The 144179-nt window shown below is 38.9% G+C and overlaps 7 protein-coding genes across 11 annotated transcripts; 4 read left to right on the top strand and 3 right to left on the bottom strand.

Annotated features, from left to right (window-relative positions):
- Window positions 1-6552: 6552 nt before the first annotated feature.
- On the top strand, window positions 6553-9137 carry LOC137071822 (protein FAM163B). 2 transcript variants are annotated; one of them, XM_067440022.1, is made up of 3 exons: window positions 6553-6752; window positions 8224-8344; window positions 8434-9137. In XM_067440022.1, the coding sequence occupies exons 2-3, from the start codon at window positions 8252-8254 to the stop codon at window positions 8884-8886; spliced, it is 546 nt and encodes a 181-aa protein (XP_067296123.1). In that variant the 5' UTR covers window positions 6553-6752; window positions 8224-8251; the 3' UTR covers window positions 8887-9137. The 2 variants fall into 2 exon arrangements, with proteins under 2 accessions (XP_067296123.1, XP_067296124.1); XM_067440023.1 differs by having other exon boundaries at window positions 8229-8344.
- A 4961-nt stretch (window positions 9138-14098) lies between these two features.
- On the bottom strand, window positions 14099-45881 carry adamtsl2 (ADAMTS-like 2). Its single transcript, XM_067438102.1, has 19 exons — window positions 45566-45881; window positions 41593-41695; window positions 41120-41262; window positions 38759-38834; window positions 38439-38541; window positions 38210-38355; window positions 32118-32241; window positions 31933-32013; window positions 30637-30812; window positions 29887-30208; window positions 25392-25746; window positions 23643-23743; window positions 23399-23525; window positions 21686-21899; window positions 21301-21456; window positions 20606-20776; window positions 20352-20528; window positions 18515-18659; window positions 14099-14983 (listed from the first exon to the last, which is right to left on the bottom strand). Exons 2-19 carry the CDS (start codon window positions 41692-41694, stop codon window positions 14862-14864), a joined length of 2841 nt encoding a protein of 946 aa, XP_067294203.1. The 5' UTR covers window position 41695; window positions 45566-45881; the 3' UTR covers window positions 14099-14861.
- A 22310-nt stretch (window positions 45882-68191) lies between these two features.
- Window positions 68192-71735, top strand: mymk (myomaker, myoblast fusion factor). The gene is made up of 5 exons (XM_067438110.1): window positions 68192-69379; window positions 69972-70086; window positions 70294-70442; window positions 71117-71233; window positions 71350-71735. Exons 1-5 carry the CDS (start codon window positions 69245-69247, stop codon window positions 71494-71496), a joined length of 663 nt encoding a protein of 220 aa, XP_067294211.1. The 5' UTR covers window positions 68192-69244; the 3' UTR covers window positions 71497-71735.
- LOC137070717 (tetratricopeptide repeat protein 16) lies at window positions 71033-88750 on the bottom strand. 3 transcript variants are annotated; one of them, XR_010904322.1, is made up of 15 exons: window positions 88386-88742; window positions 88212-88271; window positions 87732-87799; window positions 87569-87659; window positions 87330-87473; window positions 86105-86205; window positions 85199-85328; window positions 84898-85112; window positions 84144-84421; window positions 83816-83957; window positions 83556-83721; window positions 81549-81685; window positions 81252-81396; window positions 80571-80807; window positions 71033-71269 (listed from the first exon to the last, which is right to left on the bottom strand). XR_010904322.1 is itself a non-coding variant. In XM_067438107.1 (14 exons), the coding sequence occupies exons 1-14, from the start codon at window positions 88410-88412 to the stop codon at window positions 80652-80654; spliced, it is 1860 nt and encodes a 619-aa protein (XP_067294208.1). In that variant the 5' UTR covers window positions 88413-88741; the 3' UTR covers window positions 74982-80651. The 3 variants fall into 3 exon arrangements, 2 of the variants coding, with proteins under 2 accessions (XP_067294208.1, XP_067294209.1); XM_067438107.1 differs by lacking the exon at window positions 71033-71269 and having other exon boundaries at window positions 74982-80807; window positions 88386-88741; XM_067438108.1 differs by lacking the exons at window positions 71033-71269; window positions 81252-81396 and having other exon boundaries at window positions 80702-80807; window positions 88386-88750.
- A 15-nt stretch (window positions 88751-88765) lies between these two features.
- Window positions 88766-100582, top strand: slc2a8 (solute carrier family 2 member 8). Its single transcript, XM_067438109.1, has 10 exons — window positions 88766-89026; window positions 89394-89556; window positions 89846-90052; window positions 91384-91483; window positions 92051-92262; window positions 95098-95247; window positions 95334-95442; window positions 95531-95707; window positions 98210-98355; window positions 99595-100582. Exons 1-10 carry the CDS (start codon window positions 88941-88943, stop codon window positions 99739-99741), a joined length of 1497 nt encoding a protein of 498 aa, XP_067294210.1. The 5' UTR covers window positions 88766-88940; the 3' UTR covers window positions 99742-100582.
- An 11512-nt stretch (window positions 100583-112094) lies between these two features.
- lcn15 (lipocalin 15) lies at window positions 112095-120808 on the top strand. Of its 2 annotated transcripts, none has more exons than XM_067438111.1 (7): window positions 112095-112265; window positions 116183-116322; window positions 116464-116540; window positions 117234-117344; window positions 117432-117533; window positions 118687-118711; window positions 120445-120808. In XM_067438111.1, exons 1-7 carry the CDS (start codon window positions 112164-112166, stop codon window positions 120584-120586), a joined length of 699 nt encoding a protein of 232 aa, XP_067294212.1. In that variant the 5' UTR covers window positions 112095-112163; the 3' UTR covers window positions 120587-120808. The 2 variants fall into 2 exon arrangements, with proteins under 2 accessions (XP_067294212.1, XP_067294213.1); XM_067438112.1 differs by having other exon boundaries at window positions 112099-112265; window positions 120265-120587.
- Window positions 120809-130226: 9418 nt separating this feature from the next.
- nrarpb (NOTCH regulated ankyrin repeat protein b) lies at window positions 130227-133035 on the bottom strand. Its single transcript, XM_067440024.1, has 2 exons — window positions 132921-133035; window positions 130227-132839 (listed from the first exon to the last, which is right to left on the bottom strand). The coding sequence occupies exon 2, from the start codon at window positions 132564-132566 to the stop codon at window positions 132231-132233; it is 336 nt and encodes a 111-aa protein (XP_067296125.1). The 5' UTR covers window positions 132567-132839; window positions 132921-133035; the 3' UTR covers window positions 130227-132230.
- Between the last annotated feature and the right edge of the window lie 11144 nt (window positions 133036-144179).

A 144179-nucleotide genomic window follows, 5' to 3' on the forward strand; every position in this document is an offset into this window, starting at 1 on the left:
GCACTAAAGATTTATTTACAAAGTAATTCTGCTAAAATTTCAACAAAAATATCTTCATTTGTGTTCCGAAGATGAGTGAAGGTCCTACAGGTATCCAACAACATGAGGGTGAGCAATTAATGAAATCATTTTCATTTTTGGGTGAACTAACCCTTTAAATGTGGATATTTTTCTTACAAAAATGCATTGCTTTGCTTCAGAATGTCGTTTAATAACCTCCCGGAGCCGTGTGGATTACTTTTGTAATGGATGGATGCACTTTTTTTGGGCTTCACATTTTGGGCTTCCATTTACAGCCATTGAAAAGCTTTGATTATCCAGGACATTTTTTAATATAACTCTGACTGCATTCGTCTTAAAGAAGAATGCCATACAGGATCATGGGATCATTTTCATTTTTGGGTGAACTATCCCTTTAAAGAAGCATTAAGTTCAAAGCATAACTTACAGTCCTGTTTTATCCTTTCCTAGACCACTTGATGTGACTAAACTGCATTTAAACTGACCAAAGAGCAATGTCAATTTATGTCATCTGATATTAGATATAATGATAATAGTAACCTGTTTTGGGTCTAGACTCAGTATCTGAATGTGGATGTCATTTGCAGAAAATCCTCCTGAAACACTAAGCGTTAACAGATCTTTGAAGTACTTTGGTTGATGGATAATCTGGTATGAGATGGAAAGCCATGAGTGCTTTTTCAGCAAATGATTCTATACCTGCTGCATTTCTGAAGCGATAAATAAAATATTGCTCTTGCGCTCCTTACAGATATGAAATGCTTCAGTAAATTGTCCCTCATGTGGAATAATGGTAAAGGTGTGCTCAGTATCACCCTCTTTCCTCTCTTCTCCTTCCTGAACAACTCAGTATCACTGCTATAGGTACTATGGGCTAATACAGCTGTTTCCAGTCTCCTAATGTTTAGAAGTCTTAGAAGTTACATTTATAGAATGATAAAGCTAAGAATATTATGATTTTTTTTTTACAAAATTATTTCATAGAAATCACCACAATGTTGCTAGGGTGTTATGGGTGATTGTCAGGGCATTATTATCTGGTTGTTGCAATCTGGTTGAGGCACAACAGGCAAGAAAAGACATAAAATAATTTTTTTATCTTTTAAAAATATTTAAGTTGATTTCTCTGCTTGGAGACAGAAGATGGAGCTCTCTCTGGGCTAAAAATTGGAATGAGTTTTGGGGTTGAGGACTGGGGAAGGGAGTCTGATTTCAGTGCTGCCTGGACAGATGTACACGCTCGATCTGCCACCTTTGCCCCCAGGTCCTTACTGTTTAAGATTTGTTCCTGGGCTCTGGAAAACACGTGTGTCCAGGAGGGGATGTAACCCTTGGAGAGGCAGAGGGTAGTGGCTTGGGGTGAACTGGAGCGCTTGCATGACAATCTTCCTTGTCCTCTTTAGCTACATCAACAAGGAAATATGAACCACTTAAATAGAGGAGCAGGCATTAATCACAGAGTCACCCCAGCTCACCAGATGGGAAAGATGGAGGAACTCCTCCACATTTCACTCTAAAGGCCATACTAAATATTATACTAAAGGCCATAAAAAATATTAAGGAGTCCATACGTTGTAACTTAGTGCTCATTTATGTCAAAGCTATCCGTTCCTTTATCGATATGTGAAAAGCACCAGGGGTCATTATAGGGATATGTTATTATGTTAACTTAATATTTAATGTATTAAGTTTTGCTATGTACAAGTGTATGTCTTTTGAATTAAGACATAGACTTGTACATAGAATGTTCCTGCCTGCCAAAATGGCATCGCAAACAGAATGGCTCACATGACCTCCGGAGCTCTATATGGCAAAACTTATATCTATGTTCTCGGCATGACCTAAAGAATATATTAAGATCAGATTAATTATAATTTGATTTTATCATTTAATCAAAAGGACTGTAATTGTTTCCACTTCGTCAAATAAGTTTGCTTGTTATTCGAGAACGGTTTGAACAATCAACTTGAATTCCATAACTTGTCAGCATGGTTTGACATGCGAGAACCAATGAGATTTATTAAGCAGCACATTTTTGAGCTTCCATTAGAACCAGTGAGGTTCATTCTCACTCATCAAGCAGGTTCGGTTGAGCTTCTGTTTATATGTGAATTTGTGTTCCAAAGATGAACAAAAATCTTACGGTTTGGAACAGCATGAGGGTCATTTAAATTTTTTGGGTGAACTATCCCTTTAAGGTCTTTATTATGTTTGCTTGGAAAAAGATACATGGACAAAAATAACATGCTGTAATGCTTGAAATAAAAGTGTATGTTGTTGTTGTTGTTGTTGTTTACCATAAACATATATCTGAATTAGTTAATAAAGCTCTTCTGGGATACACTTAGATGTGTTTTAGGGATGGTTTGGGATGGAAGTAAGTTCTGCAGGACCATGGCTGCCCAGGAGTTAAATGGCCCTTTTGTAAGGCCTTTAATTAGTGATGACTGAACAGCTTATCATTTATTACAGTCCCACAGTATCAGTTGGGTTGCCCTAAGATTGTGATTAGGCTCAAGACTTAAATCATGATAATCTAATAACTTTGGAATTACAAACAGATTTCATCTCAACTCTAAAAACGGTCTGCAGACATTACTTTCAGTACAGCTGGAGGTCGCTTCTTCTTCTTCAGTGGACTTCAAGCTCTGTCTCTCACACAGAAAAGTGACAAGGCTGCCTTGTTCCTCATCAAATATACATGCACTTTGTCTTCTAACACATTTGCATAGTGAAGCCGCAAAAATACCTTTCTCTGTTCTTGTGAGGCAGGCAAAATGAGTGGACCGCATAATTCCTGTCCCACAGAATTTGCTCAGCTGCCAGAGCAAATGACATCACTCAGTTTTTCCAAAAAAGCACATCATGTTTCAAAAATCTCTCGCTGTCTCTTTTTTCCTGAAGGATGTCCTGAAGCTCAGTAAGCATGAAAGGATTTAATGAAATGTTTCAGTCATCAAACACACATCCTTACATCGGTTTTTCCCCTTTTTCCATCTCAAAGATGAGGGCAGCATTTTAATGACTTAGAAAGAATTAGAAACACGCCACATAATTATTATCACTGTTAGGCGCATGACAGAATAGGTTCTCTGAATATATTTAAAGGGCATTTTGTTTATTGAAATGCATCAACTCCCACTGATTCCCTATTGAAGCCCTTGCCTTGACAAACCTAAATAGAGATAGTTATTTTTTTTTTTCCAATAATGTCACAATCTCACTGCATCTCTCCATATGTTTCATTGTACTTGAGTCACGTTGTTATGAGCTGTTGGGTCATTACATCTCCCTCGGGCTCAGATGGCTACAGTTAGTTAAAGGGGGGGGGGGGGGGGGTGAAATGCTGTTTCATGCATACTGAGCTTTTTACACTGTTAAAGACTTGGATTCCCATCCTAAACATAGACAAAGTTTCAAAAACTAATGTTGGACGTTTGATGGAGTATTTCTGTGTCAAAAATACTCCTTCCGGTTTCTCACAAGTTTCGGAGAGTTTTTTCTGAGTATGGGTCCGCTTGACGTCGACAGAGCGGAAGGTCCTTGTATGGGCCATACAGGCTCTTCTCCCAGAAGGGTGTGCGCGCGCGTGACTAGAGCGAGAGAGGAAATGCACACCCATAAACACTCTCTCAGGTGCAGAGCCACTCGTCTGAGCAACACGTCTGTCGCGCCGCGCTCCACTTTATTCCTATGGGTGACGTCGAGCGACCTTCAACGCTTCAGCACAGCATTCCGGGAAGGCAGCGCTGCATTTGAACCGATTTGAACGCAGAAATGACGAGAAGCGTCACATCACGCTGGATCTCCACGGTCATTGCTGTCACAGGACTTCACGAAATCAACAGTTACCAAAAAAGTGTGTTTTTGACGGAGCGGTCCCAACGATAAAGGTTCACGGTAGTGCGCGGTGAGTAAAACTGCTTCAAATGTCTGTTGTTGGCTATCGTCGCGTAAGTAAACATCAGTAAACAACACGATCGTGTATAACGTTAGTTAATTTATCAATGGAGCATGCGATCTATGGTGTGTGTTAAAATACATTTGTTTAGCTGACCACTATAGGTGTCAGTTTGTTTATTGTAAAACCACCCAAAATAAAACTAGGGGAGGTTCTCACAAAGCGTGCTTCGTCATTCAAATGCGCTAAAGGTTAGTCCATTGTTGGTCTATGTATAACGTTACACTAATCTGACGTGCAAAACCGTTTTGCTTCCTACTCTTCCTACTGTTGTTCCTACTAATGTTTAGTCGCATACAATAGTCCATAAACCGAATCTTGTCCTCATAAACTGCGAGTAAACACTCACAAATGTTGACAGACCACTAAATACAGTACACAGAGACGGACGTCCTGCTGTTGTTGCTGTTTCTCCTGTTCAATTTATTTTATCCTCCGGATCTGATTCTGGATCATATCTGTATTAGTTGAATCTGGGTAGCGTTTTCTTCTCCACGCTTGAGGACGTCATCGCTTTGTGTGCGCTCGTCATTCTTTAGCTCCGCCCACTCGATACGCCTCCAGGCACTCGTTTTTTTTTTCCGGAAAGACTCGGTACAGCCTATATTTCTTTTATAAATATAATAAAACTAAAGACTTTTCGGAGATATGAAGGATGCAATACTACTCTATAGGTACTCAAGATTGGCATGAGATTGACTGAAACTGAGTGTTTCACCCCCACCCCCCCAAATCAGCTTGTCATTTATTTAAGAACTAACATTGATTTTGTCAACATTGTGACTGAGACTGACATAAATAAGTAAAAAAAATAAATGTTTTTTAACATTATTTAAAAAACTTAACATTATTTTAGAAATGTTTGTATATCAAATCTGTAGTAAGCTAAGTAAGCTATGTAAGCTAACTCCCAGAATTGGAAATAAGATGGGGGGGGGGGCAGAGTTTTAGGTGATGATACACAGGCAAATTGTTAAGCAATGTTGTTAGGCAAATCCTGAAGAGGTTACAATTGGCCAAAGAACACACTGACTGGCCTAAAGAGAAATGGCACAGTATTTTATGGAGTGATGAAAGCAGATTGTTCTTTTGGGATCTAGGGGCCACAGACTTCAGTCGAATTCAGGCCACAGTACACTGTGAATACAGTGAAGCATGGTGGCGCAAGCATCATGATATGGTGAAGTTTCTCATATTATGGTGTTAGGCATATTTTTCACGCTCCAGGGATCATGGGTCAGTTTGAGTACATCAAAATACTTAAAGAGGTCATGTTGCCTTATTCCGAAGAGGAAATGCCCATGAAATGGATGTTTCAATAATACAACGACCCCAAACACACCGGTAAGCGAGCAGCATCTTGGTTCCAGACCAACTAGATTAACGTTAGGGAGTGGCCAGCCCTATGCCCGGACCGTTATACAATACAAAACTTGTGGGGTGACATCAAAAATGCTGTTTCTGGAGCAAAACCAACAGGAATTGTGGTATGTAGCACAATCGTCTTAGGTTGGAATACCTGTTCAGCTGCCAGATGTTGGTCAACTTCATGCAACACAGATGTAAAGAAGTTCCTAGAAATGCTCCCAATGCATTTACGTGTATTGAAATAAATGTTATTACAAGGATTTAGAGCTTTACTCACTTAACACACTATTTTGAACACAACTGTGTCTATACAAACTGTGTATATTCATGCAATCAGTTTTGTTCAACATTTCACCTCAAATATTCCTGTGGATAGAAAGGAGCGGATGCTCCGGTGGGATTTCTGAGAGCAGCTTTTGACACAAGAAAAAGAAGAGAGGGGAAAGAGAAAAATAACCTTGCCTTATACAGTGCATCTTTACTTATGAATTTATCATGACCATGTCTGTACAATACACTGGAATCTCAGCCTTCTTTAATATTTGAATGTTTAATAATTCATATAATAAAATATGGTTCTCCAACTACCTCCTCTTAGCAGCACTCAAAGTGGTCCAACAGGAGGGACAATAAGTCAGTGGCAGGAAAGAGTTTAAAGTGGGACTGAAAGTCAGAGTGAAGTGAGAGTGTGTGTTTGATAGAAAGACGAAGTACAAGAATTGAACATTTGGCAAATATTTAGGTCACTTGCAACTTAAAAACATTAACTAGCCTAAAGTTGTAATTTTCTAACCTTTTTTTACACTTTGCATCTGCAACTTGAGGAGCATTTTGCTAGAATCATGAGAATAACTCTATGGAGCATATGATATGGCATTGTTTACTACACACTCTTTGTCAAAACTAGATCATCTTAAGTAGTTTAGGCACCAGAATACAATAATGTAGGCACACATCTCAAAAGTACAGGGTATTGTTTACTAATTCTTAAACAAGTCTGCAGCTAGAGGAAAGTCCAAATTCATATTTGGCAGTATGTTGCCACCACTGCAAGCGATATTTACCATACAAAATACCTATGCCTACTTTAAATAACGCGTTTGCGATTCAATATCAGAACCGCGGGATTCGCTTCAACTCTATTGTGAATGATCGTGTGATGAGTGGGGAGAGGTTGACACACTGAGATGTGGGACGTGACTCCAGCAGACGCTCTTCTCTCAGCTCTCAGTGCTTAAAGTCATCGACTATATGTTCAGGGATCATTTTGTCTGATCTATGTTTTATAGAAAGTTCATTCCGCCTGGACATGTGACCTCGTAAAAGCGATTTTGTTTGTAGTTTGTGGGGAAATTCGCCGGATGCGTTGGACAAGTGCCATATGTTCTGTAGATACCATAATGTGAGTATACAATATATACAGTTTAAGTTGTGGTTATGTGACAATTATATTATAAAAATGTGTAGTATGTTAATAATAGCCTATTATGGGTCGCTGTATGATTGTCACAGAAAATTGTCGATCTGAAAATCAGTATAGCCTACAAAGTTGTCACTAATTTATATTTCTTCAGTTAATTCTAAATATTGATTGGCTCTTTTTTTACATGTACGTCTAATGATTGAATACGATTGTTACCCCAAATCCATACAGCTTTATTTAGACCTGTGGAACGTGTTTGTATTATTTGCGTGTTTATATTCCAGTAAAAAGTTAAATATTCTTAAAGTAGGCTACTTTAGAAATCATGTTAGTTGGTTGTTAACTGATGGTGACCTTTAGATTCGGTTATATAAAGCTTTGCCAGTGATTTGTGCAAATGGGTGTGTAGTTTATTTGGGCTTGAATGAGTCTCTGGCCTGAGGTAAGTCCAAATACTGTCATCACAAAATCTAAAATTCTATTTGAGGGGCCCTTTCTGATTCACTTGTCTAGTTGCACCTTCATTTGCATTTGACATAGACATAGACAGGATTGTAACAGTAAACAACACTGACTGACTAATTTGTAGTCTAATTATGACTGAATAACCTGAGCTTTGTAAATTTGTTTGGACTGTTACATGTTATTCCATAGACATCCTGTTGAAACTGTGCAAATCTGCTTTTGGAAGTATCATTTAATGCATCATTGATCAGTGTATTATTCTGCTGCTGTGGCATATGTTTGGATATTTTTCCATAATTACTGAATTCATAACAAAAGTGCATGAAATAGGCATCAGATGGCTACATGTATGATTCAATAGAGAGTGGTAGTGCTTTAGATTCATGAGTAGTCCTGACCAATATACGTGCTGATGACTGACGCTGTTTAAATAATAATAGTGAATAAATATACTATATGCTGATATACAATCAAACCAAAAATTATTCAGACACCAGATTTATTGGGTGTATCATGTTATTGGGTGCAGGGGCGAGGATAGCAAAATAAAGCATACTGTGACATATTATACCCCAAAAATTCTTCAAACAGTGGACTACCAGTACAATTTATAGAAACGTGGGACCAAAATTATTCAGACATTTTGACCTGACCATGTTTGCTGACCATGTTGTGTTTTTTCTTGCTAATATATATATATATATATATATATATATATATATATATATATATATATATATATATATATATATATATATATATATGTGTGTATATATTTCATAAAAAACATACTGATCCCAGACTTTTGAAAGGTAGTGTATTTCAGCCATATAAAATCTATATCAATCGGCCTCTAATCCTATTAACATAAACCCAGTAGCTTATCAAGAATGTGTATGTCAGTCTTAGCAATATGTGAGGCAGTTGTTTTGTTTTTGCATCCAAAACGTATATTTCTTGTCTCTGTTTTTTGTCTTTATGGCAGCCCAGTTTGTTGATGGAGAGGATTTCGAATGACAGCCGGCACAGTGGTCATCACAGGTGGAATTTTAGCTGCAGTCATCTTGCTAACTATTGTCACAGTTTTGTGTTACTGTAGGCTGCAGGTAATCCTCCTATACTTCTTGTCTTTTAAGTAACTCCCTCTCCTCTCCTAACTTACATACTGAGTGTGACGTCTCACTCTGTCCATTAGTACTACTGCTGTAGAAGAGAAGAGTCGGAGGAGGGGGAGGAGGAGGCTGACGTTGCCAAAGCATCACCAAATCCACTGCGCCAACCAAGTCCACCTGAGAGTCCACTGAGTCTTCAACATTTCCCTGAATACGCATCCTCCAACCAGCTGCTAATGACTACAGAGCCTTTTGAGCCCAATGGGCCAGTCAGCTACTCTCCGTACACCCCGCGCATGCCCTACAAGCCGCCTCGCTCGTACACATTCTGCCCCTCCTGCTCGGGGTATCTGCCGCTGTACATGAGCCCACAGGAAGGTCTGCACAATGGAGGTGGCAGGATCAGCTACAGGACTCTGCAGCAGGACGAATTAGACCTCCCAATGGATACGCCCAGCTTCCACAAACTCAACCTCATCCGCTCGGTCACCATGCAGGAAGTGCTGACTCATCACAGCATCAGCACAGATGTGTAGCACCTCGCATTCACCACCAGAAATAGTGTGTGATACACCTTTGTTGTTTTCTGTGCCCAGTGCTTAATTTTATTCATTTTATTTCATTTAGATCCAATACTGTTTATTTATTTAATTATTATCAGGATAGTCATGTGCACTGCAAAAAAAACACAAAAAAACATTCAAACTAACAATCTGAAGAAAAAGAAAAAAAAGGCTGAAGAAAAGGCAAATATCAGCAATATTTGTAACGTTTCCTGACATTTCCTTTATCCCTTATAAGAAAAGGTTCTATATAGACCCTTAAAGGGTTAGTTCACCCAAAAATGAAAATTCTGTCATTAATTACTTACCCTCATGCCATTCGACACCCGTCAGACCTCCGTTCATCTTCGGAACACAAATGAAGATATTTTTGTTGAAATCCGATGACTCAGAAAGGCCTCCATTGGCCACAATATAATTTCCTCTCTCAAGACCCATAAAGGCACTAAAGACGTCGTTAAAAAGTCCATCTCACTACAGGGGTTCAACAGTCATTGTATGAAGCGACAAGAGTAGTTTTTGTGCGCAAAAAAAACAACTAAGTAGCGACTTATATAGTGATGGCTGATTTCAAAACACGTCTTCCTGACGCCTCGGAGCTTAATGATTCAGCGTATCGATTCAAGATTTGGATCGCGTGTAAAACCGCCTAACTGCTGAAATCACGTGACTATGGCGATCCGAACCGCTGATTCATAATGGTTTGAAGCTTTACGAAGCCGTGTTTTGAAATCGGGGGGTGTTATAAAAAAACTATTCTCGTCGCTTCATAAAATGATTGTAGAGCCACTGTAGTGAGATGGACATTTTAACGACTTCTTTAGTAACTTTTATGGGTCTTGAGAGAGGAAATGATATTGTGGCCAATGGAGGCCTTTCTAAGTCATCGGATTTCAACAAAAATATCTTAATTTGTGTTCCGAAGATGAGAAAAGGTCTTATGGGTGTCGAAGAACATTAGGGTGAGTAATTGATGACAGAATTTTCATTTTGGGGTGAACTAACCCTTTAAAGGGTTCTGTTACACTGTAAAAAAAAAAAAAAATTGGTTGTTTTTTGTTGGTTTAACTTAAAAAATTAGTAACCTGGTTGCCTTAAAATTTTGAGTTTATTGAAATAAAAAATTTGAGTTGATACAATGAAGGAAATTTGTTTAATAAATAGAAACTCAAAATATTTTTGTATCTGAACCACATAAAAAAATTGATAAATCATGAAAATAGCACACTTTGGCATGTTTCACTGCATCATCAGAAATAAAACACACACAATTGCCCAATATGCTTACAAAATCTTTTAATAATATTTTAATAAGGGTTGTCGAATCTCAAAAAATCTTCATTGTATTAACTCAAAAAATGTATTTCAATGAACTCAAAATTTTAAGGCAACCAGGTAACTTTTTTTCTAAATATTTTTTTACAGTGTAGGTGAGCCCCTTTTTGGTATAAATGATTCTTTAACACTGAGTCAAGAACCCTAGGGTTAGAACCGCACTGAACTTTTTTTTTTCTAAGAGTGTAGAACACAATAAAAAGCCATGCGTAATTCAAAATGTGGGTAAAAACCCTGTGAAATATAAATATAGAAAATTCCCTCCTATTAACACAGGGCATTGTGTCCTATTTGTACAGACTTTTCTTAGACTGTGTAATAAAAGCATTTGCTTTATTATTCATACGGTCACTCTTCATATGTAAGTAATCAATAGGGCTTTTTATTGGCATGAGAACTAGAGAGTAACATTTTGATATATTTGATATTGTTTCACATGGATTTGTCTATCACAGATATTTACTGCTGTACTGAAAACAGATTAATAAAAGATATGTTGGTATGATTTGGTATGATTAAACTGAAAGTGGTGTGGATGTACAATGTATTTAAGTTGTGAAATGATAATATCACCTGCGATCTGTAGTTTTACATGTAGGATCATGACTTTGTGTGCGTGTTTGTGTAATCTATTTAACTGATTTTATAATTATCTGCATTCTCATATTTGTGTGTAGTGACTTTGCATTGATTTTGATCCAGAATAACTCTGAAGTCACCAGAATTATGATCTGTTATTGTCTTTTACCTTTTCATTTGTTGATAATTGCGAGATTTGTTAATATTAACAGTTGTTGTGTGAGGGTTTAATACAGGTTTTGAGCTGTTTTGTCATAAATGAACATATTTAACTGCACATGGTTATTGCTGGCCAGCAGGTGGCATCAGTTATTGTGCAGAAAAAAATGAAAAAGGGTCCATACATACTTTGGTAAATTAAAAAACATTTAAGGAGACAGAGTGTGTGTCTGTTTGTGTTATTTATGATGACATTTTTGGAGAATAACCTTAATGAAAACTGCTTAAATGTTTTGTAATCTTAATCAATGTATATAATAATAAGTAATTATATAAGTAACTATATAAGTAATTTACACCAGGGTCATTATGTTTACTAAAACTAAAACCATAAAAAAAACTTCACTTAAAACTTTACTAATAAAGTATTTGAGCGTGTTTGACAAGTGCCAAATTGTGATAGCTAGACGATTTCCAAAACAGCAGCTCTTGTGGGGTTCCCGGTCTGTAGGGGTCAGTATCGATCAAAAGTGGTTCAAGAAAGGAACAGTGGATAACTGGACACATGATCATTGCCGACCAAGGCTCATTGATGTACGTGGGGAGCGAAGACTGGCCCATGTGGTCCGATCAAACAGACAAGCTATAGCTCAAATTGCAGTTAATGCTGGTTCTGATAGAAAGGTGTCAGAATGCACAGTGCATCGCAGTTTGTTGCATAAGCCAATGTTGACCCGTCCACCACCAAAAGCGCCATGGAGCAATTGAAGAAGGTGAACTGGTCTGATCACCTTTTCTTTTACATTGTGTCGATGGCTGGGTGTGTGTGTGTGTGTGCACTGCTAACCTGGGGAACAAATGGCACCAGGATGCACTATGGGAAGGCTAGCCGGCAGAGGCAATGTGATGCTTTTGGCAATGTTCTGCTGGGAAACCATGGATGTTACTTTGACATGTATCATCTACCTAAGCATTATTGCAGACCATGTACACCCTTTCATGGAAACAGTATTCCCTGGCTGTGCCCTCTTTAAGCAGGATAATGTACCCTGCCACGAATCAAACATGGTTCAGGAATGGTTTGAGGAGCACAACAATGAGTTTGAGGTTTTGACTTTGCCTCTAAATTCCCCAGATCTCAATCCAATCGAGCATCTGTCGGATGTGCTGACAAACAAACAAGTCAGATCCGTGGAGATCCCAGCTTGCAACTTACAGCACTTAAGAAAAATATTCTGCTAAGTGCTAACATCTTGGTCCCAGATATCACAGCACACCTTTGGGGTTCTTGTGGAGTCCTTGCCTTGACGGGTCAGGGCTGTTTTGGCAGCAAAAGGAGGACCAACACAATATTGATCATAATGTTATGCCTGATCTATATATATACAGTGGGGCAAAAAGTATTTATTCAGCCACCAATTGTGCAAGTTCTCCCAATTAAAAAGATGAGAGAGGCCTGTAATTTCCATCATAGGTACACTTCAAATATGTAATCACACATGATTTTTAAAGATTTTTTTTTGTAAATTACGGTGGAAAATAAGTATTCGGTCACCTACAAAAAAAGCAAGATTTCTGGCCTTTACAGACCTGTAACATCTTCTTTAAGAGGCTCCTCTGTCCTCCACTTACCTGTATTAATGGCACCTGTTTGAACTCGTTATCAGTATAAAAGACACATATCCACAATCTCATACAGTCAGACTCCAAACTCCATTATGGCCAAGACCAAAGAGCTGCCAAAGGACACCAGAAACAAAATTGTAGACCTACACCAGGCTGGAAAGAATCTGCAATAGGTAAGCAGCTTGGTGTGAAGAATTCAACCATGGGAGTGTTTATTAGAAAATGGAAGACATACAAGACCACTGATAATCTCTATTGATCTGGGGCTCCACACAAGATCTCATCCCGTGGGGTCAAAATGATAACAAGAACAGTGAACACAAATCCCAGGACCACATGGGGGAACCTAGTGAATGAACTACAGAGAGTTGGGACTAAAGTAACAAAGGCTACAATCAGTAACACACTACGCCAAGCACTCAAATCCTGCATAGCCAGACGTGTCCCCCTGCTTAAGCCAGTACATGTCCAGGCCCGTCTAAATTTTGCTAGAGAGCATTTGGATGATGCAGAAGAGGACTGGGAGAATGTCATATGGTCAGATGAAACCAAAATATAATTTTCTGGTAAAAACTCAACTTGTCATATTTGAAGGAGAAAGAATGCTGAGTTTTAAGGACAAGAATAAAGGGGGCCATGTATCGTGAGATTTTTAGTAAAAACCTCCTTCCATCAGCAAGGGCATTGAAGATGAAACGTGGCTGGGTCTTTCAGCATGACAATGATTCCAAACACACTGCCCGGGCAACATAGGAGTGTCTTCATAAGAAGCATTTCAAAGTCCTGGAGGTCTCCGGATCTCAACCCCATAGAAAATCTTTGGAGGAGATTCTTATATCTTATATCCGTGTTCCTCAGCGACAGCCCCAACACATCACTGCTCTGGAGGAGATCTGCATGGAGGAATGAGCAAAACTACCAGCAACAGTGTGTAAAAACCTTGTGGTGACTTTCAGAAAACATTTGACCTCTGTCATTGCCATCAAAGCGTATATACCAAAGTATTGAGATGAACTTTTGTTATTGACCAAATACTTATTTTCCACCATAATTTGCACCATTTTTTTTTCTTATTCTGTCTCTCTTGAAGTGTACCTATGATGAAAATTACAGGCCTCTCACATCTTTTTAAATGGGAGAACTTGCTCAATTGGTGGCTAACTAAATACTTTTTCCCCCCACTGTATATAACGGCATACATTTTTTACATTTTTTTTTAAGATGAAGTACTACAATAACCTAAACTAAAACTTAATACTGTTATGTAAATAAAAGAAGAAAAAAAGACAAAAACACAGCAAAATTACAACACATGTTCCTAAAATTAAAACAGATTATAATTATAAATATACAAAATATAATTAAAAGTAGTATAAACAAAAACTAGAATAGTATCAATAATACTGAAATAGCACTCATCTTATTATTCTATTAATAATTCTTACCAGACAAAACCAAACAAAAACCACAGCATTTCCATGGAGTATAATATTTATTATTTAATATTCTGAGAGGTACACAACTGTTTTTCTATAAGAAAATCAAATGAATTACATTTGTACTTGAGGTAAGGTAGTATACAATATATGAGGTTTATTGTCTTAATGAAACAATATATGAATCAGATACATTTTCATCTATAGCACGTTCAAGTGTCAGGACTCACTCAGTGACAAGGATAAAATGACTTGAGTATGTCAAGTTCTGCTAAATCCATTGTCAGTTCAAATCAAGTGATACAAAAAGGAATTAATCGGATACATACATGTGAGAGAACCCAATAAAGCTACTGCTGTAATCAATAAATTAACATAAGCCTAGGTCTAGCAATAGTTAAACTGGCTAAAAGTAAACAGTAGAGCATAGGAGTCAGCAGTGGCGTGAGGGTCATCCTGTTTGGATGTACAGTACTAAATCAGCCATCTTCAGCCAGAGGTAACATTCAGTATCGACCTCCGCCACTGCCAGATAATAAATGTCCAATAAAATCTGACGATTAATAAATACTTTTATGACATGCAATATAATCCTCTGAGCAATAATCAAATAATTTAATATTTCCTTACTGTATCCCACAAACACGGGACATTGTCATAGGTATCATTTTGTAATACTGTCAGTAATGCAGTTTTTATGGAGCTAGTTTAATATATAACCTAATACTGATTCAAACTTCCCTTGCCTGCAATCATCAAACAAGCACAATGCTGATGGCATGAACAGATGAAAACCTGAGCATTGAAAACTAGCTAGGAAGCACGAAGATTACGGCAAGAATGGCAACAGGCCTTGCTGTAATACCAGTGACTGCATAAATTCACCTTCAGAGCCAGCGAGCAGTTGGTGGTGGGACGGTCCTGGCAGTTTTCATCTGGAGAAGCAATAAAGTGGTTAAAATTCATGTTATTTATGATTTCTTTGGACCTATAGCACATTTTTGGCTATAACAATATGTAATATTACAGTCAGAAGGCAATGTTTCAAAGTGCATTTTTTATTTAAAGTGCATATTTAAGGATTCTGTCATCATTTATCACCTTCATGTCATTCCAAACCTGCATAACATTATAAATATAATGAATTGCAATAACAAGGAACCAAAAAAAAACATGGATGGATGGATGGATGGATGGATGGATGGATGGATGGATGGATGGATAGATAGATAGATAGATAGATAGATAGATAGATAGATAGATAGATAGATAGATAGATAGATAGATAGATAGATAGATAGATAGATAGATAGATAGATAGATAGATAGATAGATAGATAGATAGATAGATAGATAGATAGATAGATAGATAGATAGATAGATAGATAGATAGATAGATAGATAGATAGATAGATAGATCTAATCTTCATATATGTATTATTATTCATGTTCATCTATTCCTAGCTTTGGAAATCTTGTATGATATACATTCATGCCAATAAAGCAAATTTGAATTTGAATTTGATAGATTCTATTTTCATATACATTAAAATATATTCCTGTGATGGCAAAGCTGTATTTTCATCAACCAATCAATCAACTTTATTTATATAGCGCTTTTACAATCACGATTGTGTCAAAGCAGCTTCACAGTGTCAATATTGCAACAAAATTAGATTTGGCTGCACAGTCGTTCTGAAGAAAACAGTGATGTTATCAGCTTATTTTAATTTATCATATAGCGACAATGTTGGCAGATCAGTATTATAGTTTAGAGAATTAAAAAAAACCTAATTCATAAATTTTATTTGTATATTTAGTTGAATAACTTTGATCATAATTTTAGTGTCCTCAACTGAGCAAGCCAAGCCAAAGGCGACAGTGGCAAGGAACCAATCAACCATTACTCAAGTCTTCAGTGTCACATGATCCTTCAGAAATCATTTTAAAGGTGCCCTAGAATGAAAAATGTAATTAACCTTGCCATAGTTAAAGGTGCACTATGCAACTTTCCGTCCACTGGAGGGCGCCTATTCAAAACAAAGGCGTAGTTTGATGACGCAAAGTTTGATCGCAGTATCTTGGGATATGTGGTCTTCACCTCACAGCTGGTGGAAAATAGGACTCGGGCAGAAATCACGTTTGTGAATGCGGTTATTAACGTTACTGTAGTGTGAAGCAGAGCAGGGCCGAGTGTTGTGGAGCTGAGCACGGCCGCTGGAGCGATTGTTATACAAACACACTGTTCGGAAACAACGGGACTTTTATGACGAGACGGGACACATTCGCCGGGCGCCTGCACTGATCCACTCTTCCGGTTATGATTATGAGGTAATGCAGCTCTGTTTATTATATTAGATACATTTAAGTGTGTTGAAAATTATGTTATGACGTGACTCCGTGCGTTCACTTGTTCACACTGCTAAGAGTAAAGCGCTCCTGCCAAATAAAACCCGAAACCGAGGGTAGCGCAGATATGACGCAACTGACAGGCGACTTCCTCAGACGCTATGCTGAAACGTCCCGGGTCCTTGGTTAAAATAGAAATTCTCTCACAATTTACAAATAGTTGGAAACATTTGGGATATTGTAGGTACTCAACTGAACAAAATATATAACACGGTCTAGTGGTTTTTGGATATTTTACTGCAAAAATACTACATAGTGCACCTTTAAATAACAAGAGTTCAGTACATGGACATCACATACAGTGAGTCTCAAACATCATTGCCTACTTCTTCATATGTTAATCTTGTTTGTGAAAAACACCACGGAAAACAGGCTATTTTCAACATAACGGCAACAATCGGTGAGATTCTTAATATGTACGCCCCCAACATTTGCATGTCAGCCCATGTTCATTTTCAGACGGAACTGCGCAGTGAGCATCCGTTGAGAGTTCAGCAGATAAACAAGTATCACGCGACGATAGCGAAAACGGCAGATCATCCCAGATGTCATGTTCCAGGCTGTGCAGGGGACGTGAGGACTTTTCATAGCCTTCCCACAGATAAAAAATATCAACAGTCATGGTTGATGTTTATTTACAAACGGCTACCGCAACAATTTAATTCAAAGTTGTTTGATTGCTCGGCCTATTTCACCACAGAGAGTTTTTCTAACCTGGGGCAATATAGCAGGATTCACTCAGCGTCTGATACTGACGAAAGGGCTGATTTCAACCATATTCCTGCAAGCAGTAAGTAGTGATTTTATCCACTTATTGACTGTCGAACCCATTTCTGGTTAAATTGAAAGTTTCTTAGTAAGATAACATTACTATAATATCCCCTGTGTTGTCTAGATCCAACGCAAGATGCTAGTAAAGTAACAATTGGAAACTCCAAGTAGCACACATAACAGTTTGTCAAATGACAAAGGTAAATATTATTTCCTGTCAGTGTTGTCATAAAATACAACAGTAGATACGTATGTCGATCCTTTTTGACGCATTGAAATCTAAATTAGCCTATATTTCATCATTAAAACATAACTCAGAACCTAACTACGTTTACTACTACTTTTTAGTTGCTTACAGATCACTCACTTGATTCTTGTAGCTAACGTCACCTTCTCCACCATCTTGAAATGATAGTCATTTGACAAGGCTTCTAGTCAATTTGTTAAATAAATATACATTTTTGAGAACTGAAGTATTATTATTTTGCAGCAGGTGAGTAGTAAACATGACTGACTATTGTGGCTTCTACATTACTTTGTTTGGCTAAATAAATCGACTTTTAAATCAGTACTCTGTCAAACTATAACGTTACTGTACAAACAACATATTTACGTGCTCGTGATTCAAAGTTGAGAAGCTATCATTGTAAAATCATTGCCATGACTAATGGTATAGATGTGTGTTAGCGGTCATTGAGCAGCAGTGGAGTGAAACAGCCAATCAGAGCAGAACTCTGCATTAATAGTAATGACTCTTCCAAATAAGACAAAAACCGAGCATTACATCCTAGGGACAATTTCTAGATATTGTCTACAATTTCAACACAGAGGGGTAGCCGAGCCACACTGACAGAGACACGCGAGCGGCCCAAACAGGTTACATTGGGACAAGCCACATACCCTCTATTTAGATATTAGAAAACAATTTAACATTGTTTCAAATCATTCTAGGGCACCTTTAATATGCTGATTTGATTAACAAATGATCATTAACAAAGTTGAAAAAAAATTGTGCAGCTTAATATTTTTGTGGAAACTGTGATGCTTTTTGATGAAAAAATTATTTTTCAGTAGAATTTATTTTACATTTATTTGAATTTATCTTTTGTAACATTATAATTGCCATTACTGTCACTTTTGACCCCAAACTTTTAAATGTTAGTATAAAAAAAATTAATAATACAATATACATATTCAACTAGAAAAATAACAGCATTAAGATCTAGAACAATGTGAGGATGAGTGAAGAATTACAATTTAGCGTGAACTGTTTCATTAAAGCACACCTGGCGGTTCGGTGGGGCAGGGCTGGAGTGCGCAGGTCTGTTTATTAACAGGTTTGGTTAAAGGGTCACATCCACGGACAAGCTCTCTTCCCTGGTAGCACTTCACATCTCTCATTCGCACACCAACACCACAAGTCTTGGTGCACTGAGAAACAGTTAAGTACAAGCAAGGGAAAAGAACAGTGAATTACACTCAAACTTGGGAGAGGTCACTGGAGGAGACATGGAGATAAAAAACACTAGCTATCTTAAAACCTGATAACTGTCTTGGATAGTACTGTAACCCTGGTTCCCTGAGAAGGGAATGAGACGCATGTGTGAAATCACTCAATCTCATTGGCGAATCATCCCATGATGCCTGGCGGCATATCACAGAAGCTATAAAGGATATCTGGACCAAACATCGTCACTCACAGGCAAGCCAAAAGTATGGCAAGACTATGCATTGTCCATTTACATCTCAGGACACCAGGCTTACAGTCGTAACCGAGACATTCCCTTTCGATGGAAAATCAATGCTGCGTCAGAATGTTGACGCTTTGGGAAAGTTCTACACGAAAGTGGCAAATGCCTTTCCCCATGTAAATCATGGTGAGCACAAGCTTAGAACTTAAAAACCTGAGATCCTGACGTGTAATCCAAATTTAGGGTGTAGAATCTGATAAATGTGGAGAGGACCAGCTTGCAGCATCACACATTTTCTGAAGGGAAATCCCTAATAACAAAACCTTAGGGGCAGCCATTCTTGTTGAATTGGCTCTCAGATGACGGCCCTCAGATCCACCCTTCCCTGAGAAGACTTTGGTCTTGCTTGGAGGCGAGCCACAAGAAATTACATTCTGCTTCTCTTGTTGCCTGTGAGAGTAGCTTGTACTAGCCTGGGGTTGTTCCATAGAAGCATAGGATGACTTTTGAAATGCAGCTGCCTGTTTCTTTGCCTCTTGAAACCTCTCAATGACAGGAGGGAAAAGCGGGGCATCCAATAGGAAGGACTAGTCCTTTTCTTTGATACTGGACATGTTCCACCACAAATTTCTCTCTGTAGACATCCATAGTTCTCATGGAGCAATTGGTGGCCCGGAGAGACAAATATGTGGCCTGCTGTAACTCTTTTACAGCAACTGGGACTCCGGGCCCACACCCTCACCTTCATCTAGATATTCATCTGGGTAATGTTGGGGCCTTAAGATTTTCATACCTGGCTTGTTTGGAACGTTTGTTTCAGAACCTGGTGTGTTTTCTCTCTTAGTTCAGTTCATTTTGGCATATAGGTTATGGCAACTACAGGTAAAGCCACAATAAGCTTGTGGAATAAACTTGTCAATCCATCTTGATGGATGACACAGAGTAATGCAAGCAGGTGAACTCTGACCAATAAAAGGACAGTTTTACTCACACATGACTGGCATAAACACATTTTGGTAGGCTATAAAATTTTGCTTTGTGGAATCGAACCAAACCAAGAAGAAAATGCAACATTATAACAAATTAAGTCCCTTTTTTGGAACAAAGCAAACAATCTACAAGGGACAATACAGACTCAGGGGAGAGATAGCTTGCAAGCTTCTATTCTGATAGACAGAGACAGAATGACACAGAGAGCTTACTGTAATTCCACACGAGTGATTCCACATATGCTTCAGAAGCAATCACGCAGAAGCATTCCCATCCTTATGCAGCATTGAGTTCCCTCAAAAGGGGAGGAAATTTTCTCACTTAGCTTACTGTAAATGCATTCGTGGACAGCTGTTCTACTTTCTAGCAATCTGACTCTAGTTGTATTTGCTAGTATTTCAATCTGCCATAATAAATTTGAAGACATTTTAAATTGTTTCACCTCAGACCATGGTGTTGTGTACCACTTGAAGCAAGGCCTTTCAAAGCAGGTGTCTTCATCTACTGGTTGCTTACTGCTATCACATTCTGCATTATCATGGATCTGGACCTTTCCACCCGTGATGCCAACACACAGCACCGTCCTTCTCTTCACACCGCGCCCACATGTTGTGTTGCACTTGGAGGCAGAATACAATGATTACTGGAGAAATGCTATCAAATCATTTATTTCCACAAGATAGGCATAATACTCACCCTCTCCCAGTCTTGTGCCAGCCAATGTGGAGGGCATTCATTGTCTCCACAGGGGTGAATGGCCAGAGGTTTGTTTTCAGGTGAGCATTGAGACTCAGGTACCACTCGTCCCTCTGGTGTTTTACAGTAAACATGTCGCACCGTTTTTCCATGCCCACAGATGCCTGAACACTGAGTCGAAAGAGAAGATTAACATTTTTAATATTTTAAACATTAAATAGAAAAAAAAGGTCCAGTAGTTAATCCAAAAATGAATGCAATCATTTATTTACCCATATGCCATTTCCATCATTTTAATGTTTGGAAAAAAAAATTTTTTTACTAATTTTTGCAAATATAATGGAAGTAAAGTTGGCTCCAATATTGTTTGCTTTCCAATATTCTTCTTCTGGAAATGGTTTTGGAATGACTGATTACACACATTTCATTTTTGGGTGAACTATTCCTTTAAGTTATGTGGAGCATGATTTTGGACCAGTGAGATTATACTGTATCATGATGCGGATGATGTGAGCTTCACTTGCATCACTGGTCAATTGCATAAAGGTAAACTCTGCTCAACTCTCTTGCATATAATGTTAATAACTGATGAAGTATGTTATCATAATCTGATTCATCAAAGTGCTTGATCAAAAAGCTTGATAAACATAATGTGTGTGTGTCTGTGTGCATTCTAATTCTTCACAGTGTCTCACCGGTCCCCACTCAGACACTGTCCACTGGCGCTCACATGGAGGGCCGGTGCAGTTTTTGGTAGATGCCGGAAGAGTTGTCTCATCACATTCGTGAATCTCATCTGAGCATCTGACCTCTCGAGTAACCAGACTCTTGCGACCACATTTAGCTGGGCACTGCACAACAAACAAAACAAAGTTCTCTTTGTTATGCTAGTTTCATTACATTGACATTGTACAAATATTTCAGTTTTCAGTTCGCCATTCATAAAAATATATCTTGTTTAAATGATTTTTAGGAATTTTTACTGGCCAGGGCAAAAATACTGATTAGGAATTTATTTATTTACTTGTTTACAGTGTATGGTTGTTATAACAGAGGATTAAGTAAGAGCTCTTAACCTACCTCAGACCACTCAGCCACTTCCCACTGAGGGCCACAAGTAGGGCTTTTACAGGCCCGACGCTCTGGGGGGCGCTCTAGCTGTGCCTCTGTACAGAGGTCACTGTACACTGAGCTGTCTAGGCCAGGAGCCAGCATCTTCCAGCAACGCACGAGGCGAAACTGGAAACCTTCTCCACAGGTCCGAGAACACTCACTCCAGCTGCTTGCCTCCCATCTAGACATAAAGAGCCCAGTAAGAGTTTTCTGTCTAGAAACACTTTTCATGGGACATAATAAAATTGGAATTGGAATGACATAAGGATGAGTAAATTATGACACATTTTTGGGGAATTTTTCTTCTTTTGTTTGGTTTTCTTCCCTATTCTTGTATTTGCTACAGAGCCATGCACATGACATACAAGTAAAAAAACACAAGATATTGTGACCACAAATTAAGAATTTGTTCCCTCAATTTATTAATCTGTTCCCTCTTTTTAGGTAAATGGTGGCCACTTTGCCATTTTAGTTAAGTTATGACCACACTTTACTAAATTAAGAACTACTTAATACAATGTAGCAATGATTTACCTAAAAACTAAATCAGATATGGCTGAACTAAAAAAGAGGGAACATATAAAACATGGTCATGGATTAACAAATTCTTAAAGGCATTCTCCTCTCAAATATGTAGATTCCGTCATCATTTCAAACCCATAAGACTTTGGTTAATCTCTGAAACACAAAATATAATATGAAATAATATGAAAATATTTTTAATGAAACCTGAGAGGTTTCTGTCCATGAAAGTTTTATCATAAGTTCTGCCGGGAAGACTTAATTGTTACGTCACTTCAGCTTCTATCTATCCAATCACATTCTAATACTTGGGTATAAAAGATCGGTACTTACTCATGTTTGAGTTGGCAGATGCTGACGCCCCAATTCACCGCCATCCTCCCCACCACCTCAAAGTCAAATCCTTCCCTACTCTACCCCACCACCACCAGGATGGTCCTTTCCATACCTCACAGGGGGGTCGGCTGCGCCTCTGCCTTCGTCTTCAGGCAGGATATGCAGAGTCCGTGCCCTCTGATTGCGAGCTATGGACGGGGGCCTATAGCAAAGTACTTTATTGCTTGCTGGGTTGTTAATAGATGGATAATTGTCACAGTATTTATTCTCCCGCGTCTTTCTGGCAGAACTTCTTTGAAAGGCCAGATAACCATTATAGGTCATAAAGGCATCACAAAATGAATCCATACATATAATCCATTACATTAGATAGAGCGCATCACACCTGGCAAACACGGAAGCTTGTGCGTGCATCACGTGTGCGTCACTCTGGAACAAATCTCATTGACTCTTGGGCATCACACATACACATTTGCTGAATCATTGCTTAAATCTAAATTAAATCCTAAAATAAATCTTTTCATCATATTTGATTGAATCTCTTCACAAAACTTGAATTAAACAGCTTGATTCATATGGATTCAATTTGGGATGCTTTTATAACCTTTTTGTTAACTGGGCTTTCAATGGAAAGAGACCTCTCAGGTTTCATTAAATCTTAATTTGTGTTTCATAGATTAACCAAAGTCTTAAGGGTCTCAAAGGGTTTGGAATGCCATGAGGGTGAGTGAATGATTACGCTTTTTTTTTTTTTTTCTGCAAGTCATGTGCAGTGCTCTGTACTTTTCGCCTGCATTCCTATGACTCCTTCAGCGCACGCACCTGGGCTGGCATTCTCTGCCAATGCAGAAATCATGAACTGGCTCTGGTCGAGTCAAAGCATCGCAATAAACATCATCCACTTCAATGCCATCATATCGCACACACATGGCAAGTGACTTTGACACACCTATTCGAGAAAGAGCATTGTAAAACCAACCTCCCAGCATAATCGAACATGGTTATCAGGAACGCTTATGTGTGGATGTTTGTGGTCACTGAGACTATGTTATAATGCCTTGTTTACCTATCGAGCATGTCATACTGCAGGGCTCCTGTGAGGACAACTTCCACCGGTACATGTCAGCAGCACTCAGTTTGTTCTTCTGAAGGAGCCTTTGGTTATTCCTGCGGTAAAGAAAACAGCATCTCAGACTAGGCCACGGTTCAGCCACCTGCACTGTATATTAGGCAGAGCGTTCACGTTTGTTGATGCCTAGACACCAACTGACACTTCAGTCGTAAAACCACTAACATTTTTACCATTCCTGGTCACACTCATTACCTTAACGTCAAGGCTGGAAAACAGCGCATTCCCTCAACTAGACAGGAGCAAATAAAATTTGTTCCTCATGATAAATTCCTGGGATTTATCTGATGCGACAAGCGTAGTCTGTACCCGAGTGATCTATGGCACTTTTTTCCACAAATAACAAAACATCTTGAATTATGTTTCTCAGTAAGTCCATCATCTTTACATTCAGCCTTCTTTTCTTCTTCCCACCTGGAATCTTTCTCTTCTCCTTCGGATATGAGTAAGGGCATTTCATGAGATGTTCTTTATGATCTCTGGCAGAAGGGCTGGTAAAGCAGTGTTTGGACACGGTGGAGGGAACCCAGCATGAATTATAAATATGATGGAATGCAATCCCGCCAGCCTCTGCTTGGCCGTCTCCTCTCGGCACTCTTTGAATGTCTCCAAGAACGTTAACAAAAAAACCAAGCCAGAGCTCGAGTCTGCAGCACATGCCATTCTCCCATGAGCAGGGCTGTCCCACACAAGCCCGTCCAGTACAGCTTTGGCATGGCAGTTTGGAGGGCTGGGACTTACATTTGAAACTGCCAAAAGAGCCAACTGATAAAGATACCCGCAGCTTCATTGTATGGAAGACCTTGGCATGATCTTGAGATTGCTTTCGAGGTCTAAAAACAAAATGACAGCGCTGCCGACGGCTTCTGTAACCTGAACGAAGCTTTTTGATGGGTGTGCTCTTGTTCGCAATAAACATTTTACAGCTATATCACAATCTTGTTATTCCATCACTTGACAAACCAGCTGGTTGGCTTTTCTGAATTTAAACCTCATGAAGTCAAAATTGGAGTTTTTTGACTGCACCCCACAGAATTTTGTCAACTGCCAGTCAAATGATGTCTAGACTAAGATTGCCCCTTCTATTAACACAACTGACTAGCAAGAAGCAAAGCATCATTCATGTCTGTTATGTAACTAAAGACTATTAAAATAAATAAATATTAGAATTATTAAAATATTATTTAAAATAATTATAATTATAAAATACACTACTGTTCAAATGTTTGGGGTCCATAAGATTTGTTTTATATTATTTGAAAGAAATGAATGCTAAAAAATGTATACAATTTATCAAAGACATGTATAATGTACAAAATATTTCTATTTCAAATAGAATATATATAGAAGATATATTTAAAATTTAAATTATGAAAAATATACCATGATAACCAGAAAAAAAACTTTGGTAATAATAATAAATGTTTCTTGAGTACCAAATCAGCATATTAGAATGATTACTAGAAGGATGAAGTGACACTGAAGACTGGAGTAATGATGCTGACATCACAGTAATAAATTACTTTTTTAATATATATATTTATATTTGTAAAATATTTTACAAACTGACTGTGTTTACTTTATTGTTGACCAAATAAATGCAACCTTGATGAGAATATCTTAAAAAAACATAAATCTCATCAACCCCAAACCAAAGTGAACCATAATCTACATATTCATATTTACCTGGTACGATTGCTGCGATTGCGTGAAATAGTAGTAAGAGTTCTGTTTGGGAGCAGGAAGTCCCCCGTGTCATTTCGCCGGTGCCCGAGGGTGAACTGAAGCACTGAGCCATTAAGACCTGCTTGCTCAAGACTGCTGTAGTCTAACTCCAGTGGGCCTGCTTCAGAGGACACGCCATCTCTATGAGTAAGCAGCTGATTAGTTGAGATGTTTGCAAGAACACCGTCAGAGCCAACTCGTTCTCCCAGCAGAACTCTCCAGATGAGGTTTTCAGAGTTTGCCATGTCCTCTGCAGGTCTGCTGACTGGTGAAACACCAACGACTCCTACTCCACTGGGCCAGCTGCAGTTCCCCTCTTTTAAAACAAGAAGAAGGACTGATTCATTTAGAAATGGTTGGATTAATTTTGCCCATCCAATACACAGGTCTCGGTTTTAAACAGATCACTGCATTCAATAACAACTCCAATAACATTGCCAATTTCAACAGATTTAATTAAGTTTTTAGTTATGAATGCTCTATATAGAAAGTAGTGTCGTACTAAAAAATATAATGTAAAATGGGCAAAACCTTCATCATGGCACCTACCCTCATTTATAATTATTAATGTCAGACCAATAGCAAACACAAATGTCTGTAATTCTCATTTTAGCTAAGGGAAATGCCAGGCCTCTCTAGCAAATCTTTTTTTGTAGGTTATGCATAATAAAGGACTCCATAGGGCCAGCAGAAAGAGGCCTTTTAACTCACTGATGATTGCCCAGTGAACCATGTACTCCCTCTGTCTAGTCTATCCTACACTTTAGATGTAGTGAAAGCATCACTCTTGTACATGGATCTCAGAGGTGAGACTGATGGATCATTTTAAAGATCCTTCGTTTTTTAAATAAAAACTTCAAAGTAATCTTTATTTGGGGTCCATTATTTAATTTGTGCAACACATAGTTATGAAAGGACAGGGGAAGATGCCCCCTCAGGAAACATTCCTTTACTTATAATTGTACTTATTTAGAGTATTTAAGGCTAGATTTACTAAACAGGGCAAATTAGGTTGCGAGCGTAATTCCCAAAAAGTGCAGATGAAAGTGGAAAGTTCTGCACATGATCAACTGACTACGTGAAAATTAAAGAACACAGACACAGCCGGATAATTTGCATAATGGCCAACGCAATCTACAAAAAGCATAATTAATCTACGTAATCTACCAAAAGCAAATTAGTGTCTATGGGTGGTACATAATGCCGCAAATACCAGTAAATTGTCGCGCGCAAACATTAGTATATCACCTTGCATGGTTCATTTAAATACTCTTCTCATATAAGTTTTGTGTCTGAAAGGGAAACTCCGACAAATGCATATGCAATAAGGTCAGCTGCAATGTGATATCCCTGTCCATGCCTTTTCAGCTCTAATTTTTTATTGCGTCTTTAGTAAATGACAAAGGTTTTTTAATTCCAAATGGGGTTTACACTGATGCAAGCTGTGAGTAAATCTGGCCCTTGATGTGTTCAGAGATGAGTTTAGGATGACATCTCAGGGTACGACTGTAACCATGGTTCCCTGAGAAGGAAACAAGACGCAATGTAGGAAGTAGTGACATTATGGAAACACCTCTGCACATTTGCGTCTTGAAGCACGTGTGAAATCAGTCCAATGTCATGGTGGGACATCATCCCGTAGTTTGTGACGTCATGACCAGTAAGCTAAAATGCACATGGCCAAACAGTGTCAGCTTTTGATTGGTTGAAGCAAGTTGATAATGGGCATGCATGAAGTATGTCAGGTCAACACAGCGTCTCATTCCCTTCTCAGGGAACTATGGTTATAGTTGTAACCTGAGATGTTCCCTTTTGAGGGAACTTGTGCCAAGGTGTCAGCTATATGGGAACGAGAATACCCACTCCCTTGTACTGACAAGTGACTGTCTAGTGTGAATCCTGCAAGCACCTTGGACATGGGCACCTGGGACCCCGGTGTGGAGTCGAAGTCCAGTTTGGCCAGGCCCAATGACACATCTTGTAGTGAAACTCCTGACCATAGAGCTTTTGGAGCCACCATACTCCAAGTAGAGTGCGCTCTGACAGCCATATCTGAATGCTGACTGTGCACCTCATATGCAAGATAGATAGTCTTAAATATCCACAAGTTCATTGTCTGTTTGGTCGCTGGAGAAACTTTCTTGGACGAACCAAAACAGCTGATCAGATTTTCTCCACAGGGCAGCACAGTGGTTATAAGTGTCCAGTGATTTGACTGGACACAACAGATTCAGGTTCTCCTGGTCTGACGTCTGATACAGAGGAGGAGAAGATCATAGATGTTGCAACATTATTTGAAACCTAAGGCTCATAACCCAGTCTAGGTTGCAAAAAGGCTTTTACCATGCTGTAAACAAACTCTAAACATGATGGGGGGCTGACAGGGCCTGAAGATTTCCTATTATCTTAAGAGATGTGATAGCCAAAAAGAAAAAGAAAGAAAGACTACTTTTAGAGTCAGATATTTTTATTTATTTGTACCAGTGGGTTTCTCCCTGTGACTCATTGCCCAATGGTGGGTGGTAAGCAGCTATGGCTGCCACGCAGACCTTCAGATTGGAGGGCAGAAAATCCTCCTCGACCTAGCTCTGCAGAATATCTCTTCTGAAGGAACTCCAGCACTGTTCCAATCAGTCTGACTGGCAATTCCTGCACCATAAAGTGAAAACTTGTGTAGGGTTCTCTAGAGTTAGGGATGGTCTCAACAACCTCGGTTGAGAGACCAGTATTGAGGAGGTATCCTTTAGGGGACAAACCCACAGTTTGCACAGATCTAGGAGGGGATGAGGGTCCATACCCCTTGCCTGGATTAGGAGGTCCCTCCTGATGGGAATCTCCCATGGAGAGCCATAGAGGAAAGACATTAGGTCTGCAAACCAAACTCGAACTGGCCAAAACGGGGTTACTAGAAGTACACTGATGCTGTCCTTGTGAACTCTCTCTAGAACTCCTGGGAGTAGAGCAATCGGGGTAAAATATAAATCGATTGGGCCATACCTGTACCCTGGCATCAAGTCCTAGCAGAGATGGATGCATGAGGGAGAATCAGAGTGGACAGTGTGTAGTCTCTTGAGACACTAATGAGTCCACTTCTGCTTAGCCGAACTCCCTCCAAATCAACTCCACAACATTAAGGAGCAGTTTTCATTCCCCCCAGCCTTGACAGGATGTCTGCCCCCCTGATAAACACTGCTCTTAGCGAGAGCAGCTTGCCCTGGGCACACAGGAAGATCTGGTGAGCCAGTTTGTAAAGTAGGCATGACTGCAGACCCCCTGACGGTTTATGTAGGAGACCACCAATGTTTTGTCTGTCTGGACAAGCACATGATGGCCCCTCAGGTCTGGAAGGAAGTGTTTCAAAGCTAGAAAGACAGCCCAGGCGATTTATGTGCCATGAAAGATGATTCTGCGTTAAGCAACCATCCAGGACCACTCCCCAGCCCATGAGGGAAACATCTGTCAAGAGAGTCCTGCAACAAAAGGCTTCCCCTAACATAGGACCTTGGGACAAGAACCAAGGTTTATAAGAGGTAAAAGGTATAAAAGCACTTGCTCATAACCTTGATTGTGCGGAACGCATTGACCCTCGGGAAAACCCATTGGTCTAGAGCCACCACTGCAAAGGTCTCATGTACAGCTGTATGAAACTGTTTTACAGTGAGTCACTGGCCTAACTTTATCTTTTTTTATGGCTGCCAGGATAGATATGATTCAAGCAGGAGACAGAAGTGACTGCATCATTGTCGAATCCCATCTGTTGTTAATCCTGGCTGCTATGGAAGCGCATCTCTTCAAGCACCAGTTCAATCATGACATCAGCATCTTCCTCTAATTTGAAGAAACATGTAAAGTTAAATTTCCGATTTCTGCTTACTAAATTATCTCTATATAGGCTAGCCTACAAGGCGTGAATTGTGGTGTGAGGTTGTGGGTATTGCATACAATGTTAAGAACATAAGAACATGTGACATGTTTAGTGCAGGGGGTCAGGTCTCTCCCTCACAAGCATCCTGCATTCTAAAATGCTTAATGTGGAAAAGCTTACTATGGCTTAATATTCTAGAATTTGAGGGAAAAACTATGGTGCAAAAGTATGCACCTTACTGATGAGATGACCCATAGCCTTATACTGCATCTCTGTCAACATGTGATGTGATAAAACTAAAGCTCATTGAAAAACAAAATTCTATTATCAGCATAACAGTTTGATATATGTAGCTGTGTGAAATGTAGGGGATGATGCTCCCCTTTTAGAAAAGTGTGCATTTACGTTTAAACTGTAACATAATGGAATGGAATTACAATATAGTGTTAGCTCACTGTCTTAGCCTATTTCATTGCATTATGTGAGGTAAAAACACTTTACATTTTAAAAAAATTGTTTTATTATAAATAAATGAACGCGTCCACAAAATGTCCACAAAAAATACAGAGTATATATATATATATGTTTTACCTGTATATTGGACTGGTGTATTAACATCCTGCTCACAGTCAATGTTAGCTGTATTAAACACTTCATTGGTTTCCTGGCCAGGCTTTTGTCCTTCCACAGCCCTGGGTCCAGTAGTCTGAACCTGGTTCCCCTCCATCTCAGGAACTGCTTTATCATACACGCTCTCATTATGATGTAAAACACTCCCAATTTCTACAGAAACCAGACTGGAACCTCCTTGTGGGCCTGTGTAAATGGGGGGCTGGGATACAGAAGCCATAGAGTCCCTCATGACAGTGTACTCATAGGTTATGTAAGGATTTGGGCCATTTTGGTTCCAGACCTTAAAGGAAACAGACAGAGACATATCCAACAAATAAGAGACAATTAAGACAAATGTGATATGATAATATCCCATTTTACCCTCACAGGAAACAATATAAAATAAATATTCTGGGCTAAATTTTGTTTTTTTACACATGCTCTGTTTGGCAATACAAGGGCACTTCATTTGAAAAATCTTTATAATGTCCAAAGACATTTCAGAATACATTTCCTTTTTTGAAATACTGCATTCATTCATAAATTCATCTAATACAAACCCAGATTAAAGTGAAATCATTCCTCCTGGGACAATTTATCAAAATATTACCATGTATGCAGATTGAACCATTAGACCTTTGGCCTGCGCAAAGTCGAAGCCATTGTTAGCCAGCCAGTGAGATTACCCATGAGCCCTTGGCGGCGAAGGGAGAACCACGGCTACAGTACCAGAACATTGATGGGCTGATCGATGGGCCCTTTAGCCACAATGTATTCGATCCCCGTCTCATACACATCTGTAGGCCGCCGGTATTTGAAAATGGTCCCTGCTGCATGGAAGTTCTGTGGGGTGTCCATTTTATAAGCACCATTGAAGAAAAAGTTCCCTGCTTGGTCAGTCACAGCTGGAAAATAACAAGGGTGAACTATAGTGATAATGGGAAGATTGGATCAATTAATCGATCCTCATTTAAACTTGTTCAGCAAAATAAGTTGATTCATTGATCCTAACTTTGTTCAGTTGATTGGAGTTCAAATGTGATATATTCAATGGCTAAATGAAAACACATCTACCTGTACAATCTTTGATTATAAAATATTTTTAAAAATTTGGAGTTTAACTCCAAAGGCTTTCATTTATAGGCTATTACAGTATCCGCTTGTTAAGTTGTGATGTAAGGAACGCCGTTTCTGGGTCCATGCCTCAACTAGTTTCACTTGAGAATGCCATCGACGCCCGTTTATGAGCACTATTTATTCATATTAAACATCAAACATTTTAAAAAGTTAAACATTTTAAATACTTACAGTCTACACAACAGTCTCTGTGCTCACAGCATCACATACATTAATATTTTAACGATTTATAAAAGAAGAATCACTATCTGGCCATCTCGTATTTTGGTATGGAGAAAAAGGTTATGATTCTAACTTTTTTTGTAGTGTTACACCAGTTACAGTTGTTTTTCTTGTGGTATGAGATAGAGCATTTGGACCCAGAAGCGCTGCCGCGTGACGTCAGACTTAACAACCGGACATATACCGTTCAGGCACAACATTATGCCTTCCTCCCGCATTCTGGTGCCATGTGTTCCCCAGGTAAGTGACGCACACACACCCAGCCATCCATGTGGTGTAAAAGAAAACGTGATTCATCAGACTAGGACAACAATTTCCATTGCTCTGGGGTCCAGTTCTAATGCTCACATGTCCACTATTGATGCTTTTGGCTGGTCTGTGGCTATGCATCACCATACGCAACAAACTGCAATGTGCTGCGTATTCTGACACCTTTCTATCAGAACCAGAATGTACTTATTGAGTAATATGAGCTAAAATAGCTCATCTGTTTGATTGGACCACACGGGCCAGCCTTCGCCAGCATTTGATTTACACTTTATTTACACATTTGATTTTTCTATACTTGGCACTTTAAAATAAACCTAAAAATGGTCAGTAGTTCCTACAAGACAACATGGGATAAACATGAATGAACTCTGAATGATTTACAGTACAGTTGCTCACCCAGGATATCTGCAGACTTCTTCCTCTCTATAATCTGGATGTCCCATGATCCTTCAGGGATTTGAGTTATGAAAGAATAGCCTTCAAAGAAAGAGTTCACTTAATTAGGATTCAAATTCCTTGATGAGTTTACTTGCAATCATTGAATATGGATGCCATTCTACAAAACACTGAACTGGCATTACCCAGACTAGAAGCCCCGCGGCGAAAGTTTCCAGTAACACGACTGCAGCTGCTCCCATCTCCCTGACATACACCGCACTTATCCAGGGTGTTGGGGGAGAAGAGGACACCATCACACCCAATGGGCTGCAAAGATACAGCTTATAATTTAACGGGTTAGTTCACCCAACAACAACAAAAATTTGCCCATGATTTACTCAACCAAGTCATCCTAGGTGTATATGACATTCTTCTTTTAGACAAATACAATTGGAGTTAAAAAATGTCCTGGCTCTTCCCAGCTTTATAATGGCAGTGAATATGATTGTTTCTGTTTTGAAGTCCATAAAAGTGCATCTATCCATCATATAACTGCTCCACGTGGCACCGGGGGGTTAATAAAGGCATTCTGAAGTGAAGTGATGTGTTTGTGTAAGAAATTTAAAAATATCCATATTTAAAACTAACTTCCGGCAGACCGCCATACACATTGATTTATGGCGAAAGAATAGCCTAACACCATATCCTAACTACATGCGACACGATAAGATTCCAGCGAAAAGCAACTAGCCTGACAAGCCAGATCCACAATAAAGATGTTTGGTCTGGAAACTCACCATTGACAGGGCTCAATCCGAGGGGCGGGATAAACAGTTGTCTTTCAAACTCCCTCTGCACGCGATAGGATAGCGCTACACCAACCAGAGCAACGAAGGTGAAGTAGAGATAGTTGATTAATAAACTTCCGCCGTACCCGGTCGGCAAAACTCAGAACACTTCTTCCCTTTTTAAGAATGACTTCAGTGCCGTTCTTTGTTCTTTTCTCAGAGAAAAGCTTAACTCCAAGTCTTCCAGAGTCGCGGTCAAATCTATTTTGAAAGACCGCCGTTCACTAGTTTCTATGTTTACTGGTAGCACGCAAGCGCAAATCTGCCGTCATTATGTTAAGCCCCGCCCACCGACTCTATACACAATGTTTTTACAGCTCAGAAGTGTATTGAGAGTTGCTAGACGACACTCGCGGCAGCAAATCTAATCTGCCGCGAGTGTCGTCTAGCAACTCTCAATCTAGATTTCTAGGCTAAATCTTGACAGCACTCACAAGGAAATGTATAAGTACATCATCAAATTCACAAATATTACACCATTTGAACTATTAAAAATACTTACTGAGTTAATAAAACAATAGTTGTCATAGAAAATACTTGTTTGTTCACAGTTTGAACACCCTTGTTTCTATGTGTTTAATTTCAAGATTTGAGGTGAATTATCCTTTGCTACTTTTGGTATGACAAATCTGGGAGCGCTAAATGATCTTAAAAGTAACATTACACACTTTTAACATTAAATCAAGCACTTAAGGACTAGCTGAAATTAACATTGCCATGTTTTGTGTAGCTGTTCCAGCCGTGACATCGCACAAAAATAGAAACAGTTTCTAAAATAGATTCATCGCGTGTCGCCGTCATGGCTGGTTAGGACAAAAACTCTAAATAACATGGAAAAGATGCCTTTTATCGGGTCTCGGCATCACGGCGTGTGTCTTTAGGACACGGTATAACCCTTGGCATTTGAACATTGTTTTGATAGAGCAAAACAATGCACCGGTCATGAATTAGAGCAGGGTTTGGGAACATTGATCCTGGAGGGCCACTCTCTTGCAGAGTTTAGCTCCAACCTTAATTAAACACACCTGAAGCTAATCAAGGTCTTCAGGATTACTAAAGTTACAGACAGGTGAGTGCTTTTTATCAGGGTTGGAGCTAAACTTTGCAAGAGAGTGGGCCTCCAGGATCAACGTTCCCCAGCCCTGAATTAGAGTGTAAAATGAGAATTTTTAAAGAGAAATGGCAGAGGATTTTGATATAAGAGAAGAGGGGCTTGAGTTTGTTGCACTATCCGCAAGAGTTATTTATATGATGGATAGACTTCCACTTTTATAAACAACCATTCACTGCCATTATAAAGCTTGGAAGAGCCAGGTTTATTTATATATATATATATATATATATATATATATATATATATATATATATATATATATATATATATATATATATATATATATATATATATATATATATATATATATATATATATATATATATATATATATATATATATATATATTAGGGCCGGGACTTTAACGCGTTAATTAAGATTAATTAATTACGTGACTTTAACGCGTTAATTAATTACGCAAAAAAAATAAATAACTACACTTATTTTTGCACCGCGGAACGTTTTTCAATGAATGAGTTTCGACGGACCGATTATACTGGAACACCAACTAGCGCTCCGGAGTCACGACAACAACAAACCATTGCTGCGTCCCAATTCGCCTACTTATACTACGTCCTAAAAGTATGTACTCTTTTTGTGAAGAAAAAGTATATACTTTTGAGTGTGTAGCAGAAAAGTATGCAAGCTTCCGGACGTACTACTTCGCCATCTTTAACGGACTCTGTCGATTAGTTACGTGCATCCCGTCACCGTTTATCTGCCCTGTCAATCATCGTCAGATTCGTCACAGTTCAAATCCTCCACATTCAGTTTAATCTCCTACCGTATCGGAGAGAAATGTAGCCGCTCGTTGATCTGCCATGTGTGTGTCTTTAATGCAGAGACTCTCCTCATGTGTTTGAAGTTTAAATATAATGATGCATTTAAAAGTTAATGGCCAAACGTGTCATTTCAAAAGTTCTCCATGCTGCTGCGGGTGAAATATAATGCGGACAACACTGAATAAATATATTTTTGTCAGGTTAAATATTGATAGTTGGTCACTCAAACCCCTTTATCTAAACTTCTCTACTTAACCGTTGAACTCGCACATCCGTCATGTTTGTAGTTTTTTAACGCTTTTTATCCGCGTTTGTAGTTCTAATCGAATCCTCGTCCAACTCGCAATGGGTTGTGGGCAATATCAGCCGTTAGAGTGCCCATCGATCCATACTGTGAATTCGGACCGGAAATAGTAAACCATCCGGGAATCTTTGGACTACTCTTTTCAACATACTACGATTTGGGACATACTAATTCTATTTTCGAGTACTATTTAGGATGGATAGTATGCGAATTGGGACGCAGGGCATGTGAACATGAACGAAGCTATGGAACGAAGAAGCTGATGAGACTGCTTTGCTTGGCCCCGTGGATGGGAAATTTTGTTTTAAAAAACGAAAGAATGGAAGCGTCGACAAGAGCATGGTTGTGAGCACGCTATACAACAAGGAATTTGCGTATCACCGCAGCACATCGAGCCTCAAATATCACAAATAGGCTTTTGCTAAACTTAATGGCAAATATTGCACTGGTCTGCTGGACTGAAATAAATAAAAAATATTTTGTTGATTAAGCTTATGTATTCAGTCATTATTCAATGGTATACTAAAAATACATGTGAAAAATTACTTCTCATTGTTCTCAGGTCAAATATTTATATGCAATTAAAATGTGATTAATTTCGATTAATTAATTACAAAGCCTCTAATTAATTAATTTTCATTTTTGGGTGAACTAACCCTTTAAGATCACATGCAGGAGAAAAGTATGGGCTATAATGATAAATCATATAGCCATATTCAGTATAAGCTGTAAGACTGGAGAAACTGTAAGAACTGAAGGCGACTCTCTGAGAAAACAAATGAAATTAACTTCTGAACTCACTCTTGTGCATTTAGTGTCACACACATATTGCCTTCATTAACATGTCTTTCCCTTCACTGCCTCTTCCTCCATCTCTCATCCACCTAAAATCTATATTGATTAATGTAAATTATAAAAAAGGTCTCATTCCCACAGAAGTAAAGCTAAAGGTAAAGAAAGGTTTTAAGAGTTTGAGATATTTTGCTTATTGTGATGAGTGTATCCTCTGCCATTTGGTTTTTACCTCCTGTCCCCAATAAGGTGTAAATTACAGGTCTATAGGACGTGATTGATGCATGTTCCTATTGTGAACTCATGTTTACATTCGAAAAAAGTTTCTGTCTTGGTCTAATATGTTCCAAGATGTTGTAGAAGGGTCAGGGTGCGATCCTTTACACAGGTCAGCCTGTAACGCTGAGAGTCTTCTAGACGCATTTACCTGACTAATAATACATTTTTATATATGATTTATTCTGACTTACTCTGAAACTTGATTTTAGTGCATCATGATGTATTCTTTGTTACATAAATCTGCGACCATTGTTAAGCACATACTAGATCTCAGATTGTATGGAGCTTGAGGCATATCTGACGAGATTCTAGATTTCTTGACTTACTGCTCGACTTTAAGTTGTTATGCAGTCAGATTATAGGGGGCCAGATAAAATACTATTGAGATAATACAGTCATGTCATGGCACTGGTCATAACCTCTTGTGACTGTTTCAACTTTAACTAAGTTTTTATATAGGCGACTATGGGGGCTACATGGATACTTTTAAACAATAAGTATCCATGTAGCCCCCTACATTCCCACCTGCTGGAATGACCTGCCGATCTCAATTTGTGCTGCAGAGTCTGTAGCCATTTTTAAAAAAACATCTTAAGACACATCTTTTAAAATTGCACCTGACCAATAAAGACTAGCACTTAACCATCCAATACAATTTTCTGTTTGTTTGTCAACAGTTTGTAAATTTTCTGTTTGTGTACTGTGCTCGATTAACTGAGAATTCTTACAGCTCTTGCAGGTTGTTGGCCTTGTTTGTTTCGTTGCTTCTATTGCTCTCCCCTTTTTGTAAGTCGCTTTGGATAAAAGCGTTTGATAAATGATTAAATTTATCAAGCGTAGGCAACATTGTTAAATCGCTTTAGCCATAACCTCTGGTTATTGATCATTTAGCAGACGCTTTTATTCAAAGTGACTTACAAAAAGGGAAGAGCAATAGAAGCAACGAAACAAACAAGGCCAACAACCTGTAAGAGCTGTAAGAAGTCTCAGTTAATCGAGCACAATACACAAACTTTTTTTTTTTGGACAAACAAACACAAAAATAAATTGGATGGTTAAGTGCTAGTCTTTATTGGTCAGGTGCAAGTGGAAAAGATGTGTCTTAAGATGTTTTTTTAAATGGCTACAGACTCGGCAGCACGAATTGAGATCGGCAGGTCATTCCACCAGGTGGGAGCGGTCCAGAAAAATGTCCGTGAGAGCGATTTCATGCCCCTTTGGGATGGAACTACGAGGCGCCGTTCAATCGCAGAACGCACGCTTCTGGAGGGTGTGTAAGTCTGAACAAGCGAGTTTAGGTATATTGGTGCAGAGCCAGTTGTTGCTTTGTAGGCGAGAACTAGTGCCTTGAATTGGATGCGAGCAGCCATTGGCAAACAGTGCAGTCTGATGAAGAGAGGCGTAACATGCGCTCTCTTCGGCTCATTAAAGACCACTCTCGCCGCTGCATTCTGGATTAGTTGAAAGGGTTTGATAGTGCATGCTGGAAGCCCAGCCAGAAGAGCATTACAATAGTCCAGTCTGGAGAGAACAAGAGCTTGAACCAGGAGTTGTGCAGCCTGTTCTGATAGGAAGGGTCTAATCTTTCTAATGTTGTATAAAGCAAATCTGCAGGACCGGGCTGTTGCACCAATGTGGTCAGTGAAGTTTAACTGGTCATCAATCACAACTCCAAGGTTCCTGGCTGTCCTGGATGGAGTTATGGTTGATGAACCGAGCTGAATGGAGAAATTTTGATGAAGTGCTGGGTTGGTTGAGACCACAAGTAATTCTGTCTGCAAGATTAAGTTGAAGGTGATGCTCCTTCATCCAGTCAGAGATGTCTATCATACAGGCAGCGATACGCATACTGACTGACTGTGGTTAACGATCGGATTGGCGAGTTTGTGATCTGGAGTCTACATAGTGGCCGGTTCGAGGACTCGAATGTGTAAATGAATGACTTTAATAAGAGTTAAACAGAATAATCAAATGTGTAGTTAAACTGTTATACAAATGACCTAATAACCAAACGGCATTCAAACTTAAATTCGAGGTCATGTTAAAATGAAGTCAGATGAAGGATTGAAATTAAATTACTTTGCCCCACTGAAAGACCAAATGCACAAGAAACCTCCACTCGCTAATCATAAGCCGCCGTTGCAACGATTACACCAGCGGGCCTTACACCACTTACTTCACATCTCCCATCTACACACACGCCCCTATAGTTGCTATATTTGCAAGACGTTCCATCCCGTGCAGGTACCATCAGCTGTCTTTGACCATCAGAGGTGGTGCAGTGCAGATCACATGGATTACTGGAGATATGAACGTAGTCGTCTAAAGGAATATAAACAGGGGCCATTGTTTCAACACAAATGAGACCTTCACAGCACAGCATCGTTGATTAAAAAAGTTAATACCAGGATAGAGAGGTTTCCAGTGGTAATTTTTTCCATTGTAAACCTGAGAGTTGAATGACCAGCACTGCTCTTCTCTGAAGCTCCTTCCTGTTGAAGGACATTCCTGTAATTCACAGAAATACACTAGATGAATACAACGGAATGTTGCTTTTTGGTTGCCACTAAAAAATAGGCGACCTTAAAACAGACTGAAAAGAGCAAACTATGCATTTACACTAAGTCTCGGGTGGAACATGAGGCTAGCTGTCAAGTTAGGCATCTGGGATACATTTCTGTTGGACTGTCCAAATGCACTGTGTATGTGTGTGAGGAAAGCTGACCTTTGCATTGCAGAGATGATACTTTTTTGCATTGCCTGTGCACGTCATGTTGTCTTTACCAGTTGTTGTTTTCTTTCTTTGAAAGAAATGTATATTGTTTTCGTTTAGTAGCAGTTAAATACAACAGGACATTTATTACACTCTCAAAGTTTCTCTCATTTTTAATACCTAATAAAAAAAATTTTTATTTATGCTTAAGGAATAGAAATGGTTCAGAACATAGTAGAAAGGTGGAACAAAAGCTTTGAATTTCAGCAGGCTAACTTATGGAAACCCATTTCTGCCACACACACAAAAAATAGGCTTTGATATGTCATAATAATAATTTATATAAAAGGTTAAAAGTTTGAGATTCTAAGTAGAAACGATGAGACAACAAATACAAATGGAAAAAATCTAATGTCTACAATGTCATAATTATGACTTCATATCTCATAATGATAATAATCTCATATCTCTTTGTCTTTATACACTCCTGAAGAAAATCTTAAGACCAGGGGATGCATTGCAAGTTTTACACATTGCGCCCTTGTGGATCATAACCGGGTTGTAAGTGCTGCTTCAAAATGCCAAACAGGCCGTTCATCAGCTGATCAAAAGTTTAAGACCATAGCCATAAAAAGGTCAAATCTGCACAAAAATATGGCTTTCATGTCATTGTCCTTCAAGCAGTCATACTGTCGAGATCTCCTGATGGCAAAGGCAAAAAGACTTTCTCTCTTTGAACGTGGCAGGATTGTTGAGCTGCACAAGCAAGGTCTGTCGCAACGCGCTATTGCTGCTGAGGTTGGACGCAGTCATTTTACATTTCTTAAAAAATCCTGAGAGTTATGGGACAAAAAAGTCAAGTGGTAGACCCAAAAAGATTTCACCTGCACTGAACCGCAGGATCCGACGGGTTGTCCGTGAAGACACAGGTCGATCCTCAACCCAAATTAAAGCCCTTACTGATGCTGACTGCAGCGTGCAGCCCAATAACCATAAGACGTCATCTGCTAGAGAAGGGCTTCAAGAACAAAAAACGTCTTCAAAGGCCATGTCTCCTCCCACGACACAAACTTGCCCGTTTAGAATTTGCAAGGGAGCACCAAACCTGGGACTTTGAAAAGTGGAAGAAAGTTTTATTCTCTGACGAGAAAAAATTTAACCTGGACGGTCCTGATGGCTTCCAACGTTATTGGCATGACAAGGAGATCCCACCTGAGATGTTTTCTACGCAGCACAGTGGAGGAGGCTCCATCATGATCTGGGGTGCTTTTTCCTTTAATGGGAAAATGGAGCTTCAGGTTGTGCAGGGGCATCAAACGGCGACTGGCTATGTGGATCTGTTGCAGCGGGCATCCCTCTTGACCGAGGGCCCCGTCTGTGGGTCTTTCAACAGGACAACGCTGCAATTCACAAAACCTGCCTGACGAAGGACTTCTTCCAGGAGAATAACGTTGCTCTTTTGGACCATCCTGCGTGTTCCCCTAATCTAAATCCCATTGAGAACATCTGGGGATGGATGGCAAGGGAAGTTTACAAAAATGGATGTCAGTTCCAGACCGTGGATGCCCTTCATGAAGCCATCTTCACCACATGGAGCAACGTTCCCACAAGCCTCCAGGAAACAGTCTCATCAAGCATGCCGAAGCGAGTTTTTGAAGTGATCAACAAGAACGGTGGGGCTACTCACTACTGAGTTCTTTTTTGACACTTTTAGTTGTGCGTTTATTTTTGGGCTATGGTCTTAAACTTTTGATCAGCTGATGAACGGCCTGTTTGAGTTTAAATGCAGTTTTCAATAAATTGCCTACTCTCTATTTTTTGTCTCTCGCTCCTGTTTCTTTTTTTGGCGTTTTGAAGCAGCACTTACAACCCGGTTATGACCCACGAGTGCGAAATGTGTAAAATTTGCAATGGATCCCCTGGTCTTAAGATTTTGTTCTTTAATCTCGTATCTCTTTGACATTGATTGTTTAATGTCATGATTATGACTCTCACACAATTATGACTTAGTATCTCATAATTAATATCAATAAAAAAAATCATGACTTTCTTATATTTTGACTTTTATTCCATAATTTTGACTTTTTATGTCATAATTTTTACTTAGTATCTCATCGTTTTTTATGTCTAACTTTTTATGCTTTACCAAAGCATGGCTTTCCTTTTCTTATGTGGCACAAATGGGCTTCCATACCAATTAGTTGCTGTATTTGAAAGGTTGCAGCAGTGTCAGGGAAACCCTGTGCAAACGTTCTTCACATAAGATTTATCTTGCCGTTAAATCTTACCAGCATTATATACAGTAACCTAATGTTTCTATAATAAATGTCTAAGTATTATAACATGTAATATGATAAGTTGAGGATCACTGACCTTTGTTTTAGACAGTGTCTCTCCTGTGACATGACTCCTCCTCCACAGGTACGTGTGCAGGCGGTCCATTTTGTCCATTCTCCCCACCAGTATGTGATCACCTCCAGCCCGTCCTCTAGACTGTTAGAGGCAACACCCTCTTCCTTTGGAAAATAAAGAGTTCATTTAGAAAATGAACATTTGAGACCAACATCTGTGCTTAGAGCAGACTATAACATTTCTTATAATTGTATAATCTATAAAAATATATAATTACAATTAACACTACAAACAAATAGTAAGATTTATGATAAAAACAAGAAGAATGACTATTTTCCAATGGGAGGAGAAAGTGGTGTGTGCGTGTGCGCGTGTGTGTGTGTGTATTACAAAAATATTAAAATATTTTTCTGTAGTTTGCTTCTATGATGTAAATGAGGTTGATTCATCATCATATAGCCTAAAAGCTAATAACTTGTCAGTACATTACAAACCTGTCCTCTGCTTGAGAGATTACCCAGAGACAGAGCCAGCGTTACAAGACCAAGCAGCACCAGACTGCTCTCCACATACTGGACCCTTGACCAGATCCCCATCCTGTAGGATATGAACATTTGACAAAAGAAAAGACATGGAATATGTATTCCCTGTGTTGTGTGGACAGGTATACAAAAATAGTTTAAAAATAAAATAAAATAAACATTTATGTAAACAGATGTAAAATGTAGAATGTTCCTAAGGGATAGGGGATAGAATGTAAAGTTTGTACATTATACAAAATATTTTAAAAATCATTGTCTATGGAGAGTCCTAATAAAACCCAACTTGTGTATGAAAAATGATATCTTCAACAAAAAAAAATGAAGTGAAGACTATATGCAGTATTTTATTTTTACATTTGATTATTCAATTTCTGTAATATGTCTTACTATATGTTAAATAAACCTACCTGAAAAACTTTAATTCCATTTATTTAATTTTGATCTTAATTTATTACATTTGTATAAATATTTAATTGACAATAATTTAATTGAAATGCTATATTTGTTCTATTTATTGTATTTGTCCTGTTTATTGTAATTTGCTTTGTTCTTATTTTTTTATTTAAAAAAGACAAAAGAATATTGAATAGATATTGGGATATACACTACATTGCCAAAAGTTTTGGGATGCCTGCCTTTACATGCATATGAACTTTAATGAGATCCCATTCTTAATCCGAAGGGTTTAATATGGAGTTGGCCCACCCTTTGCAACTATAACAGCTTCAACTCATCTGGGAAGGCTTTCCACAAGGTTTAGGAGTGTGTTCATGGGAATGTTTGCCCATTCTTATATGGGGGTGGTGGACGAGAAGGCCTGGCTTTCAGCAGTCTCCGCTCTAATTCATCCCAAAAATTGTTTTATCGTATTGAGGTCAGGACTCTGTGCAGGCCAGTCAAAATCCTCCACACCAAACTCGCTCCTCCATGTCTTTATGGACCTTGCTGTTGGAACAGTAAGGGGCCATCCCCAAACTGCCAGAGTGAGAAGCATGTTTTGTCCCTCCAGAGAACATGTCTCCACAGTCCAGTGGCGGCGTGCTTTACACCACTGCATCCGACGTTTGCATTACACTTGGTGATGTAAGGCTTGGATGCAGCTGCTCAGCCAGGGAAACCTATTCCATGAAGCTCTCTACCCACTGTTCCTTAGCTGATTTGAAGGTCACACAAAGTTTGGAGATTTGTTGACTGCAGAAAGTTGGTGACTTCAGCAGACTGTTTGCCTGCATGTGATTTTACGTGGTACTGTTGTTCCCATTTGCTTCCACTTTGTTATAAATACAACTAATTGCACAAGTGGCAACCTATCACAGGACGATACTTGAATTCACTGAGCTCCTGAGAGCGACCCATTCTTTCACAAATGTTTTTAGAAGCAGTCAATATGCCTAGATGCTTGATGTTTTGCACCTGTGACCATGGAAGTGATTGGAACACCTGAATTCAATGATTTGGAGGGGTGTCCCAATACTTTTGCCAATATGTAGGCTATATTGTTATCGTTAAATAGGATCATATCACCTCTATTTGGGTGAATTAAAGATGCAAAACTTTGCTATTTTTTGCACTCAAAATCCACTTAGGACAAAAATATTAAAACATGTGCCCTCTTAGTTTGCATGGGCATGAAGCTCATGTGACAGGAACACATGAAATACAATGAAAGTATGTATGAGTTTCTCTAGCTTGTATTCAAGTGTCCAGTGATGCAAGGACACACACTTCGCTACATTCAGATATTTAAGAAGACCATAAAAGTGGGCAAAAATCACCAATCACACACACTTCTCCAGTTCTCCTCCCCCTTATGACTTCTCATCAGACCTGCACCTCCAATTAGGTAGGCTCCTTAAAGTAAGCAAACAGATCATCTCACTCTGTTTGCAGTCTGGCTTTTCCTGGCACTAAATATTGGTGACAGGTGTCTTAAACTAGCCACTGGAGCACCTGGAGTTCATTATCCACCCCAGACACAGCTGGAGCACCGCCAGCTCGCCAAACACTCGTCTCCCACAGACCCAGACCATGCTGTGAGGCTGCAACGGCCGAGACAGACCTTCCTCTTCTGAGCTTCCCAGGCCACGAAAGAGAGTAAACACAGGCTAACCCCCTCCCCTCCCCTCCCCAGGGGCCTCCGCTCAAGGGAAGAGGGGTGTTTTTCTTTCCCTGGCAGCAGACAGACAGCAGGGCCATTCCCCATTTGCGGGGGCAAGCCCTGTCTGTGAGCTGGAATCAGACTCATCCTTCTCTGGAAGAGCTTCTGGTCACAGGGACCAGACGCAAGGATTCCTCAGTTCTCAGCAGCCTTCTCACGTCCACCGCCTTCAAGCGGAAAATCAATGTTACAGCTTTCTACCAAACAGGTGGAGGTAAACTCACAGCCAGAGACCAGCAGCAAGTGTTGAGACACATTTATGCAGATGAAACTGAACTATTGCGAGCAAATAAAATGCACATTTACGGTTATGCATGTGTCAGATTTCATGTCAGATTTGTTAGATTTTATTTTGAAGGGATTTCAAGCTATGGAATTTATACAGTTCTTTTTTTCTTTTTTTAATTCATTTATTTTATACATATTTGTGACCCAAACTGAATTTATGGAATAACATTTATTACTGGGCATAAAGCTTTGATTTCTTTATCTACCTAAATGTTTAACATCAACCTATTTCCTGTTAATGTGAGAGAGACTTTGGATTAGTTGGTATCGGCATGGGTATAAATTACTAGTAAACACAGTAATATTTGTGTTACAAAATGAAAACGCACTTGGTGTCATCTCTCATCTCAGTTATTAACTGTAGTGAAAGTGACCTAGGATGTTTCATCAATGTTTATTGTAAAATTGTTTAAGTGTTCATCATGTTGCTAGTCAAAAACATTGTAAAAGTTTTTTTCTCAGCAGAAGCTATACATTAACTCTAAACAATATTTCACATATTTATTTGGTAAGTAGTCTATCAAGCAAAAGAATGTACGGTCAGCTGGTCATTATCACAAATTAGTAAAAAGTTGAAACACAAAACAAACTTTTGAATTGACGTACGGAGCCTTGCGCATGCCACTTGGGGGAAAAATAGATATTAGGTAATTGTTTCTTCATTTTAGTTAAATCACTCCACCTAATAATTTCTCTAGATCATTAGATGGCCACAATATCTCTGTACATTTTAGGGCTCCATCGTTCTCATTCATTTGCTTTGGATGCTGTCCACCCTCGAGCTGCTCACTGGTTTCTTGTGGTTTTCCTTCATCTATTCATCATCCACGGTGATTTATTTATGTGTGTAGCTATTTTCAAGTCTAATATCATATTAGTTTTCCTCTAGCCTTACACATTATCAAAACCACACATTAATTTTCTATGGACATTTCAAAAAACAAGACAGACTAATCAGAGCTAAATATTTCAACTTAAGTAGACTTTTCAATAACAAGTAGTATACAAGAGCAACCCTATTTTCATGTATTTATTGCAGAATTTATCATACAAAAAAAATGTCTTAATTTTCTGCTTTGGACTTAAAGTAAGCCTCAGCTGTTCTCTGCAGCTGGACCAAATTATTATTTTTTTTAATTTAAAAAAATACAGTGCCACATTACTATCACATGATTTTTTTCCCCTTGGTGACCATTACTTTCACTTTATTTCACTGTCATCCAGCTCTTTGCATCAGCAGAGCAGTCAACACTGTTTGTTTGGGTTTGTGGAACAAGTGTCTAGTCTGCTTGGCTTCCCATGCTCTTTCCCAAAACATTCAGCTCTATTCAGCGAAATGGACACACACACACACACACACACACACACACAGAGAGAGAGAGAGAGAGAGAGAGAGAGAGAGAGAGAGAGAGAGAGAGAGAGAGAGAGAGAGAGAGAGAGAGAGAGTCAGCCAGCCACACAGTAAATATTTGCCCTTACCTGCAGTCCAGGGGCAGTGTTGGAGCTGAGTGCTGCTTGGACAGTGTGGGTGGTGCTGGTGGTGGTGGTTTCTAATGGTGTGTTCTGAGGATGTGCCTTGTAAAGAGGGTAAGGTGTGCTCCTGCATCCCTCCTCTCCTCCTTCCTCTCCTCCTCCCTCCCCCTTTCTTCCCTTCAGTCACAGCAGGAAGAGAGTGGCAGAGTTTGGGAACGCCTACATAAAAACACTTTCCCGGCTGGTGCTAAGCTCATGGGCTGCTTCTGCTGTGTGGTGGAGCGGAGCCACAGTGCCATAGACTCAGCCAAGCTACTGTCTACCGGTCTCCGCTTGCAGACAGACAGGGAGGAAGTTGTCATTTCCCACAGAGAAGCCTCCCCCCCCCACCCACCCACACACACACACACACACACACACACACACACACACACACCGACTCCCCGTACCCCTCCTAATCACATCATTCAAACTCATCCTCCCCATACTCACTATGTCTATTCCAGATCAGATCATCCTCATGTCTCTTTCTGTACAGTAAGTCTGTCTTGTGTGCCCCACCAGACCCATCAGTACCACCTGCCACAATGGGAATCCTGATAATCATCCTAATGACAACTATACAATGACAATACCAAAAGAAAAGGAAATTAGTAGCTATTTCTATAATGTTACTTTTTTTTTCTTCTTTTTTTTTTTGCTCACTATAATACAAAGTTCTGCCACAAAACTATAGATGATGCAGGTTGGGTCCTTAAAGGGTTAGTTCCCCCAAAAATGAAAATTAGCCCATGATTTACTCACCCTCAAGTCAGCCTAGGTGTATATGACATTCTTCTTTCAGACGAATAAAAGTTATAAAAGTCCTGGCTCTTACAAGCTTTAATGGCAAATTGAAGATTGTTGCTCTGTTTTTGAAGTCCATAAAAATGCATCTGTCTGTCAAATAACGTGCTTCACACGGCTCTGGGAGTTTAATAAATGCATTTGAAAGTGAATTGATGCATTTGTGAAAAATGAAAAAGAAAAGAAAAATATCCATTTTTAAAACTTTATAAAGTAAAGTTTTGGCCAATCGCCTTCCGTATTCAGTTAATGGAAAGTGTTGAAAGTGCCTCTGCAGTTCAAAGGCTTACTTTACCAGTTATGCTCGTCAGACATCACATATGCATCTTGAATTCCGAGAAGGCACCTTCAGCGCTTTTCCAAAAGCGATTGGCTGGAACTTTACTTTAAAAAGTTTTAAATATGGATATTTTTCTTACACAAACGAAACGATTGGCTTCAGAAGGCCTTTATTAACCCCCCAGAGCCGTGTGGAGCATGTTATTTGACGGACAGAGGCATTTTTATGGACTTCAAAACCAGAGTAACAATCCTTGCGATTATAAAGCTTGGATTAGCCAGGACTTTTTTTAATATAACTCAACTTTTATTCGTTTGAAAGAAGAATGTCATATACACCTAGGATGACTTGAGGGTGAGTAAATCATGGGCTAATTTTCATTTTTGGGTGAACTAACCCTTTAATGCAACCAGCTGACAACTGACCTATCGGTAAGCCCTGCTCCTCTTAGTTACTGTTGCTAATGCAGACAAACCAAAGGAGTTGCTATCTATCTTACAATGACAGCTGTCGGTGTGAAAACCTTGTTTCAAGATGTTTTAGGACTCAGAAGGACCACCTCTCGTCGATGATCATTCAAGTGGGACTTAAATATGCCATGGAGGGTTATATAAAAGATTTTAAAATAAATACGGTGGGTAACAAGATTATTTTGGAAGTGAGAGTTTACAGATCACAATGCAAGCGGAGAAACCTCATGTCACGGTCGACACGGTTGCAGATGACAACATCCAGGATCAACATTGTTCATGTTCCACAGATTAAATTAATTTACATTTAACCAGTTGCCTATGGAGAGGCACTGAAATATAGACCTTCGTTTATGTGTTTTTGACACTGGTACATGACGTTAGCTATTTAGGTTTTTATGTTAGCATAGACTCAATAACTTTAATCGTAACTGAATGAGAGTGCGACAACCTGAAAATCCTCTCAGGATACCTGGAATCAGTGTTACAAGTACCCAGGCACATTGTTTTGCCATTTATGTAGCATAAACTCAATCAAACCGATGAGAGCTCTCGGATCTTCCATTGTTTCTCTGTGGAGCTAAAACCTAAAGATGTCCGAGTACTCAACTGCCATTGGCTCATCTCCATTCGAGGGGAGGGGCTTAAAGATGTAAATTACATTGTTAACTACATGGCACAAGCTGACTGGTTCCTGCTGCATCTGCAGCCAATAAACTTGCTGCTGATCAACATTTAAATAGTTGGTCAGTATTTGCTGTGCACTTTCAAAGTTAATCTGAAACCCTCCACCCTCCCCAGCTCCACCTGTAGGCTGTATACTGTAGATCTACTACAGGTGATCCAACTATAGGTCATACATGCCATCTATGTTAGGTTTCTATGTTGGTTTATGTTGGGACTTTCAATAGACATAATGATTTTAATACTGTACAAATTGTATATTCTACCCTGGCTATATCCCCAAACCTACCCCTAAAAACAGCCATTTTCACATTTAAAAAAAACTTATGTAAAAAAAAAAAATTCCCACAAGATCAAACATTTCTGGGATTTATACATTATGCAAGGATAAAATCAAAATCACACATACAACATGTATTAAACTAGTAAACTTTATTTTTTTATTTTTTTAAAGGATGTAATGAAATTTCACAATGTCTTCTCAAATAAATGTATCTTGTTTTATGGATGATTATCTTACTGGAAAACAAGACAAACATACTAATTAAGTGTTTTTTTGCAGTGTGATAAAAGACTCACTAAACTGGGAGGAAGCGAGAGATGGATGGAGAAAAAGACTTGGGCAGCACAGGCAGATAGTCGAGACCACCATGCCGGTGTGTGACGTGTACATTTATAGACCACATGTTCTCTTAGTTGCCTGTCTGTCTGCTCTGTACATTAGGGACGGTTCGCTACACTTATAGCTCAATCAAACACTCCTCTCAACCACAGATTTGTATGGTGATAGACATACTTCGGGAGATTTGCACAGTCTGGAAGTCTGGAGGAATGGTTGCTTTTTAAAAGCCTAAAATTACAAGGCAGAAAACACAGGGAAAGTTTGTGTGTGTGACACAGAGAAGGAGAGAGATCCTTCGATATTTCTAAGGCGAATGGCTGTGTAGGAAAAATGCTCTTGATGCATTTATTTGTTAGAAACACAAAAGAAAATAAGTTTTCCTTCACTCTAAACTGGGAATGGAAACCCAGGTGTATTTTGTGGAAATAATTTTTTTTTAAGTTGGAAATGAATAGACAAAAATAACGCTCTCTTACTAGCTGTCTAATGTACCGCACATGAATGCATTCACCTCATTCACCTCATTCATAGTCCAAACAAATGTTCTTCTCACACGACAGGCATGTTATTAGAGCCTAATTCGGCAGGGGCTGTTTTGGAACAATGAATTAGCTCTCCTAACTGATTGTAAGCAGATATGGGGAAATAAGCAGACTTGTATTTTAAAATGCACATGATCTAGCAGCTTGTTGATTATATAAAAATAAAAAAAACATTTTGGTATAGTCAACATAAATATCCTAATGCATGCTCCTGGTCTTATGATTATTACACTGTAAAAAATTATTTAGAAAAAAAGTTACCTGGTTGCCTTAAAATTTTGAGTTCATTGAAATTAAAATTTTGAGTTAATACAATGATATTTTTTTTGAGATTCGACAACCTTTATTAAAATATTATTGAAAGATTTTGTAAGCATATTGGGGAATTGTGTGTGTTTTATTTCTGATGACACAGTGAAACATGCCAAATAGGTGCCAAAAATGATTTATCACATTTTTTATGTGGTTCAGATACAAAAATATTTTGAGTTTATATTTATTAAACAAATTTCCTTCATTGTATCAACTCAATTTTCAGTAAACTCAAAATTTTAAGGCAACCAGGTTACTTACTTTTTTTAGTTAAACCAACAAAAAACTATATTTTTTTACAGTGACAAGTCGGGGCTGTCTTTTTAATCAAAATGAAAGAAACTTGAAAAATATGCTCTTTCTCTGAAACCGCTGTTGTCACTTAGCCCACACAGACTATTTGGTTAAGGCTAACCAAAATCCAAATAGCTGTTTAGGCATTGTTTTCGGTCTGGCTCCATTCTGGTATGTAACTTTAGACATGTTATGTGCAAACCCTTTTACAAACAGTAGTAGCAATGTAATGTTTTATAAAGTTGAAAATCCGAATAACATTTTCTAATTTTCTGATAATAAATATGATACAAACCCGATTCCAAAAAAGTTCGGTCACTGTACAAATTGTGAATAAAACAGAATGCAATGATGTGGAAATTTCAATATTTTATTCAGAATACAACATACAGTCCCTGACAAAAGTCTTGTCGCTTATCTATTTTCTAGAAATACCTGATATTAACCTGACTTTTAATTAATTCATTGGTGTTAGAAATAGCTCATATTAAAAGCTAAAACCCTCCCAAATGATGTTTAATGCACTGAAATAAATAATTTTCATAGAAAAAATATTTATCATTTAATCAAGACAGAAAGATCAAATTTTGGCAAGACAAAAGTTTTGTCGCCTATACAGAAATTGAACAAATTTACTGCAAATACAAAAATATGTCAGCAAATTAAGTTGTGGTGCTGTGAGATCCAAATTTAATATCTTGTATGACTTCCATGAGCTTGAAGGACTGCATCCATGCGGTTTGGCAAGGATTCATACAATTTATTGATGAAGTCATAAGAAATAGCTAAGAAAGCAGTCTTGCATGCCTCCCAGAGTTCATCAATATTCTTTGGTTTCGTCTTCCATGCGTCCTCTTTCATCCTACCCCACATATGCTCAATGATGTTCATGTCTGGTGACTGGGCTGGCCAATCCTGGAGCATCTTGATCTTCTTCGCCTTGAGGAACTTTGATATGGAGATGGAAGTATGCGATGGAACACCGTCCTGCTGCAGAATTTGGCCTCTTTTATGGTTGGGAATATAAGAGGTAGCTAAGATTTCTTGGTATTTTAGACTATTGATGTTGCCTTCCACCCTGCAGATCTCTCGCACACCCCCATACTAGATGTAACCCCAGACCATGATTTTTCCGCCACCAAACTTCACTGTTTTCTGGGTGAATCTCGGATCCATTCTGGCTCCAGCAGGTCTCCTGCAATATTTGCGGCGACTGTGGTGTAATTCAACAGAAGATTCATCTGAAAAATCCACCTTCTGCCACTTTTCCAGCATCCATTCTTTTAGCAGGCTGTGGGCCTTGGCAAATGCCATACGGTTTTTCAATTGTCTTTTGTTTAGTGCTGGCTTCTGGGCACTGATTCGACCATGGAGGCCATTTCGAGACAGAATCCGACAAACTGTTCTGGTTGACACAGGGACTTCAGGTGACCAGGTCTCGTGGAGCTCTGCTGCAGTGGAAAATGGGCTGGCCTTGGATTTTCGAGCCAACAAACGGTCCTCTCGAGCAGTTGTCTTGCGGGGTCTGCCTGACCTGGGCTTGTCAAAAACGTCTCCAGTCTCTTCAAATCTTTTTTTTATCCTCTGTACTTGAAGCTGAGACACATTGAAGGTGTCTGCCACATCAGCAGTGGATCTGGTCTTCAGCCTCTTGATAATCAAAACTTTAGTCTCAGGGTGAATCTTAGGCATGTTTGCAGAGGTCTAGTTGCAGTTGATGTGAAGGTCTAGTGTACTGGGGTTCTTTTTATACACACTTGAGACCTAATTGATCCATTATTAGTCACAGGTGAAGCTCATATGACAAGGTGACAACACTTATGTCTTTGCAAAAATTGACTCAATGGGCTTTACCAAGCTGTGGATATTAGAATACTATTTGAAAGTTTAGTTTTTCACTGAAACATAATCACAAAAGCTGGTGGGATTAAAATAAGCCATTTCTTGTAAAAAAAATCTTGATTAGAAATATATTTCAGCGGCACTTTAGGTCAATTTGTACACAAGAGACAAGAATTTTGTCAGGGACTGTACATGACATGTTAAATGTTTAACCTGAGAACATTTATAATTTGGAGGGGAAAATAAGTTGATTTTAAATTTCATGGCATCCGCACATCTCAAAAAAAGGTGGGACATATGTTTACCACTGTGTGGCATCCCCTCTTCTTTTTATAACAGTCTGAAAACGTCTGGGGAAAGAGGAAACAAGTTGCTCAAGTTTAGAATGTTGTCCCATTTTTGTCTAATACAGGCTTCTATTTGTTCAACTATCTTAGGCAGAGGTGGGAGTAAGTCACACATGGGCAAGTCACAAGCCAGTCTCAAGTCTTAACCTTCAAGTCTCAAGCCAGTCCAAGTAATGTGACAATCAAGTCAAGTCAAGTCACTGCTTTATGTCAAGCAAGTCAAATCAAGTCATAGCTTGGGTCAAGCAAGTCATTGGCAAGTCATACAAATGTTCGATAATTTAACTGAATTTATATATTAAAATTAGCAACAATTACAGTATTTATGGACTATGGGAATTTTTTTTTATGTGTGTCCACATACAGCTTTGTTAATACAATAAAAATCTAAAAATTACAAATAAATTAATTGATAAATAAACTAAATTAAATGAATAAACTACATAACATAAAATGAAAATGTTACTGAAATTAGGCCAATATATTGGGTGAGATAAATTCTCTTTGTATTATTTGAATGTTCTCTCTCCTCCTGTACAGCGTGACCAGGTGATGATTAATATTATACTAAATAAACTTAAATAACTCAGATTGTGTTTGTGGCTCACACCCCGACGGAGGCTTATTAGCCACAACACATGTATGTGTCCAGTACTTGTCACCTGTTTTTAAAATATTAGAGCCATGTGGAAATGAAGGCTTTTTACATTTCTTTAATAATATTTGAGTCACCTTCACCCAGGAGGAACAGCGTCCCTCTCATGCAGCGGCCTGTTCGGTTTCCTTCGGTGGCCCGTCGCCAGAGGATGATGAGGACAGCCTCTCCACAGCCGCTTCTGGTAGCGAGTGGTCAGCTTCTGTCTCGGAGCCCCCCGCTTCGACGCAGACCGCCACGAGCGCCAAATCTAATGTCGACGCGGAACTCATCCGCGTGCTCTCCAGGGCCGTGGAAGACCTCGGGCTCGAGTGGTCCCAGCCCGATGAGCCGACGCGCAGCAGATTGGACGAGTGGTTCCTGGAAAGCCGCCGCCTCTCTTCTCCTCAGAAGCCCGCGCCTTTCTTCCCTGAGGTACACGACGAGCTTACAAAGTCGTGGAAGTCGCCCTACTCTGCTCGCGCTAGATCCGCCTTTTCCCCAGCGCTCTCCATCGTCGACGGCGCTAAGGAAAAAGGCTATGAGTCTCTTCCCCCCCTCGAGGAGGCTGTCGCCGCGCACCTCTGCCCGCCCTCCTCCTCCAGAGGATGGCAGTCCAGGGCTCAGCACCCGTCCAAGCCCTGCCGCACCACTTCTGCTCTCGCTGGCCGGGCATATGCCTCCGCTGGCCAGGCTTCCGCGGCTCTTCACACCATGGCTGTCCTTCAGGTGTTCCAGGCCAGACTTCTCCACTCCTTGGATGAGTCTGTCCCCGACTCCGAGGTTCTGAAGGACCTTCGCAGCACGACGGACTTGGCCCTTCGCGCCACTAAAGCCACTGCACAAGCCATCGGGAAAAATATGGCTAACCTGACGGTCTTAGAGAGGCACCTTTGGCTGAATTTGACCGAGATGAAGGACGCGGATAAAGCCTCCTCATCTCCACTACCGGTCTCTTCGGCCCGTCAGTCGTGGGTTTCGCGGAGCGTTTCACCGAAGCGCAAAAGGCTTCGCAGGCTATGAGGCATTTCCTGCCTAAGCGCTCCAGCTCGTCTTCAGGCCAGGGACGCTCTCGAGGTAGACCCCCGCCTTCTCAACCCGCTAAGCCGGCTGCGCCACCTTCCCGGCCTCGCTCCTCTTCTGGACCGCGCCAACGTTCCCGCTCCGCGAACCGCAGCAGTCGGCCTGAACGCCGGGGACCTCAACCCAGGCTTGTGTTGAACCCCGAGCCTCCAAAGCCGTCCTAGCCACAGGGATAAAAAGGAGATGGTCAGGTCTCGCCTCGGCCGGACCCCCATCTCTCCCTCCCGGTCTCCCAGTTCCCTGCACCCAGGTGACTGCCGACCTCAGTTTAGAAGCCAACGAGCCCGTTGTCAAACGCACTCGCCTGCACACAAACGCCGTTATCACGGCGACCCAAATAAATCTCAAAAAGAGCTTTTTCTCTGTAGTAAATGTGCCCACACATCAGTCTGCACTCCTACACTCATTCACCCCTCCCACCCATGCTATAAATGTCCCGGCGCCCACTCCACAGTGCACGCCGCCACACATAAGCACTACCCCCTCTATGTCTCAAGCACAAAATGGCAGCGCTACCGAGTTCCCTCTAGTAGGCGACCCTTATCCGCGCCGGCTCCAGCCGCTATCGTGTCGGGCTCAGGCCTGGCAAGCCATGCCCGGGGTATCAAATTGGGTTATGAACATAGTAAAAAGGGGCTACTCGCTACAGTTCGTTCGCAGGCCCCCGCGCTTTCGCGCCGTGGTCGAGACCTCGGTGAGAAGCAGCGTCAGTCACGTGCTTCGCACCGAGATTTCGAAACTGGTAGAGAAGGGAGCGGTGGAGCCCGTTCCCCCTTCCAAAAGCAAGTCGGGCTTCTACAGCCGATACTTTCTCGTTCCGAAGAAGGACGGAGAGCTCAGGCCCATCCTAGATCTAAGGCATTTGAACAAAGCTCTAATGACTCGCTCTTTCAAAATGCTAACGGTGAAACAGATCCTCGCGCACATTCGCCCTGGGGACTGGTTTTTCACGATAGATCTGAAAGATGCTTACTTTCACGTGCAGGTAGCCCCCCACCACAGGCCATTCTGGAGATTCGCCTTCGAGGGGCAGGCTTATCAGTACACGGTCCTGCCATTCGGCTTATCCCTGGCGCCCCGCACGTTTACGAAATGTATGGACGCGGCATTAGCCCCGCTCAGGCTGAAAGGGATGCGGGTGCTCAACTACCTCGACGACTGTCTAGTGATAGCCCAGTCTCGAGTAGAACTACTAACACACAGATCCTGGCTCCTCAACCATTTAGACTGTTTGGGTCTCAGGATCAATATCGCCAAGAGCTCGATGTCACCCACTCACAAGATATCTTTTCTGGGCATTGTTCTAGACTCGAGACTCATGAACGCGCGGCTAACGACACAGCGCGCGCTATCCGTCCAGAACATGGCGACTTCATTCAAAGCCGGAACTCGCGTTCCCCTGAAACACTTTCAGAGAATGCTCGGCCTTATGGCCTCGGCATCGTCAGTGCTCAGGCTGGGACTGCTACACATGCGCCCCCTCCAGCGTTGGCTACGCGCCCGTGTCCCTCCTTATGCATGGAAATGGGGCCGTTTTCCCGTCAAAGTGAGCCACAGCGTTGTCAAAACTTTGGCTCCTTGGACGAGGACAGAGTGGTATCGGAGGGGCGTGCTTATGGGCACGGTTACGAAGTTGAAAGTGGTCTCGACAGATGCCTCCACTCGGGGGTGGGGAGCCCTGCACGAGGGCAAGCCGATCTCTGGCCTGTGGGCAGAAACAGAAAAGCGGCTGCACATAAACTGTCTAGAGATGAAAGCGGTCGCCTTATCGCTGAGAGCTTTCCTTCCACATATAAAGAACCACCACGTCTTGGTTCGTTCAGACAACATGTCGGTGGTAGCGTACATAAATCGCCAGGGCGGCCTGAGATCATATTCCCTTCACCGCATGGCGAAGCATCTCCTTTTATGGGCAGAGCACAACCTGAGCTCCCTGAGGGCGGCTCACTGAGCCAGGTATTCTGAATGTGGGTCCGGATATGTTATCCAGGAGAACCATTCCCCCAGGGGAATGGTCTCTTCACCCACAAACGGTTCTCTTAATTTGGAACACCTTCGGCAGAGCGAAAGTGGATCTCTTCGCCTCAGAAGACAACACTCACTGCCCAATATTTTTCTCCAAACGCAGGGATGCCCTGGCCCATGTCTGGCCCAGCCTCCCGCTATATGCTTTCCCCCCGATCGCGATGCTACCACAAACCATCAAGAAAATCAGGGAGACAGCATCCGCGGTGCTTTTAATAGCCCCGCTCTGGAGGAACCGAACGTGGTTCTCCTATCTGATCCAGCTGTCAGACACAGCCCCATGGCCCATTCCGCTGAGGAAAGACCTCCTCACGCAGGCGAAGGGGGGGATCTGGCATCCCAGTCCCGAACTATGGGCCCTCCACGTATGGCCCATCAACTGGTATCGGGAAACCTCTCTGACAGAGTTATGAACACTATAGCGGAAGCTAGAGCCCCCTCGACGAGGCGGCTCTATACTCTGAAGTGGTCAGTGTTTTCTAACTGGTGTGCCGTCCGAAATATCGACGCACGCTCATGCGAAACAACAGAAGTGCTCGCTTTTCTCCAAGAGCTACTGGACGCGGGTCGTTCCCCCTCCACGCTCAAAGTTTATGTCGCCGCCATAGCAGCTAACCACGCTCAGGTTGCGGGACATTCACTAGGGAAAAGTGAGCTCATTGTACGTTTTCTTAAAGGGGCCAGGAGATTGAACCCCCCTCGCCCCCCCTCGGTTCCTATTTGGGACCTCGCGGTGGTTCTAGACGCTATGAAGGGTTCCCCCTTCGAGCCTCTCCAGACCGCGACCATAAAGCTTTTATCACTCAAAACCGCGTTTCTGCTGGCTCTGGCCTCGGTTAATCGTGTGAGTGACTTACACGCACTCTCAGTGAGTCCGTCCTGTCTCGAGTTCGGGCCCAACAACTCCAAAGTTGTTCTTAAACCGAGACATGGTTTTATACCCAAAGTGCTTTCTACCCCTTTTAGAGCACAGGTTATTACTCTGCTTCCTTTACCCGCATCTCAGGGTGAACAGGACGCGAATCTACTCTGCCCGGTCAGAGCTTTGAGACTGTATCTGGAGCGCTCCTCCCCCTTCAGGCAGTCGGACCAGCTGTTTGTCTGCTTCGGCGGCCGCACTAAAGGTTGTGCTGTCACGAAGCAAAGACTCTCACACTGGATAGTGGACGCGATCTCGCTGGCATATGAGTCTAAAAACCTGACTTGCCCTATAGGCGTTAAAGCCCACTCCACTAGAGGCATGGCCTCATCTTGGGCTTGGTCGTGTGGCATTTCTTTGGAAGATATCTGTGCGGCGGCAGGCTGGGCCTCTCCGTCCACTTTTATCAGATTCTATAAATTGGAGGTTCCAGCTCTACAAGCAGGGCTTCTCTCCATCTAGGCTCTATCTTGACCCTGGTAAACAGATTGCCTTTAGTTTTGGCCTGTACACATCAGTCCTTAAGCACTTTTCATTTATCATAAGATCCGACTATGTCCGATCAGCCGTTCAAACGAACCGACTCTTCCGGTTCTTCATCCCCCCTTATAGCCGCCTCTTCGGTGTCTCGGGGGTTATTTACATGTGCTTTGGGCATACTGGGTCAGTCAGCACACATGGCGCTTTACATTGTGTTCCCATACGTAATACGAGGAACCTCTCTCGAAAGGGAACGTACTCGGTTACTTTCGTAACCTCGGTTCCCTGAGAGAGAGGAACGAGTATTACGTTCCGTGCCGTGTTTATGCTTCTCAGGTATCGCTTCAGTCGATCTAAAAACCTGACACCTATGGCGAAATTAGGGCTTTATATAGCCTCCTGTATGCAAATATAAGCACCTTTTTTCGGCGGCTTCTGGAACGCCCCCCATTGGCTCGTTCCTCTCAGCCGCCTCACCATAGGTTCCTGCAGTTGCCGTGGCCCGGCCAATCAGAGCGCTCCTCGCGCTGAGCTATGGCCGTTCAGCGGCACTGCGCTTTACATGGATACCTTTATTAAAGTTTTGCTTCATATTCTCGAGAAAAGGAGTTTTTCCCATACGTAATACTCGTTCCTCTCTCTCAGGGAACCGAGGTTACGAAAGTAACCGAGTACGTTATCCATCATTGTTCAACACAACTCGGATACCAAATTTCAACTTACAGTGCTTGACTGTTTCGTAGTGAAGAGGTTTTTTATTTTAATTTTATTTTTGCAATTTTGAAAATGATGGATACAGCGCTACCAGAACCCACCCAATCCGGCAACACTGATTGTGAGTACAAGGCGAGCATGGGTGCGCGACGATCCGTTAGTAACTGATTACCATGGAAACTTTGCGTAGGCAGCGCCCTTCATGTTCATTCACGACTGTCTCCGTTAGCGCACTCTGCTTGCTGCGTCACGTGGTTAGGTTGCGGCGCATTCAAAATCCGATATTTATTTACAAAAACAAGTTATTTCGAGTCATTTAACTCAAGTCCGAGTCAAGTCTCAAGTCATGAATATCAAGTCAAAGTCGACCCAGATAGCAGACAAACAGTGAATCAGCGTTGAATCAATGTTAATGCATCAACTAAAATATCATTGAATCAATGTTGAGATGTCAATGTTGAGAATGTTGATTTTTCATCAGGTTTGCACCCTGAAATAATGTTATTTCAACGATGAAAAATAGATCAAGATGGGCTTAAAATCAATAGTTTTCCAACTAAAATTAAACCACTTATTTAAGTGAATCAATGTTGAATCAATGTTAATGCATCAATCAAAATATCATTGAATCAATATTGAAATATAACATTGATTTTTCATCAGGTTTGCACCCTGAAATAATTTTATTTCAACAATGAAAAATAGATCAATCTTGCTTTATGTACAGCAGGATTCTATGCCAGTTAATTTGTCTCTTTATTTTAATCAGAGATCATGTGTGGCTGCAATCGATATGATTTTGCATCAAAAAGTCACTCAAAGTAAACAACATCCTTCAGTTTAGATGCAAATGTATTTATTTATGCCCCCTCAGTTACAACAGGAAATCTCACATTGACTTAAAACAATTACATCTGAATTTATGACACAAATGAGAAGAGCCTGGAAAAACATGACAACGTGCATCTGCAAAATGGAAGTAAATACAAATGTAAACTTGCCAATAAATACAGAAATGACACAGTACTACTAAAAGAAAGAAGGTAGAAGAAAGAATAAAATACTCCAAACTCAGGGGGTTCCACCATGAGCAATGCCCCGAAGCCTTTCAGGTTGTAATGGAGACAGTTTTGCACCGTCCCAGCAAAGATAAACTCTGATGCCTCTTTTTATCAGCATTCACAGCATCTAAAACAACAAGAAGTTAGTAAATATTTGGAAATGTGATTAATTATACATTACAAATATCACCTACTACAAAAAGATGAAACTTGAAATTATCAAAATCTTGATATCCCAGTTAAAACGGTAACATTAAATTCAGGACTATTTAATGCATTTTAAAATAGACTTATACATTTTAAAATGAAACAAGTAAATGAATGACCAAATAGCTAAATTAAGAAAATAAAAGAGGAGCTGTATAGGCTTCATGGTGGTTTGGAAGAGATTTTTTTTCCATTTACAACACGAACTGGAGGCACAACTGTTTACTAAATTTCCGTAGTTTGATATAGCTGCCTACAGAACTTAAAGATCTCACTCTTTTCTTTTTTTTCTTGCTGCATTAAAGATTAAACTGTAATGATGTAATTGTGATCTGCTCTCGTGATATCTCACGGCTGAAACAGAGCTACGAGCTGATTGTATTTCCCCTCACCGCACTAACAGGTCAATCAGTTCTAGTTCTGCTTCAGCTGTGAGATACTCTCACGAGTGGCGAACACAATTACTGACAAGCCAGAAATTCATCTAACCTTCCGATCGCCTCTCGTTTATACACTGGACGAATATAGGATGATTCAAAATGATTCATCTGTGTGTGCAACGAGTAAGATACGTTTGTGGATCCGCGCCGCGCATTCATTGACTTGTGAGTCGATCCTATATGGCCTCAAAATCCAAATGAATCAAATAGGATCGACTCACAAGTCAATGAATGCATGTGCAGCACCGTTTCCACAGATGCACATTTTACTCGCACAGATGAATTATCTTAATACTAAAATCATCTCTTAAAATAGATGAACACCTCACAACAAACGACGCACGACAAAAAAAAAAGTTGCACGAGTCAGAATTCGGACGCAATTCACAGTGTATATACCAATCTTAAGAAAAAAAAAATGAATACAAATATGATATGGTTTGGTGAAAAACAAACTGAAACTCAATGTATTAAGATTATCCTGGCCGTTGGTTGTGTAACTTACGAGGGCGCTCATGTGACTATTATTAACATTGCAGTTTACTCTAACACGCTGAGAAGAAGCACACAAGTTGTAAAACATAAAGATGAACAAAAACACTAAATTAAAATTGAGATGAATTTTATAATTATATTTTTGTAGGCCACTTACCTCTAAAAAACATGGTCGTTGTCCTGTCTCTTTTTCGCGATTGAAGTCTGTTCAGCTGCGCTTGCTTTGGTTGATTGGTGGATGTCTTGAAGGTGCATTACCGCCACCTGCTGGATTGGATTGTGGCGCATTCGATAGGGACACATATTCTAAATTCTTCATTAACTCTGTATTCTTTAGATACATAATTAAATGTATGTACATTCTACATGATTTAAATCATAATAATAGGCTACATTTTTATTTATTTAAAACTGATAGACTAAATTTATGGTAGAAGTTCTTTTTTTTCTCTCTTTTTTTTTTTTTTTTTTTTTACATTTTTTATTATAATAACATGAAACACAGAATGACATTACATGCCAGTAAGCAGGAAAATAATATACCTTTTAAAAAGATTAATAGTTTTTACAGCTTTCTTATTGGAAGAGTCAGAAATCAAACACGCAAACAATTTTAACTCTTCCAGAAAAATTTAAAGAAAGGCTTACAATTACAAAATTTACATTTATGTATTCTTTGTGAATCCACATACTCGTTGGTGTACTCATCGTATCCTTTGAGGATAATAAATGTGCTCACATTCACACAAATGTAGCCAATTGATTTGGACTTGCCTTAACATGTTGAATAATGGGACAGATAGATTGACCGTAAGCCTCACCGGTGGAGAATTAAGATGACCAAACATCAGCATTGATTCAATGTTTGTCTTTTCAACACTGAAAAGCATGGAATTATCAACATTGATCCAATATTATTTAGCAGTGAATTTTCAACATTGGTCCAGTATGGTGTTAGCATTGAATTTTCAACATTGATCCAATATTACTTAGCATTGAAATTTCAACCTCAACCAAAATGATGATTCTGATGGAATTTCAACATTGAATCAATGTCACCATGCTATCTGGGGAGTCTTTTATTAATAATTGTCAAGCAAGTCTCAAGTCCTAAAATGTGCGACTTTAGTCTGAATCGAGTCAAGTCATGTGAGGAGATGCTAGAACTAGGCTAGGCTAGAACTGAGCGCTGATAACAACTTGGGTTGTCCTTGTCCTCTTTAGTCCGGATGACATGGCGTCCCATTTTTCCAAAAAGAACTTAAAATTTTGATTCGTCTGACCACAGAATAGCTTTTCACTTTGCCACAGTCCATTTTAAATGAGCCTTGGCCCAGGGAAAACACCTGCGCTTCTGAATCATGTTTTGATATGGCTTCTTTTTTGACTTACAGAGTTTTAGTTGACAATGCCAAATGGCATGGTGGATTGTGTTCACAACAATGTTTTCTGGAAGTATTCCTGAGCCCATCTTGTGATTTCCATTACAGTAGCATTCCTGTATGTGATGCAGTGCTGTCTAACCCAGATAGCATGGTGACATTGATTCAATGTTGAAATTCCATCAGAATCATCATTTTGGTTGAGGTTGAAATTTCAATGCTAAGTAATATTGGATCAATGTTGAAAATTCAATGCTAACACCATACTGGACCAATGTTGAAAATTCACTGCTAAATAATATTGGATCAATGTTGATAATTCCATGCTTTTCAGTGTTGAAAAGACAAACATTGAATCAATGCTGATGTTTGGTCAGCTTAATTCTCCTCTGGTGAGGCTTACGGTCAATCTATCTGTCCCATTATTCAACATGTTTAGGCAAGTCCAAATCAATTGGCTACATTTCTGTGAATGTGAGCACATTTATTATCCTCAAAGGATATGAAATTTTGTAATTGTAAGCCTTTCTTTAAATTTTTCTGGAAGAGTTAAAATTGTATGCGTGTTTGATTTCTGACTCTTCCAATAAGAAAGCTGTAAAAACTATGAATCTTTTTAAAAGGTATTATTTTCCTGCTTAATGTAAAATAAAAAATGTAAAAAAAATAATAAAAAAAACCAAAGAACTTCTACCATAAATTTAGTCTATCAGTTTGAAATAAATAAAAATGTAGCCTATTATTATTATTTAAATCATGTAGAATGTACATGCATTTCATTATTTATCTAAAGAATACAGAGTTAATAAAGAATTTAGAATATGTGTCCCTATCGAATATCGAATGCGCCACAATCCAATCCAGCAGGTGGCGGTAATGCACCTTCAAGACATCCACCAATCAACCAAACCAAGCGCAGCTGAACAGACTTCAATCGCGAAAAAGACACAGGACAACGACCATGTTTTTTAGAGGTAAGTGGCCTACAAAAATATAATTATAAAATTCATCTCAATTTTAATTTAGTGTTTTTATTCATCTTTATGTTTTACAACTTGTGTGCTTCTCCTGAGCGAGTTAGAGTGAACTGCAATGTTAATAATAGTCACATGAACGCCCTCGTAAGTTACACAACCAACAGCCAGGATAATCTTAATACATTGAGTTTCAGTTTGTTTTTCACCAAACCATATCATATTTGTAATCTTTTTTTTTTCTTCTTAAGATTGGCATATACACTGAATTGTGTCCAAATTCTGACTCGTGCAACTCTTTTTTTTTTTTTTTTTTTTTTTTGAAACGGTGCTGCACATGCATTCATTGACTTGTGAGTCGATCCTATTTGATTCATTTGGATTTTGAGACCATATAGGATCGACTCACAAGTCAATGAATGCGCGGCGCGGATCCACAAACGTATCTTACTCGTTGCACACACAGATGAATCATTTTGAATCATCCTATATTCGTCCAGTGTATAAACGAGAGGCGATCGGAAGGTTAGATGAATTTCTGGCTTGTCAGTAATTGTGTTCGCCACTCGTGCGAGTATCTCACAGCTGAAGCAGAACTAGAACTGAGGGGACAATCAGCTCGTAGATCTGCTTCAGCTGTGAGATATCATCACGAGAGCAGATCACTATGATATCATTACAGTTTAATCTTTAATGCAGCAAGAAAAAAAGAAAAGAGTGAGATCTTTAAGTTCTGTAGGCAGCTCTATCAAACTACAGCAATTCAGTAAACAGTTGTGCCTCCAGTTCGTGTTGTAAATGGAAAAAAAAATCTCTTCCAAACCACCATGTAGCCTATACAGCTTCTCTTTTATTTTCTTAATTTAGCTATTTGGTCATTCATTTACTTGTTTCATTTTCACACTTTATTTATTTACTATTAAATACAATAATATTATTAGATAAAACACCGGATATATTCACTTTGCTTTTTCATTCATTGTGTGTCTGCAAGTCCTTTAAAGTCTATACTAAAATGCATTAATAGTCCTGAATTTAATGCTTGCGTGTTTAAACTGGGATATCAAGATTTTGATAAAATTTCAAGTTTCACTTCATTTTGTAGTAGGCTATATTTGTAATGTATAATTAATCACATTTCCAAATATTTACTAACTTCTTGTTGTTTTAGATGCTGTGAATGCTGATAAAAAGAGGCATCAGAGTTTATCTTTGCTGGGACGGTGCAAAACTGGCTCTGTTACAACCTGAAAGGCTTCGGGGCATTGCTCATGGTGGAAACCCCTGAGTTTGGAGTATTATTCTTTCTTCTACCTTCTTTCTTTCAGTAGTACTGTGTCATTTCTGTATTTATTGGCAAGTTTACATTTGTATTTACTTCCATTTTGCAGATGCAAGTTGTCATGTTTTTCCAGGCTCTTCTCATTTGTGTCATAAATTCAGATGTAATTGTTTTAAGTCAATGTGAGATTTCCTGTCGTAACTGTGGGGGCATAAATAAAGACATTTGCATGTAAACTGAAGCATGTTGTTTACTTTGAGTGACTTTTTGATGCAAAATCATATCGACTGCAGCCACACATGGTCTCTGATTAAAATAAAGAGACAAATTAACTGGCATAGAATCCTGCTGTACATAAAGCAAGATTGATCTATTTTTCATTGTTGAATTAACATTATTTCCCGGTGCAAACCTGATGAAAAATCAATGTTATATTTCAATATTGATTCAATGATATTTTGATTGTTGCATTAACATTGATTCAACATTGATTCACTTAAATAAGTGGTTTAATTTTAGTTGGAAAACTATTGATTTTAAGCCCATCTTGATCTATTTTTCATCGTTGAAATAACATTATTTCAGGGTGCAAACCTGATGAAAAATCAACAGTCTCAACATTGACATCTCAACATTGATTCAATGATATTTTAGTTGATGCATTAACATTGATTCAACGCTGATTCACTGTTTGTCTGCTATCTGGGTAAGGGCCCGAAGATCACGGGCATCCAGTATGGTTTTCTGACCTTGACCCTTATGCACAAAGTATGTTCCAGATTCTCTGAAATTTTGGATGATATTATGCACTGTAGATGATGATAACTGGCTTTTCTGTAGCTCAAACAGTAGAGCATGGCGCTAGCAACGCCAAGGTCATGGGTTCAATTCCCAGGGAGAGCAAGAATTGACAAAAATGTGAAATGTGTACCTTGAATGCAATGTAAGTCGCTTTGGATAAAAGCGTCTGCCAGATGCATAAATGTAAATGTAACTTCAAACTCATTGCAATTTTTCTCTGAGAAACTCCTTTCTGATATTGCTCCACTATTGTTCGCCGCAGCATTGGGGGAATTGGTGATCCTCTGCCCATCTTGACTTCTGAGAGACACTGCCACTCTGAGAGGCTCTTTTTATACCCAATCATGTTGCCAATTGACCTAATAAGTTGCAAATTGGTCCTTCAGCTGTTCCCTAAACAGCTCTGGCAACAAAAAATTAAGGGACCACTTAACATTGAGAAATCAATAAAGAAGTACTTGTAGCATTTTAGAGTTTACTATTTATATATTATTTTTGTCTACTACTTACAGTCTTGTTCAAAATAATAGCAGTACAATGTGACTAACCAGAATAATCAAGGTTTTTAGTATATTTTTTATTGCTACGTGGCAAACAAGTTACCAGTAGGTTCAGTAGATTGTCAGAAAACAAACAAGACCCAGCATTCATGACATGCACGCTCTTAAGGCTGTGCAATTGGGCAATTAGTTGAAAGGGGTGTGTTCAAAAAAAATAGCAGTGTCTACCTTTGACTGTACAAACTCAAAACTATTTTGTACAAACATTTTTTTTTAGCAATCCTGTGAATCACTAAACTAATATTTAGTTGTATGACCACAGTTTTTTAAAACTGCTTGACATCTGTGTGGCATGGAGTCAACCAACTTGTGGCACCTCTCAGCTGTTATTCCACTCCATGATTCTTTAAAGGGGGGGTGAAACACTCAGTTTCAGTCAGTGTCATGTCAATCTTGAGTACCTATAGAGTAGCATTGCATCCTGCATATCTCCGAAAAGTTTTTATTTTTTTAATAATTATATAAGAAAGATGCGCTGTTCCGAGTCTTTCCGAAAAAAGCCGAGCGGGTGGGGGCGTGTCGTGTGAGCGGAGCTAAATAATGACGTGTGCAGCAGCGCGCTGTGTGTTGAGTCGAGCGTCATCCCTAACAGCGGAAAAAAACTTTATTCAAAATAAAAATATGGCTTTTAATCAGATACAGCCATACATCTATGATCCGGAATCAGACCCAGAGGCTGCAGTTGAACAGGAGCAGCAGCAAAAACGACTAGAGCAGGACGTCTGTATGTGGTAAGTTACAAGTTATACACTAACTATATAATATGCTTAGCGGCTTGTGTTATTTACATATTTATACTTGAATTATATCGTCGTATTTTTGTCTTTGAAGGTGTACATGTGGGAAGTGCAGTTGTGCACGTGTGTTTGTGTGTTTACGTGTGGTTTGTGTAGACAGTAAGCGGACTAAAAGCAGTCTCACTCACCCTTCTAACGTTGGGACTGCTCCATCCTTCAGCATTAGGCGATTGGGAAAATTCGGCGTCGAGCTGGGCCTTGTTTATGAAACAGTCGGCACCGAAATGCAGCGAACAGATATAAACATTCGCGCAACTCAGTTGCTGATCCGGAAAAGCAAATTACATCCACTGTTGCCTTACCGCAGGGTTTTTGGCGAATCTGTGCAGGACTGTCTTGGTCTGGCAACCAAAAACCCACTTTTTTGGTGACATTGTTATGTGCTATGTGTAATTGTCACCTGTCCAGCATCCTACAAGCCCCGCTTTGATGGGCGTAGGCTGTTGCTTTCGCTCTCTCCCTCGCTCTCTCTCACGCGCTTCCGGTAGAATTGTCTGTAAGGCCCATACAAGGAAATTCCGCCCCCACTAACGTCAATGGGGACGCATGATCTCAAAAAACTTGCCGAAACTTATGACTAACCGGAAGTAGTATTTTTGACAAAGAAATACTCCCATCAAACGTCCACCTTAACTTTTGAAACTTTGTCTATGTTTAGTATGGGATTCCAAGTCTTTAACAGTGTAAAAAGATCAGTATGCATGAAACAGCATTTCACCCCCCCTTTAACAACATTCCACAATTCATTCACATTTCTTGGTTTTGCTTCAGAAACAGCATTTTTGATATCACCCCACAAGTTCTCAATTGGATTAAGGTCTGGAGATTGGGCTGGCCACTCCATAACATTAATTTTGTTGGTTTGGAACCAAGACTTTGCCCGTTTACTAGTGTGTTTTGGGTTATTGTCTTGTTGAAACAACCGTTTCAAGGGCATGTTCTCTTCAGCATAGGGCAACATGACCTCTTCAAGTATTTTAACATATGCAAACTGATCCATGATCCCTGGTATGCGATAAATAGGCCCAACACCATAGTAGGAGAAACATGCCCATATCATGATGCTTGCACCTCCATGCTTCACTGTCTTCACTGTGTACTGTGGCTTGAATTCAGAGTTTGGGGGTCGTCTCACAAACTGCCTGTGGCCCTTGGACCCAAAAAGAACTATTTTACTCTCATCAGTCCACAAAATGTTCCTCCATTTCTCTTTAGGCCAGTTGATGTGTTCTTTGGCAAATTGTAACCTCTTCTGCACATGCCTTTTTTTTAACAGAGGGACTTTAAGGGGGATTCTTGAAAATAGATTAGCTTCACACAGACGTCTTCTAACTGTCACAGTACTTACAGGTAACTCCAGACTGTCTTTGATCATCCTGGAGGTGATCATTGGCTGAGCCTTTGCCATTCTGGTTATTCTTCTATCCATTTTGATGGTTGTCTTCCGTTTTCTTCCACGTCTCTCTGGTTTTGCTCTCCATTTTAAGGCATTGGAGATCATTTTAGCTGAACAGCCTATCATTTTTTGCACCTCTTTATAGGTTTTCCCCTCTCTAATCAACTTTTTAATCAAAGTACGCTGTTCTTTTGAACAATGTCTTGAACGACCCATTTTCCTCAGCTTTCAAATGCATGTTCAACAAGTGTTGGCTTCATCCTTAAATAGGGGCCACCTGATTCACACCTGTTTCTTCACAAAATTGATGACCTCAGTGATTGAATGCCACACTGCTATTTTTTTGAACACACCCCTTTCAACTAATTGCCCAATTGCACAGCCTTAAGAGCGTGCATATCATGAATGCTGGGTCTCATTTGTTTTCTGAGAATCTACTGAACCTACTGGTAAATTGTTTGCCACGTAGCAATAAAAAATATACTAAAAACCTTGATTATTCTGGTTAGTCACATTGTACTGCTATTATTTTGAACAAGACTGTATATGTTCCTATAGGTATTTAAAAAATTGTATGCTTATAATATACCTTTAACTGTATTTTAAGTAGATTTGAAGTAAACTCCTATGGACACTGGACACAAAAAAATCATAATCTCAGAAGTAGAAACATGTCTGCTTCTTAATGTACTTCTATTTTGTAAGATTAAACTACAACTAATTTGACTATGCACGGCCAAATCCAGCAGAAGTGCTATACAAAAATGTGGCCAAAGCAAGATGGACATGTGAAAGCAATGATGTTGCACTTTCAGCATGTGACCCCAAATGTGACTCCTCATTCCAGGACAGTGACTGGTCAAGAAAGTGGACTCTGGTGTCTTGGAGAATCATGTTACAGAGTCACTTAGAGAATGTTGGGCGTGAGGAGCGCTCAGCACACTGCACCCTTTGTGTTCCTCTCGCAGGTGCAACAGCTGAGAGAAGAGCAGCTGTGACTGACTGGCCACAAAGTCCATAGCAAGACTCTCCCTTGTGCTCAAAATAACAAAATAAGGACTTTCCTAACTGTTGTGGACTGTGTGAAGTCTTATTTAGAAAGTCGTTAAAGCCACATCAAAAAAGCCACAGGATACAGAAGGGTTAGGTTAAATCGTCCCATGGTGCTGCAAGAACACAAGCATTTACAGTTCATCTTGCTGTCATTTAATGTGCTACATTTCAATAACACTGTAATAGTCGCATCTGTTTCCTATTGATTTAGAGTGAACAAGTTTTGATGTCTTTTCTGCCGTTTACGCTGCATTAAAATGGATGCTGATGCATATCATCTGATGCTCTGAGGAGTTTTTGACTTGCGGAGTGCTGCAATGTTTCAGCTGCATACAATAATAGATTTTCAAAGATATAAAAGACATGTTTTGGCCACAGGAAATGTGACCAGTACAAAGTGAGAATTGGCTCTTGGGTTCCTTTCAGTCATTTAATAGGCTCCTGGTCTATCAGTACATCTGGTATGGGTCTACGCAAGACTCACAGGTCTCTAACACAAACATCTTAAGCCTACACCTTACCTTAACCATTCACATTTTTCTACCCTCAGAACCACATTCACGTCAAACACAGATTTGCAATGACGCATACAGGTGCTTTCGGGAGGCCAATGTCAATAACCCAAAAGAGACAGCTGTTTCTATAGCCACTGCTGAGGATCGATTCACCCATGAGAAGTTCAGTGTCTGAGACTCAACACGTTGCCGTCCAGACTGACCAGTATAAGAAAAATAAATGTCAAATAATTCTCTGTACGCCCAGTGGCGCGCTAGCAATTTTTGAATGCTTGGAAACACTTTGACTCAGCATTGACTCTGTGATCACGGTTCCACGGTTTTTGAAGTTCACCATAAATGGCTTCACTTTCGTCCCGCTGCTGTTGTTCTACAATCCCAAACATGTGTGACAGAAGCGTGCCATGTGATTGCAGGCCTCTCCCAGTCCTCACGCAGACAGCTGCTGTTCTGATGACAGTGTGCCTACAGACCCCTCTGAGCCATTTAAACTTTAAAGATCCTCCAGAGGAGGTTGTGGTTGTGTGAGAGTCGCTTCACTTTCTCTGTCACTACTCCAAAAGATTTGGTGGTTTGAAACAAACAGACAGGTTTTCCACAAATCTTGAGGCCTTTTATTTGGGTCACAATGGGAGCGTTTATCGCAAAGATGTTGCTGCCCACCATCAGCAGTTTGGTGTTCCTGCCTGCAGCCAGTGTGGCCGCCAAGAGGGGCTTCCACATGGAGGCCATGGTCTATTTCTTCACAATGTTCTTCATAGCGGTAAGAGAGTGGGTGCTTGTATTTAGTGTTAAAAGCACGAGTTTTTAAAAGTGGAACTTCTTTTGACAAATTTGTCTTAATGAGGTGCTTGTGTGTGAAGCTAACAAAGTTGTGAGGTGCGGCGCAATAGAAAATCTAACTTTGCGTAGAAAAACTATATTAAAAAACACACAAAACCAACATAGAAATGACAGGTATTTTCATTTCAAGGTATATTTTAGGTATATTACCTTGACATGCCATCTTAACAACATGCTGATGCTGCTCATGAGTAAGATGCTGAAAAAGCTGTGAGACTTATGGTAGAAAACCAATTTAAAAGGATCGTATTTTAAAGTGATAACATAGCCCTGAATTCTAAGTAAAAAGTAAATTTTATAAAACTCAAGCTTGGTTCAATCTGAACCACAACTAGAAGCATCTCTGACTATAGCCATAAAAAAGGTCTTGTTCATAATTTTTTTCCTGACAAGAACACGGAAAAGTTCATGTAATATATTCTAGGGCCTTTTAAATTTACATTTATGTTCTCAGCAGATACCTTTCTATCAAGGTGACTTAGCAGTCATGTGTTTTCTCCATCTGCTCTCAGATTTACCATGCATGTGATGGTCCGGGCCTGTCCATTCTCTGTTTCATGAAGTATGAGATTCTGGAGTACTTCAGCGTGTACGGCACAGCTATCTCCATGTGGGTCACACTACTAGGTGAGCAAATAATATTTGCATCTTTACATCCTAATGTTCTGTAAAGGTATAAATCTTTATATCATAAAATACACATGCACTCCCTGGGGTTAAACAGTCAAACAAAGTGATTTAAAATATTATTTTTTGCGAGCAGTGTGACAAGTGTTTATACCTTGCATTCCGGTGTGTCGTGTAAAGAATATGTGTCCATTTGCTCTCATCCAGCACTGGGAGATTTTGATGAACCCAAGCGCTCTTCGCTCACCATGTTTGGTGTGTTGACCGCGGCTGTGAGGATCTACCAGGACCGCTTGGGCTACGGCATCTATTCCGGCCCCATTGGGACAGCTGTCTTTATGATAACAGTCAAATGGGTGAGTTTGAGAGACATCAGACGCAGTTCTCGCAGTTAACGCGTTTAATGTGGTTTTAAGGCTATGTCTACATCAATCCACATGCACTTGAAAATGGCGTTCATTTCAAAACGCTCTCCGTCCAAACTAGCATATTTAAGAGTTTTCCAAACGTTTCTCGTTTTCAATGAAACTTCGTAAAATGCTTAAATATTCTTACTGCACATGCAAAAAAAATTATAAAAGCTCTCTGAGATGATATTACTTGGTGTGTCCAGGTCACAGTCCATTTATGCTTGGTCGCAGTACAGCAAAAGCAAATGTAAATTTTCTGTTATCATTGCAGGAATGTAATACAAAGATTGTACTAAGTAGCATTCATCTCTAGCAACACTGTGCAAGTGAATAGCTGGCACACGCCAGTATAAAAGCTTAAAAAAAACTTCTTCAAAAAGGCCATTTTTGCAGGACAAAATGCCATTGCAAAAATGGCATCTCAGTGTGGACGGAAGCCAAGAACAGAGAAAAATATGTTTTCAAATGTATCCGATTAATGTAGTCGTAAGAGCAGAGCTCAAATAAGCTTGATGAGGAATTGCATTTTGCTCATATTGACAAAATGGAAACTCAAGATTTTATTATCTACCGCAAATGCTTTCACAAGGTTTTACAATATTGTTTTTTCATTGTTCCAGTTACAAAAAATGAAGGAAAAGAAAGGCCTTTATCCAGACAAAAGTGTTTACACTCAACAAGTGGGGCCAGGGTTCTGTTTTGGTGCTCTTGCTTTGATGCTTCGCTTCTATTTTGAGGTAAAATATGATGCAGCTCTTAAACAGCGACTGCAACTGGAGGAACACATTACACAATTTGTTAGAAAAGCCTGTTTGTGTAACTGCGGTAATGACTTGCTCATTTACTCCTGCAGGAATGGGACTACGCTTATGTTCACAGTTTCTACCACGTGTCACTGGCTGTGTCCTTCATTCTGGTGCTGCCCAAGAAGAACCGCTATGCCGGAACAGGACGCAATGCAGCCAAACTTAACTGCTACACCCTCTGCTGCTGTGTATGATGCATCCTTTTTATCTGAGCAAAGCTGTAGAGGTGCTTTCCTTACCCTGAAAGCCTTTTTAAGATGACTCATAGTGAGCATTTAAAGGGATTGTTCACTCAAAAATAAAGAACTATGTTTTTAAAGGGTAAGATCACCCCAAAGTGAAAATCCTGTTATTAATTACTTACCCTCATATCGTTCCAAACCCATAAGGCCTTTGTTCATCTACGGAACACAAATGAGGATTTTTTTGATGAAATCCGAGAGGCCTCTGACCCCCATAGACACTTTCAAGGCCCAGAAAGGTAGTAAAGACATTATTAATATATTCCATGTCACAATAGTGGTTGAACCATAATTTTGTGAAGCGACGAGAATACATTTTGTCCAGGGAAAAAAAAACTAAAAAACTTTATTCAACCATTTCTTCTCTTCCATGTCAGTGTGTGAGGCAGGAGCCGGCAATCTGACGTAGAACCCAGAAGCGCTGCACTTTTTACAACGTGAACAGCTTAGGAGAATGACCAAGAGAAGAAATTGTTAAATAAAGATATATTTGTTTTGTAGTATACAATTCTGGTTGCTTCATAACATTAAGGTTGAACCACTGTAGTCACATGGACTATTTTAATAATGCCTTTACTACCTTTCTAGGCTTTGAAAGTGGTAATAACATTGCAGTCTATGGGGGTCAGAAAGCTCTTGGATTTCATCAAAAGACATTAAGGTGAGTAGTTAATGACATAATTTTCATTTTTACCAATTTTTCATTCCAGATCTGTATAACATTTTTTCTTCTGTGGAACAAAAAAGGTACAATTTAGAGCATTGTTCATAACATTTCGATAAGAAACATGGACTATATAGGTAACAAAGTGGTTCGTACAATGTGCTATATTCCAAGTCTTCTGAAGCCACTAGAAACAGACCATAGAAGTCGTCATAAATCTTCATATCCACCCAATTTCTCCATGGTGAGTTCATGAGAGCTCACATAAAAATGTGTGATTTAAGAATTGGACTTCGTTATCAAAAGACTGAAGGGGGGAATTATTAGTGTATAATGAGCTACTGGTAACACTTTATTTTAAGGTGACATACTACATGTATTTACTTACTTACTATAGTAAACTAAACTAACCCTAAACCAAACCCCAACCATAATATTAACTATGGCCATGGGGTCGTGAGGTATTTTCATCATTCATATTTTTTCTCCCACCACCCACGTAAAATTTCCCGGCCAAATTACCTACCGTTTTTTGACAAACACCAAGGTTGTGTGGTGATTTAATTGCCGTCCGAATCAACATCTCTGAGTTTTCAAGAAAAGATTGTGTCAAAATTAACTGTTTATATAATTTTTGACCACAGCGGAGCACCGTATCGTTGCGTTTCCCTGTTGAATGCCTTTTAAAGATCTACCCTACACTTTTATTACTGAAATGCTGGAAAGTATTTACTCAAATAAGCTTCCATTACTGCTCAAAAGAGAAAGAAAGAAAAAAACATGTAATAATTTGAAATGAGGTGTTATTACGGCAGTAATTAATGTTATATAGGTTAAATGTGCAGTATTCCGCTCATTTCCACATTTAAATGAATGAATAAATGAAATCAAACAGGAAATTTAAATGAATATTTTCCTATTATTAAATTAAAATAATATATTTTATTCCAAGCATGACATTTTTACAGCAGACAAACAATCATTTGACTGACCACGTGAGCAGCGTTCCCAGGTGCGCATGATCACAAAACTCGCTTCTTCACCGGAAATAAATCACCATCCGAATGCACAAGTTTTATCACTGAGGTAGCAAGCAAATGTATTTTTACGGACGTCCACATGAGAAACAATTACCGTCCGAATAGGGCTTATGTCACCCTAAAATAGTGAAACCGATATCTGACTGCGTCCTGCAGTACTACACACCATGCTGCTTCAATTACACCCCTGCAACAAAACAGCCATTTAGGGAATGTCATCAGAGTAGTAACGATCTTCTTCCACTAAACTTTTTAGCTTCAGTATCGTCACCTAGTGGTCATAGAATAGACCACAGATGGCAGAACTCATCCTGTTTTTTCCCCCATTTTAAGATTTTTAATTATGAAACTGCAGTAATTTTTCATTGCATTGAAGGGGTACAATTAGGGTAAGTTTAGGGTAGGTTTTGCCGCTAAAAGTACCATACAATAGGTATGTTTTTTTATTCTATAATTTATTGTATGGTTTGCTGATCATAAAATTCAGAAGTAATTTAATTTAGCCATACAAATACTGAATTCCTAAAACTTAAAATAAAGGTACTTAATAATTTGAATCAAAGGCATTTCAACGTTTTTTCTTCTTTTTTTCTTATAACTTCAGAAGACTTGGAAATATAGTTTTTGATTTGTATGAACCACTTTTTATGATATTTTTATGGTCCTTAGTCCTATTTATGCTTAAAAGCCTCAGTCCTAATTCATTGCAATTTGAGCTACCATATATTATTTCTTCACCGATGAAAGAAAGTCATACGGGTTTGGAACAACATGAGGGAGATTAAATGATGACAGAATTGTCATTTTTGGGTGAATTATACCTTTAATTTCCCAGAGATTGTCTCTAGTGTTAATCACACTCCTTTTCTCAATGGCAGACATCAAAACCTCAGATGAAGGAAAAAGCACGGGCTATCTGGACTACTCCTCAAAAACCCTGGATGCGGACTTGTGGTCCTGGCCTGCCGTTACACAAATCCCAGCCACACACCATATAATCCAAGAAACTGTGTCTGTTAACAGCACCCTGAAAGTGAGGACAGTTATACGACCTCCCAGCAGGCCAAGTATGCCTTGGACAACTTATTCGTAGGGATAGCATGATACCCTGATCAAAATCTCTGAAAAGGAGAATGGCAGAGTCGAGTGACAGTGAAGACTATCCCCATAACAAGGAGAGTTCATCTGAAAAGAAAAGACCAAGACCAAAACTGGATTTGACTCCTCAAATCCAGCTGGAAAGTTTATGAGTCACAAAAAGTCACAAAAAAACAGCAGACGCATTATCTATCCAAAATGAATAAACTGTTTTTCAAAGGTTCCTCAGTAGGGACCACTTTTCTATGTCCATTTAAGAGACTGTAAAAGAGGCCATTTAATTCTTTATATATTTATCTGTTTGTGCCAATCTGGGTACAACTAAACTTTAAACTAAGCCTATAAAAAAAGCAAACAAACAGTTTGATATATATATATATATATAGTGGTGGATGGAATTTTTTTTTAAAGTAATTCAGGAGGTTTTTAGAATTTGCTTCTATGTAAATATATTTATTTATTACACTGTTAAATTGTATGTAACTATTGTTTTTTTCTTCCATTTCTCATTTTTAAATAAAATCGTTTTTTCATGATTTATTGCAATATTTATTTTGAATAAGTCTGTTTGTGTACATTCAAGGAAAATGAACTGTTATATTACAACGTTGAAGAAAGAAAAATCTTGTGGCTTTCTTAAAACTTCATTGAATTTCAGACTTCAGTCCCTTTAAGTCAGTCCATCTGCACGCTCCTAACACTCTCCAAAAATTACAAACACACACGGCATGTTTTAGACAAAACAGTCTCCCAGCAAACGTGAATGAAATTTTGGTCTGCAAAGACTTCTTTGACTGGAGGCCAGGCCACTAGATCCTGTGCCCAGAGAAAGGTGTTTTTGTCTGGGGGGAAGCTGGCAACTCGTGACTCTCCTGGCTGTCTGTCCTAATCTGCCAAAAAGAGTAACCTTACACTTTTATTACACCAGTGTGAAGCACTTATGGGCTTCTTTACGGCCACTGTCTGTTTAAAACCACTTTGTTCGTGGTCTCAGCCCCCCCACATACACTGTCTGAGGAAACTCCACCAAGCCCCACCAAAGTACATTCGAAAGCAAACGTATCTAGATTGCTGGTTGGCAGCATGAAATTCATAGTCTGCCACAGCCCTCTTCCACTTCTCAGCCTCTTTTTTTGAGGTGATGTATTTAAAGGTCCCATTCTTCGCGATTCCATCTTTCAAACTTTAGTTAGTGTGTAATGTTGCTGTTAGAGCATAAATAATCCCTGTAAAATTATAACGCTCAAAGTTCAATGCCAAGCGAGATATTTTATTTAACAGAAGTTCCCTTTCAAAGCCTACAGCGAACGGCCGGTTTGGACTACACCTCTGCACTTCCTGGCAGGAATGACGTCACTAGAAGAGTTTGTTGACTAACCCTCCGCCCACAAGAATACGCAAAATAGGGAGAGTGGTCTTGTTGCTCTCCCACGAGGAGAAGAGCGCGCATTCAGCGCTTGCATCTCCCCGTTATGGTAAGGTGCGGGAACTTTCCGGGCAAAGTGCGCTAAGCTGCTGTCCAATCACAACACGGGAAGCGCTGGCCCAATCAGAACTCGTTACGTGTTTCTGAAGGAGGGACTTCATAGAACAAGGAAATCATCAGGCCATTTTTAGGACAGAGAAAACAGCGCTGTACAGATAAGTAAATTGTGTGAAAAATACTGTTTTTTTACACACAAAACATTAAAACTCCTCATGAACCTTAGTGCTTAACAGCTTTAAACAGGAAACCATGATTTTCATTAACACCAATATAAAAATGCACTTTAAATAAATGACACGGTCGTTTAACTTTTTTCACATTAGACCTGATTTTCAGAGTGTTTATTTCCAGCAAGGGTATGCAAGCACACAAACATGTTTTGCTATAGTTGGTCACAGAAAGAAAACCCTTTTAACACGCCATCACAATGTCTGATCACACAATATTGATAGGTTCAAATGTTTTTTGTTTTTTTTTGGAGAATGAATGAAACCTACAGTATTGAAACTCAAAAGGTTTCATAAAACGTCTCAGTTACTTGTGAAACCCGGTTATCTAAGAAAGGTAACAAGACATTATGTTGATGCTATGGGAACACTCCACGTGAGATGCTATCTGAAGCATGTGTGTGTTACAAGCCAATGTTGCTAACACAGTCACGTGATGTCACAGGTGTGCCAACAGGGTAGGCTAAGTGTGTCTAGAGAGAACATTATTGACTTCATATTGTCTGAAGAAAGCATACAGGCATGCCGGAAGTATGGCAACTCGACAGTGTCCTATTCCTCTTCTCAGGGAACCGGGTTACTTAACCGAAATGTTCCCTTTCAAAGAATAACTCAACACTGTGTCATGGAGTTGACGTAATAGTAACGTAATACCCACTATGTCATACTGAACAAATGTCTACTCACTGTGCTGTGAAATTAACCAGCGAGCTAAGCTGTAGTCAAAAATTGCCATAAAGTTCACCTAGGGACCAGGAACTAAATAGCCTAAGGTGCCTAAGCCACAGCTCAATACCACCTATATTTCCTGTTCTGAAACTGACCCAGGGGTAGAACTGGCACCCTAGATTGCAGACTCACTGCATCTTCCAACCAATAAAGAGGGTCTGACTCTGCCATCAGCCATCAGCTCCAAAGGCGCAACCTCCTCGAAAGGAGCAAAGTATTCAGCATCCTGCCTTGAGAATCGGGAGAGGCCTCAAGAGGAAACCTTATTCTCTTAACTTCTTACTCAAGGGACAAGTCAACATATGACCATCTGACTATTACCTCCAGTATTAACCGGAGGAGCTGCTGAGAGAGTGGAGCACCATAGAGCTCTCATACTACTCCCTACCAAAAAGCCCTTATCGGCTGATGGTTGCTCAATCCTACTGTCCTAATGAACAACAGAGAGTGGGTCGCTAACTCCAATGAAGTCCACTAAGGAGAACGCTCATTCTCCTTGCTGTACTGCCCATCCATAAGGAAACAGATTGATGCAGCCTCCAACTAGAAGAGGTTATAAGTGCCCCTTTCCTTCCCCAAGCGCATAAATTATATTTCCAATATGAATTTTATTCAGCAAGAAGTCTTCTCCCAGCCCCATGCCATATAAGGTGACAGAAGGGGAAGTGGGATTCTAATGCGGTATTGTCCACTCTTCCTGTGCCATCCAGCCTTTTGACATGTGATCACAGAGGAAGCATATACTGTAGATAACACCTCTGCACTCCTGGTACCAGAGAGGGAAGGGCAACCATTGAGTGTGTTGGAGGCAAATTGTTGTTTTGCCCATCATCGATTGTTTATCACAGTTATATGAACTAATTGCTACTACCTCTAAACTCCCACCACTGGGAATAAAATACAGACAAAATATACAGTCCATCTTTCATTTTTTTGTCCATTTGAATTTGAAGAGCACTGCAATCTTTGTCATATTCACTATCGCAGGTAAGGCGGCAGTTAGAAGAGTGGCATGCAATAGATTAAGAGCCATATCCATATCATCTCCATAATGCAAGCTTCTGGAGAGACAAAGTGACAAAGACAAAAAGAGTGAATGAAACAATCACTCTGCCTCCTTGTGGCTAGGTGGACAAGCAAGAGACATTGGAGGAGCGAGCGAGACCAGGGACGTGATTGCAAAAGAACATTAACTGTGAGACACACCGGTCTCGAGTCCTCTCTTGAGGGAGCTCGGAGGCATGAGAGCGACACCAGTAAAGGAAGAAAGAGGACCAGGCCTGGACATTATGTTGAGTTTTGTTTATGTTTTATTATGTGTGTGCGGGTAGTTGTCCGTGAGGGGCTGCCCACGTTACTTTCGTTTTGTTTATTTATTTTGAATTTGTTGAATGTTCGCCAGTTCCCGCTTTCTTCCTCCCGTCCCTTCCTTCCAGTTACAGTCCTCTACAACAGTCTAGCGTTCCTGCAAAGGAGACATGCGAATGCAGCGATACTCATTGTGTACAAGGGTGCGACAGAAAAAGGGGTATGGTGCTAAAAGTGAAAAACCTGCTACCCTATCTGTGTGAAGCCAAAAGATGACCCTAAGGTTTTAATTTTTGCCTCTTGGCCGAGACTTCCCTTAGATCCTCCTTTGGCTTCTTGCTAGCTTCATTCTTCTGACCCTACCTTCAGCTGGGGCCAGCAACAGGGTCGGAAGAGGTAGATGTAGCGCTCAAACGCAGCTCACTTAACCTTTGCCTCCCTGAACTTCTGGATCACCTCACCAGCAGTGCCAAAATGCCAAGTAGGGAAACACCAGGGCATCAAGGAGGAAAGCTTTGCCTTTCCCCTTTAACCCAGAGAGGATAAGCCATAAGTGCCTCTCCATGGCTACCATGGCAGCAATCGGGCAGCCCACAGCTCAAGTTCAATTTGATATAATTGGTTAGCCTTCAGGGGCATTAACCAGGGCCAAGTATTGTTTCTCCAATAATATCACTATTTCATTATGGAGACCACAGAGGAAGGGAAGGCTCACTGGAGCAGGATGCCTATGACCTGCAAGGAATCACCTGGGGCCAATTCCTCCTCATCCACCGACCAATCAAGCTTTAACTTGGCACAGGTCTTTACATCGACCAGAATTGTGAGCTGGCAAGTGATGCTTGAGAAAATGATAGACCTGTCTTGAGCACCTCAGCTAGCTCAAGCTGCAATCACCATGAGAGCAGTAACCGGGCTGCCTCGGCAGTGGTGGGACCCGATCCATGGGGCATAGACATCTGACTCCCAACCTCGTTAAAAAGAGCCAGGTAGGAGCGGAGTCTTCTCACTGTGAACCGGTCGTATCTCAAAAGCACATGCTCCGAGAATCATCTCAAAAACTTGAGAATCATCAGGCATTATAAATCTCTGACATGGAGTGGTACACTTTCTAAATGTGCAAGACATGGATTTCTTTCTCCTAGCATGCTGAAAATCACACACACAAACTGCTTCCTGAAGTCAAAAATCTGATGAAATTCTTTTTAGGTGCACTTATATATCCTACCATCTTGTCTGTGATGTCACCTGACAGTGGTAGCCAATCAAAGATAACACATGCTTCATACATCGGCTCACCCTGCAAACCAGCTTAAACCCTCGGTTTAGTTCAGTTTAGCTCTTTGTTTGGTGTTTTCAGTGTTAAAGGTTGGTTTATGTTACTTTTGTGTAGTTCTTGTCTACACAGAGTGTTTTGTTTTATGCAGTGTAATCAAGTAAGACTGTTGCAAATAGATCCTTAGCTTGCTTCTGTGTTGAACCAACACATGTACCACACATATCCAGTAGAAATGTGCATAGTCTACACAGTATGCAGTACATACTCAATACTGAAGAAATAGTACTACTAGCATATGCTATTCCAAACACACCCCAAGGGATGCCCTTTTAATACAGTGTAATTCTGCATATTTACTTATATTTTTACACTGCCATGAAGCATACATCTAAAACCTCTTTTATTATGACAATTTTAAAACTGCAATTAGGGTTGAACCATAGACATTTGTATTATACATAAACTGATGACAATAATGTGATGATAAGTTAATGTTACTTCATATCATCTGCAAATATAAGCTGCAAGTCTAGTGAAGATTATAAATCACCACACAGCTGAGAGTGTGTCCTTCACACATAACCGTAGACTGGACTGAATGGTCAATTAGAAATTAGTCTTTGTTTCATGTATGTTTTCTTTTTGCTCAAGGACAATAAATGTCAGAAAATGACGTCTGATTGTTCCATTATTACTATGCCAAAAAATCTCAGGCTGTCTTCTCTAGGGCCTGAAAACATGTGTTTCACTATTAGCAAGGGAGTGTAAATGTCTGTGATAAAAGTCTGGGATCAGCTGCCAGTGGTGTTTTTATACTGTTCTCTCTCGCTTTCTTCTCTCACTCACTTTCTCAGCTGTTTCCCCAGCTGCTAAGGACCTCTGAGCAGCAACAGCTGCTACGAACAAAACAACTCCCATTCCATTATAGCAAGAAATTTACTAAATTAAATGTAATGCCAAAATAATAAAATCTAATCTAAAAGGGAAATATCATACATGATTCATATCGTTTCAAACCTGTATGCATTTCTTCCTTTCATTAGTGAAAAAAAGTCCATATAGTGAAAATCAATTGGGTCCAATGATGTTTGACTTAAATGCTCTTCAAAACATTTGTGTTTGTTTCTCCACAGAAGAAATACAGTCATACAGGTTAGGTGAATGATGACAGAATGTTCATGTTTAAGTGGAGTACCTTTAAGTTTTCACTTCAGTAAGTATTATGGAAGTAACCCAGCCACCAGAAAAGCTGGGAATGTTTCATTCGGATGAGTCTTCAACAATTGAGCCCAAAGCCCCCAAATTTCCTCCACACGTATGGCTGTTGCCCAGCGCTAGGCTCCTCATGTACAGGGTGGTTAGAGGCCAGACGGGGCCCGTCATAGAGCAGGGGCTGCCTCTCCTGCAGGGCTCTTTTCACAGCTTGATTCAACTGACACCATAAACAGAAGAGATTAATGTCACAAGTTAACAGATTTAGCCTTTCTCAGAAAACACACATTTAACTGAGAATGATATAATGAAAATACTTTTTTTGTACGTTTCTACCTGTGCTAAGATTATAAAAAAGTTTCCTGTGATACCAAATTAGTACATTGGAATAATTTCTTCAGGATGAGTTAGTTAATTTCTATTAATAGTTAATAGAAAGGATAGAAGTAGGGTTTTGCCTCCACAGGTATACACTTAAATTATAAAACAATTGTTTCGAATATTAATAATTCTTAGCCATTTTGAAAAAATGAAATACTTCCTTGTGTAATAAAAAACATGAACATTTATTATATCATTTGTACTATTGTATCACTGTATTGGTCAGTATTTACCAACAAGCAAATGTAATCACACTCTATGTGTAGATCTGCCACAGGTATACCTCTTTTCTTTTCACTAGCTTGCAGTGCACCTCTACTGGAGTGGCACATGACTTTATCTTCTGCTCTGGGCCATCCTCAACCTGTAACTTCTGTGAGGATTTTTGTGATTGGCTGTCATCTTTGGTAAGGGCCATCCTGCCAGTTCTATAAAAAAATTGTGCCCTTAAAACTAAAAGTTGTATCCTAACATTAAACCTACATTCACACAAACTACCATAACATCTGATGACATGAAACCCCAAACATCTCTATAATCAAACTAAACCTCAGTGAGTTGAGTATGCATGCTTACAAACCTTGACACCTTGGATGCTGCTATTTTGAAAGCTTGAATCTTGGCCTCCAGATGGGTTTTGACTGACCGTGCAGTGGCACAGGACATAATATCAGTCAAGGAGCATCCTGGGAGGAGACTCAACAGCAAAGGCGCTACCTGAACCGAGATTTAAGAATAATAAACTCAATTTAAAGATTGTCTTTTTACATCTAAAGCAACTAAACAAGTTTTTTGCACCAATGCTATGTTTCAAGTTTATTATTTTCAAGCCCAGTTTGAAAATGTATCACAAAATGTTTCATCAGTAACAAAACAGTATTTTTTTCCCACAATTAATGTTTTTTATGGAATATTGTAGAATTTATAATAAATTATTTATCTGTGCTCGTTGTTTTTATTTTATTTTTATTCATGTGTCATTGAAATCTTTAATTAAAATAACTTCCCTTCCACAACAACAACAATGATCCAATGATTTAATAAATTCCTGATGGACAAAATCAAATCTGTCCAACATTTTTTTTTCTTGTTAGAGAAGCCGTGTCACTCGGATATACACTATACACATACACTATATTTGTTTTGGGATGTCCTTTACATGCACATAAACTTTGATGACATCCCATTCTTAATCCGTAGGGTTTAATATGGAGTTGGATAGCTATAGCAATAGTTTTGCAGCTATAACAGCTTCAACTCATTTGGGAAGACTTTCCACAAGGCTTAGGAGTGTGTTTATGGGAATTTTTGACCATTCTTCTAGAAGCGCATTTGTAAGGTCAGACACTGATGGTGGACGAGAAGGACTGGCTCACAGTTTTCCCTCTAATTCATCCAAAAAGTTCGGAACTTTCGGTGACGTCACGGACCCTATGTTCATATTTTTTTACAGTCTATGGCAAAATACTATGGTAGACAATGGTTGCTCTATCTGCTTTGTTACAAACATTCTTCAAGTGTTTTTGTTTTTTGGGGTGAACTATTAGCCTGACAAGCCAGACCCACATCAAGATGTTTGGTCTGGAAACTCACCATTGACAGGGCTCAATCCGAGGGGCGGGATGAACGATTGTCTTTCAAACTCCCTCTGCACACGATAGGATATCGCTACCACCAACCAGAGCAACGAAGGTGAAACAGAGCTTGTTGATAGATTAAACATTCGCCATATACGGTCGGCTAAACTCCGAACACATCTTCCCTTTTTAAGAATGACTTCAGTGTCGTTCTTTGTTCTTTTCTCAGAGAAAAGCTTAACTCCAAGTCTTCCAGAGTCGCGGCCAAAGCGGATTCGAAAGACCGCCGCCGTTCGCCAGTTTCTGTGTTTACTAGACAACAGAAGCACGCAAACGCAACTCGGCCATCGTCATTATGGCCCCGCCCGCCGACTCTATACACGATGTGATTGGCCCGTCCAGATTGTGAGGAATACAGCTCAGAAGGGTATTGAGAGTTCCTAGAAGACACTTGCGGGCAGATTAAATTTGCTGCCGCTAGGGTGCGTCTAGATTTCTAGGCTAGTAAACTATACTTTTAAGATACATTTATTATTATTTATTTATAAGTGTTAACCTATTATATTTATATTATACATATTCTGCAATTATTTAAAAATATATATACACTATAATATATATTTAATACCATGACAAATAAAGCCAAAAATAATTAATTTTGGAAACAACATGTTTTATAACACTTTAAAGGCTTTTTTTGCACATGGTATAAATAAATCTGTATACATGAAAATGTATAGCCACTTAAAAGGGAATTTGTCCTTAGGGAAAGGGATTATAAGGTCTTTGAAATCAAAATGTTTCACTGGTCCCCAGCATAATCTATGTTTTTCATGCATGGGTTGCTGGTTTGCTGGTGGAGAAGCATGACTATTCTGGTCCACCCGCGACTAGACCTGCACTATACCAGCTCTAACCAGCATGAACTTCAAGGAATTCATGCTGGTTTACGCTGTATATGGAAACACCCCGGATATTTTTGGAATGTGACAAAGAGATGAGAGACTTGCCTGGTCATTAGTGGGCTCTAGGATAAGAACACTGATGGCATCCTTCTTGGCCTCTTCCATTTTGGCCACTTTGCAATAAGCTTTGGCTCGATTCTCATAGTACTGAATTACACAAGGGTTGTACCGTATTGCAACAGAAAACTTGTCTGCTGCTTCCTGGTACTTCCTGTAACCAATCAAATTTCTTAAATAATATCAAAAGGCATAAATTAAAGAAATATGTTTTCAATTTAATATTTAACACTATATTTTATACCTACTTGTCTCCATAGCTGTGCAGACCCATTGTGTTGTGAAAAACAGCAAGTCGTAGCCAGATAGCCGTGTTGTCAGGATCCATCTCCTCTGCTTGCTGATAGTCAGCCAGTGCAAAGGTCCACTCACAAAGCTTAAAAAAACTATCTGGGAGGGGGGAGGAGATTTTCTATGGATAATACAAATTCTGTTCTATTACTTTAAGCAAAGTGAAACAAACAAGCCATTCAAGAATTTCCATTTCAATAACCTCCTCTCTGAATATTTTTCTGAGATATTTTTACAACACTCTCAGCCCAACACCCATTAACCCCTTTAACTGTCGGTCCACACCTCCTCTGTTGATGAACAGCTCACTTGCATCTCTCTGTTTCTCTATGGCCTTGTTCAGCAGCATGACGGCTTCGCTCGGCAGACCCCGGGACAAGCACTGAATTGCAAAATCATTGATTGTGAGCACCAGTTGTGTTTGAGCGTCTTGCTCTAAATCCTCTGAGTTGTCTTGCATGTGCTTCTGAGGAGGCTCTTCTCCAACCCCACAGAAATCAGCAGCAAGAACAAAATCCTCAATTGCAGCAGTGAAGTCTTGCAGGCGCCGATACAGAATCCCCCTTTGAGCAAAGAGAAATTATGTTTTATTTTATTTTATTTTATTCTATCTATCTATCTATCTATCTATCTATCTATCTATCTATCTATCTATCTATCTATCTATCTATCTATCTATCTATCTACCCCTTTTTTGACATGTATACTGCTAGTACCATGGCTATCAATGTAGACAAACTTTCAAGAAGCTAGATATAGTTTAAATAGCTAAAATATATTTTTAATACATTTGCGTCATTTGATTATTGCAAAATGTGGAGAATAGTAATGACATATAATCAGTGTCAAGGTGTATGCATTTTGCATAGAATAGCAAAATGTACACCAAATATTTGACAATGTATATAAAACCTGAGTTTAGTGTGCAGTAAATTCATAACAACTGGTTTAAACTTCGGCTATTTGGCATAAATATAATTGGTATTTTAACTCACTGATGCAAATAGCCAATTATTTAGCGTGCTCTTCTAAGCCTTACCTAAAGAGGTAGTACTGTCCTTTAGTTGGGTTATACCCCAGAGCGTTGTTTATTTTCCTCAGTGCCTCTGAAAGCTCTCCCTTCAATGCCTTATTAACAGCTGCCTGATGGGCATCCTCCGCCGCCTCCTTTTGCTTCTTCAACATTGCATGTGCAACTGGACAGCATGGTTTGAGCCTGAGTGCTGATATCAAGTCATGATAGCACAAAGTCATCTGAGGAGACATACAGCCCTCTTACCTGTTTATTACAGTCACTTGAAGGGGAATGTTTTTCTGTAGGCTGTGAATGATGGTCTGACCTGATTGAGCTGGTGGTGAAGGCGAGCTCTCAGAATGAGGAGGTCAGCTGACTGGCCGTCCTTCTCCAGCCAGTTACTGACCAACCCAAGACATTCAGAGTAACGGCCCAGAGCATTCAGACAAGCCAAGCTATAAATATATATAAAAAAAGACGAACATGATGGAAAATTATGATCTCATGCAATCCACAGTGGCTCAAAACCAGTTTTTGGACACTTTTGAAGACTTACATCACACTTAAAAATGTCTGAATTGCATCGCATTAGATTTTTTTAAAAATGCCCTTTTTTAGCCATTTGTGCAATGCTTTTAACCCTTTCTAACCGTTCAGGGTCATTTTGACAGTTTTTAACTTCAGCTTTAAAAAAATGGCATGCTAAATAAAATTGTTAAATCGGAAATTAGTAATAGGTTGGTAATTAATTGTTTGCCGTCTAAATACCCTCTGTCTTCATTTAAATAATAATAATAATAAATATAAAGTGTCTTTTTGCTAAATGTTTTTCATGAAAAGCCTGTATGAGGTCAACTGAGCTATTGTATTTCTCTACAATAAATGCTACTTTGATATTTTGTTAGATTATACAAAGATATTCACATTTTTAAATTTGACTTGAATGTACAAATACATTTAATCACTTATATATCAGTAATATGTTTATGTTACCCTATAATTATGCACAATGCACATACACATGATGGAAATTTAAAGAAGTAATAGCACTCTATGTGAACAGCTGAGCATTAGGCAATATTAAGATGAAGAAAGAGCTTTTAGCGCCACCTGGTGGTATTTTATCTGATTGCTATCATGAGGTTGTTTTAGCTCATTCAGTCGCATGCAGACTTTAAGTCTCTTTGAATGGCACTTCAAATATCGAATATCTCTTCCAATATACACTGACCTTCTCATGTAATAAGGCCGGACGTAGGGTTTAAGCTCTGCCGCTTTCGTGAAAGTCTCCAGAGCCTCCAAAAAATTCCCCAAATCAAAAAGACACTGGCCCTGCAAGGACAGTTAAAACTTACACACATAAGTGGGCATTAAAGGGATAGTTCACCCAAAAATGAAAATGTTATAATTTATTCGAACCTCATTTTTTTCAAAACCTGCATGAGATGATATTTTAAAGAATGTTGATAACCAGACAGTTGACGGCACCTACCATACCAACATTCTTTAAAATATCTTCTTTTGTGTTCAACAGAAGAAGAAAAACTCATACAACACATACAACTCATACAACACATAAATAAGCAATGACACAATTTTCCTTTTGGGAGAACAATCCCTTTAACAATGTTTGTGGCAAAGAACTGTAGTGATGCTGGCTTTAAATTTCTGCAAACATTTTTGCATGGAAAATGCATTTCAACCATGCATAAAAATATTGATACAATTCTGAATTTCAAATAGGCATGAAGTGATAAAAATGCATCAAAAATGCAATAAAAAAAAAACATTTTAAAACACAAACAGAAAATGTAAGTGGGTCACTAATTTTGTCAATTCTTTCAACGTGTTTTGAAATTTTTTACTGAAATATGGCATGACATGGAAAGTATTAAGAATATAGGGGTGTCGCCACAAAGGACAACAGAAATGAACACTTCTATAGTGGTTCCAAAAAAGTCAAATGTTAGAAAAATTCTGAGACAAACTCTAACAATGTGTGCACGTCATGGGTTTTACAGTACATGAACTTGAATGGGGTCCTTCAACTAATTAAACTTGTCAGTAGAACTGCCTGATTTCAAATCAGGATATGGTGTCACACCAGAGGACATGGTTTTCAGTGACAAAATGTACCAAGTTTCTATGTTTTTAGAAATATATGAATGAAAAAAATAGTCATTTACTACAACATACACTTGTAAAATGATGCCTTAGGTTTATTATATATTAACATTTGCATGCTTTTCTTTTTAATTTATAAAAGTTGTAATTTATTGAATCATGCTTGAGACAGTCACACCACAGGACAATTTTGAGATTTGGCTCAAAAAATAACAAAAAATTCTGTCATATTCATTTTTGAATATGATACCGATCATTTGAATATGATACCGATCATATTCATTTTTGATCTTGTGTGTGAGTGAAAATGCCATGTCACTTCAACAACCCACCTGTAGGTAGTATATGAAGGCAAGTCGTTGAGGGTAGGCCTCAGTTTGTGGTTGGAGACTACAGGCGTGTTTGTAATCTAGTGCTGCAGACTGGAAGTCACACAGCTGAAGATATGCTTCTGCTCGCTGGACATAAAACCGAGTCTGCAGTTAGGAAGAATATAAAATGTGATTAATGTTCAGGGCCAAAGTTATGACGTACTGTATACAAGCCATAATACCGTCTGCCTAGCCTCTACCTGCTGTGGCTGGAGCAACATGGCCTTTGAGAAACAGGACACAGCCTTGTCGAACTGAGACTGTGACATGGCGCCAACACCTGCTTCATAACTACACATGTAGACTACACATGTAAGTATTCTTCACAGTAAGACTATTGTTCATAAACATTACTTCACTTACTGTTTATCAACCCTTTCTTGTATGATGAGCTCCCCGTACATATCTGGTTTCTTTTTCATTTCTGGGGGCTGAAAAATATAGATTTCATGTTTTTCATCAAATAAATTCATCCTTGGTGAGCATAAGTGACTTCTTTCAAATCATGAACAAATCTGAATTATTCCTAACTTTTGACCCCCAGTGTTGTGGGCTGTGTGCATGTGTTTCAGATATACCCTATGTTATGTTATATGAAGACAATATTTCGCAAACAAAGATGAAATATCTAAAATAATTGCCCTTGTTGTTTTTTGGTGCCCGTGAGCAAAACAAGGAAAACACACTTAGTGTGATGTGTTTTGAAAATATAAAAATGCACAGTTATGTGATGGGTAGGTTTAGTGTATAGAATGTACATTTTGTACAGTATAAAATCATTATGTCTGTAGAAAGTCCCCATAAAACATGATCAGCAGCGTATGTCTATGTTAATTTGCATACTGAAGATTCCCTGGAGTTCTGCTTGCTTGAATCAGACATGATCAGGAATGAATCTTCCTTCTGAAACATAAAAATGTTCATCTCATGCAGCATGAGTACACGATACAATCTCTCTGTCTGACCCTCACACAGCAAAACAATATTGCACAACACATTTAAAAATACAATACAAACCTCAGCACAGTCTGCAGGTGGGTTCATACTGACAACACGTGAAGGTTTCAGTTTATAAAAATCCTCCAGAGGCCTTACGTTTGTTTCCCACAACCAAAGCAAATCGAAAAACAGTGCTGTCTCTCACACGGAAAGCACTTCTTAAAACATTTAGTAACTATGGGAACAGTTGACTAGCAAAAGAAGAGAAACGGCCGCATAAATGTTTCCCCCCAAACGATTTATTTAAAAATGCTATTTCGTCCAAAGATAAAATGTATAGAAAAACAAATTATGACAGTTACTTTGTGTGAAAATACCTTTTAACAGTGAATGGAAAGGAAAAGGCAAGGCAAAAGAAACGTTCGGACTCTTATTTTGAAATCAATGGACGTGTTTATTATTGTCACATGCATCAGCTGACAACAATGATGGTTTACTGGTTTACTGAATATAGCGCGAAGGCTTTAATACATCACCTGCTAAACTTGTTCATGTTTTGTCAGTTGTAATGTATGACATACAAATACAATTTGTCATTGGCGATCTTGAGTATCATTTGTAAGAGGAAAGACGATGGATCATTATGAGGAGACCAGACCACTGCTGGTCAATGATGAGCAAACAGAAGAAGACAGATCCGAGCAGGACTCCTACCTGGAGTAAGTGTCACTTTATTGTCTTTTGGGGTTTTCCTCTTGCAGGAAAAAAGTTTTGTGAAGATTTCATGTTAGCGTACAACAATGGTCATCATCAAGGAGTTACAAAGAACACTGGTTTATATCCTAACATAACTTGCTAGCCTACTAGTGTTTTTAGTGACTTGAGTTTAATTAAAAGTGTCATAGTCAGTAATCTGTTCAAAAGGAGTGAGGAAATATTAAAATATTGTCATACCAGAAAGTGTTCCCACCACAGGGTTCCCACACTGTTCAACAAGAATATGAAATTTACAATGCTTGTAATGTACAAACATTGTAATGTTGTTGTTTTGTTTTGAACTAATTTGAATGTTTTATGTCTCAACAGTAAAGTTAAGAATGGGAAGTTGTACATGGCCACATTCGCAGCAGTTCTGGGACCCCTGAGTTTTGGGTTTGTGTTGGGCTACAGCTCTCCTGCCATACCTGAACTCCGCAGAATTCAAGACCCGAGACTGCAGCTAAGCACAGAGGAGGCTTCCTGGTTTGGGGTATGTGAATGCTTTCGGTCTGGTTTTTCTTCTAAATGTGCGTTGTTGATTTTATCGACTACAATTTGGCAGTACAATAAAGGAAACGCATATCATTTTCACTTCCCAGAACTTGCATTATCATTGTAGTGTCGGAGCTGGAGGATGTTTAAAGGAGAACCAAAATCCAAGTTTAGGTATCAGTGTAACGTTAGCCTACATTAGCCTTTAATGTAGGCTAATGTAGCCTACATTATTAAATAATTAATAATTAATTTTCAACATAAGCCTATATTTCTCTGTCTTATAGTCTGTGGTGACCATTGGTGCGGCTCTTGGGGGTCTTCTGGGAGGATGGATTGTGGAGAAGATTGGACGGAAGTTGAGCCTGATGTTCTGTTCAATACCATTCATATTTGGGTTTACCATCATTATTGCTGCTCAGAACCACTGGATGTTATATTTGGGCAGAGTTCTCACTGGTCTGGCCAGTGGAGTGACTTCTCTTGTTGTACCTGTAAGAATGACCTGTTTATTCTCATATGCAGAGTATAATAATAATACTAAAGCTTTGATTAAATAATTTTTATTCTAAAACATTATTATTATTATTATTATTATTATTATTATTATTATTATTATTATTATTGGTTTGTTTGTTTCTTGACTTATTGCACTTCACCCAAAAAAAAATTATTAAATCCCTACATTGTCAAAAAAAAAAAAAAAAGACTACAAAATAGTACCTTTTAAGGTACAAGTGGCCGTCACTGGGGTGGTACCCTTAAGGGTACATTTTTGTACCTCTAAATCAGGAGTAGGCAAGTTCGATCCTATTTGATGTCCTCCAGAGTTTAGCTCCTACCCTTCTAAGCCACAATAGTATAAAACACATGACTCCCAGCATGCATTGCAGCATTAAGTATGTCACCATTGTTGAGATTTATATGCTGATTCTGGATGTTTTTTAAAAATCAAAATTTAGAACATCTGATCTGTGGCAAGAAAGTATTGTTGGTAAATATTCTTTATTATTATTTTTATTCAGAGATATTATTTTATTATTTTATTCATTATTATTCTTTATTATTATTTTTATTCAGAGATATTATTTTATTATTTTATTCATTATTATTTTATTATTATTTTATTCAGAGATATTATTTTATTATTTTATTCATTATTATTTTATTATTATTTTATTACTTTATTATTGTTTTATTCAGTGATAAGTTTAGTCAAACAGTATTCTTCATGATACAGTTTGTTTATGGCTTCTTTTGTTTTGCACAATTATGTGTTTTGTTTACACTGTAACAACCACAAACTTACTTATAAATCCAAGTCAAACTGCCCAACTAAAGGAAACGCTGATCTCCATAATGGTGACCAAACTTTTTCAATAAAACATCAAAATCTAAACCGGTTAATTCTTAATAAGAGCTTCTATAGATGTCTTTCAGGTTGGAACCAAACTCTGAAGGACAGCGACTCACTAGGACCGAACTAAGGAAAACAATGGTATAATTGTTCCTTAAGGACCAATTGTGTACCTTTAAAGCTACAGTTATATGTTTTGTTCCCCAAGGAGCAAAATAGTACCTCCACTGTACCTTTTTTTCTGAGAGTGTATGGGAAAAGCAAATGGGAAAAATACTTCTGGAACCAAAGCCACTAAAAAAGTTAGCTGGCACTGTTGCACTCTATATTAAAACTATTAATTATCCATATTACAACAATGGTTATCAAGGTGCTTCAAAGAGCACTATGTATATCCTCAAATAATAACTATAGTACTACTACTTTTTATCTATGAACTAATTACATTTTTGTTCCCTATTTCTGCAGCTTTACATCTCGGAAATGGCTCATGAGCGTGTTAGGGGGACTCTAGGATCCTGTGTGCAACTTATGGTTGTGATAGGCATAATGGGAGCCTATATAACAGGTATTGCCTCTCATTTAATCTTGTGACTGAATTATGACACTTAAGTGCCTTTGAGAGTAATAGGGCTGTTCTGCTCCAGTTAGCTGTATGGTATGATTGTTAATGTTTAATCAGAAGACACATTTGAACCTTTTTCAATGACGTCAGCGAGATTTTGCATATATGTCTCTTTTCCAATGTAGCCCTTCACTCCAATACTTAATTTGTTCTTTGAAATCAGCTCATATGTGTGTGAATGCCATCTTAATTTTTGCTGGTGAGAATCCTTGTGGAAAGACTCTAATGCCTTTCAGTATTGCATTAATGGGATAGGTCAGGAGTTAGCACAGGAATGTCCCTCTTTAACACACACAGAGCCTACATTGTACACTGCTCTATCTGAACTGCATTTACATGAAAAGAAGAAAAACGTGACCCATGCTGTGTGTTTAACTTAAAACGTATCTCCAGTAATTCAAAGTGGGATTTTATGACGTGAGGGTGAGTAAATGAGAATAGAATTGTAGTTTTGGGGTGAAGTAATCCAAAAGTAATCCACTTAAAGTAATCCAAAATCAATTTTATCAGGTTTGTTCTTGGACTGGCGATGGTTAGCAATCACATGCTCTATCCCTCCCACACTAATGCTGGTGTGTATGTGCTTCATGCCTGAGACGCCACGGTTCCTGCTCTCCCAAGGGAAAAGAAGAGAGGCAGAGGAGGCCCTGCGCTTCCTCAGGGGTCCTGATGCCCCTGCAGAGTGGGAGTGTGCTAGAATAGAAGAGGCCTACAAAAATGAAGTTAGAGAGCACACATTTCTCATTTCACATCTTTTTTTAATTAAAATCAGCACTATTGCCATTTTACTTTTATAATGTGCCTTCTTTTTCTGTAAACTGGAAATGCAATGACAAAATGTTGGGCATGTTTATACCTGGTCACTTCATGCATTGTAACTGATCGGATATCAACAGTTGTAAGAAAAAGTATGTAAACCACTTAAATTAAATATGTGACATATATATTTTATATTTAGTGCTGTCCTGAATTAGATATTTTACAGATTTATTTTTTACATATAGTCCAAAAAAGACAAAAAAAAAATGCTGATTACCCTGTCAATACTTTGCTTTTAATTCCCTGGGTGATCCATGGCTGTTTGGTTTTTTTGATGGTTGTTCATGAGTCCCTTGTTTGGCCTGGGGCCTGTTCTTCATACGTGGCTAACTCAGTTAGCTGGATTTGATTGTTGACGATTTGGCTTGATCTCGGATTGTTTGGTTCTTCGAAGCTCATCCTGGACTTGCTGTCATAGCAAAATTAAATATTCTAATTAAACAGGATTAGATTGCATCTTGAGGTGATACTTAAAATCTGTCCCAACCACTGCTACCTTATTACAAGAGTTCATTACTGAACCAGGGGCAATAATAATTTAAAATAATAATAAATATAAAATTTTATTTGAAAATAATAGTTTAATGTTGTGTAAAATGTGTGTATAATACTATAGACACAGTCACTTGATTGAGAGATTTATTTGTGAATTGTGATGGAATAATTACTTTATAGATGTATTGGAGGTTTACAGATATTTTAATCCAATCCACAAATACGTTTGAAGAACCAAATTAGCCAGAGATCAGTTATCAGGATTAAAGATCTGGGATCTGTCAAATCATCTTGGATGTATTAAAGCTACACTGTGTAACTTTTTTAGTTTATTCTTAGCTAAAAGCACTTAGTTCTTTCAAAAATATATGTGCTCCTTGGTGTATATTTACTTCTTTCAAGTAATAAAGTATTCTCGTAAGTTTATAATATGCCATTGAAAATACATCGGGTGAGGGGTTTGAATGCTGGTCGCCATGTTGCCCCTCCATCTTGAAAGTACATTAGCCAAAGAGGGACATACCCATAAATTCAATCTTCGCCTTTCGCGTTTTAACACTCGATGGCACCGTGTCGAATGTGAAGAGGGGGTTGCCATGTTAATCTTGGACTAAATTATTGGTTAAAACAAAATCAGAATTGAGAGGAACAGAAACTATTATTCACTGGATGGTCATATACCTTTTCACCGCTAGCTGGGAGAAAATATCAGTGTAGTTTTAAGCGAGGTACGAAGAACGGGCCCCTGGCATATAAACTGCCCGAAATTCTTCAGAAAAATCCACCAGCTCCTGCCTTTTACTGTCTATGGGTCCTGCAAATTCTTCAGTTTTCCAGCATCTTTTGCATATTTTAATTTGCATATATATCCAGCAGTGACTATGATTTTGAGATCCATCTTTTCACACTGAGGACAATTGAGGGACTCAAACACAGGTATAAAAAAAGGTTCAAGCATGATGCTTCAGAAGGAAACACAAAGCATTAAGAGCCAGAGGTGAAAACATTTCAACAGGATGATGTAACTTTTTTTTTTCTTCTTCTTCTTTTTTTTTAAATATATATTTTTTCATTTATTACTGCCCATTGGATAGAGAAGATACACGCACCTTTCCTGGAAGACAAATTAAGTAGTTAACCATGATCTTCAAGGCTCTTAATGAGTCTTGAACCAAATGAATGTTTGAACCTTTTATAATAGTTGTGTTTGAGTCCCTCAATTGTCCTCACTGCGAAAAGATGGATCTCAAAATCATACAATCACTGCTGGAGAAGGTTCAAATATGGAAAAGATGCTGGAAAACTGAAGAATTTGCAGGACCTGGGCATTTTATCTGCTCAGGACAAACAAGGTACTCGCCAACCATCACAAAAAAAAAAACAGCCGTGGGTCTTCTAGGTAATGACACACGTATTGAGAATCAATGATTCATACACTTTTTAATGGGGTAATGTCTTGTGGTCTATATGTAAAAAAAAAAAAATATATGTAAAATATCTTATTCAGGTCGGTCGTACTATATTAAAAAAAAAAAAACATTTTGTATGATCTCTTTTTTTGTTAAAATGATTCACATTTTCACAGATTCTGCAAGTGGTTCACATACTTCTTGCAACTGTATCTGATTTGTTAAAATGGATCTATTTACACAATGCCAAACGTGTCTCCGGAAAACAAATTTAAATACGATCTTCAATTCTCGCACTATTTGCAAATTGAAGGGAGTAAACGTCAACGAAAGCAACAGATCATTGATGTCAATCTTACTGGTTCTTGTCAATGATTATTTGTGGAGGAAAAGCCTCATGAAAATCTCTTCAGGAGACTTTGATTAAACTGCTCAATGAACATGGATTTCTTTTACAATGTCTTTTGTTGCAAAAAAAAAAAATCAGCATAAAAAAATACTGTTTCCTTGCACTTTCAGTAAAGGACTGAAATCTCTATGATTTCATAAAAAATATTTTCATGTTTGTTTCGAAGAGGAGTGAAAGCATTATGGGTTTAGAACTACATGATGTCATATTATATAGAGATACTGATGAAGAATTTCTTACCTTTAATTTTAAAGGGAACTATACCTTTAATTTTATCAAACAGGAACTCATTGAATAATTAAATATGGGTGTTACCTACCAGAATTGGGCTTTAATTTTGTTTTGATGACTTTCAAAAGAGTTTGTCTCACTTTAACATAGATCTCACATGTAAGTCACTAATATTGACATTTAATTGATTACAGGAGCAAAGCTTCAGTCTGGCGGATCTGAAGGACCCTGGGGTCTATAAGCCTTTAGGTGTAGGCATTATGATGATGCTCCTCCAGCAATTTACTGGCATTAATGCCATCATGTTTTACGCAGAGACGATCTTCGAGCAGGCCCATTTTAAAGTGAGTGTTTTTGATGAAACTCATTTATGAAGACTCTTCATGCTACTGTAAATGCACACTGTAATGTTCTGCATTGCCTGCCACAGAGCAGCGACGTGGCCACTGTTATTGTTGCAGCCACCCAGGTGTTCTTCACTGCAGTTGCTGCTATCATCATGGACAAGGCTGGACGGAAAGTTCTTCTCATCTTGTCTGGTAGATGCATGTTTTGTGGAACAGCATATTTGCACTGTTTTTGAAAAGAAAGAAAATGGATTATCTTCTATTTTTGGTCCCCCACAAGGTGTCACCATGTGTGTTAGTGAAGCAGTGTTTGGAGTGTATTTCAAGTTGACTGTGATGAAGCACGATAACTCCTCACTGACGAGTTTACTAACAGACGCCCAGGGTTCTCTGGCGGAGCAGCCTCCGACAGACCTGGCCTGGCTGGCGGTGGGAAGCATGGGCCTTTTCATTACAGGTTAGAAGACATGTATTACACTGAAACGTATCATAGTATATCGATTATTCAGCAGCTGATTTATTAAAACACTGCAAGTAAATAATATTCAGATTATTCCAGCCTAAAACTAGCCTGACAAGCCAGACCCACATCAAGATGTTTGGTCTGGACTGGAAACTCACAATTGACAGGGCTCAATCTGAGGGGAGGTATAAACGGTTGTCTTTAACTCCGAACACATCTTCCCTTTTTAAGAATGACTTCAGTGCCATTCTTTGTTCTTTTCTCAGAGAAAAGCTTAACTCCAAGTCTTCCAGAGTCGCGGTCAAAGCTGATTCGAAAGACCGCCGCCGTTCGCCAGTTTCTGTGTTTACTAGACAACAGAAGCACGCAAACGCAACTCGGCCGTCGTCATTATAGCCCCGCCCGCCGACTCTATACACGATGTGATTGGCCCGACAAGAGTTAGGTGATTACAGCTTAGAAGGGTATTGAGAGTTGCTAGACGACACTCACGACATTTGCTGCCTGGGTGCGTCTGGATTTCTAGGCTAGCCTAAAACTACATGCATAGAGAAATCAACCGCAATTTGCATTTGCAGTAGGGGTGTAAATGATTCACTTGTTTTCTCAATGCGTTGATTACAATTCCTGCCAATGCAGAAATCAGGGACTTTTGAATCATGAATAATTTGTTTCTGTCGAGAATTGAATTCAAATGTAAACTTATAGACACCAGAAAAAGGTGCACTTCAAATACTCTGACAATGCACTTACTTAACCTAAAAATTAAGTGTTGGACATTTCATAGACCCAACTGTTGCAGCCTTTCTTACATAACCAATGGGGAGGGACTATAAGACTCAGTTGCTGAATAACAAAATAAATAACCTAATATAATAAATACATCAACTCTGGCCCTTGCGGCCCACTTTCCTGGAGAGTATAGCTCAAACTTTGATTAAACTCCCCTGCCTATCTGTGTGCTAATTCGCCTACTTATACTACGTCCTAAAAGTATGTACTCTTTTTGTAAGAAAAGTACTTACTTTTGAGTGTGTAGCAGAAGAGTATGCAAGCTTTGGGACATACTACTTGTCATGTTTAACGGACTCTGTCGCTTAGTTACGTGTATCCCGTCACCGTTTAACTGCCCTGTCAATCATCACAGTTCAAATCCTCCACATTCAGATTAATTTCCTAGCGTATCAGAGAGAAATGTAGTAGAACTAGAAGTAGAAGTTGTAGAAGTTGATCTGTCATGTGTGTGTCTTTAAATGCAGAGACTCTCCTCATGTGTTTGCAGTTTAAATATAATGATGCATTTAAAAGTTCATGGCCAAACGTATCATTACAAAAGTTCTCAATGCTTCTGCAGATGAAATAAAATGTGGACAACACTGAATAAATATAATTTTGTCAGGTTATTATTATATTGGATAATTGATCACTCAAACCCCTTTATCTAAACCTCTCTACTTAACCGTCGGACTCGCACGGAAGCCGCACTTCGGATTCTGACCGTAAATAGTAGACCGTCCGGGTATCTTTGGAAAACTCTTCAAATACTATTTAGTATGCATTGTGTGCGAATTGGGACGCAGGATATGTCTTACTCATGCACTCCTCTGAGGTCTTGTGCTGCGTTCCAGTTGGTTTTTATCATGCCCTTCACTCGCAAACTTCCCACCATCTCGTTCACTCGGATGTGCGTCATTGCTTACGTTGCATGAGTGCCCACTACTGGCGGAAACTGCAATGGACTGAACTGGAACGCCCTAAGCCCTTGATCACTTGGAATCCACTTTGGAGTTGATTTATTATTTATTTTTTTCCTTTACGAAATAGTTTAATGCAGCATCCTAAATGTATATGGATGTGTTTAGGTTGTTTTAAATGTTTTTAAAAATATCATAAAGTTGTTTGTTGTGGGGTAAATTAAACGCGTTATGTGGTGACGTCACAATCGCATTGCATTGTGGTATATGAAGCTGCCTGAAGTATACATATGAAGTAGACTCGCTCCCTCTGTCAGAATCGAGGGAGCAAGGGTCTGTCCATATAAACTTCCCTTGTCCACTTCACGAAGTGGAACGCACTTCAAAATGGTGGCGGGGATTCCCCCTGCTGTACAAAACAACTTTTATTAGATCATGCTCATTTTCCATTCTGTCCATAGCATTGATTGAGCATGTTTACATTTACATCATCTTATGAATACACTTAAAAAACAAAGAATCAAATCATTAATCAAATCTAATAAAAGCCAAACTCATGAATGTTCCTGAATCTAATCCAAAACCTAAGAATCATGAATCATATCGATTCACTGTCTACACGTAGATTCACACCCCTGATGTGCTGTTTAGGATTGCGTTTGATAAAATAATAGACTTGTGGACTGTCTGTCTATTCAAATAATGAGTACCATTTATTTTACACATTTAGACTGTAAACTGACTTTGATTAAAAAAAAATAAAGCAGTTAGCCTAACTATCATAAATGCATGTGTTAACTAGGTTTCGCTCTTGGCTGGGGTCCTACTCCTTGGCTGGTGATGTCCGAGATCTTTCCCACGCGAGTGAGGGGATTGGGCAGTGCTCTGTGTGTGCTTACCAACTGGACCTGTGCCTTCATTGTCACAAAAACCTTCCAGAACCTCATGGTGAGCTGACATTTATGTATTTTCCATCAGAAACGTTCTAGGTTTAAAGGGGGGGTGAAATGCTGTTTCATGCATACTGAGCTTTTTACACTGTTAAAGACTTGGATTCCCATCCTAAACATACACAAAGTTTCAAAAACTAATGTTGGACGTTTGATGGAGTATTTCTGTGTTAAATAATTAAATACTTCCGTTTTTTTTTTTTTTATACAAGTTTCTGAGAGTTTTTTTCGAGTATGGCTTGACGTTAATGGAGCGGAAGGTCCTTGTATGGGCCGTACGGGCTCTTCTCCCGGTAGGGTGCGCGCGCACGTGACTAGAGCGTGAGAGGAAATGCACGCCCATAAACACTCTCTCAGGTGCAGATCCAGTCGTCGTTATAGTCCGCGCCGCTCTCCACTTTATTCCTATGGGTGACTTCAACGCTTCAGCACAGCATTCCGGGAAGGCAGCGCTGCATTTGAACCGATTTGAACACAGAAATGACGGGAAGCTTCACAACATCGCTTCAGTCGCGTCGCAAAGTGGATCTCCACCGTTCACTGCTGTCAGGACTTCAACAAATCATACCAAAGAAGTGTGTTTTTGACAGAGCGGTCCCAGCGATAAAGGTTCAGTCCTTCTTTGGAAGCAGCCGGTGAGTAAAACTGCTTCAAATGTCTGTGCTGTTGGCTACCGTCACGTGAGTAAACATCAGTAAACGACACGATCGCGTGCTTCGTCTTTCAAATGCGCTAACGGTTAGTCCATTGTTGTTCTATGTATAACGTTACACTAGTCTGACGTGCAAAACCGTTTTGCTTGCTACTGCTAAGGTTTAGTCGCATACAATAGTCCATAAACCAAATCATGTCCTCATAAACTGCGAGTAAACAAGCGCAAATGTTGACTGGCCACTAAATACAGTACATACCACAGAGACGGACGTCCTGCTGTTGCTGTTTCTCCTGTTCAATTTATTTCAGCCTCCGAATGATTCTGGATCATATATCTATTAGCTGAGATAGCCATGGGCTTCTCCACGCTTGAGGATGTCACCGCTCAAGCCTCCAGGCGCTCGTTTTTTTCAGAAAGACTCGGTACAGCCCATATTTCTTTTATAAATATAATAAAACTAAAGATTTTCGGAGATATGAAGGATGCAATACTACTCTATAGGTACTCAAGATACTACACCCCCCCCCCCCCCCCCTTCTTTAATGAACATGTCTAATACAGGGTCAATCATTTTTCTTTCAGGATGCCATAACTAGTGCAGGGACATTCTGGATGTTCTCAGGACTGTGTGCCCTCAATGTCATCTTCACTGTTCTGTTTGTCCCTGAGACCAAAGGCAAAACTTTGGAGGAGATTCAAGCCCGTTTTAAAGGGACTCATCGGCGCTAGACAACTTTACTCCTCAGCGCCAACTCAAATATTGAAGCATCTCATTATGTTTTCAAATAATATAAATGTTTACAGATCAAAAATGTGTATATTTGACACTTTGTTTTGTTGTGTCAATGTGATTTGTCATTGAATTAACGTGATTAGTGGCTGATGTGATATGTTTCAGACAGTGTTCAAGAATTTTGAACATTACTTATGTTATACTGTTACTGTTGGTGCACCCTTAAGCATCATGGCTTTGTCTAATTTTGAACTTATTTGCAGGTCACATGACGGTTGTTGTTGTTTTGTTTGAGAAAGTTCTCAGTATAATTTGCACAAACAACTAATCATTTGACACGCTGCATCAAGATAGTTGCTTGGGTTACATTTTAAAACCAGTATGTGCATGAAGCACGGTCTAATTTAAAATGTAACCCAAGCTACTATCTGAGCCGATTTGATCGATCTCAAAAATATTTCTGAAATGCTGTTAAACTTGAAACTCATTTTTATATTCTGTAGCTGTATTATTTTAAAGTTAAATAATTAAAGAATAAGGCTGCACTGGTGACTGCATAATTTTTAATCATAGCAAAGAAATTGAACCAAGCACAATAATTTAATATACATGGTTACTAAACAACTCTTTGTCGTTTGCTTCAATCATGAGGTGAGTAAAATTAAACTTTTGCTTTGGATTTTTGTACTGAGTGCGCACAATATGACTCGCAAGCATGCCAAATGAAGTTATAAGCCAAATATGTTTGTTTTTTTTATTATTAAAAAATAATTTTGTAAAATGTTATTTTAATATGCTGAAGAATACAAATAAAATAAACAACCTCAACATTCTAAATATTTGTAAATTTACATTTTTTTGTGTTAAAATGTGTACCATCTGGTAATATATAGTGGTTTTAAGCAGCCGGGGGTAACGTGAATTATGTAATCAGATGAATTTTTACAAGTAGTGCATGTTACATTTTTTTTTTTTTAATTATTATTTGTGAGGTATAAGTATTGAACTTTCTTCTATGGTGTCTTACTTGTCTGCAATCCAGAATAGCAGCTTAGCTGAATGTTTTATTTATTTATTTATTTATTTATTTATTGAGCTGTGCCTTCTACTTCACAGGTGCGAGTTGCATTTCCTTCAGCCTGAGGCTTATTCATTTCACTTTGGGTATGAAAGGGTCTTTAGATTTCAAGTGTGGGACGAGTATATCTGCAGGTCGGTACAAATGGTCAAGAAAGCTGCCTGTTACAAGATGTCCTCGCTGCAGCCTGTATCACGAAGACATACTGGATTAAATCCAATGCATGGTGGATGCGTGATTATTCCCAAACCAAGTTAAGGTTGGGTGTAGGTTATGTTTAGGGCAGGGTTCCTTAAACTCAGTCCTGGAGGCCCACTGTCCTGCAGAGTTTAGCTCCAACCCTGATCAAATTCGCCAGCCCTTGGACAGAGTTTGAGCAACCCTGGTTTAGGGGTTAGTATTTGTTGTAGAATTGTGTATAGGCAATCAGCAATTTACAACAATTAACATCTGTAATCAAATAATTTAAGTTATGTGGAAGTAATACAATAATGTAACATATTTCTTTTAAAAGTAACTTTCTGTCACGTCACATACAAAGGAAGGGGTGCGAGGACTCAAGTGCAGAAAAGGATATATTTATTTATAACAAATAAAACATAAACTCAAAACAAAACCCACGAGGGGGAAAAACACAATAGAATAATAAAATATAAACTTAAACAAACCAACAGAATCACAGGGAGAACGGGAGACGCAGACATTACACAAGGATCCAACCCAGACTGACAAACACAAGGAGCTTATAAAGGGAAGAAATCAAGAGGGAACAGGTGGGAGAAATCAACACTAATCAGATAACAAGGGGGAGGGATCAGACAATGACAGGAGCACATGCAAGACATGACAAAACCCACATGTGCACACAAGACAGGACAGGCATGTGACATTACCCCCTCCTTAAGGAGCGGCTACCAGACGCTCCACTAGGGACGGGCGGGACAGACCAGGGGGGACGAGAGGGACAGACCAGGGCGGGACGGGAGGGACAGACCAGGGCGGGACGGGAGGGACAGACCAAGGCGGGACGGGAGGGACAGACCAGGAAGGAACAGACAAGGGAGGGGTAAACAAGGGAGGGACAAGGAAAACAAAAAGTTCAGGAGGCCATGGTGGCCCACAAAGTTCGAATGGCCAGGGCGGCCCGCCGAGTTCGGGAGGCCCACCGAGTTCAAGCGGCCGGGGCGGCCCGGAGAGTTCAGGCAGCCAGGGCGGCGCGGGTAGAGCAGGGCGGGGAGGCGCGGGCAGAGCAGAACTCCTGGGTGGTGCGGCCAGTGCAGGGAGCGCCAGGGAGGTGCGGCGAGAGCAGGACCCCTCAGCGGCGCGGCGAGAGCAGGACGCCTCAGCGGCGCACGGAGAGCAGGACGCCTCAGCGGCGCACGGAGAGCAGGACGCCTCAGCGGCGCACGGAGAGCAGGACGCCTCAGCGGCGCACGGAGAGCAGGACGCCTCAGCGGCGCACGGAGAGCAGGACGCCTCAGCGGCGCACGGAGAGCAGGACGCCTCAGCGGCGCACGGAGAGCAGGACGCCTCAGCGGCGCACGGAGAGCAGGACGCCTGTAAGACTGAAAAAACTAGTATATGCCGAAATGTCTGAATGAAGAACAAAGACTCTCTGAGAAAATAAGGAAATTAACATCTGAACTGTCCCTCACACACCACTGGAGACGCAAGTCTCACCTCACTATCAGCTAATCTACATCTTTCCCTATTGACTCCCTCTCCCCCAATTCATTCCCTCTCTCATGCTGAGATCACTGAAAATGCATCCAGAATCTCTATATTACAATGTCAATCCACACGATCGAGTATCATATGTGTTTGATATCGTTTGAAATGTCTCAGTGCGACTGGTACAAATATCTCAACTCCACAGAAGTTAACCAAAAGATAATCAATGTTTTAAGAGTTTAAAGATATCTTGTCTTAGTTTGGTGGGTGTGGCTTTCAGCCATTTGGCCTTTACATCAATACAAGTCTTGATCAATGCAAATTCCCATTGTGCACTCGTGTTTACATTTGAAAGAGTTTGTGCATTTGTTTCTGGGTATTTAAGGAAATGTTGCAAAGAGCTCAAGGCTTGACACTTTAAACCGGTCAGCCCGTAATGCTGGATGTCTCTCAAGATAGCCAGCATTATGTAATTTTCAGAAGTCAGGTATACATTTCATTCTTTACTTCAGACTATTTGATGTTTTATATGGATTACCTTTGAATTGACTATGTAATTGGCTTTATACATTTACCTGACTGTTAAATAAATTGTTACACTTTGATGGATTCTGACTTGCTCTGGAATTATTCAGGTTGGGTATAATTTCAACAAAGGGTTAAACGGAATAATTAAATGTGTACTTAAACTATTAAAAATGAATGACCAAATAACCAATTGGCATTCTAACCTAAATTCTAAATTCTAAATTAAATGGAGTCAGATAACGAGGAATTGGAATAAAATCCCCTTTTCCCCGCTGAAAAGACGAACGCGCAGCGCCCTTCACCCGCCGATCGTTAGCCTCCATTGGGACGATTTGGGCGGCCTTACAAAATGGTGACCAGCCTCCGTGATGTTGCGACTCTCTTACGAGCAACGTCTTTTCAGCGAAGTATTCGATTTTAAAATCAACAAGAGGTTTGAGCTTCTCTTTCTTCAGCTGTTCTGGTAAGTCAAATTCTTTTTGCCTTTTTAGAAATGTTTAGGGAAAAACAGACGCATCCCATATAGACACATGAATAGAATGGGTCGGAATACCCAATGTTAGACCGGAACCGCAATCCGGTGGGGTTTAAGAATTTAGATACATCACATACCAGGGACATGATAGCGACAGCGCAGTAGAGGAATTAAAACTTGTGTTATGGACTTTAAAATATTTCTTTGTCGGCGTAGACCTACAACAACTAAACCTAAATTGGAAAAACATCTTCCAAACTATTTCCTGAGACTCGATAAACATTTGTAAATTAGAGCGTTTTTAAAATCAGCTAAATGCTTTCTCCGTTGTTTTATTAGCTGCAACAAACTAACAACGCACGATGAGAACGAGCAAACAATAGAATTAAAAATCTAAGTTTGTAAACAATTGGAAGGCAAAGTTGGGAAAAACAGGCTGATGCATATGCAACATGTAAAAATGAAGAGAACTTTTTGTTTGATCAGAATTGGCTTAAAAATATTATTGCTACCCAGCAAATTACTCGTGACTAGAAATGATTAAGAGGTGGTAAGAATTTAAATCTAAGAGACTGATATACAGAATAATAGTGATGTTGTTACTGTATTTTTGTTAAGAAACCGCATGTTAATGTTCTGAGTGGCTCAGCGAGCCCACGGGGCGTACCACGCCCACTCGGAGAACAGACTTTCTCTCCCTGTTCAATGGGAGCATTTCGCCCAATAAGTAACAAACTAAATCTATCACATTTTGTGAATACAGTTAAAATTACCATTGTGCCGCCATGCAGATTAGTCTTTAAATAGACTAAATCAAGCAAATAGGCATTTGTAATCTCAAAAGATGAGTGAATGTGCTTGCATCAGCCTGAACCACAGTCTTTTTCATATTCAAATGTATTGACGCGATGCAATCTAAAACTTCTTCAGAATTCAAACAGAGATTTGGTGATGCACTCAGCATGTTCCTTCAGTGTTAACAACAACAGAGTCGCCCATTGGCTTTAAGCCTGACCATTGTTGTGCACGTGGTGAACATGATGGTGCAGCAATGATTGCCTTTTGAAGAAAAGAACACAAATGAGCTGTTCCACAGACTCTTCAGGAACCAGAAATAATATTATTTAATTTATATTGTTTCTAATATAATATAATTGTATTATAAATCAAAACATAATATACATTGTATTATAATTGCCAAGCAGGGCATTAGGAGAAAGATCAAATTATGTATGGATTGTTACATTTGATTTCATTCTAATTTAATCTGAAATTATGGACTTTAGTAGATTACGTTGTATCCATTCGTTACCGCAAATCTGCGTCAGGTTAGAAACGGACTAAAACTACTTTTGAGCGGAGCATTGGGGCACGCCAATTGAGATTTTAGAGCTCCGTCTAACGCTTAGCATTAGTTCAAGTGTACTTAGATTGTGAAGGCTAAAAAGGGAATTTCCGTTTAGGACAACAATGTTGCTCGACCAACCTAAATAGGGTGAGCCTTACCTCTGTTTAAAGTAAAGTTACTCTAGCTAAGTGTACATGGGAAACCATGACACGATCATACCAAAACTATTAGAGAAAGTATCGGTCGACTTATAGCTATAGTAGTGGTCGTGACCTCTGACTAGAGATAACATTGCTTTAATTTAAGTGTACACAGTCTATGGGGACGAAACAAAATACTTTTAGAATGAGTGAGCATGTGGGCAACCCTCTAAATAGTATAGTCAATTACCTCTGTCTACATGACTAAGACTGGCGAGTTTGTGATCGTGGGCCCGCATAATAAATGGCCAGTGCGAGGACCCTAAGCGACGGTGAGAACCGAATAAACAAGTCCAATAAGAGAAAAGAGTTAAATAGATTAATCAAACACGTACTCAAATGTATAAATTATTAAAAATCTTTGGAAACCTTTTAGTTTATGGAGTCAGATGAAATATTGAGGTAATGCATAAAGAAATGTATTGGATTTTAATCTTGTGTTGCATTGGTTTAATTCCCAGTGCCAAAAGGGAGGGGTTATGCTGTTATCTTTTGCCTTTACAAGAACACAGCTATATGTGTGGCACTGATAATCGCAAACCAATTCACCCTTCACCACAGAAGTACCTCAATTTTTTTACAGGTCACAGAGACCTCAAATAATCAAATGTGTGTGCGACACCGTAAAACAAAATTCAAAGCAGACAACACCAAAACAGGTGAATCAATTCTGCCCACAGATCTGACTGTAAAGAGAGCAACTGGAAAATAAAGCCATGGGAACCAACCCATCGGAATTCATGACAGTATGAGCGATAAAAGCTCTGATTAATCCAGAAAAATTCTCCAGCAGAACTGGGGTTTCTAATGCTCACAGCAGACTGTGAAGGCTCGACTGTAAGAACAGTTTTAAGGTGTCACACACTTTACTAAAACAACAGCAACAACTCAGACCTGGCCGATGAAACTCTGTTTCATGTGACAGCCAGGATGAAAATTGCAACAGGCATAATAGTGCCATTCAAATAAGTCCACATCTGACTGAAGCTGTTGATAATGTCAGAATTAACTGTGATTCTCTTTGCATTATTTCTGTCTCAGGTTGACAACTGCAATTCCTTGGAGGATGGACACCAGGATGGGGCTAACACCCCCATCAGAGCCAGAACAATGGAATTGTTAGAACAACCTGGAATGATGGAGATGGGTGCGAAAACACTTAATGGGGTCATTCACACTTCACAAAATGTATACCTCCCAGTGTAGCACTGGAACTAAATTTTGCAACACAGATTGTTATTGATAAGACTCCACCCATCTCCACACAGAACACACACCTCCTTCACTACACCCTTATTTCACCTGAAACAGATCAAATCTATCCAGGTTGTACACTACACATAAAAGATGGCATAGAGTCCAAAAGTGTTACCTCACTAAAGATCTATTGTCCATCTTTTCACAACAACAGATCCAAATAGCTTCACACACACAGGATAGTAGAGTTGGTCACATGATGACAGTATCACAAAGACACACATAGCAAACGCTATTCACAACATCCTCATGGGAAAACACTGTATTACACATGTGCAAGGCTAATCACAAATTGATGAGGCAAATTCTAAAGCAGAAAGACAGACCTGCTATGGAAATTCAAAATTTTTAAACTTTCTGATTGTTATTGATGTGGTTGGAAAGTCAGAGGGCCCCTGATTTGTCAACACATCACTAATAACAGAAATATTATCAAAGTAGATAAAGCTGAAGTGTGAGCACTTCAATCAATTTACAAAAATTAAAATTTGATCCTGTAATCGATTTTGATGTAGCCTGCCTGCTGCACTCACACACTCACACTCACACTCACACTCACACTCACACTCACACTCACACTCACACTCACACTCACACTCACACTCACACTCACACACACACTCACACACACACTCACACACACACACACACACACACACACACACTGTGACAAGGAATACACAATCCACATTATTGTATGACTAAACATATTTAGATCTGCCTTAATTGCATTGGAAGATTCCTGAACAAACACAGTGGTTATTATATATATATATGTATATCTTCATAATTGTGATTGAATATTGAATATTATTGATGTTATTATATATGCATATCATCTATTTAAATATATAAACTGCACTGACTTTTTGCTGCATTTCCTTAGGTAATTCAGACCAAGAATACTTAAATTCCGCTATCACTTTATCCCAGTGACAGTGAAGAATTAGGTGATTAAATTTATTTAATCCACCCCACCAATTATGACCTTAAAAAACATTTGAGAGAAGGTGTACCAATCGCACTGCTGACGTGAACCCACATTGTTCTTTCTTTTATGTTTTCTTGCATTATATGTTCTTATGCATTTCTCTACGGCTTTAAGTTCATCAGTGTTCAGTCGTTAAGTGGACATTAAGACTCTTTTCAGGTGTCAACTACGGAGAAGCCTTCCACCTATTGAAATCTACCCAGTGAACCACACCATTGGAGGTGTGAGGATTACACAAGGAGAGTCAGATTATCGGGAAGGTGCAGAAGCAGAAGCTTCCCCATGAAGAAGTGACACGTTAACTGAACATTCACCAAGGTCCGAGACTGACTCTATGAATATGCTGTGCTGAAATACAGGTAGAACACCTGAACACATTCACCCACCAGCTGAAACTCAAGCTACACAAACCTGGCGAGACGGTGTCCTGCAGGTGAACAAAGAGCCTTCCGAAGGGCTCTGCAGCTGCTAAGACAATTTCTTCATCTCAAAGATTGAACCAACGTCTAACCAACGTCTAACAGTGATCCCATAGGACCACCAGAGTTTGACCCATTGGGATCAAGAGGTGGAACTGTAAGACTGAAAAAACTAGTATATGCCGAAATGTCTGAATGAAGAACAAAGACTCTCTGAGAAAATAAGGAAATTAACATCTGAACTGTCCCTCACACACCACTGGAGACGCAAGTCTCACCTCACTATCAGCTAATCTACATCTTTCCCTATTGACTCCCTCTCCCCCAATTCATTCCCTCTCTCATGCTGAGATCACTGAAAATGCATCCAGAATCTCTATATTACAATGTCAATCCACACGATCGAGTATCATATGTGTTTGATATCGTTTGAAATGTCTCAGTGCGACTGGTACAAATATCTCAACTCCACAGAAGTTAACCAAAAGATAATCAATGTTTTAAGAGTTTAAAGATATCTTGTCTTAGTTTGGTGGGTGTGGCTTTCAGCCATTTGGCCTTTACATCAATACAAGTCTTGATCAATGCAAATTCCCATTGTGCACTCGTGTTTACATTTGAAAGAGTTTGTGCATTTGTTTCTGGGTATTTAAGGAAATGTTGCAAAGAGCTCAAGGCTTGACACTTTAAACCGGTCAGCCCGTAATGCTGGATGTCTCTCAAGATAGCCAGCATTATGTAATTTTCAGAAGTCAGGTATACATTTCATTCTTTACTTCAGACTATTTGATGTTTTATATGGATTACCTTTGAATTGACTATGTAATTGGCTTTATACATTTACCTGACTGTTAAATAAATTGTTACACTTTGATGGATTCTGACTTGCTCTGGAATTATTCAGGTTGGGTATAATTTCAACAAAGGGTTAAACGGAATAATTAAATGTGTACTTAAACTATTAAAAATGAATGACCAAATAACCAATTGGCATTCTAACCTAAATTCTAAATTCTAAATTAAATGGAGTCAGATAACGAGGAATTGGAATAAAATCCCCTTTTCCCCGCTGAAAAGACGAACGCGCAGCGCCCTTCACCCGCCGATCGTTAGCCTCCATTGGGACGATTTGGGCGGCCTTACACGCCTCAGCGGCGCACGGAGAGCAGGACGCCTCAGCGGCGCACGGAGAGCAGGACGCCTCAGCGGCGCACGGAGAGCAGGACGCCTCAGCGGCGCACGGAGAGCAGGACGCCTCAGCGGCGCACGGAGAGCAGGACGCCTCAGCGGCGCACGGAGAGCAGGACGCCTCAGCGGCGCACGGAGAGCAGGACGCCTCAGCGGCGCACGGAGAGCAGGACGCCTCAGCGGCGCACGGAGAGCAGGACGCCTCAGCGGCGCACGGAGAGCAGGACGCCTCAGCGGCGCACGGAGAGCAGGACGCCTCAGCGGCGCACGGAGAGCAGGACGCCTCAGCGGCGCACGGAGAGCAGGACGCCTCAGCGGCGCACGGAGAGCAGGACGCCTCAGCGGCGCACGGAGAGCAGGACGCCTCAGGGGCGCAGGGAGAGCAGGACGCCTCAGCGGCGCACGGAGAGCAGGACGCCTCAGGGGCGCAGGGAGAGCAGGACGCCTCAGGGGCGCAGGGAGAGCAGGACGCCTCAGGGGCGCAGGGAGAGCAGGACGCCTCAGCGGCGCAGGGAGAGCAGGACGCCTCAGCGGCGCAGGCAGGGTGTTGGGGAAACTTCTCCAGTCCAGCAGTATCCACCAGCACTGGGACCACCGGAATACGATCTGCTGGCATTGGGACCACCGGAACATGATCCGCCGGAACTGGGACCACCGGAACACGATCCACCAGCACAGGGACCACCGGAACACGATCCACCGGCACAGGGACCACCGGAACACGATCCGCCGGAACTGGGACCACCGGAACTGCCTCCAGGGCTTCGGATAAAGCCCTGTGCTCCTTCCACGCATGCAGGACTGCCACCACAAAGCATCCCATCACAGCCCTCCAGGCCGTTTCCGGACTCGGGACCACCGGAACGGAGTCCACCGGCACAGGGACCACCGGAAAACGATCCACCGGCACAGGGACCACCGGAACACGATCGACCGGCACAGGGACCATCGACGCACGATCCACCGGCACAGGGACCACCGGAGCACGATCCACCGGCACAGGGACCACCGGAACACGATCCACCGGCACAGGGACCACTGGAACACGATCCACCGGCACAGGGACCACCGGAACACGATCCACCGGCACTGGGACCACCGGAACACGATCCACCGGCACTGGGACCACCGGAACACGATCCACCGGCACTAGGACCACCGGAACACGATCCACCGGCACAGGGACCACCGGAACTGGGACCACCGGAACACGATCCACCGGAACTGGGACCACCGGAGTTGTGGATGACACCCTGTGCTTCTCCCAAGCATGCAGGACTGCCACCACAAAGCCTCCCATAACAGCCCTCCAGGCCATGTCTGGACTCGGGATTCCCGGACTCGGGACCCCCGGGACTGGCACCAAGGGAGAACTTCTCTGCTGAGTCCTCATTGTATGGTTGGATCCTTCTGTCACGTTACACACACAAAGGGAAAATGGTGCGAGGACTCAAGTGCAGAAAAGGATATATTTATTTATAACAAATAACACATAAACTCAAAACAAAACCCACGAGGGGGAAAAACACACAATAGAATAATAAAATATAAACTTAAACAAACCAACAGAATCACAGGGAGAACGGGAGACGCAGACATTACACAAGGATCCAACCCAGACTGACAAACACAAGGAGCTTATAAAGGGAAGAAATCAAGAGGGAACAGGTGGGAGAAATCAACACTAATCAGATAACAAGGGGGAGGGATCAGACAATGACAGGAGCACATGCAAGACATGACAAAACCCACATGTGCACACAAGACAGGACAGGCATGTGACACTTTCCAATACTGGTTATAACATAATATTTCATTTCAAATTCTTAAATGGATGAATCTAGTTCGAAGATGATGAATAATGACATTCAAAGTAGTAATCTTAAAATGTGTCCGATGTGCTACGATATTAAGGGTCTCAGATAACTGGACACAAGTTCCCACTTCACATCATGCTTTTTGATAGAAGACTCAGATTGGCCTGCTACAAAATAGCTCAAAGCTCTGTGTTCTTCTTCACTTTTTTATTAAAGGTGTACTTCAGCGCTGGGAAGATGAATCTGTATTTAAACTGGGTCATTAATGTAGTAGAAATTATTTTTGAATTTGGTGCCTTCTAGACTGAGAAAAGACAGAAAGTGTATTTTTGTCTCATGTGGATGAAAGACAACAATTCCCAGAATGCTTCGCCTACAAATATAGACGCACCCTAGCGGCAGCAAATCTAATGGACACAGATGGATTAGTGCAAGTGCAAAGTTTATTATCAGAGGTTACGGACACAGGGGATACTTAGGTGGATGGTGACACTCAGACGAAGGACGATGATGGTGAAGATGATGATGATGAAGAAGAAGATGGTACAGGTGAGGGCTTCTAGGAAGGACAGGTAGTCGACGAAGGGATCAGTGCACAGGTGATCAGAATCTGATTAGAGAGAGAGAGAGAGAGAGAGAGAGAGAGAGAGAGAGAGAGAGCTGACTGTCCCACAACAGTTTTTCAGCATCCCTTCACCACCCCAACTCCTTCCTCTCGATTGTTCCAATCCCGCCCAGGTATAAGGTGGGAGTACTGGGTTCAGGCCAAATTTGGAGCTCTGAGTCCTCCCCTCGGACAGCACACCAAATATGCTCAAATATGATCCGATTGTATGTAAGTGTGAACTCATGAAATTACTAGAGGCTTCCAGCTCTTTCAGGTGTTAAGTTTTTGTATTTTTTAAAGTATGTGCATCAGTGTACACTAGAGTAATGTAGAGATTGGTGTCGTAACGTTTGTGTTGGGCCAGTTTAAGTCAAAGTCCAGGGTCACCTTACACCCACATTTTGTCCCCCGTACAACAACATTTAAAGCCCAATGACTGTCCAAAGACTTTTTTTTAAAACGCATTATATGGAAAGTGTCAATGTCCTTAAATGTTTACAACTTTTGCACCATTGTAATGTCTGACAAATATGTTTTTTTTAATCCTCTGTGTATAATACAAATAGGATCTGTTCATTGCTCTGTCTTTTTTCAGTAATTTCCAAGTCAGATTCTCTAACAAATAAAATTCTAGATGTTTTAAAAGTCTGTATTGCTGGTCTCCAGTTAACTGGAATATGACGGTCGGTACACATGTATTGTGTGTATAGGGGCTGGGCTCCTGTCCTTCACAAACATTGCCTTGCTGTTGGCAAATATAAACCCAGGAGTTTCCCCACTGCTTCTCTGATATGTCATTTAGTTTTGCATTTTCATATAGAGGTGTTTGAACTTTCAGCATGACTCTGGCTTTAGCACTTTTGCTTTGTATGTTTTTGGGGACGCATGGTTTCAACAAACAGCATCCTATTGAACCTCAGCCCAACTTTGATCTGGAGAAAGTGAGTATGATTTTTCAGTTTTTGAACGCAATTGAACGCAAGTTTTTCATTTAATAGCAGAGACATTTCGAATTCAACTATGTTTATAGCATTATATTTGATGCAAACGCTGAAGAGGCCGAACTGTAGGGGGTTATTAGTGTCACATATATCAATAGTTTACTTAAAGCATGGATCGTGGATCAGCATACACTGTCAGAAAATATGTGCAAGAATTGTACCTTTAGGGTTACAACAGCTTTCAGAACAAAATGTTCCTGGAACAACATCTTTGTTGATCCTGGAACAACATTCCAATTAACCAATCAGATTTGAGGGACGAGTTTACAGTTTATGACAAGTTTAGATTTAATATCAGGGTCAGGTGCTTGCTTCTACATCAGTGTTATTCACCCATTAGTTCCCTTTGATTTTAGAGATAACTTATGGGTGCACTATTAGAAAAAAGGGTACAAAAGCTGTCACTGTCACCCTTCAAAAAGGTTCTAATATGTACCATTTAGGTACACTTTTGGAACTAATATGTAGGCTACTGTTGAGGAACTAATAGGCACTTTTTAGGTACAAATGTGTACCTTTTGAAAGAGTACCACCCCAGTGACATATTTTGTACCTTTTTGTTCTAAGAGTGTAGGGTTAAGTTTAGGGGTAGGGATATGACTAAATTTTTGGGACTGGAATGTTCCAGTATCAACCAAAATTTCTTGATCATTTCTTACTTCGCAAAATCACAGTGACTTTGTTTTGCTTTATTTCCCCGTGAAAGGTGTAGTACCTTAGAGTAGTAATATCTACACTGTCAGAAAAAAAGGTACAGTTCTGTCACTGGGGCGGTACCCTAAGGTACAAAACCGAAAAGGTACTAATATGTATCTTTAAAGTACTACGATGTACCTTTAAGGTACTAAAATGCACTCTTAATGTACTGATATGTACCTTTTAAGGTGCTAATATGTACCATTTAGGAGTGTACACAAGGTACACAAAGATGTATCTTTTCCCTTTTGTACCTTAGGGTACCGCACCAGTGACAGATCTGTACCTTTTTTCTGACAGTGTACCCTCAAGTTGTCATTTTAATGGTATTGCCCCAGAGACTAAATGTTGTGTCCCTAAAGGTATTTGCACTTCTCTTTTATTGAGAGTATACGTAAGGGATAATGTACACCCAGCCGGTTGTTATCGCAGAATAAACCCCGAGTCTTGCATCACTCTGAAGGGGTTTATTCTGCGATAACCGGCTGGGTGTACATTATCCCGCTTATTACATGGCTACTAGTCTCAAATAAATTTGACACAAAATATTGTCTTGAGATTAAATATTTTATTAGCTCTTCCGCAAAGCTTCCGCAAAGAAAAACAGTTCCAACCTGCTTTAAGCCTTTATCTATTGCTGAATATTTGCCATATGCCCTTGCTAAATGTTGAAAATGAATGCTGAAAGGGTTAGTTCACCCAAAAACGAAACCAATCCTATGATTTACTCACCCTCAAGTTATCATAGGTGTATATGACATTCTTCTTTCAGACAAATACAATCAGAGTTATATTTAAAAAGTCCAGGCTAACGTTAATCCAAGCAGTAGTTGTGCTTGCAGACCATAAAAAATGCAGCTGTCCGTCAAATAACGTGCTCCACACGGCTCCGATGGGTTAATCGGATTCAATTCAAATAGCCTTCTGATTCAAATCGATGCGTTTGTGTAAGAAAAATATCTATATTAAAAACGTTATAAAGGAAACCTGCCTTGAAGTCTTCCATTGTAACCCACGGCTGTTTAAGCCGCAAGATGGCGCCAGCGTTAAGCATAGAAGTAGTAAGTACCGGTCAAGATAACTCGTAGTACCCGGATGGGCGGGTGTTATTTGGGAATAACATACCGCTGGAATGCGTGATTGACCAATCAGGATCAAGTATTTCACAGAGCCGTGTAATACATTTATTTACCAGAAAAAAATTTTTTGGTTTTGATGTAAATTTAAGAGATTCTGTGATGTAGAAAAGTATTCATAATTCCTGCTTTAATTGGTGATATGAGTTAGCTATTTTTACAGAAAAAAATAAGCATAAAGGAATAGTGTACCCCAAAATCAAAATTCTGTCATCATTCACTCACCCTCATGTCATTCCAAACCTGTAAGACTTTCATTCATCTTACAAATGAACACAAATGAAGGGAGATTTTTGAAGCGTCAAAGTGGTAGTTGCGTAGCTGTCAATGGAAGGACAGAAATTGTTCTGATTTCATTAAAAATATATTTATTTGTGCTCAGAAGATGAATGAAAGGCTTACGGATTTGGAATATTGTGAGAGTGTGTAATTAATGACAAAATGCTCATTTTCTTTTTGTGAACTAACCCTTTTAACATTATAGTGCATTGTGTCAGCTTCTCCTTGTGCCACGTTACATTTTGTTAGAAAATCTGCAGACACTAGTAATCAGAAATCATATAACAATACAATTTTAGTAACACTTTACAATAAGTTCTCATCATCCAAACCATCACATCTTTCAAGAAGCAGCTGAAGACTCACCTCCCCACACCCCTAAACCAATGCACTTAGGTAGTTAATATTTTGGTTACACTTTATTTTAAGGGGACGTAGTTATATTGTACTTACTTAAATAAATATGTAGTAATTTTATTTAACTACATGTGCTTACTATAGATTTCTGGTTAGGTTTAGGGTTAGTTACTTTTAATCAATGTTAGAGAAAATTACTTTGAAAATTAATGCATTACAATAATGCGTTACTCCCTTAAAAAGTAACTTATTACATTACTTAGATTCTTTTAAAGAAAAGTAATGCGTTACATTCCTTTTGCTTTACTTTTTCCTCACTTGGACTGGGCTCGTTTGTTTATTCGGGGGGGGGGGGGGGTGTAAAGACCGTTTCACACCGAAATTAAATAATATGTACAGTAGAGGGCGCAGCTCAAACAAACCTTTCAGCTGTGCTGCCATTCTGGATAATGGAAGAAAAAAAACTTACTTCACCAATAAAAACCTAGTAAAAATCTAGTCATTTTTGCTCATAGTTTAACTGAATCCTCAAAGGTCAGCAGCAAGACATTGGTCAATAAAGTGAGATTAAATGCATACAAATATATGTTTTTTAATATTTAATTATTGGAGGTTTGCAAAATATTCTATCTTGCATTTGACTGATTTTTATAATACTGAATACTGAATCTTTTTTGTACAAGTGAGATTAGTAGATTGCTCATATTTAATCTAGAACTTCAACAACCTGTTCACACACAACATTTCTGAATTTACTCTCGATTTTTTTCAACATTAGGACAGGAGAGCTGTCAGTCAAATAAATGTGAAAGTAACTTTTTTGAAAGATATTTTGTTGTAAAATTTAAAAGTAATGTGTTACTTTACTAGTTACTTTAATTACTAAAGTAATCTGGTTACGTTATCAAGTTACGTGTAATGTTACCCCAACTCTGCTTGTAATTATGCATAATTTACAGTTATTACTATAGTAAGTACGTGTAACTACATCAAATCAAATCAATCAAATCAAATCAAAGTGTTTATTGTCATATGTACAGACAGAAAGCATGTTTCCCTGTGCAATGAAATTCTTACTTTGCCGTCCATGGTAAATGTCACACAAAAAAAAAAAACTAAGGTAACTACATCACCTTAAACTAAAGAATTACACTTATTTTAATGCTAAAATTAGCATGAACTAATATTAATAAATGCTGTTGTTTGTCAAGTATTTGTAATTATCAATTCATTTTAACTTATGTAATTAATGATGTAAACAAATGGAACCACATTTTAAAGTAAAGCAAATTCTTTTTATAATAGTAATTATATAGGCTATATAACCATCACCTGGTACTGCAGAACCCTTGGAAAACTTAATAAACTGCAAACCCCTTTTACTGTCAGTTTTCAGGTGAATGGTACCGCATTGGACTTGCAGATGAGTCAGAGCTGTTTGCAAGGTTTAAAAACCAGCTGAGGGTTTCTAAAGGTCTTCTGGTACCAGATGGCAATGGAAATGTGAGCCTGACCATGTGGACCTTAAGGTGCATCATTTTGGACAAGATATTGTTTCATATCTACATTATCACACTTGAATAACAAATGAAAAACATTCCCTTGATGGGAAAATAAGGTTAAACATAATATTTGAGCTCTGCTCTAACAATCTGTGTTTGAACTAACAGACCATATGGCTGCTCCGTCAGTGTTTATTCATACGAGAAGACAGATGTTCCTGGAGAGTTCACTTACTTTAGCAAAAGTAAGCTTTCGTTTCCTTTCTCTATCTTCATGCTCAGCATTTTTCTTTACATGACGGCATTATTCACTGAACGGACATCTGACATCAATTAATTTGAATCAATTGCCTTCAAACCGTCATCAAATCTACCAGAAAAATAAAAATTTATTTATTTGGAATTATATACAGTAAAATAGGGTGTCAGAATTGTACCTTTAGGGTCACAATAGCTTGTCTCTGGGGCGGTACCCTTAAAAGGACAACTTTGTACCATTTTTACCACAAAAAGGTTCATAGTAGTACCTTAAGGTAGGCATTTGTACTCAAAGGTACTAATATGCACCTTTTAGGAGTAAAAAAGGTACAAAGATGTTCTTTTAAGGGTACCGCCCCAGAGACAAGCTGTTGTAACCCTAAAGGTACAATTTTGACACCCTATTTGTGCAAAACTGAATCAAATGAAACTGAATTGTAAAAAGTGATAATCGGAAATTGTTACCTTACTTACATTTAGCCCACAACAATTTTGTTGGTATAAATGTATGTATTTAGATTGATACAGTGATATTAAATAATATTCCAAAAAATTTGGATTACCATTTTTATCATTATACAGTAAGTTTCAAATGCACTCTTTATGTATAAACCCCAAAACAACATTTATAAATCCCTTAATATTTAAAATTAACATGATATGTCTGACCTTTTGTTAAGGACACAAGATAACAAAAGACATCACGATAGTGGAGACGAATTACACTGATTATAGTTTGGTCCTTAAATACAAGAACATGGACAAAGAATACACTCAAGTAGCTCTTTATGGTAAGTCTAAACTGATGATGTAAAAGATATGTCACCTATGCTGTCTTGGACACATTGATGAAGCATGCTAATACATTGCTCCCATAGGACGGTCATCCATACTAAGGCCAGATCTAATTGAGAAATTCAGATCCTATGCTTCATCTCTGGGTTTTTCTGAGGAGGCCATTGTCGCCCCAACAGATATTGGTGAGTTTTTCATGTTATATAACGAAACATAAACTTTTTATGTCAGACCGCCAGGCTGCAAAAAAACAGGAATAAGCTGCACTGAGGCTAATGTTTAATGTTTATGTGACCTTAAATAGGGCCTCTAAAGTTTGCTGAATCAACAAAACACCATGCACACACAGAACAAACATGTTACTCTCAACAGGAACCGTTCACAGAAGTTGATCTAGCTTACATTTTTGCATAATAAAACGTTGATCTAGCCCAGGGTTTTCAAAATGTATGATGCCAAGGACCCCCAAATACGATGAACCTTTAATGAGGGAGCCCCTTCCTAAAATCCATCTATATTTATGAAGAAACATTTTAAACTGTTAAATTGTGTAAAATTATAAATGCTAAATGTTGTTTCCAATCTTAATAAATTTGCTATACTTAATGTTGTATTTATAAACAGAAAAAGAACTAAAAATAATTTGTATAAGCAACTTTCACAATAAATGTAAGCAGCTTACGTATTGTGTAAAGAATACTGCCTTACAGGCCCAATGAGCAAAATAAAGGGGACTCACTAGAAAGATACAGCGCAAACATATACAGTTCTGGACAGCCTACACTGTAAAAGATTATTTAGAAAAAAAGTTACCTTGTTGCCTTAAAATATTGAGTTCATTGAAATTAAAATTTTGAGTTAATACAATGAAACATTTTTGAGATTCGACAACCTTTATTAAAATATTATTAAAAGATTTTGTAAGCATATTGGGTAACTGTGTGTGTGTTATTTCTGATGACAGTGAAACATGCCAAATAGTGCTTTTTCACGATTTATCACATTTTTATGTGGTTCAGATACAATAATATTTTGAGTTTTTATTTATTAAACAAATTTCCTTCATTGTATCAACTCAAATTTTTAATTTCAATAAACTCAAAATTTTAAGGCAACCAGGTTACTTACTTTTTTAAGTTAAACCAACAAAAAAAAACTTTTTTTTTTTTTTTTTACAGTGTATGTATACGGCAAGAAAGGAGAGAAAAATTTAGAAATGAAACATTTAGTCTTTTAATTCTCAGAAATTTTCTGGGGACTCCGTTTGAAACCCCCTGATCTAGCCTATACAATTGTGCATTAATTTGTTGATTTGTAATGTATTTTTAATGTTTTTAGATCCCTGCCCTATCCTAGAACCAAGGTATGTATTTACTTCTTCCTCATATATGTGCATAGAGATGCTGGGGCTAGTTGTCTGTATAGAGAAATGCCTACAAAAAGCAAAACATTCCACCATTATTGCTCATAAAATAAGTTGTTTAAATAGTAAAATAGTTCATTTAGTGGGGTATGTTGTCATGTCATACTAGACTGGTCAACCTGTTGTCTGGCTATCACCAGACCCAGCTCAATTTAAAATTGAACACTGGTCTGGAAAGTCTGCTCGGTATTTTCTACTGCACAAGAGGCGTGATCATTGAGCATTATTTGAATGACTCTGTATTCAACTGGATAGTCCTTCAACCAATCAGACCACAAGAGGCGGGCAACGACACATCGTTTCTCTATCCATCATCGTGTTAATAGCGCCAGGTGGATAAGCCAGTCTGTGATTGGTTTCCACAAAAGTGTAACAGAAGCAGTAGAAATTAATGTACAGGTTTCCAGACTGAGTTGCAGGGCGAAATTAAATCGCCGGCAGATCAGGCTGGGTTTACCCAGTCTAGTAAACCTGTGTAATAGTGATGGGAATTTTATGGCTACTATTAAATCCTTACGCCAGTAGGTGGCGAGAAGTGACCGTCTTTATGAGTGAATCAGTTAATCAAATGATTTGTTCAAACATACTGATTCATTCAGGAACAAAACACCACTTTGGACCCTATTTTAACGTCATGGTCCGCAACGCACGCACGCAGGGGGACTTAGCGTGTGTCCAAATCCACTTTTGCTAGTTTAACGACGGAAAAAATGGTCGGCGCGTCAAAAAAGGGTTGTACCTAGTCTCTTAATGAACCATGGGTGTGTTCTGGGCGTAACGTGCAGTAAACCAATCAGAGTCTCATCTCCCATTCCCATTAAAAGCTAGTTGCGGTTGCAGGTGGATTCGCTATTTACATGGTGGAATTTGCAAGCGGAGAGAGTAAACGCTTCTCCAGAGAGGAATCCTTTACTTTTAATATTTAAACATTTGTATGTTTGAGTGTATGCGTGCTGTACACTCGCCTATAGTTACATCATGTAACAAACGCCCCCTTTAAATAACAAAAAAATAATAATACTGCGCTATTAATTTGAGACCAGTCTTTTGTTGGCACACACCTTGTTCTCAAACCAGCTCCCATGGGCAAAAAGATGGGTGTGATGGGTGTGATTGGCAAAAACAGAAAAGTAACCAGTAATATTGTGTATAAAGTGTAAGTTGCATAAATTGCTGTTCTATTGTACTTTTTTATAAAAGCAATCATGCTGGTCTGAATATCAGCATGTGGCCTCTCTATGGCTAAATCGCTGTTATTCTGAACAACATGTTTTGAAATTGATGTAAAAAATAAAATAAAAACATAGGCTACAACACTACTATAGAAACATGTTTGTGTAGCTGATGTTTCATTACCTTGTGACAACTAGCCCTAGTCTCCCTGCTGTTGAAATAGGCCTACATGAGTCTGTGTGACGTTGTTGATGTAAATCCCATAAAAAACCTTGATTTTATCCAATCTAAAATATACACCACTGTTCACTCACCTGCAGGAATACAGCAGAATTCAGAGAGGACAAACCTGCACAAACTGTTAATCAGTCAGTCTTTGCCACTGAGAATCTTTCCAAAGTGTGATTGGACAGGATGTTTTGTTTTTGTTTTTTGTTGTTGTTTTTTTCGGTAACACACACAAACTTTATAACTAATTGTATACTTTCGCCATCTTTCAGCCAGCCGTGGAGTCAGACCTTGGGTAACATATATTCAGTTTTGTTACACATTTGGGGAACGGTGTTTGCTTTAACCCAAACAATCATTGGAGAAATGCATCATTATAACATTAATGTAACGCAACTTGTGCTACAATTGTAAAACCAGCAGGTGGAGCTGTTGTATCCAGCTACCATTACTGTTAACCTCTGTTCCACCTAACACTGATGTTTACGAACAGGCAGTGGCAGTGCTACTGAAAATGGAAATGCATTAGTGTGGTTGCTTGCTTAATGTTTTCAGAACATTTGTGTTAAATCATTGTGATCATTTAACAATTCCATTGTATTTTCAAAATGAGTAATAAAAAGGTTTTTGTTTTTTGCAATTAAACAAAACATATAGGCCTTCTTTTAATGTTTCATATACAAATAAGCAAAATGTACATTTGCTTTGTAACGAAGCAACTATTATACTCAACAAGGTTGCATTTATTTGAATAAAAATACAACAGTAATATTGTAAAATATAATTATAAATTAAAATATCTGTTATATATTTTAATGTAATTTCTTCCTGTGATGCCAAATATATATATACACACACACAAACAAACTGATTCCAAAATTCCAAAAAAGTTGGGACACTGCACAAATTGTGAATAAAAAAGGAATGCAATAATTTACAAATCTCATAAACTTATATTTTATTCAAAATAGAATATAGATAGCATATCATAATATGAAAGTTAGACATTTTGAAATGTCATGCCAAATATTGGCTCATTTTGGATTTCATGAGAGCTCCACATTCCAAAAAAGTTGGGACAGGTAGCAATAAGAGGCCGGAAAAGTTAAATGCACATATAAGTAACAGTTGAAGGACCAATTTGCAACTTATTAGGTCAATTGGCAACATGATTGGGTATAAAAAGAGCCTCTCAGAGTGGCAGTGTCTCTCAGAAGTCAAGATGGGCAGAGGATCACCAATTCCCCCAATGCTGCGGCAAAAAAATTGTGGAGCAATATCAGAAAGGAGTTTCTTAGAGAAAAATTGCAATGAGTTTAAAGTTATCATCATCTACAGTGCATAATATCATCCAAAGAGTCAGAGAATCTGGAACAGTCTCTGTGTGTAAGGGTCAAGGTCAGAAAATACTGGATGCCCGTGATCTTCGGGCCCTTAGACTGCACTGCATCACATACAGGAATGCTACTGTAATGGAAATCACAAAATAGGATCAGGAATACTTCCAGAAAACATTGTTGATGAACAACAATCCACTGTGCCATTTGCCATTGCCAGCTAAAACTCTATAGGTCAAAAAAGAAACCATATCTAAACATGATCCAGAGGCGCAGGTGTTTTCCCTGGGCCAAGGCTCATTTAAAATGGACTGTGGCAAAGTGGAAAACTTTTCTGTGGTCAGACGAAACAAAATTTGAAGTTCTTTTTGGAAAACTGGGACACCATGTCATCCGGACTAAAGAGGACAAGGATAACCCAAGATGGTATGGGGTTGCATGAGTGCATGTGGCATGGGCAGCTTACACATTTGGAAAGGCAACATCAATCCTGAAAGTTATATCCAAGTTCTAGGACAACATAATACTCCCATCCCAACCCGATCACACATAAATGCGTATAAATAGTACGAGCGTGCAATGTTGTGGAATGTATACGCCAAAACTCATTTTGGCGTGCATATGATATGCTGTTTTTCGCGTGCATATGATACGCACTTTATGGCGTATATATGACACGCTCTTGGGTAGGTTTAGGGTGGTGGGGTGGGGGGTTCGTATGTATAATACGCCATAAAATGCGTATCATATGCACGCGAAAAACTGCGCGCCATAGACACGCCAAAATGAGTTTCGGCGTATACATTCCACGACATTGCACACTCGTACTATTTATACGCATTTTTGTGAGAATACCCTGCCCATCCAGGCGTCGTCTCTTTCAGGGAAGACCTTGCATTTTCCAACATGACACCATGGCTGCGTAGAAGAAGGATCCTGATACTGAAATGGCCAGCCAGCAGTCCAGATCTTTCACCCATAGAAAACATTTGGCACATCATAAAGAGGAAGATGTGACAAAGAAGACCTAAGATAGTTGAGAAACTACAAGCCTGTATTAGACAAAACTGGGACAACATTCCTATACCTAAACTTGAGTAACTTGTCTCCTCAGTCCCCAGATATTTGCAGACTGTTATAAAAAGAGATGCCACAAAGTAGGCATATCCCAATTGAGATGCCTACAACATGGCCTTGTCCCAATTTTTTGAGATGTGTTGATGCCATGAAATTTAAAATCAACTTATTTTCCCCTTAAAATTATATATTTTCTCGGTTTAAACATTCGATATGTCATCTTTGTTGTGTTCTGAATAAAATTGAAATTTGAAACTTCCACATCATTACATTCTGTTTTTATTCACAATTTGTACAGTGTCCCAACTTTTTGGAATCGAGTTTATATATATATATATATATATATATATATATATATATATATATACACATACATAATTCTTTGATTTTTGATGATATTATTTGATGATAATATTTGACAGTACCAGACAAAAGTTTAGAAACATAACACAATGTTTTTGAAAGAAGACTATTATGCTCACCAAGCATAATATTTTATTCATTTAAAATAGAAATCTTTTTTGCTACCGTTCAAAAGTTTGACTAAATAATTTTGTTTAAACAAATGAATACTTTTATTCTGCAAGGATGTGTTAAATGAATAGTGATATAAGATATTGTTAAAAAAAATCTATTTTGAATAGATGTTGTTCTTTTTAAAGCTGCTCTCCGTTACTTTTTTTGTTCAAGAGTTACAAAAATATATAATTAGAATGTAAACATTAATCCATTTTACAACCCGTGTTATTGTCTTACCCTGAATCATATGGTACACTTACAATAAGTGTTTTTAGTACGAGTTTGCAATCTCGTGGAATGTATACGCCAAAATGAGTTTTGCCGTGCATGGTACGCGGTTTTTCATGTGCATATGATGCGCACTTTATGGTGTATTATACATACGACTATCAAATCAAAATAGAATTATTTCTGTAAGATCATGTGACACTGAAGACTGGAGTACTGGTTGATGAAGATTCATCTTTGCATCACAGAAATATATATATTTATAAAACCCTTCCCTGGGGATGTTTTCATCCACTATGGGGTGATTTTGAGTCTTAATTTGGGCATAACTTTCTCTGTGTTTCAGCAAATGGAATGATTTTTGGTGAATAAAAAACAATGGTTATTTTGGTATAGTCATAATAAATATTGTGTCAAATTATATTGTAAAATAGAGCCAATTAATCAGTCATTCAATTAGTAAACTAATCAATCAATTAACTAGGCCCTGAAAAGCATTCCTCTACTATCATCACTGTCAGCAACAAATGATGTGTGGTTTAGTTTGGGCCTTTGTCTGTCACCATATACCCCTCTTTGGGGTCCTCCGTCCCTTTCTACTCCTTCCACCCCTTTACATGTCCCTCCCCCACTCTCCACTTTCACCCAATTACCCCCCCTCCATCCCTATCAGACTGCTCCCCCACCCCTTTTTACGGAGTGCCATTATGCTGCGGTGGGTGAAGGGAAGAGGGGGATAACAATGAAGATAAAGAAAGCATGCGGTTAGAGGCTTGTGAATGGCTCCATTCAGCAAAGCCAGCCAAACAGAAAAGCAGCTCTGCTCTCCCAAAACCCAGAAGTTTCTCTTAGTATACAACTGGGTCTTTATCTTCCATAATTATGTGCTGGCTTATACATGCATACATTCATACAAGCACAAGCAGGCACACTTACTGTAGCACGCACATACAAAAAGCTGTACAGTATATCAGTAAATAGTTAATGCCATAGGCGGGTGATGGATGGTCAGTTTAAAATCTGACACCACTATTATGGAGCAAGACAACTCCACTTAAATTAATAGTTCAACAAAAAATGAACAGCATATCATAATTATTTCACCATATCATGTCTTTTCAAACCTGTGTGCCACAAAGGAAAATATTTTGATGAATGTTTCTGTGTTTTTTTTTGCTCATATTATAAAGGTTGGTTGTTTTGGGCCCCATTGACTTTGTTTGTATAGACAAAATATTCTTATAAATATCCTATATATGTCTGGCAGAACTTTTCTTTCTTTTGTGTGTGTGTGTGTGGGGGGGGGTGTTAAGGTTTCACTGATGAACTGATTTTTTTTTTCAATGGATATTTCTGAAAGAATCATGTCCCTGAAGTTCACAATCTAGCTGTCATTTAATCTTAAAGGGATAGTTCACCCAAAAATGAAAATTAGCCCATGATTTATGCACCATTTATCATTAATATAAATATTAATATAGTCTAATAGTATAGTCTCTTCTGAATGCAGTTATCGGCAGTTGATGAAATGAAGTTAGGGATTAGTTTGTAAAGTTTTAAATATGGATATTTTTCTTACACAAATGCATCGCTTCGCTTCAGAAGTATGTTGGGAAGAGCCAGGACATTTTTTGTAATATAACTCCGATTGTATTCGTCTGAAAGAATGTCATGTACGCCATGACTTGAGGGTGAGTAAATCATGGGCTAATTTTCCTTCATGGGTGAACTATTCCTTTAAGAAGGGCTACATTTTTATATTATTTAAAGGGGCACAACCTTGATATCTCAAAACTGCATTTCTAGGTTGAAATGCATTGGCATCAAATCTTTGCATTGGTCTTTGCCATTCAATTATATGATTTTAAGCATGCTTTTGCATGTTTTACTCAAGCAAAAACTGGAAGAAAAAGAACACCAAGCACACAAATATCTGTGGTTTTAAATTACTTAAAAGAAACATTTTTGTCTGCGGTGCCATTCATGAAATCTATCGCTTCGCTCATGGCCTCTCCGCCTGTTACCTCACAGATGTGTAACCCCATCTGAGTGTGTCTGTGCTTATTAATCAAAACGAAACACTCTCTCTCTCTCTCTCTCTCTCTCTCTCTCTCTCTCTCTCTCTCTCTCTCTCTCACACTCACACACACACACACACACACACACACACACACACACTGAGCCAAACTGTGTCAGTATTTGGAGAAAGGAGGCTCCATATGGGCACTCCTGCATCTCTTTTCTGTGTTGGCAGCCAGGCAGATGTCACATGGTCTAACAGGTCACCATGCACAGACATAAGACGAATAGCTGTGCAGTACAGACTGCATGGGGCCCCTCAGCCGTCTGCCAGCAGAGTCCCCCGGTTCACCCCGCTCTCCACCACACACACACACACACACGCACTATACACATGGATATTTCATGCTAGTTTTGTTATGTACTATTCCCTAGTTATCAATATTGATGCTATATTTTTGTCCGGTAATCTTGTTTTTGCTCTTGTTTTTATGAATATATATTGCAAACAAAATATGCAGTAGTAGCCAAAAGTAATGTCTGGAGGGGATGTTTGTCTTTAATGACCCTTCAAGTTACACCATCAAAATATGAGTAAAATATAAATATTTTAAATATGAAGGAAGAACAAAACACCAAACTTAAGGTGTTTATAAGACTAAATGATTTGTCAAACTATAGCTACAGGTTTTATTTGATTATGCAAAAAAAGTCAAAACTCACGCATACATTGACAACAACATCAGTTATTATCATTGTTATTTTATTGGTTCTCTCTTGTTTTTGCATGTGTTAATAATTTCTTTGTATAACAGCCTAAATTACGTAAGCAAAATTTGACGTTTCATTGCGTTACTAACCATAAAACAATTGACCCCAAGCACAACTACACAATATGCTTACAAAACCCTGAACTAAATTTGTATAATATTTGAAAAAAGGGTGGCCAGGGTATTTGGACATTTCATATGTAGTGTAGAATGTCAGAAAGAAGAAAATGTCAAACCAAGTGGCATTTACTTATATTTATATATTTATATTAATGATAGTATTAGAATGCTTTTCAAACAGCGTTTTACAAAAATAAATGTTATGTTCTAAACTATAAAATATAAAACTAAAGATATTTTTGTTGTTATTATGGAAGTTATCATGAAATGTTGTTGGAAAGACAACAGTAGCATGCCTTTGGGATGCTACTAAATTATTTCATTTTTGCTGATAGTACGCTTGTACTATCAATAAATTAATTGTTGTCAAAGTCACAAAAAGTGTGTGCATAATGCATGTACTTTTTATGACTTCATATTAATTTATTGACAACATGGGATATTTGTACTATTAATTCCAAAAGAATACATTTATTTATAATTAAGATCAAGAAATAAATAAAAAAATAGTAAAAAAATTAAGTTGAGAATATTATATTAATACAATGTAAAAAAATAAATAAAAATAAATAAAACATTAAAAAAGTGACTGGTGTTCTAGTGACTGGTCACATTAAAAAATTTCAGTTGGCTCAATTGCATTTCTGTGAATTAAATTGCATCTATTCACAAAAATTAAATTGAGCCAACTGAAAAATTGGAGACCTGATTTTTTTTTACAGTGTATGTATTATTTAATATTATACACTGCCGTTCAGAAGTTTGGGATCAGCAGATATTTTCATGTTTGTGAAAGAAATGTTCATGTCATGCTCAGCAAGGCTGCATTTATTTGATTTATTTACTGCAAAAACTGTAATATTGTGAAATACAATTTAAAAGAACAGTTTTGTTTTTGAATATTGTTTTAAATATAGTTTATTTCTGTGATGGTAAAACAGAATGATCAGCTTCATTACATGATCCATCTGTGTCACATGATCCTTCAAAAATCCTTTTAATATTCTGATTTTCATTTATTATCAATGTTGAAAACAGTTATTAGATTTCTTTGATGAATAGAAAGTTATTTTTTTTTGTCTCTGGAAAAACTTCAAAAACACAAATTTGTGAAAATGGTGACGTGTATTGCGTGTTGAGTCTGTAGTGTTTCTTCTCAAAGTGACATTGACAACGGAAAGGTTTTTAGTGCATTGTTGTCGTGTAAACGTCAAAACTAAAACTTTGATGTTTATTAAAAAAAAGTTAGAGCATGTTCATAGTTAATTTAATGAGCTAAACCTGTGGTTACTCTGCTACCTGTTGGACTTGATATATCTGCACATGCCACTTTCTTTGATACTTTGAATTATTAGCGAATGCAATAAAACATTTGAGTATGAAATGAGCATACAGTCAAAAATACACGCAATTGCATGTCCGACACGCATGCAAGTGCTTACACATAAACGCAGCTTTCTCAGGCCTGAAGGGTTGGATCAGGGTTACTTTACACACCTTTGAACATCCCTTTTCAGGACTTGGTGTGAAATGGATTTGAATGAGAAAGAGAAGGTCAGGAGAGGAGGTGTGGAGGCTAGGGGAGGGGAAGGACGAAGGGAACAGGGTGGGAAACCGACAGGAGGGAAGAAGAAAAGGAGGTAGACGGATTTTCCATTTGTACAAAAAAAAAAAACAGGGCCACTGGTTATTGAGTTGCATGAGAAGGATCTTCCTTTCTCTTTCTGTTCTCTCCAGCCTTCTCCCTTGCTTGTCCCCTCTCTCATTACCATAGCAGCTGCAGAGCTGTGCGTGTGTGTGTGTGTGTGTGTGTGTGTAGGGAGGGGGTCCGGGTCGGGCAGTGTGACTTAGGCAGGGGCTCCCGTCAATGGTGGGCCGTCTGGGGAATGAATAGAGGCGCACAGAGTTGAACTGGACCAACAAAAGAGAAGAGGAGAGAAGAATGGGCGAGTGAATGGGGCGGCTTGTCACTGCGAGCTAGAGCACACAAAATGGAGTGAAATAGTGAAAGAAAGTTAAAAGGAGCAGAGGGCATGCAAGGATTGGCCTGGCCACCTGTCTCTCTCGCTATCTGTCTTTTGCCCCTTCTGTCAATGGAGAGACTAAAAGTTGGGCAGAAAAATGCAAAGTAAGCAGTATGTTTAAGAGTGAACCACAAATGAACTACTAGTTTTATTTCATCAACAGCCATGTGTGATGCAATTTGAGTGTGCTTAATAAAGTCATTCTCTTGTGTGATTTGATCAGAACTCACAAAATAACGGTTGTGTCACTCAGCTCTCATGTTGAATATAAAAAAATTGCAAGTGGCTGCATCGTATCCTTAGTGAAGCTGCCCAGAGTTCCTGAATTGATATACCAAATGTAAACATGTTTTTTTCTTACTCAGTGTAAAGGAAACATACTTACCCAAAGGCTAATCCCCTAACCAGTAATTATGTTATATTGACTCAAATATATCAGCTTTAACAGTATTCAGAAAACAATCCTCTGCAGGTTGCAGCATGACATGGCTTGGCATCATGTTGCGTGTATCATTAGCCATATGCATATAATGGTGGTAATTCCTTTAGCTGATACACACAATGTACACAATGTAGCCATATTAGCCATCCATGGAAATGCTACTAGGACACAGACATGTGCAAATGTGTAACTTATTTGCTGAATTGACATTTTCAGAGTTCAAGTTTGAGATAAAGCTGAAACTGTCCCTCTTATAACCGTTTCAAATGTGGGAGGTATAACTGCTAACAAAGAAAATGCATTTAATTCCTTTAACTACACAAGACTGCTGGATATAAAGCATATTTCTGTAAGAGTACTTATTATTGAAATAATACACTTAGAATATACTTAAGTTCCAACTGAACGTAATGTTTTTGGACCCTTAATTGCTTTATATTTACAATCAAATTACAAATCATCTTTCTTTCCCATTCTGACATTCAGTTTGGAGTTAAGGAGATTGTCTTGACCAGGACCACATCCCTAAATGCATTGAAGCAACTGCCATGTGATTGGTTTATTAGATAATTGCATTAATGAGAAATTGAACAGGTGTTCCTATAATCCTGTGTGTGTGTGTGTGTGTGTGTGTGTGTGTGTGTGTGTGTGTGTGTGTGTGTGTGTGTGTGTGTGTGTGTGTGTGTGTGTGTGTGTGTGTGTGTGTGTGTGTGTGTGTGTGTGTGTGTATAAAGTTTAAACTTGGAAAATGCTGCCTTCAGAGGACACATTTTAAGGCAGGAAGGCATCAAGCCATGTCTGAAACTAATGTTGCTTCACTTCATCTGATCGATTTCTGAAAGCAGCATGTATCATTCGCTGCCTTTGATATCCCACAATCCTGTGCGTTCCATTTAGTTACAGTTGAGCTAGGAGAAAAAAATGCCATCCAAAAGTTGCGTTTGCTGGTCAGTTTGTGTGTAAATATGTTTTTTACCAATATTTTCCACTTCAGATTTAATTTCTAGTGGTACATTACTAATGCAATTACATATTTGTTTAGTTCTCACCAAAGCTCTCTCTATTTTGCAGTAGATCATTAAACTGTTATTGCCTTGCTGAAACCAGGTTCCTGAGGTGCCTTCATGCACAAAACGCTGCCTAGTCTCATAAGGCAGTGAGGCAACAAGTCAGGTTTTCAGACGCAGCCATAGTCATGAACTGTACTCTCTTGAAAGTATGGTGGCCCTTAGTGTCATTAATTTAAAAATAAATAAACAAACAAATAAATAAATAAATTATATATATATATATATATATATATATATATATATATATATATATATATATATATATATATATACTTGTTTTAACTAGTTAATATCTTTGCAGCCTAACTGGTTTTTACTGAGGAGCTATATGCTAATATATGCTAGCATCTGCTCAAGGCTATGCAGAACATGCTTCTCTTTAAATTAGGTAAGAATTATATCTATAAAGAAACGTGTTTAGACTAACTGCCTCCCTATATTTCACAGTTAATTTTTTACCGCACTTGTGTTTCTTGGAAATACTGAGCAACGCTATGGCAACTACCTGAGGAACAGGAAGAGGCTGAGGCTGAATCAAGAAACAATAATATTGACTGAGTCATGTGCAACAGTGCAAGTCTATGCATTACACCAGTAATTTTCTTAAAACCACAGAATTTAATATCTAAAATGCCTTTGTACACACCGTAAAAAATACAGCAAGTAATATATTTAAAATATGACCACTTACATCATTCGAAACATAAACAAACAGCTAAACAGATATAAAAACACAACGAAAATAACAATTCACAAAAGACAAATCATTATGAGAGGCCTTTTTCCAAACTTCTCTTTGATGAAAATAATATATCTCAAAAGTTGGTCCAAAAAAATCACAGTCATTTGACTTTTATCTCAATCAAAGAAGTTACTTTTACTTTCATGTCATAAATGTTATGGCATTATCAAGTAAAGACTTGTGCATTGTGCAACTTCTTGTTACACTGGTTTTACCATGTAGCATCCCCCTTAAAAAGAGGAGGATGGGACTTCAGACAGGAAGTGCTCCAAGATTTTTTTTTTCCTGGACACTTTACTTGTATGTTCTTCCATTATGTCACAAAACATTATAGTCTAGAATATGTTTGACATTACTTATGGAGGGACATTCAAGCAGAGTGTTACATAATTATGCATACAGTAATTCAATTCACTGGCATATAAATGCCTTTAATAAGAATGAGTGAAAACCACCCTGGAGCGTCCATACAATAAGAATTGTTTTTCCATTTAGAAAAATAGTATCTTTAAAAGTTGGCTTGACACCAACAACTAATAAAACAGCCATCAGTGCAATATTTAAAACATTCTCAAGTATAAGTGATGCATATTTTCATACTGGCTTTGAAGCTTTCCAGAAGTCACAACACATTTAAACCTTACCACACCTTGCCTGAGTTGACAAGGGGTATAAGACGATGTGCTTTAGGGCACAGTGCAGTCTATATATAGATACTGATCTAAGGATTTGCTCAACCTCTGAATTGCAAAACAGCAAAGTGTGGCTTGAAATGTGTGGATCAGCAAAAAAAAGAAGAAGAAGAAGACATGTCAGAAATCAGTTCACATGGGAACTCCATAACAAAGTACTGATAATGACACAACAGTGCCAAAATGCAATCATATTTGGTAGTGTCTGGTCTAGAAAATGTTTGCAAGAGGTGAAAGATCCTGAATGGTGAACAGAGATAGTAGCCAATGATACTTAACTTGATGACCAACACATGCAATGTCACCATATAATGCATTACAGTTGAGGTATCAGACAACAGTCCCTGTTTAGACAATATGCAGAGAGAATGTGAATATAATGTAATTGAATACAGGAATATATATGGCAGTCAGTCTAGTCAGTGTGCAAATTATTAATTGACTCGGGGGGGGGGGGTGTCTGTCAATAATTTCTGTTGGTCTAGCGTGTACAGCTAAATGTTTCATCAAATGTCTGAGGTGAAAATCTATAATAAAGGGTTAAATAATGACAGTAATTGTGTTTTGTAAATGCACTGTTTTTGTACAGGTATTGTTTGAAATGTAAAAAGAATATACTTTCAGAACCAACCTTGTCATTTGGGTGGGTTCAAGCCTTAATAAAGGATTCAGACCCCATAATTCGCACACTGAGTCTAGTCATCCTGTAGGATCACAACCAAGTGTCATCTTTCTAAATTTGATCTGGCTGTTCAGTTTATATATATATAAAAATCCATAAATAACACAGTGATCATTTTCATCATGCATCAAAAGTTGGCAAACCACATCCATGACATTGTACCAACCCAACATTATATTAAAAAAAATGCCTTTTGGATTTGAATGGTGTGCCTACCGATATTAAATCAATTTTCTAAACCCTTTACATCACAAACGAGCTGTCTTTTACTTTGGCACAAAGGGGTCAAATATATGATAGGCTTAAAGGTACAGCGTCAGATTTTCTTTGATTGCCTCAGAGCGCGCTTGATGAGTACTTCGCCCGTGTAATGAGGTAAAGAACGATGTCTTGATGTCCACCAAATGCTGCTATGTGCAGGGCACTCCATCCATCTCTGTTGGCCAGACGGATGTCTGCACCAAACTTCACCAGTAGCTTTACTAACTCCAAGTTGCCATCGATCACGGACTGATGCAGCGCCGTCTGTCCCTCGGGTCCGAAGGAGTTCACGTTAAATTCACAGTTTGTCATGTTTTGCAAGAGAGAGTGAAGCTCCTTAGTATTGCCCTTCCTGAGCGCTTCCTGAAACACTCTTTGACGCGCAGAGCAAGTCATGTCCGCCTGACTCATGGTTTCAACAGGTAGGCGACTGCAGCTCTTCGCTTCTGTTTCTGATAAAAGATAACGAGCCAGATCTTCCTCCAAGATAACTCAGCGAACGCTAACCAGGTGAGTAACTGCACTTTTCTAAATTCAAAGACCAAACTCCAAGGTATTCGAAAATCCTCCGGTTTGTTTTCCGCATTAAAGGCTCGATATTATTAGGAAGAAAATGTCATAGGGTCCTTAAAGCAGGAGCTGGGAATTTCAGTAGTCCATGCTGCATGTGGTACTCCTATACTCCTAATAAAAAATGTATTCAGTGTTATTTAATGTTGCAACATTTTGTTGGAAAACTGAAAGTCAGTAGAATAGGGGCTTTACCTGGTTCCCACGAGCGGGTGTTGAATGGCCTCCAGCTCCGCGCGCTGTGTTCTGACTGTGCGCTCCGTTACAGCTGACAGACTAGATTCCTCCTATCGCGGCTCATTTGAATAACAATAGCCCGTCATGAAGTTCGTCTTTCAGGGGCGGAGACTGTTAGCAGACTGCAGTGCAATGTTCCTTACCAATATACACAAAGGGAAAATACTGAGAAAAATCCTGCAAATAAATAAACAATAAAAATAATAAAATAATTATTTTCATGTGGCATTATGCTATAGCTTATAACTGCACAATATAAAATTAAAGTAGGCTACATGTAGACCTAGGCCTTTGGATGTGATATAAAATGAATGAATAAATAAATGAACAGTTCACTTTAATGTAATTTAGTAAACTTCACTTAAAGGGATAGTTCACCCAAAAATGAAAATTTGATGTTTATCTGCTTACCCACAGGGCATCCAATATGTAGCCTACCTACGCTATAGTGTGTTTGATTCTTCAGTAGAACACTAATAAAGATTTTTAACTCACACCGTTGCTGTGTGCCAGTCCACCATAGGTAATCATGTGAATGGGTAACAATTCTATGAGAGCAACGACAAAAAAAAACTTAGACAACATGCTCAAAGAGCCCTGTGGCTCATGACGACACATTGATATCTTAAGACACAAAACGATCAGTTTGTGTGAGAAATGCGTGTAAAGACTTCCGGTATGCTCTTTGAGCATGTTGTCTAAGCATGTTTTATTGTTACCTATTCACATGCATAATAACTGTCACCATGGCTTGTGCAAATTCAGAATTTCATAATTGGCCTCCATTCAATTCATGAATTGGAATTTGAATTGAATTGACTCTGCCCCACAGGAAGTTGAATTTGAATTGGAATTGGAATGACAGGAAGTAGAATTAAATTCATGACAATTCAAAGAAATTCCACAGTCACACAACAGAAGGAATGTGTTGAATCTCACATACATTCAGTGTTAGGAAGGTTACTTTGGAAATGTAATTGCTGTTATAAGTTACCTACATGTGGTTTGGAATACTTTATCAATGCAAAACAGTTTCCTTTTAATATGATTAGTAACGAATTTAATTACACATTTTATCTCAGTAACACAAAAATTACTTTAATTTTGTAATTTCATTACACGCATCTACACTGTAAAACTATTACACAGTATCTACTTTAAAAAAATGATGGTAACAATATTACACATAATATTTCATTTTTTTATGATGAATTAAATATTATTAGTGGAATGTGCTTTTTTAATTTAAGTTGATTTTGTGGAAAAAATACAAAAAAAGTAAAATACAAAACAAAAAAATATACAGTATATATATATATTAGAGTATATTATAGAGTAGTTTAAAGTAATATATTAGAGTATATTACTCTAATATATATATATATTAGAGTAAATGGAAATGTATATATTTGACTTTTATGTTATGTTATTCAATGAATAGTCAGTTTGATGCTGGCACAAGTAGAAACAAATTTACAAATTTGTTATTGCACTAGCATTAGTAAAGTTATTGCTCATTGAACAAAAAAAACATTCTTCATAATAGTCATAATAATAATAATACTTGCAGTTATTCACATCACAACCTAACCATAAGCTCTACTCTCCTGCTCAATGGTAACGGTCAAAACTTCAACATAGAAATTCTTTCAAATGTCAAACATAAATGAAGATTATACATTAACAGATGTTTCCCTTCACTCAAACACACATTCAACAACACTTCAACATTAATCTCCATTTCCAGCCATATGCAAAGCATGCTGGGAACTAACAATAAAACTGCATAATTGAGCTAATTCTCTTAAAATAAACAAGTAACCTTATTTTCCTTCATTTTAATCCGTTTAATTGGTTCCTCAATTCAAGCCTCAAAACTGCTTACATTTCCTTTTTTTTAAAAAAATTGGGAACTGTATCTCTTGGTCTTATTTTTTTACAACACTGAACCACAATGTTCTTAAGAAAAAATACACACTATTGTTAATTATCGCCCTCATTAAAAAAAAAAAAAAAAAAAAATGTTTGTGAAAATTACAAGACCCATGATTCATTTTTTACAGTGTCACTCCTCAACCCTGCATACATCTTGTTCTACAGATAATGATACATTTAAATAAATGAACCCCTCATTGTTGTTTAATTAGTTCCGATGTTGTTTAAGTTGATGTTGTTCAAAGTAATCAAATAACACAAAGTTGTTTTAAATACAGTTATCATTAAGTGTAAAACTCACTGAGCGACACTGATGCATCTAATTGTCAATCGCTCCTCAAATGTTTTATCATTGAGTCTGCAGCGTTCTGCTCTGAAGATCTTTCCTGCAACACTAAAGATTCTCTCAACAGCTGCAGAGGAAGCTGCTATGGCAAGATGGACAGGTATATGAATTTCTTTGAATTTTTCTTGAATTTAAATTCTGCTTCCTTTTATTCAAATTTGAATTGTTATTCTAGATCCTGTTTTTGACATCAATTCAAATTTAAATCAAATTCAAGAATTCAATTGGAATTTGGGAGTCATTCTCAATTCAGTTCTGAATTTTGCACAAGCCTGACTGTCACACTGCAACAGTTGGAGTTAAAAATCTTCATTTGTGTTTTACTGAAGAAACAAAGACACACCTACGTTGTTGGATGCACTGGAGGTAAGCTAACATCAAATTTTCCTTTTTGGGTGAACTAACCCTTTAAATGCTGTCTAAAATTTTAAAGTAAAATACTATCATCTATCTATCTATCTATCTATCTATCTATCTATCTATCTATCTATCTATCTATCTATCTATCTATCTATCTATCTATCTATCTATCTATCTATCTATCTATCTATCTATCTATCTATCTATCTATCTATCTATCTATCTATCTATCTATCCATCCATCCATCCATCCATCCATCCATCCATCCATCCATCCATCCGCTGGTCCATGCTAAGCATTTGTCAATCAACAATCCATTTGTTAAAGATGAGCATATGGGTGAACAGCCCTGCCCAGCAGTTCTTCTGGCATCAGTGAGGTTCTCGTGGTGAAACTGTGTCCTTAGGCACCATGGGAACTAGGCTACTGCATGCTGTTTTTGTGTCAGCCAGTAGCCACAATTTGGCACAGAAACTTAAGCCCATATAAGCCATTTTATGCATTACAAGCAATTGCTGCATTAGTGATAATGACAAATGATATTAAGATAACTTTTATAAGTTACGTGTAACATTTTAAGTGATAATTGTGTAATAGGTGTTTTTATTTTCACATTTATTAAGAGCCATCCATTTTACAGTTTTTCTCCGTCGTTTTGGTGCATTTCTCACATCATTGTGCAGTTAATGCAGTTCTCAAAACAATTAGTACAAACTGCAAAACCTTGATAACCTGCAAAAGTGTGTCACTTGCTCAAAATGGATGGCTCATTCCTCAAAAGCAAGTATTCATGTTAATGAAAGTGTCAGTGTCATAAAGATGAAAAGTCCTAACACCATTGTTTAGTCAAATGGCTTTGTCATGTTCTCATTATGACAGTTTACAATCTTTTCCAATGCAAAAAAGCAGATCTTGGTGACTGAAACAGCTCAAGAGAGCACTAAACTATTTGCAAAGCCATTTGAAAAAATGCAGTAAAGTTACACTAAATTAAAACTAATTACACTAAAAAAATTATTACTATTATTACTATTATTATTACTATTTAAATTATTACTAAGTTACAGTAAATTTGTGAGGTAACTGAGTACAAGACACTGAATATGTATGTTTTTTACTGTATGTACTTACATTTTCACTGCTCTTTGCAATTCTAATTTGTTCACAGCATTGAGAAAAAGAAAAAATACACCCTTATTTACAACAAACATAAACTCCCTTTGGGTTTTGTGTGCACAACTGTAAACAATATTGCAGTACATAATACAGTTTTTCTCAATCGATTTAACGCATTTCTCCAAATGAATGTAGTTGCTCTCAAAACTATTAACACAGCAAACTAAACACACTCTAATGTTGGCAAAACAGTTCAGTGAAGCACTGCAGTTTATTCTATTAATGCATTTATCAAAAATAAATACTAACATTAAAACTACAAGAGTGTTCTCTGTTGATTCGATTAAAAAAAATCAGCTGTAGATACACAAATACACATTTTTCATGTTCTTTAATTGTGTTCTTTAAAGTTCTTTAATGACAAGTTTAGTTGTATACACTGTAAAAAAAAATCAGGTCTCCAATTGAACATTTTCAAGTGACTGATCACATCTACATTTTTCAGTTGTCCGAATTGAATATTAATTTATATTAAAACATTTGTAAAATTAGCTTGACAGATTTTGACAACTAACAATTTGGTATGTAATGACTCAAGCGATGAAATGAGGACTATTAGTTTTATATGGAATGACTATTTAGCATTCACAAGTAGTTAATTTTGACCTACATGACATAAGCAAATGATAATGTTATAAAACAGCAGAGAGTTGTATTAAAGCAACTGCATGTCCAAAAGCATTTACAAGTTTGTTGGAAGGACTGAGAAACTGCTACTATGATGTCCACAATTGACTAAATATTGTGGAGGCTGAACTAACTGTTGTGCAAATGTAAATATATAGTGATGTGAGAATAACTGTAAGTCGTAAAAAAAAAAAACAATCTTGTGAGTACAAAAGGTTATGATTGTTTACAATTTGTCAAGCACCGCCTGAACAAATTTTTCATGCTCTGCAATGAGAAGCAACACTGGAACTCGTCTTTATATTCAACATGTGAAAACATCATTTTAAGCTTCTCTCAACTCTCAAACCTGACTTAACTTGTCTGTAGGTACTGTGGTTTTGTTGAATATGTCTTGTACTGTTATTTGCCAGTTCAATAGACTCTCATTCAAATGCCTTTAAATCTTTGGCAGTGTAACAGGATCTCAATGGCTGGACTGCAGTGACGTTTCAATAGGGAGGGTGGGTCATTCAGGATCCAATTTTAAACCACGTGCTCTAGGACCGTGGGAAAGAGTTGAGCCTTTCTTCCCAGCATAGGCGTATACACTGATAGAAAGTCTGAGAGAGAGAGAGAGAGAGAGAGAGAGAGAGAGAGAGAGAGAGCGAGAGAGAGAGAGAGAGAGAGAGAGAGAGAGAGAGAGAGAGAGAGAGAGAGAGAGAGAGAGAGAGAGAGAGAGAGAGAGAGAGAGAGAGAGAGAGAGAGAGAGAGAGAGAGAGAGAGAGAGAGAGAGAGAGATTTCAAACAGTTGCCTGTGGAAAGTTGGCATGGTGTACAGGGTCCAAAAACTGGTTATAGACTAAGCTTCTACCAAAAAAAACTGCACATATACTGAACTTTGTATGTTAAAAAGTGTTTAAAAAATGTGCCCTTGTTAGCTATTCTATAGCTATAGCTATAAAATATGCATAATTACAACTAACCCTAAACCAAGCTCAATTTCTAACCCTACACAAATGTGAAACCTTGTTAAACAGGTCCTTGTTGTGCGGGGTCATTTTTAATGCCCTTGACTTGGGCACTTAACCCCATGTTGCTTCAGGACACTTCCCATGCAATTAGTGTACTGTGATGTAAGTTTTATGCTGACCATTTTATTTTGCATGGGAAATTTAGTGATGGGTGTCTCACTTCCCACTACATTTCATAGGCTATACACTATGGCGTCAGTATGATTTTAAATGTTTTGAAAGAACCTCACCAACACTTTACATTACAGTTTTTGCCCGTTGCTTGAACCCATTTTGCAAAACTTCGCTCATTGTGCCAAAACTCTACACACAAGTAAACATGACACAACACTGGGAAATATACCATTCAAATCTGTGTCAAATCGAAACTCTACTATCAAAACCTTAACTCTGCTATCAAAACCTAACATTCCTTTGTCAAAATGTAACCCTGATGACAAAATTGATACACACTTGCATCATATGAAAACACTTTCAGATCCGGGGGAACACTCTAGTCTACTTTATATAAATGTTCACAGTTTTTATTCAGTTCATCAGTTAGCATTCTGTGAAGCAATGCAACACTTACAGTATCTGTTCTTTTTTTCCAACAAAGGTTTTCATAACAACCAAAAATGAAAGTACTGAAATGTTACAAATGACATAATACTGTACATCGCAGTACTATACTAGTACAATCTCAATACAGTACTGCACTGTATGTTACACAAAACTACCATTTTTTGTTACTAAAGGAACACTAGCCAACTTGCAATACAGTAATGTGATACGGTACAGTATGTAGATACGTAGATATCTGGAGTCTGGAATGGAGAGTTGCTGTTTCCAATCTGAATGTCCTTATGATGGATGCAACGGGGTAAACGGCTTAGATGTGGGTGGACCATAGACTGTAAAAAAATATGGACGTAGTATCCGTGACGTCACCCATAGGATTCTGATAAGCCATTCTGTAACTTAAAGTAGGGGCGAGCTGGGCGTTGCCATCTTGTGAGCGAGTCATCGCGTGTCACTCCCGGATAACAGAAAATGGCAAAAGGGCGGGATGTGGGCGGAGCTTATGTGACGCAATGACTATAGACGGCAGATAAATGGCTATCCACCTGTAACCACGCCTTAATTATGCAGAACTTTAAGGATTTATATAACGTAAACGAATGAGTTAGAAAAAATTCACCCCACTCACAGTTGTCATGAAGATCAAAATTAGCCGTATAGGGAAAAAACACAATTTGTACCAGGCTGTAAACATGTTTTTTTCTGCTGTAAAGTTGAGCATTTTAACATGGGGCTCAATGAGATTATGCTCCCTTCTGGAGCCTGCCTCTAGTGGCCAGTCGATGAATTGCAGTTTACATTACTTCCGTATTGGCTTCAAGAGAGATCGCGGGAGGTTGCCGCTTCCCTCACTGTCAGGCCATGACTTACCACATGAACCACCAAAGTTGCTCTAAAATAATCTGAAATTGTTCTGTGTATAGCTCTCTCTCTCTCTCTCTCTCTCTCTCTCTCTCTCTCTCTCTCTCTCTCTCTCTCTCTCTCTCTCTCTCTCTCGCTCGCTCGCTCGCTCTCTCTCTCACAATGCTTGCAAAGTTCTCAAAATGGCTTAACTGAGGCCTATTTGTGGTTGGCTGATTGGTGTTCAGTTTTGCAGGTAAGTGCCTTCAGGTATGTATTTGAGTGGATGCAATTGCACCATGTTTATTTTTGATACATGTGTTTTCCAAATAGCACCCTGAGATTTCATTTTTGAACGAAGTGTCTTATGTATGAAATATAGTGTATGCAGGACCAAGTGTGTTGCATAAAGGAGTAAGTGTGTTGCAGAATTGCAACTAGAGTGCAAAGCAGTGCTTTTTTAAGGTATGGTACAAGTGTTTAAGGTATGGTAAAAAGCTTCAAGTTGTGTTACTTTAGTCTAAGCATGGGTTCAAGTAACGGGTAAAAACTGTAAGTTTCCCAGTCCCACTTTATATTAGGTGGTCTTAAAGATAGTTCACCCAAAAATGAAAATTTGATGTTTGGGATGGACAGGTGTTGTATGGGTACACTGTCAGAAAAAAAGGTACAGTGCTGTCACTAAGGTACAAAATCGAAAAGGTACTACTATACCTTTAAGGTACTATACTCCTAAAGTACTTATATGTACCTTTTAAGGTACTAGTATGTACCATTTAGGGGTTAGTGAGGTACAAACATGTACCTTTTCACTTTTGTACCTTAGGGTAACGCCCCAGTGACAGCACTGTACCTTTTTTCTGAGAGTGTAGGTTAAGGTGTAAGGGAAGTATCAACAGTGTAATTATAAATGTAGCTAGAGAAATTAATTACAGATGTAATTACGTATTTTTTTAAATATAAGTCAAATGTAAAACATGTATGTACAAAATAATTACATTGTATTAAATAATTAATTAAAATGTTAGTACATAGTACTTAAGGCCACCTAATAAGGTGGGTCCAGGTTCCCTCTGTAAAGGGTTAATAAAGGTGTTTGTTAATGACAAATAAGTCATGCAAATTGATCAGCAGTTAAAACAGCATGAATAAAAATGGTGACTTGAGTGCAATCTCTGCCAAACAGTGAACTAGCAAAATTTCAACAATTTCCATAGACACAATCTAATATACAGTTTAGCAGTTGTTATACTAAAACCTTTGACTGCTGAACTATTTAGAAAGAAATATTCCAGGGAGCACACATATAATAAATGTACGTAATGACACAGAGCTGTGGCCATTTTGTGATCCAAAAGGGGAGACTTCATGCATTTGCGAGCTAAAGCATTTGTTTAAGTGGAAACAGGGTCTGTAAATCTGTTGGTTTGTAGCGTCAGACAGTAGGAATGTCCTGTTTGTCTTGGTGTGTATTTGTTCACTGTACTTTGTGTTATGCTTGCAAACCTGGCATTTGTGCGGGTGTGTGTGTGTGTGTGCAAGTGAGTCTGTACTAGTCTGTGTGTTTGATGTGTACCTTTGTGTGGGAACCAAGCTGCTTCCTGCCCTTGAACCACAACAGCTGTAGGGCAGGAGCTCCACTTGCTCTACCTCATAAGTTCAGACATGAGAGAGAGAGAGAGAGAGAAAGAGAGAGAGAGAGAGAGAGAGAGAGAGAGAGAGAGAGAGAGAGAGAGAGAGAGAGAGAGAGAGAGAGAGAGAGAGAGAGAGAGAGAGAGAGAGAGAGATTTGCTTATAGTAAACTCAGGCTTTTCCTTTACCTCATGGACATGCCTACAAAATGTTTTTTAATTAAATTGTTCTCTATTGTCCTTCAGAAAACTAGCGTTAATACAGGAAAGTGAAGTAAAGTTAAACATATAACAGTACCAGCAGGCTTTGCAAATTAAGGAATACTTGTCCTTGCTAAAATCTTACTTCTTCGGCACAGCCCTCCCTCCTCCAAGTGAACGCTTTCCTGTTCCCGTCCCAATCTCAGCCTCTCTGTTTGTGACGGATATCCCCAGGAAAAGGCAACACTGATCATGATGTCAGACGCTGTACTGCAGTAACCCTCATGATTGGAATATAATACCCAGCCTTGCCTATAGTGCTTCATATATAAAAGATAAATATTATCTAGGACCCCTAAAGAGTTTTAAAGGATGTGAAAGTTGTAAATGTATACTCCTCTGGTGTATTAAATACATAAAGTTCATAGATCAGGCAATTCAGACAGGCAGATCAGGCAGGTCAAACCAAAAAATATTCAGTCACCGCATTGTTTGGTGGAGGACACTATTTCATTTATGTAAGTGATGATAAACAAAGTAAACTTTGACATTTATACCCAAACGTTCTTCAAACAGTTGACTACCAGTAAAAGTTATAAATATTTTGAGACAAAAATTATTCATTCAGACACTTTGGCCTGACCTTGTGACCTTGTGACTTACGTGCTTTTTCTTTGATTGTTATTATGACCTTTTACACCCAACACTAAACAAATGAAGCATTGATTGGTAATTGGTTGACACATACATTGGTATTATCTAATTGTGTAGTTACATTTAACAGCTGCCAGCTGATTGGTTGGTTGTAATCCATTATCTTTCTATCAGTGTTATCTGACATTATCTAAATTAATTTGTTCTAACACAGTTTAACTCTTCTTATCATATTTTATTACCATTTTCTAAACTATAGAAACATTCTAAACATTTTTGTTTGACTGTATTTTGCTACATAGTACGGATTTAACAAGTCAAAATATCTCTTGCAAAGACTTGTGAATCGAACTTGGTGCTACAGAGGAAAACTGGCTCCCTCTAGTGTCTGAACACAAAGAAACAGAAACAGTCTGGACGTTATTAGGCTATGTGAAAACTCTTTCTGGAATTATTGTTTATATATATATATATATATCGATATATATATATATATATATATATATATATATATATATATATATATATATATATATATATATATATATATATATATATATATATATCGATATATATATAATACATATATATATATATATATATATATATATATATATATATATATATATATCGATCATAACATTATGAGTGAAGTAAATAACACTGATTATAAGTCTTCCTGCTTGTGTGTCCTACAAAGGACATTTGGTTTAATTCTGATTGAGGACACTCCGTATACTGCATCCTCCGGAAGACGCAGCCTTCGAAATGTAACAAAATGAGACACAGCTACTGTCTTTAAGATCATAGGAAAATCACAGGTGGCTGTGCTTTATCAGGGTCGGAGCTAAACTCTGCAGCGCATTGGCTCTCCAGGGCAAGATTTGAGGAACCCTATATTAGACAGAAAGTAAACATTTTGTCCTCAAAGTTGATGTGTTACTGTGCGTTCGCACTGCCACCAGCGAGAGCATCAAAGTGTCAAATCAAGTCACCTTTATTTATATAGCCCTTTTTACATTGCAGATTGTTTCAAAGCAGCTTTACAGTGTTAAAAGGAAAATAATGCAACGTCATTTGATTTGGCTGTACAGCCGCTCTAGAGAAAACAATGATGTCATCCAGCTCAGTTCCATAATCAAAATAGGTTATTAACATTACTGTAGTGTAAAGCAGAGCAGGGCCGAGTGTTGTGGAGCTGAGCGCGGCTGCACTTCCGCTTTTTCCGGTTAATTAATAAACAAAACAAAAGTAAACCGTGGGCAGCCCCTCACGGACGACTGCCCGCAAACACACACAAAATAAAACGTGGGCAGCCCCTCACGGACGACTGCCCGCACACACACAACAAAACGTAAACAAAACATAACATAAAATCCAGGCCTGGTCCTCTCTCGTCTTTCGCTGCCTTCGCTCCTCCTTTTATGCTCCCGTCACTCATTAGCACTCATCACTGGCCGACTCTCGTGGTCCCTCGCCCCGCTGCTTGCCACAATCATATTAGATACATTTAAGTGTGTTTAAAATGATGTTATGACGTTACTCTGTGCGTTCGCTCGGCGCTGCTGTGACATGTTCACACTGCTAAGAGAAAAGCGCTTCTGCCAAATAAAGCCGAGGGTAACACAGATATGACGCAATTGACAGGCGACTCGCTCAAACGCTATGCTGAAACGTCCCGGTCCTTGGTTAAAATAGCAATTTTCTCACAATTTACAAAGAGTTGGAAACATTTGGGGTATTGTAAGTACTTAACTGAACAAAATGTATAACACTGGCCTAGTAGTTTTTGGATATTTTACTGCAAAAATACTACATAGTGCACCTTTAATGCGGGCAGATCAGTAATATAGTTGAATGTTTGGTGTCCCC

This window comes from Pseudorasbora parva, chromosome 3, assembly GCF_024679245.1.
Source record: "Pseudorasbora parva isolate DD20220531a chromosome 3, ASM2467924v1, whole genome shotgun sequence".
NCBI classification, from domain to species: domain Eukaryota; kingdom Metazoa; phylum Chordata; class Actinopteri; order Cypriniformes; family Gobionidae; genus Pseudorasbora; species Pseudorasbora parva.

What these genes read in the sequence shown, in the direction of transcription:
- slc2a8 (XM_067438109.1), top strand. Translation starts at nt 88,941, where the DNA reads ATGGATCATTATGAGGAGACCAGACCACTGCTGGTCAATGATGAGCAA. An exon ending in AGGAGGCTTCCTGGTTTGGG is followed by an intron (nt 89,557 to 89,845) that starts GTATGTGAATGC and finishes TCTGTCTTATAG; the next exon opens with TCTGTGGTGACCATTGGTGC. An exon ending in AAGAGGCCTACAAAAATGAA is followed by an intron (nt 92,263 to 95,097) that starts GTTAGAGAGCAC and finishes AATTGATTACAG; the next exon opens with GAGCAAAGCTTCAGTCTGGC.
- LOC137071822 (XM_067440022.1), top strand. Translation starts at nt 8,252, where the DNA reads ATGACAGCCGGCACAGTGGTCATCACAGGTGGAATTTTAGCTGCAGTC. An exon ending in TGTGTTACTGTAGGCTGCAG is followed by an intron (nt 8,345 to 8,433) that starts GTAATCCTCCTA and finishes TCTGTCCATTAG; the next exon opens with TACTACTGCTGTAGAAGAGA.
- lcn15 (XM_067438111.1), top strand. Translation starts at nt 112,164, where the DNA reads ATGACTCTGGCTTTAGCACTTTTGCTTTGTATGTTTTTGGGGACGCAT. An exon ending in CCAACTTTGATCTGGAGAAA is followed by an intron (nt 112,266 to 116,182) that starts GTGAGTATGATT and finishes TTTTACTGTCAG; the next exon opens with TTTTCAGGTGAATGGTACCG. An exon ending in CACTCAAGTAGCTCTTTATG is followed by an intron (nt 117,345 to 117,431) that starts GTAAGTCTAAAC and finishes TTGCTCCCATAG; the next exon opens with GACGGTCATCCATACTAAGG.
- nrarpb (XM_067440024.1), bottom strand. Translation starts at nt 132,566, where the DNA reads ATGAGTCAGGCGGACATGACTTGCTCTGCGCGTCAAAGAGTGTTTCAG.
- adamtsl2 (XM_067438102.1), bottom strand. Translation starts at nt 41,694, where the DNA reads ATGGGGATCTGGTCAAGGGTCCAGTATGTGGAGAGCAGTCTGGTGCTG. An exon ending in ATCATCTCTGCAATGCAAAG is followed by an intron (nt 38,542 to 38,758) that starts GTCAGCTTTCCT and finishes TGTGAATTACAG; the next exon opens with GAATGTCCTTCAACAGGAAG. An exon ending in CAGTGTCTGAGTGGGGACCG is followed by an intron (nt 20,777 to 21,300) that starts GTGAGACACTGT and finishes CTTTCGACTCAG; the next exon opens with TGTTCAGGCATCTGTGGGCA.
- LOC137070717 (XM_067438107.1), bottom strand. Translation starts at nt 88,412, where the DNA reads ATGAACCCACCTGCAGACTGTGCTGAG. An exon ending in AGAACTCCAGGGAATCTTCA is followed by an intron (nt 87,800 to 88,211) that starts GTATGCAAATTA and finishes TATATTTTTCAG; the next exon opens with CCCCCAGAAATGAAAAAGAA. An exon ending in TTCACCACCAGCTCAATCAG is followed by an intron (nt 85,113 to 85,198) that starts GTCAGACCATCA and finishes ATGTCTCCTCAG; the next exon opens with ATGACTTTGTGCTATCATGA.
- mymk (XM_067438110.1), top strand. Translation starts at nt 69,245, where the DNA reads ATGGGAGCGTTTATCGCAAAGATGTTGCTGCCCACCATCAGCAGTTTG. An exon ending in TCACAATGTTCTTCATAGCG is followed by an intron (nt 69,380 to 69,971) that starts GTAAGAGAGTGG and finishes ATCTGCTCTCAG; the next exon opens with ATTTACCATGCATGTGATGG. An exon ending in CATGTGGGTCACACTACTAG is followed by an intron (nt 70,087 to 70,293) that starts GTGAGCAAATAA and finishes GCTCTCATCCAG; the next exon opens with CACTGGGAGATTTTGATGAA.